General features: G+C 37.5%; 5 protein-coding genes across 7 annotated transcripts; 3 read left to right on the top strand and 2 right to left on the bottom strand.

Moving 5' to 3' along the window:
• On the top strand, positions 25,617 to 29,538 carry LOC109850185 (ABC transporter G family member 11-like). Its single transcript, XM_020420136.1, has 10 exons — positions 25,617 to 26,080; positions 26,726 to 27,015; positions 27,260 to 27,431; positions 27,522 to 27,644; positions 27,714 to 27,842; positions 27,911 to 28,105; positions 28,181 to 28,267; positions 28,346 to 28,618; positions 28,709 to 28,816; positions 29,048 to 29,538. Exons 1-10 carry the CDS (start codon positions 25,691 to 25,693, stop codon positions 29,396 to 29,398), a joined length of 2,118 nt encoding a protein of 705 aa, XP_020275725.1. The 5' UTR covers positions 25,617 to 25,690; the 3' UTR covers positions 29,399 to 29,538.
• Positions 31,172 to 40,922, bottom strand: LOC109850152. 3 transcript variants are annotated; one of them, XM_020420084.1, is made up of 13 exons: positions 40,536 to 40,910; positions 40,345 to 40,458; positions 39,096 to 39,179; positions 38,876 to 38,994; positions 38,154 to 38,255; positions 37,371 to 37,490; positions 37,219 to 37,284; positions 36,581 to 36,647; positions 34,201 to 34,254; positions 34,001 to 34,090; positions 31,901 to 31,936; positions 31,602 to 31,804; positions 31,172 to 31,510 (listed from the first exon to the last, which is right to left on the bottom strand). In XM_020420084.1, exons 1-12 carry the CDS (start codon positions 40,623 to 40,625, stop codon positions 31,679 to 31,681), a joined length of 1,068 nt encoding a protein of 355 aa, XP_020275673.1. In that variant the 5' UTR covers positions 40,626 to 40,910; the 3' UTR covers positions 31,172 to 31,510; positions 31,602 to 31,678. The 3 variants fall into 3 exon arrangements, with proteins under 3 accessions (XP_020275673.1, XP_020275675.1, XP_020275674.1); XM_020420086.1 differs by lacking the exon at positions 40,536 to 40,910 and having other exon boundaries at positions 40,352 to 40,458; XM_020420085.1 differs by lacking the exons at positions 31,172 to 31,510; positions 31,602 to 31,804 and having other exon boundaries at positions 34,185 to 34,254; positions 40,536 to 40,922.
• On the top strand, positions 56,169 to 57,547 carry LOC109849636 (golgin subfamily A member 5-like). The gene is made up of 3 exons (XM_020419490.1): positions 56,169 to 56,364; positions 56,435 to 56,617; positions 56,686 to 57,547. The coding sequence occupies exons 1-3, from the start codon at positions 56,253 to 56,255 to the stop codon at positions 57,423 to 57,425; spliced, it is 1,035 nt and encodes a 344-aa protein (XP_020275079.1). The 5' UTR covers positions 56,169 to 56,252; the 3' UTR covers positions 57,426 to 57,547.
• LOC109849103 (rRNA-processing protein UTP23 homolog) lies at positions 59,855 to 64,221 on the top strand. Its single transcript, XM_020418898.1, has 6 exons — positions 59,855 to 60,101; positions 60,179 to 60,259; positions 60,345 to 60,468; positions 61,253 to 61,546; positions 63,364 to 63,429; positions 63,774 to 64,221. Exons 1-6 carry the CDS (start codon positions 59,911 to 59,913, stop codon positions 63,864 to 63,866), a joined length of 849 nt encoding a protein of 282 aa, XP_020274487.1. The 5' UTR covers positions 59,855 to 59,910; the 3' UTR covers positions 63,867 to 64,221.
• LOC109849102 (katanin p80 WD40 repeat-containing subunit B1 homolog) lies at positions 64,741 to 78,291 on the bottom strand. The gene is made up of 18 exons (XM_020418897.1): positions 77,984 to 78,291; positions 77,748 to 77,878; positions 77,546 to 77,663; positions 76,915 to 77,141; positions 76,658 to 76,760; positions 72,245 to 72,315; positions 71,961 to 72,035; positions 71,720 to 71,863; positions 71,421 to 71,595; positions 70,786 to 71,298; positions 69,763 to 69,819; positions 69,564 to 69,679; positions 68,685 to 68,810; positions 66,748 to 66,822; positions 66,560 to 66,672; positions 65,954 to 66,070; positions 65,802 to 65,870; positions 64,741 to 65,285 (listed from the first exon to the last, which is right to left on the bottom strand). The coding sequence occupies exons 1-18, from the start codon at positions 78,012 to 78,014 to the stop codon at positions 65,222 to 65,224; spliced, it is 2,325 nt and encodes a 774-aa protein (XP_020274486.1). The 5' UTR covers positions 78,015 to 78,291; the 3' UTR covers positions 64,741 to 65,221.

Below are 102,784 nucleotides of genomic sequence, written 5' to 3'. Positions count from 1 at the left end.
TACCAATTTGGATTCCGATTACAAAAGAGAGGAGGAATGAATTTTGATTCTGCCCTTTGTTTAAGACTGGGTTCTTCACTGTGGCGATGAGATGCCTCCCTCGAATGCTCGCGTCGAGTTTGCTTCTCGTTGACGATCGCAACGTCTTGATTCACTGCGAACGATGTCTTCTCCTCACGATTTGACGCTGTGGAGAACTTGCGTTGGCAAGTTTGAAGATAACTCTTGACGATGTGATAAACTCTGAACGAGTTTTTAGAAGAACTCGTAGAGGTAAGTTTTGAACTCGATCGATTGTTGTAAGCTCTGACGAGTTTTAGAAGAACTTGCAGAGCAAGTTTTGAACTCTGATCTGAGTTGATAACTCTGAACGAGTTTGAACTCTTGAAAAAATGATTTTGAACCGAAAGTCGGTTATAAGCCAAGGGAATGGCTCCTGTGGATCGATCGTTGCTGAGGATTATGAACCGTCGATCGCCCCCTTGCTGCCCAAAAGAAGGATCCCAGAGCCAGTAGCCAAAAGCCAGCCAAAAAGGAGCGCCCGAACTCAGTTGAGTTTCCCACTATTTATAGGGGGTTTTAGGCGGTGCAACTGCCCCTTAATTAGCTCCTCCATCCCTAGATGTGGGGTGTAACCACCCCCTCTTAAACAGCCTCCGACAATAGTGGGGGAAAACGGTTTTTGAAACCGTTCTGTTAGTTGCTTTTGAACGAGTCAAAACGCTGCAAAACAGCGTTCTGGGCCTTAACTCCTGCGTCTTATTGATGAGAACGCAGAGTTGGGCGCTTGGTTGGGAGATGAAAACGCAAGGGCCGCTTGCGTTCGGACCTTAATCCTGCGCGTCTTAAAGATGAGACGCCAGATGTTTGGGCGCTCGCTGGGAGTCCGAAACTCGCACAGGCCGCGATGCGTTTTAGAAGATGAACTCTGCCGTTTTAGGCTAAAACGCCAGAGTTGGGCCTGTTTAAAGGCCTGAAAAAGACAGTTGTGCTGTTTTAGAAGATTACTCTGCGTTTCTAGACTGAAAACGCAGAGTTGAGCCTGTTTAAAGAGCTGAAAAGAGCTGCCGATTACTGGTTCGTTGTGCTCAGGAGGTAATTTTATGGAGCTGCTATGCCTTTAACTAAGTGCGGTTCTTCGCGTACCATGCCGTGATCGTGTACATACGCTAGCACGGTGGTTAGGATCTCATAGAGAGGCATCTGTTAAATTACATTCTAATTTCTTTCTTATACTCTCTTTTTTTATCGATTTTGAGAGGAATACAAGTCAAATTTTCTTTCTTTGTCTTTTTACATCAAATTTCCAACAAACAGAGATCTGTAATAGTCTGATCCTCCTAAAAAATCACATCTGCTTGTCTGATAATTTATTTTTTGTCTAGATCCCATAGTTTGTAGCAGAATTCATCTTCTCCATAACCAAGGAAGATGCAAGAAACTACTCTATCATCAAGCTTATGTCCCTTCTCCTTCGGAATGTGTGCAAACGCCTTGCAACCAAACACCTTCAGATGAGAATAGAAAATATATTTTTCAGACCAAACTCTATCTGGAATATCAAAATCCAAAGGAACTAAAGGAGACTTGTTGATTATGTAGCATGTAGTGCGAACAGCTTCAGCCCAGAAGCTCTTAGGTAACTTCAACATTTTCAACATGCATCTGACTTTCTCCATAATGGTCCTGTTGTACCTCTCTGCAACTCTATTATGTTGTAATGTGTCGGGCTCTATCCTCGGATGCCAATATCATGCTTTGACCAATAATCTCTAAACTCAATAGAAGTGTACTCTCCTCCATTATCGGTGCACAAACACTTCAACTTCTTTCATGTCTGCTTCTCCACCATGGCATGAAACTGCGGGAAAACTGAAAACACCCGGTCCTTTATCCTTAATAAGAAGACCCATATCCTCCATGATGCATCATCAATAAATATGACAAAATACTTATTGCCACCCAAGGACTCCACCTCAATAGGACCACAAACATCAGAATAAATCAAATCCAGAATATTATCTTTTCTTTTAGAAGACTTACTAAAAGAAACACTATGTTGTTTGCCAAATAAACAATAATCACAAGAGATGAGTGACGAACCTTTGGCAAAGGGAATGAGAGACTTCTTTGCCAATATATGCAACCCCTTCTCGCTCATGTGCCCGAGCCTCCTATGCCACAAACTAAGAGTGTCACCGTCTTAAGCCACGCTCAAAGAATCATATGAAGTCTTTGCTAGAGTCTTATATAAATTACAATATATACTTACTCTAGCTACCATAAGAGAGCCATTGGTGATTTTATATTTTCTTCCACCAAATTAAATTTTATATCTCATTCGGTCCAAAGTAAGACCCGAAATTAAGTTGAGCCGCAAATTGAGAACATGTCGCATATTCTTTAAGATCAATGTGCATATGGTATCTGTCTGCAAGTGTATATCACCAAGTCTCACAATCTTCGAGTAGCTGGTATTGTCCATCTTCACATTGTCACAGTCACCTGCTTTATACGATATGAAAAGGTCTCGATTGGAGGTAGCATGACGTGTAGCTCCTGTATCCTTTATCAACTCGGAATTCTAACTTATAACATGCATACAGTCTTCTTCCCTACAAATGAGAATAACATCAGTATCAGATAAAATAGTTGTAGTGTCACTGTCAGCTTTCTTCTTCTCATCTTTCTTTTTATTTTTGTTCCCAGCTTGCTCTTTCTTCAATGCCCAACAATTCTTCTTGATATGACCTGGCTTCCCACAATAAAAACAACATCTCCCTTTAGACTTTGATCTGCCCTTGGATGTGCCACGACCTCTGAACTAGTTCATGTGCCTGCTCCTACCCATGTTCTTTGTGACAAGTGCCTGTGAGTTATCTGTGCTGGTAGACCTCCTCCGGGTCTACTCATTGAATAAACTACTAGTAATCATACACATTGATAACACACCATTTGGAACTACGTTGCTGATTGTCACAACCAGCGTTTCCCAACTGTCTGACAAAGAACCCAATAGTAAGAAAGGCTATAGCTCATCATCGAAAGTCATATTTGTGGTAGCTATCTGATTACTCAAACTCTTAAACTCATTCAAGTGCCCTGTTATGTTGCTTCCTTCTTGGAATTTTAAGTTTACCAACAGCCTCATAATAAAGGCATTGTTTCTCGCAGTCTTCTGCTCATAGAGATCCTCAAGCTTCTTTTAAAGAGACTTCACATTAGTCTCACTCAATACATGATGAAACACACTAACGTCGATCCACATCCGAATATAATTGATCGCCTTCCTATGTTGTTTCTTCCATTTTTTATCAGTCATCTTTTCTGGCTTGGCTTCATCTCTCTCAATAGGGTCATGTAAAACTTTATAATACAGAATATCTTTTATATTGGACTTCCATACTTGCTAATTGGAACCATCCAATTTCATCATTATGCCAAAAACTTTCTATCGTTTCCATCCCAAGGTACCCCTCGAATCAAGACCCTGATACCACTTGTTAGGAAATTTTATGGAGATTAATCTGCGGATAGGAAATTTTATGGAGATTAATCTGCGGAATTAAACACTAAATGAATAACGACACTAAAGAAAATACCACAATCAAGCAAACAACAAGATTTAACGTAGTTCGGTAAATCGTGCCTACGTCCATGGGGCAATTTAGAGAAAAATATTTTACTATGAATCAAGAGTACAATCCCTCTAAGTTCCACCTGAACTTGATGATTAAATCACAAGAGAAAGATACAGTGTTACCTCTAGGGCATCAAAACCCTAAAACCCTTCTCACCGAAAATCTCCAACACCTGCAGAGAAACCAACATCATATCCACGACGGCGTCGTCGTTCTGAAGACAACGGATTTTGAATCACTGCAATCGGAGAACCGAGCTATCCAGAATCTGAATTTTTCTCTCTCCCCTCTTTTCTTCTCTCGGGTTTCTATTCATGATTTACTGTAGCACTTAAAAAAGTTACAGGTTTCTCAGGAACAGAATTTCTTTAGAAAGAAATTTTATTTTCAGGTCCTCCAAACATATACCTATTACAACTAGATCCTTCAAATCATCTCCTAGATAGAATTTTAATTCGTGTAAAGTTCATGTGGGCCTTATCTTAGGCTGGACCCACAACATGTTATAGTTTCGTTCATTGATGTTGTGGTCTATAGTAACTTGTTTGGACTCATGAAGTTGTAGTCAAAGTGGAAGTAGACTTAGAAGAGGGGCCAACCTATCACCACCACAAATTGAGATTTTAGATACATAAGTTTGTAGGGTCCATGCAGTGGATTGAGGCACGTTTGACGCTCAATATTTTCCAACATACCCGAATTATTTTTCAGGTGATCTATCCCTCAAGTATACACTACTTGCTTCTTTTTTTTAATATCAAGGAATAAAGTACAAATTAGTAAATACTCATATTTGAAGGGTAGATATGAAAATAGGATAATTTTCCGAGTTCAAATTTATTTCAACATTGTAAATCTCAACGAATTGAACTGCCTGGCTGAATATCATGTGAAAATAGTTTTTTTTTGGGTTGTGTTCACAAGAGCAGCAAATAAAGTCTCTAGTATTCTAAGAAAGAATATAGAAATATCATGTGAAAATAAATAAAAGAATATTAAAATATCACATAAAATGATAAATGAGCTCTTTCTTGAATATAACCAGATTCATTTTTCCTATAAATGAACAAACTTTATTTAAGTACATAAAAGAGAAATGTTTCTCTTTCTATACAATATTTTCATTTTTCTGACAAACTTTTCCAAGATTAAACTATAATAGATTAGATTCAAAGTAAAATATGATATCATGTGACCACCAAAGATTTCCTAGAAACCGTTTTCGTGATTCTATTTCTTTTTTTTTTCCCCAAACAATTTCACAAACATTATCTGAAGAAGTCTATTTAATTATTTAATTATAATATAAAATAAAAAATATTAATTTGTAAAATTGATAAGGGTCTATTGCTGGGGTCCATCTTCCATCGTTTTTTCACATCACAAGACACAAAAGACAGGTGGCCACAAAACATATGCAGGGCCCTCACAAGCTACAATTAATAGGGAGCATCAAATGAGGATAAACTCTTTAAAAAAAACAAGCCATAAAATATTTTCGAACTTGGTTCTTTCGATTAATGGACATGGCTTGGCGTGAATTTAATTGATGTTTACATTTCTGCTAGCTAGTAACTTTGTGCGTAGAACTAATTGCTTTGAGGCACTTAAATTCTAATATCGATATTTTTATGGCCTACTTTTTAGTAATCTTTTGGGGTACCAATATCTTAAAAAACCAAAAAAAATAAAAATAAATGTCATATTCACTCGTATCCAAAATGTTTATTAGTTGATACCGACTATTTATGAAAAAAAATCAACCATGAAAGCCCTAGGGCTCAAATATGAACAATGCGAGCCATACATTGTACTTAACATAGAATTCAAGGGGACCATGTGACGCTTTTGGACCCTTTAGACATTTTCTTACTTATTAAAGAACCGAGTCAAGCCTAATTCCAGAAGTTATTGACTAAATAGGCTGCTGAGCAACACTTTCTAGGCGTGTTTGGTTCGATTTCTACAAATTATAGGAAATGTTTTTCACCAAAAATATGATTTCCTTGTATTTTTTAAAAAATTATAGGAAAAGTTTTGCGAAGTCAAAAAGTAACAGTTTTTTTTTTTTTTACTTTGCTTGTTTGGTTCAAAACAAGAAAATGACTCATAACTTTGTAGAAAATAGCAAGATTGTAGGATTGGCAGTTGATGGCTTAGAATAGCTGTTTGGCAGGCTGGCGGTCGACCGCGGGTTTCTGGCGGTCGACCGCGTTCGTGCATAGGGTTTACTGTGCGTCTGGATCGTTGGCGGTCGACCACAGCGGTCGACCGCAGAAGTTTCTGGATTTTTATGGCCTACTTTTTAGTAATCTTTTGGGGTACCAATATCTTAAAAAACCAAAAAAAATAAAAATAAATGTCATATTCACTCGTATCCAAAATTTTTATTAGTTGATACCGACTATTTAGGGAAAAAAATCAACCATGAAAGCCAAATATGAACAATGCGAGCCATACATTGTACTAACATAGAATTCAAGGGGACCATGTGACGCTTTTGGCCCCTTTAGACATTTTCTTACTTATTAAAGAACCGAGTCAAGCCTAATTCCAGAAGTTATTGACTAAATAGGCTGCTGAACAACACTTTCTAAGGCGTTTTTGGTTCGATTTCTACGAATTATAGGAAATGTTTTTCACTAAAAATATAATTTTCTTGTATTTCTTAAAAAAATTATAAGAAAAGTTTTGAGAAGTCAAAAAGTATCAGTTTTCTTACTTTTTTTTTTACTTTGCTTGTTTGGTTCAAAACAAGAAAATGACTCATAACTTTGTAGAAAATAGCAAGATTGTAGGATTGGCAGTTGATGGCTCAGAATAGTTGTTTGGCAGGCTGGCGGTCGACCGCGGGTTTCTGGCGGTCGACCGCGTTCGTGCATAGGGTTTACTGTGCGCCTGGACCGTTGGCGGTCGACCGCGGCGGTCAACCGCAGAAGTTTCTGGATTTTGAGGCTGTTCTGGGATTGAGGGCGGTCGACCGTGGCGGTCGACCGCGATGGATCGCGGTCGACCCCCACGGTCGACCATCGCAGCGGTTTTGGGCTGGATCTGTTTGCAGACCCGTTTCGTTTGGGTTTTCTATAAATACCCAAAGTCACGGTTTTAGGGTTAAGGCAAGAGGGTTTTAGCAGCCATTGTGGGAGATTTCTTGGGCTTCTATTGTTGGAGCATTTGGGAGAGATCAAGAGTGATTGTTGAGGGTTTTTTTTATGAGATTTGTAACCCTAGTTTGTTCCTCTTGATTTCTAATAGTGAAAACTCCATCTTTCTTGCCCCGTGGACGTAGGCATCTCGCCGAACCATGTAAAATCCGGTGTATCTTGTGTTTATACTATCTTTGGTGCGTTGTTTATCTTCTCTCGGTGATTGGTATTGGATCTCGGCACCGGGGTTTCCCCAACAAGTGGTATCAGAGCTGCGGGCAACGCTTGGGCTTTTTGGAGGTGTAGATCAGTTGAGAAGTTCATCTAGAGCTTCGATTGGTGATAAATGTGGGATCTTTATGGTAAAGTTTCTATCTTTTTCAAGTTGGATCTATTTCTTGTTTGTTTCGCAATTGTTTGGGTGTTTTGAGATAATGACCGGGAAAGATAAAAGTGGGGAGGGTTCTTCTAGTGTGAAGACCGTCCAAAGTTTGGATGTCCATTCTATGAAGATAGATGTGAAGAAGTTCAATGGCACAAATAATTTTGGACTTTGGAGATGTGAAGTCATGGATGCGCTAAATGCGCAAAATTTAGAAGATACGTTGGAGTTGGACGGGAAACCGAACGACATTGATGATAAGGTTTGGAAGAAAACGAATAGAACAGTGTATGGTGTGATTAGGTCTTGCCTTACCCAAGATCTAAAATATGATATGATGAATGAGACTTTAGCAAAGAAGATTTGGGAGGTCCTAGAGGGCAAGTATTTGACGAAAAGCGTCAAAAATCGCTTGCATTTAAAGAGGAGGCTTTATCGCTTCCAATTGAAGAAGAGGACATCCATTAGTGATCACATGAACCACTACACGAAGCTACTTGCAGATTTGGTGAATGTAGATGTCATTGTTGAAGATGAGGACAAGGCGTTATTATTGTTGAGTTCCTTACCCGACGAGGAATATGAGACCTTCGTCCTCACTCTTATTAATGGAAATACATCTCTTTCATATAGTAAGGTCACCGCGGCTCTTGTGAATTATCAACTTAAAAAGAAGGACAATGAGACTTCCATTGAGCCGGTTATGGGGGCATTGGTTGCAAGAGCTAGAAGCCCAAACCATGGTAGGAGGTCGCAGTCTAGAGGGGGACATCCTACAGTTGGTAAGAATCAGTGTGCCTTTTGTAGAGAGGATGGATATTGAAAAGCCGAATGCCCAAAATTGTAAGCCGGGAAGAATAAGGGGAAAGCTATTCAAGCTTCAGAGTTGAATATTGCCAAGGCTAGTGGTGACGTTTCAGATTTAGATTCTTCAGGTTATTCATGCCCAGCTCTTCTGTCAGTTGGTGTTGCCGACTCCACCGAGTGGATGTTAGATTCAGGTGCTACTTACCACATATGTCCTAGGAGGGATTGGTTCTCCAGCTTTCAAGAGTTGGAAAGAGGGGATGTTGTACTTATGGTTAATGATCACAGATGCCCTATTGGTGGTATTGATACTGTTCGAATTCGGATGAGTGACAGGATGATTCAGGAGTTTGTTGATATAAGGTTCGTTCCTCAGCTGAGGAAGAACATCATTTCACTTGGTGTATTGGAGGCAGCAGACTATAGGGTGACCTTAGCGGATTCTCGCTTGAAGGTCACATTGGGGTCCATGATTGTGATGAAGGGCGTCAGGAGGAGTAACTTGTATTATCTTCTTGGGAGCATGATGGTTGATAGAGCGCTGACGACTTCTTTGGCTAGACTGTGACATTGTTTGGTGCTGGGGTATATTATTGGTTATACTGTGCATAGATTATTGAGGAGTGCTATGACCTGTAGATTGAAGTCCTTTGAGTACAGTGGGATGAGCGAGAAGACCGAGGTAGAGTTTGACACTTCTATCCATCGATCGAGTGGTCTTTTAGGAGGTGTTCAGTCAGGCATTGGGGGGCCTTCCATAGAGGCATCATTGAGAGGTAATTGTTATTTTGTTTCCTATGTTGAGGATTGTACTAGGCATTTATGGGTTGCAACCAAGTCTCATTGGTATGAAGCCCTAGTAGTCCGCAACAATTGGAGGAGGTGTATGGGCAGAAAGGTTACTCGTCGTACTAGTTCTAGTAGGGTTCTTTCTTGCATTGGTGCCGAGCTCATGATAGTTGGAGACACTTTAGACGAGAGGAGACATTGGGGCGACGTGATGAGATAGCGGATTTTGTGGGTCGTTCTTTTCTGGAGGAGGATCGACGTTGGTTGTCGAGCAGTGGATTTGGTATTCGGGCTCTGACAAGTTTGGGCCATCTTATGAGGTTGTCGACTGCTACGTTAGATATTGTTAGATCTGGTGGAGCTGTTTTAGATTTTGGTTGGCGTCGGATATTTGGCTACTTGGTCACATCATTGATGTGAGATTGAATCCGATTGCGCATTTGGGATTCAGGGGCTCATTCGGCTATCAGTTGGGAGCTTCTGAGTTTGGTCTGAGCAGGTTTGTCACTTTGGACTCTCGGCAGGTAGAGAGTATTGATCAGATCAGTGGGATATCGCAGTGGGTGGATGGTGATGCTACTCTATATTGGGTGGAGCTTACTCCACATACTCCAGGTTATTTTGCATTAGTTGGGATTCCGGCTGAGGTGACACAGGTTGGGGATCAGATTGTTCAGGATTCAGATGACGAGTTATCAGTTTCGAGTGCACCTGGTGGATATAGCTTGGATACGGCCATTGATTCACCTCAGGTGGAGGTGTTTGGATCGTTTCAGTATGAGGCCGTTGGTGATGCTATCAGTCGTACATTGGATGTTGGTATTGGTGAAGAGTTGAGGACTCTTCTTTTGGATTGAGGGCCTTTGGAGGCCATTGGGTGAACTACGTGAAGGTTTGATTCCTTGGAGAGGATACGTAAGTAGTCAGTTTTGATGCAGCCGATTTGGTGAGTAGACACTGTTGGTTTGGGGTGAGTGTTCGCACTCCCGTTTGGGTCTCGACGTGTTGTGGATGGGGTCTGTTGTCATGAGTCTGTTTCCATGGCGTACTGAATGCAACAAGTGAGGCAATTGGTTTGGTTGGTGTCGACTCAGTTTGGTAGAATCTTCGCCGAGGTGGAGATTTGTAGGATTGGCAGTTGATGACTCAGAATAGCTGTTTGGCAGGCTGGTGGTCGACCGCGTTCGTGCACAGGGTTTACTGTGCGTCTGGACCGTTAGCGGTCGACCGCAGAAGTTTCTGAATTTTGAGGCTGTTCTGGGATTGAGGGCGGTCGACCGTGACGGTAGACCGCGATGGATCGCGGTCGACCCCCACGGTCGACCGTCGCAGCGGTTTTGGGCTGGATCTGTTTGCAGACCCGTTTCGTTTGGGTTTTCTATAAATACCCAAAGTCGCGGTTTTTAGGGTTAAGGCAAGAGGGTTTTAGCAGCCATTGTGGGGGATTTCTTGGGCTTCTATTGTTGGAGCATTTGGGAGAGATCAAGAGTGATTGTTGAGGGTTTTTTGTGAGATTTGTAACCCTAGTTTGTTCCTCTTGATTTCTAATAGTAAAAACTCCCCCTTTCTTGCCCCGTGGACGTATGCATCTCGCCGAACCACGTAAAATCTGGTGTATCTTGTGTTTGTGCTATCTTTGGTGTGTTGTTTATCTTCTCTCGGCGATTGGTATTGGATCTCGGCACCGGGGTTTCACCAACAAAGATTTCCTATAATTTGGAGAAATTAAAGCAAACACCTCCTAAATTTATAGAAAAGTGTCAACTTGATAGAAAATGTCAATATGGTGTTAGATTTCTGGGTGATTTCCGTCAATTTTGAGTGAAAATTGATTTTTGTAAAGTTTGATATTTTTTGTACTTTACAGAAAATATTTCTGTAATTTTTTTTTTGAACCAAACACAGTTTACGGAAATCTACAGAAAATTTTTAATTATAGAATTATCATTGTCAGACATTTTGAGAAAACTTTTCTATAAAATTATGCAACCAAACACAAATTAAATACAGAATGAGTTATTTGCACTTTAATACATCAAAAATTCTCTCTTTTAAAATTTGATACTGTAAAGTTTTATCTTGACAATTTAATTTCCCAAAGTGTAAAAAAAATACAAAATTAGTTTTTTTTCAATAATATTAACATAAGGAAGTGAATGAGAAACAAACATTCTTATCAAAATCCAATCTATTTGAATATCGGGGAAGTGAGGAACAAAGATGGGGGGTATTGGGATATCAAGTTGTCGAATTAACGTCAATTTGGATATTTCAGGGTATCAATTTTTCTAAATAGAACTTTAGGGTAGCAACGTTAAAGGGTGAAACTTCAGGGTATTGGAGTGCAAATAGGAAATTAATAAAATTCCATCCCTGCCACTTGGTTAATATAAATTAAGTTCCAAACCTCAACAGATATCCATTAAAAACTAATATTATTGCAAGGACAAAGGCGAGCACATGTTTTCAGTAGAAGATACTCTGACCAGTCATATGAAAAGGGTATTATTATCATCATCCTCATATAATAAGGATGCGTGAAAAGGGTTGATGATAAATTTATTAAAGACTGATCAGAGAAAAGAATAGAGAGGTTACCAATACTTTTGAAAACAATTTCTGGCTTCTAATCGAGTTTTCAACTAATAACCACTTTGCTTATAAAGTCATCACCGACATCCAAATTATGATTATATCTATCCGATGGGCGTACATTAAAAGATATGGCATAATTAGTGGGCTTAATTAGTGACTGATTTTGGCTCACATCACACCGACTTGACGAGTATGTCAAAAGCTCCTTTTGTGGCTCCAAATTATCCAACTCTCATGTTTTTGTTTTTTTTTTATTATGAATTCAATAGAAAATTTGGATTATATGCTTTGTATGAGTCTAAATATAGATCATAGACTCTAAACATATAAGATATTAGTCCAATAAATGTACACTTGATTCCATAAAACATGAAGAAATTTTAAAAAAAAAAAAATTCATTTTCATCTTTTTGTTTGCCAAGTCAAATAGTTCCAATTCCTTCCAACTACAAACTACTCCTAATGGGCCATGTAAGCTTGCCATTTTTTTGTACACGTTCAGTGATCATTTAATGGGCCAATTTAATCAACCCTTACATCTTTTTGATTGAGATGGTGCCCCATAAGTCAATCCATCAACCCAGCAAATATTACGTTGTTTGGTGGTTGTTGAAGGAAATGTATCATATCAATATCATATTGAAATAAATAAATAAAAACATATAGGATCCACGTTGAGAGTTTTATAAACTTAGTGTCGCATTCCAAGATCTTCCACTAAGATACACGCTCAAATATTCCTTTTTAAAAGAAGAGTAACTATATACCAATATATCATTGGCTTTTGTTTATACGAGTGGGCTAAACCCCAATGCTAAGGCCCAAGCCTAGTAACTGTTGTATTTAGGTTCAACTCCCCAGCGATGTAACTCGATCTTGTTTCCTCCCTTATTCGGAATTTTATCTTCACACTAGATCAGATGCGCGTGGATGAATATCATGATTATTTGAATTGATAAAAATAAAGTAAAATTTTAAAAAAAATAAAGTTTTTTTGGGATTGATCAACAACTCAATAATCTCTCTCTCAAATAAAATATTATCATTTCTCAAATAAAATATTATCATTGTTTTTTTCAACCCAGACTGTGGTCACATGATCTACTATTTGTGAGTTATAAGCACATTAATCTAGTACAACATCTTTATTTAGTAGTATCTTGAAGTCTTCAAAAGATGGATGATCATTCAATTCGCAAAGGAATTTTGCATATAAATTTACTTGTAATTTGTCCATTAAACTTTTAGTTGTGGTTTGACTCATTTTTACGTTAACTTTTATTTGATGTTTCACTCATATTTATATTACCTAATATTCTCATTCAATTTTATAACTCATTCTCTGTATCATACAAGTAAAACTAAAAGTATGAATAATTATTTTCTTGCGAAATTAGAACAGAGAGATTATGATATATTTCGTCATGTGCTCTAAATATAAAAATTTCTTTTTTCTTTGATGCACGGTCCCTATCAAATCTTACCACAAACGATATGAATGAAAATGCTATTATAACTCACTTGCCTAGGGAAATTTCATTGTATATAGGATACATAACTAATATGAAATATCCATATCTCCTAAGTGGATTTTGTTGTTGTAAGAGCAACATGTTAGAGGCTTGTATTCAAACTTTTTGGGTCTATAAAAGACACGATAATTTGGAGTGCATAGCTTATATATCGTAAAGAACATATCGATTCATGAAGAATTTTTCCTAATAATAATATTATTACAATGATATTACTATTCAATATTAAATTAATTTTATTATATAAGATTATATGATCCTTTTTAATAAATTATAAAGTATATATATAAACCTTGATGCTTATAGCCAGTAGTTGGGCTCCACAAAATAGGTTAATTTTACATTGTAGTACTGTTAGCAATGACATTATCGTTCCTCTTTATTTTTGTTATTCACGCATTTCTGATGTAAGTTCTCTTTTGCTAATCATTCAATTGACTATATTTAGTTTTTAGAATATCAGAGGTTAGAATATTATCTTCTATTTAAAAAATATTGACATGATTTTTTTAAAAAAATATATACACATAATAGCAATAGTATATACTTTAGTACAACTCAAACATTGGCTTGAAGCCATTTAGAGTGATGTCATTTCTATGCTGGAATGATGATATAGTGATTACACAGTCTAAAAGTTAAAGAAGAAATTTTTACAAAGGAAAAATAATTTAATATGTCAAATTAAAAACTAGTTTATAAAATATATATGGACAGTGCAGATAGCTATAGAAAGTAAGGTATATATCTTTATAAAAATTTCATAGTGAGAGACCAACTACAATCATCTTAATTTAAACATAAATAATGATTATTTTAGTTACTAATTTGATACGCATAACTATGGAATAAATCTCCAGCAAAAAATAGGAATTGAGATTGTATTATGCTGTAGATAAATAAATAAATGTTATTAGAGCTCATCTTTATATTAAATTTAAAAGTAATAATTTAAATTATTAAGCACCAAATATTATCTCATGTGAGAAAGTAAAGTAATCTATGGTCTTTATACGTATATAGTCAATCAATCAAACGTATTAAAATTATGATGATCACAGTCAAAATTATATGGTGGGTTCACACTAAATATAATTTGTAAAAAATAGTATATTAAAGTGAAAATCCTTTTACCTGCTATACATATTGACTGAAAATTTTTGCATATAGAAACCATACTACCTAGGAATAGTGATGTGCATACTTAACTATGGTCTAATAATATTAAGAACGACTTATTCTTTAATATCATCAATAATTGATGTATATGTGCATTATACTAAAAACACAATGAAAATTTAGAAAACTACAAAATACACACTCAAAAGTTTTAAAAATTATAAAAAAAACATCCTAAAATTTGTAATTTACAAATACACAAAACTATTAATCATTACATTAAATCAAGGAATTAGAAAAATAATTATTGAAAAAGTTTAAACTTTAGAGAGGTAATTTGCAATGTACTAAACTTTAAGGGTGTTTTTTTAATTTTAAATTTAATAGATTTTTAATTAGTTATGTTCTTTTCAAATAATTTATGGATAATATTTACCATGAAAAGTTTTTTCTAAACCTATACTTTTAAAAGGTGTATGATATTTTTTACAAAATTTTAATTTTCTAAGGGTTGTTAGTAATTTTGCATATTCATTTTAGTACCTATAGGTTATAGAAATTCTCATGGTGTTTTTTTTTCAATTATAAATTTTAGGAACTTTTTGTAATTTTTTAAATTTATAGGCCTTTTCTACAGACTGTAAATTGTTTATAGACTATTTATAACTCCTATACTTTCAATTTACTAATGAATTTAAACTTTTTAGGGTGTTTTTTGTAAATTTTGAATTTTAAATATTTGTTTGTAATTTTGAAACTTTAAGGGTGTTTTTTATAAATTATAAATTATGTAGGGGATATTTATAATTCCTATATTTTTAATATATTATTAGGTCAAAAATTATCAGTATTTTTATAAATTTTATAATTTTGAGGGTTTTCTTTTGTAATTTATAAAAAATTCAGAGTGTGTATTGTAAATTGCATAAATTTTTGGGGGTTGTTTGTGTTATTTGTTGGTTTTTAGTATGTTTATGGGTTTAAAATTTTTAATGTATTTTTTTTATAATTTTTAAACTTTTAGGGGTATTTTTATAATTTTTAAAACTTACAAGATATTTTCTGCAAAGTCAAAAAACTTTTAATTTCTAGTTATCATATATGTTTTTTAGATTTTTTTCTCGTTGAATTGAGATAAGTAAAATTTATAATTTTCAAGATGCTTTAATAAAATGTTGAATTTGTAGGGGTATTTTTACAATTTAAAAAACTTGGAGAATATTTTTTACAAAGTCAAAAAACTTTTAGGTTCTGGATACCATATGTTTTTTAGATTTTTCTACCAACTAAAATATTTAATAGATTTGAATTATATGAAACGTATCTATTTTATCCTATAACATGTTAAGTCTCATTATGAATAGAATAAATCATTTGGTTACCAATTCAAAGAAGATAGGATAATTAGAATAAATTAGGATAACAATGTAATATTTAAAAAACTAAGGGTAATATTGACCATAGAAATTTTTTCCGAACTCATACTTTTAAAGGGAGTATGATATTCTCTTTTAAAAATATATCCTCGCAACACTAGAAAATAATATTTCGTTTTATCTTGATGCAGGACAAGGCACATGGTGTTATGATTTTTAGAGCATATATGATATAACGAGTCACATTAGCTATCCACAAAAGAGTTTATCAAGTTTTTTCCAATTGAATCAGAATCTAAACTTAGAAACTATATTAGATGATTGGTCTTCATATGTGATGATATCCGACCATTTAATCAACACCAGCTTTCCACTCACACAAATTCCATGATTATAAACAAGCACGCACCTCTCACCTCTTACTAGTAGTTAACTCACGTTACAATTACCAACTACTCGATCTTAAGCCCCTATATAAACTCCCCTAAACTCATTTCACTCTCCACACACAAAAAAAAAACACTAAAAATTAAAAAAAAAATCAAAACTTCCAATTTAGAATACTTCCCTCCCCTTGACAGCTAGCTATGAAAACCTCAGACTACTTCATCCTCGCCCTCCTTGCCCTTGCCATCACCAACGTGACCTCGAAAACCGTCCACGAGCCCACAAAACCCAAATTCCACTCTCGGTCCAGGCTTGATGGTCTGATGTCCCTGCATGCTGAGAGCCCTAATGCCAATCCAGCTGAACTCAACGAGTTAATCGGACTTGCAAATTACCATGTAGATGATCTGAACAACAACTGCGTCACTGCTGAGATGTGCAAGAAGAAGAAGGTGATATGCTATCGGAAGTGTCCCGACTCTCCTGGAAGTGATGTCGGCAAGAACCACCTCCCGGGGAACCGGTGCACCGTCAAGTGCAAGAAATGTGTTCCTACTTGCTAGGTTTAGGGTGTTCGTGTTGACGCGCTTTTCTCAAATTTGAATAATTTGGTAGGAAATGCTTGTTTTAGGTTTAGTCCGTTCCGTTTTAGTTGTTATTTTCTGTGGTGTTGAAGTATGTAGGGGGTTTTGAGAAATGCACTGAATAAAAGCTAATTCCTCCTAGCGGATGGAATTTTTGCTACTTAAAAAGTTGATACATCTAGCTTGTTGGTAATCTTTACGATAACGGGCTGATAAGAATAGGCCCATGAGGCTCGCTTCGATGTCCTAGTGGATTAGGCCTAATTGACTGCTGATGTTAAACTAATTACCAAGGTGAATTATTTTATTAATCTTGCTAGCGTGAGAGATTATATTAGCCATCTCCTGTTCTAATCATCATGCAAACAGATCAATTTTCAAGTCATCAAGTGGATGTAATAAAATATAAAGAAACATCATATTTTTTCTGTCATCAACGAATCGACGAGGGATCTTATTATAGCCCCCCATTTCTAGCCTTACGAAGAGTAATTCTTATTGATGAAAATCAAGCCACGTAAAGAAAAAACGCGGTTCACCAAAGCCTAGCCCACACCAGCCTTTACAAATAAGGCACTTGCAGATACACTTTCATATCCCTATGAATTGCCCTATTTCCTAATTAAACTCAAAGGCAAATCATAACCATTCATTAAACAAATTAATAGTTGTGATATTACAATGGTCTCTCGATTTTCTTTTTTTTAATTACAGTGGAGAGGATCCGATTACAGTTACTTATTATTAATCTTAATGTCTAAACGAAGTTATCTCTTTGTTAACTGTATGTATAGCAATACATGTACCACAAGGAGCATGCTCTGTTGGATTAAATCTACTTGTGGGCATATATGTTATATTAGTGTATAATGCTATCTGTAAAATTGACCCACTTAAAGTGATCAATTAAGTTAATTTGGGTCAATGAGTATTTAATTTAATCATGGGTTATTTGTGTAGATACCAGACTGCAATTCTAATTTTATGAGGGGCTAAATTAGAAAACTGCAATATCTATAAATAAAGGGTTATGGTCTCTAATCTGACGTTCTCTATTCTCTTAATCCCCATCTAAAGAGAAAATATGGAGAGACCCTCAAGATTAGAAGATCAAACCATAATTCAGATTCTCATGGATTCAGGTATAACTTCCGCTCTTGTTATGTTTAATCTCTTTCAATTAATCACGGCTATATTGTTTGAATTAGATCGAATAAGATCAACAAGTAGTATCAGAGCCATCGTGATCAATTCTTATGGATTTAAGTTTAAGATTAAGAAATTAGGGTTCTTTGATCTTAATTTTGTTTTTTTAAGATATGTTGCTGCACTGTAGCGTGCATGAATCTTGTTCTGTTGCGCGCATGAACTGTAAAGTTCATGTTTTTGTTTGATTTTGTCTTTCAGCTGTTGAATCTGGATCAAACTCTTGATCCAGATTGTGAAAAAAATATCATCTGCATCTCTATTTGGTTTGGCGTTGACCGTTGGGCCCCTCGTCGGCGATGTATTTGCTGGCAGCCTCATTGTCAAATGAAGACAGTGGCGGTGGCAATCAGGAACCCTAGGGTTTCAACCCTAGAGCGCAGGAGATTAAGGGACGGCAGTGGCGGTTCAGAAACCCTAAGGTCGTGCAGAAAATTAGGGCACGGGAGGTTACCTCGTTTCAGGTGAGCTTGTTGGCAACTCTGCAGGCGAGCTCGAGCCCTTAGATGCAGGCGAAGCTTCGGGTGCGGCGTAGGCGTTAGCAGGCGAATCTCGTTAGCAAGGGCTCACGCGAGCTCTAAATTCTTCAGGCGAGCTCGAGCCTATTCAGGAAAGGTCTAAACTCTTCAGGCGAGCATGAGCCTATTCAGTCGAGCTCGAGCCTATTCAGGCGAGCTCGAGCCCTATTCAGGTGAGCTTGGTCTCGATTACAGGCGAGCTTTTCAAACGCTCGATTCAGGCAAGCTTTTGAATCTCGATTCAGGCGAGCTTCGAGCTCTATTACAGGCGAGCTTGGTCTCAAGAGCTTCGATCTGTTGAAGCAGGCGAGCTTTTGAATCTCGATCCAGGCGAGCTTTTGAATCTCGATTCAGGCGAGCTTTTGAATCTCGATGTCAGGCGAGCTCAGAGCTTTTGATTGAAAGCGAGCTTCGAGGCAAAGACTTTTCTTCTTATACAACCAAAAGCCCACTAAAGGAAATTTAGTTTGGACCTTTAGTTTTTGGGTCTGTAGTTAATTGAGGATTATTTGAATGATCAAATAATTTTATTAAGGTTATGGGCACGTAACAATTAAGCTATGGATTATTTGTATTAATCAAATAATTTAAAAAATTTGTAGGCCATTAAATTTTTTAATAGGCCTTTCTATGTTTAATTAAAATAGAGAAATCTACTTTAATTGATCAAGTAAATTTCAAATTTTCATTTAATTTAAATTGTTTAATTTGAATTAAATTTGGTAGTTAATCAATTATTTAATTCAAATATTATGACATTAGGGTATTAATTTTGTCTCTCATTCCTAATAATTAATTAAAACAAGATGTTGCCAAAGTAACATCTCTTGTGTAGATTGTTCATGAGGAATGTTAGATGTTTGTGTGTATACTTTCGTGTAAATATTTAATTGGTCCAAATGAATGTTAATATTTATTTAGACTGCATACACATTTGCGATGATAAACGTGTGATAATTATAAGGTTTAGATGTGAATATTGAATCAATCCAAAGATAGGTTCACTATTTGACATGCATTATTGTCAGTGTTTGATTATTGCAACAATATATCACTTGTAATTAATATTACTGTCCAAAGATTTGATATTAATGTTGTGTCAGATATATTGAGATGGGATTTGTCATTATTTAAATTTTATTGATTACTAATTATGGTTAATAATATAAAAAAAATTATTTATTTCAGCTAATGCATCTGCTGCAACAATTTCTGCTAACATCAATTCAATTCTCATGCTCAATAGGACAAATTTCAAGGTTTGAAAGAAAACATTCTAATTGTTCTTGGCTACATGGATCTAGACCTTGCATTAACAACTGAACAACCCTAACCTCTCAATGTGGATAACACTTCTGATGCAAAGAAGGAGTATGAGAAGTGGGAGCGATCAAATCGCATGAGTCTGATGATCCTTAAGCATCCGGAAACCTTCATGGGCATAAAATCCAAAGGGATTACTAAAGCCAAAGATTTCATTGCTAAAATTGAGAATCGTTTTGCTAAAAACGATAAATTAGAAACAAGCACGCTTTAGCTCAGTTGATTTCAATGAAGTATAAGGGCAAAGGAAATATCATGGAGTATATCATGGGGATGTCTCATATTGCTTCAAAACTTAAGGCACTTAAACTCGATCTTTGTGATGAGTTACTGGTGCATCTGGTTCTGTTGTCACTTCCTGCATAATTTAATCAATTTAAGGTCAGTTATAACTGCCAAAAAAAGAAATAGACTCTAAATAAGCTCATTTCATACTGTGTGCAAGAAGAAGACAAGTTGAAGCAAGATAAGACTAAAAGTGCTCATTTGACCTATGCCTCTAAGGATAAGAGCAAAAAAAGGAAAACTGATAATAAAGCTGCTAAGGGTCCAGTTCAGAAAAAACAACATAAGGATGATCAGGGTTGTTTCTTTTGCAACAAATATGGACACGTAAAGAATGATTGTATCAAATATCACACCTGGCGTGCTAAGAAATGTATGTTCCTTACTTTGGTATGTTCTGAGGTTAATTTAGCTTTAGTACCTAGAAACACTTGGTGATTAGACTCTAGTGCTACTACTCACATAAGTGTTTCTATGCAGGGTTGCCTGAGCTACTGAAATCCAAGTGATGGTGAAAGACACATCTTTATGGGCCACAGTCAATCGGTAGACGTAGAAGCAATTGGGTATTTTAGGTTGCTATTAGGAACTGGTTCATATTTGGATTTAAAAGATACTTTTGTAGTACCGTTTTTTAGACGGAATTTGATTTCTGTTTCTATATTGGACAAATCAGGTTATTATTGTTCATTGGGAAACAATTAATTCAGCTTATCTTTAAATTCAAATGTTGTGGGAACTGATTACTTAAGTACTTATGACAACCTATATTTGCTTGATACAATTGCTTCTTATAATGAAACCTTGCATATGGAATCACGTGGTACTAATTATAAATTCAATAAAAAAAATTCAACGACGTTATGGAATAAGCACTTGGGTCATATCTCAAAAGGTAGAGTTGAGCGTCTTGTGTCTGATGGTATTTTGGATCCCCTTGATTTTTTAGATTTTGACGTATATGTTGAATGTATCAAGGTAAAACAGACCAAAGTTAAGAGATTAGGTGCCAATAGATCTTCAGAAGTTTTAGAATTGATATATACAGATATTTGTGGGTTATTCCCTACGGCATCTTGGAATGATCAATAATATTTTATATCATTCATAGACGACTACTCACGTTATGGGTACCTATATCTCATTCATGAGAAACCTGAGTCCGTGGACATGTTCAAAGCTTTTAAAGCTAAAGTTGAGAATCAACTCAATAAAAAGATTAAAACCATTAGATCTGATCGTGGTGGTGAATACTACGGTAGATATGATGGTTTAAGTGAACAACGTTCAGAACCATTTGCTAAATACCTAAATAAATACGGTATCGTCCCATAGTACATCATGCCAGGGTCACCCAGCATGAATGGTGTAGCTTAAAGAAGAAATAGGACTCTTAATGATATGGTAAGATGTATGATTGCTCATTCTTCTTTACCAGAGTCACTCTGGGGAAAGCACTAAAGACGTCAGCTTACATTCTAAATAATGTACCAAGTAAAGCAGTTACAAAAACACCTTATGAGCTTTGGACTGGTCGAAAGCCTAATTTAAAGTATTTACACATTTGGGGATGTCCAGCTGAGACAAGGTCTTATAGGCCAAATGAAAAGAAATTGGACTCCAAAACAGTTAGCAGCTACTTTTTTAGGTATTCTGAACGATCTATGGGCTATAAGTTTTATGATCCCACACTCAGGACTATTTTTGAGATGGGAACAACAAAATTCTTTGAGAATGTTGAGTTTGGGGAAAGAAATAAGGTTAGAGACATTGCTTTCGATGAAGAATTGACTTTAGATCCTATTCATACAATCACTTTTGACAATATTCAGGTTTTTATACATGTTATTGATCAAGAAATTAATCTGAAACCTTAAGAAGTCAATGTTGAACAACTCCCTGTTCCAGAAGAACAAACTCAACAACCTCAAGAACCAGTGTCGTTAAGGAGATCCACTAGAGAAAGAAAAAATACTATTCTGGATGATTATATTGTATTTCTCCAAGAACATGAGAAAAATAATAAGATGTTGGAGAATGATCCAATCAACTTCCATCAGGCCATGAAAAATTCTAACTCTCAAAAGTGGATTGATGCTATGAATGAAGAGTACAAGTCTATGCAAGATAATAAGGTTTGGGAACTTGTTCCATTGCCAGAATGTGTAAAACCAATTGGTTGTAAATGGATATTTAAAACCAAACGGGATGCAAATGGTAATGTGGAGAGGTATAAGGCACCTCTTGTAGCTAAAGGCTATACTCAAAAAGAATGCATTGATTATACAGAGACTTTCTCTCCGGTTTTATCGAAAGACTCTTTCAGAACAATAATGGCGCTTGTTGCTCACTTTGATCTTGAGTTACATCAGATGGATGTTAAGACTGTATTTCTCAAAGGAGACATTGATGAAATGATCTATATGGTAAAACCAGAAAACTTTGTGCCAGGGACCTGAAGAATATGGTTTACAAATTAAGAAAATCCATCTATGGACTTAAGCAAGCTATCTCGTTTGGTTTTGAGATGAATATTGTTGATGACTGTGTATATCACAAGCTCAGTGGGAGTAAGTATATTTTTCTAGTTCTGTATGTCGATGACATATTGCTTGTCACTAATGATATAGGCATGTTGTACGAAACCAAGAGATTTTCTGTATGTCGATGACATATTGCTTGTCACTAATGATATAGGCATGTTGTACGAAACCAAGAGATTTCTCTTAAAGAATTTTGAGATGAAATATCTTGGGGACGCATCTTTTATAGTAGCAATCCAGATACATCGAGATCGTTCTCAAAGTATACTTAGATTATCACAAAATAGCTATATCGATAAAGTACTCAAAAGATTTGACATGCAAGACTACAGACCAGGTGACACCCCTATTGCTAAAGGAGACAAGTTTAGTCTTAATCAGTGCCCTAAACGTAACCTTAAAATTCAAGAAATGCAGAAGATTTCTTATGCTTCGGCTGTAGAAAGTCTAATGTATGCTCAGGTGTGTACGTGTCCGGATATTGCGTACATTATTGGTATGCTAGGCAGATACTTAAGCAACCTTGCTATGGATCATTGGATAGCAGTCAAAAAGGTTATGAGGTATCTTCAGAAAATAAAAAACTATATGCTCACATACAGAAAATCAGAATAGTTGGAGGTCATTGGGTACTTTGATTCTAATTTTGCTGGATACCAAGATAGCAGAAAGTCTACATCAGGCTACATTATATATTAGCAAGAGGAGCTATATCATGAAAAAGTATCAAACAGACACTTATAGCTTCCTCCACTATGACAGCAGAGTTTGTAGCTTTCTATGAGGCATCTAATCAGGGAGTATGGCTGTGAAATTTTGTTATTGGACTGTGCATTCTGGAAAATATTGAAAGACCATTTAAGTTATTTTGTGACAATAAAACAGTAGTTATGTATTCCAATAACAAGAGCTCGACTAAGTCAAAACACATTAACATTAAGTTTCTAGTTGTGAAAGAAATGGTGCAGAGTGGACAGATATCCATAGAGCACATTGGAACAAACTCCATGATAGGTGATCTTCTTACAAAAGGATTGTCACCCAAGGTTTTTCATGAGCACACTGCTCATATGGGTATGGTATTAGTTGAGGATATCATGATTTAGTAGGAGTTTATAATTTGTGGTGCTTTATGTTTGGTTGTATTGTCTGATCAGAATAAAGTATTCAGTTCATACACTGTCATATTTTGTTTTGGTATTGACCTCACTAAAGTTTAAAGTAGGACTAGTTAAAAATAGACATGTACAGATTACATTGCATATAATTTCATACTGCACATCCATGATTGATCTATATCATTTGATTGTATTGGTATATGTGATCATTGATGGGTTTAGTCACGATAAATGTGATGAATGCCGCTTTGATCCTATATAGATACAGTCAATGGACGAGATTGTTTAGAAATACCCTTATTTGTGATAGCAATTTTGAGCTTATAAGGTTATACATATTTTAGTGAAACATATAGTGCCCAAGTGAGTGATTGTTGGATTAAATTTAATTGTGAGCATATATGTTATATTAGTGTATAATGCTATCTATAAAGTTGACCCGCTTAAAGTGATCAATTAAGTTAATTTGGATCAATGGGTATTTAATTTAATCATGGGTTAATTGTGTAGATATCAGATTGTAATTCTAATTTTATGAGGGTCTAAATTAGAAAACAACAATATCTATAAATAAAGGGTTATGGTCCCTAATCTGAGGTTACGTTCTCTATTCTCTTAATCCCCATCCAAAGAAAAAATAAGGAGAGACCCTCAAGATTAGAAGATCAAACCCTAATTCAGATCCTCATGGTTTCAGGTATAGCTTTCGCTCTTGTTATGTTTAATCTCTTTAAATTAATCACGGCTATATTGTTTGAACTAGATCGAATAAGATCAACATGCTCAACACCTACCTATAAGAGATAAGAGTAGGGGTGCTAAACCGTAACCGTATCCAAGGAAATATCTGTAACCGTATCCGAAATATGGATATGTTTAGTTAAATCTATAACCGATAAGATATGGTTACGGATATGGTTTTGCAGTGAAATATTCGTATCCAAAATATCCGGATACATATTAGCCATATTCTTATGATAGTTTTGATTATTAAATTATGGATTTGTGGTTAATTTTGATGATCAAAATGTCTAATCTTAGCTTTTTAGTTATAATGAACATATTAACGACCTCTTTTGTATCACGTGAACTATGTTTTTCTCAATACTATCTAGTTTTCTCATATCCGTTTTCTATCCACATGCATATCTGCTTATATATCCACATCTATATCCGTAACCATATCTGATTTTTAGCAGATATGGATATGCTAAGCATCATATCTGAGTCGTATCCGGACCGAATGAGCCGTATCGGGACCGAATGCACCCCTAGATAAGAGCAATGAGGTCTCTTAGCAAGATATTGAAATATCAGAAGGCAGCTTTGCAACACGTGGAAGCCACATAACAATCCATACATGATATGACAGGTGTCAAAGAGTTAAATGAAAATTTTATATGTAACAAATAGCAAGCTTCTTTGATATTGGGTTGTATATGCGGCTAACCATGAGGGAAAAAAAAAGTATATCTAATGCTGTATATGTCCGCATTAAATATCTACTACAATCATTGCAAAGTTCGTTTACGTGGAACCAAAATGTTTTCTTCATTTACAGCTAGCTATGTACAGGAGGAATTCAAACCAACCCTTTCATAGGAACATAGGCTCAACAAAGCTATGAGCAATAAATGTGATTCTCATCACTGAAGCAATAAATACTATCACTCGCATAAGTTGATGTACGTAACCCACAAGCTACGCTTTCCAGCTGGTCTGGCTTTTCCCATTGTAAGAATTCTTGAATAAGATTTTTTTTAATTAATTAATTATTTACAAGTTATGCTTAGGCCCCTAAGATATATTTTTCAAAAAGTTCTTAACTTTTTCTCCGTTTATGTTGGGAATGTACCGATACAGTTTCACCTCGGAAAAGCCAAAGAAAGGACGATGAACTCAAATAGAAAGTTGGGACTAATATCTAAATGCAAAAACTTTCTAAGTTAAGATGGCTCAACTTCTATTTAAGACCTAATTATTAGTGCTCATGCTAAAACATTTTGATTTTAACAGTTTCTGCCTGACAAATTTGATAAAAAAAAAACAGTCATACAAAAATCTCATGGAGTCGAGCACCTGATGACCCTACTCATTTCCCAAGTCAAACCAACATCTCAACTCACAAAACCTCCCCCCGCCTTTCCTTTTGCCCCCACTCCTCAGTAACTTACCCACTTGATGTCAAACAAACCCTACCCACCTTTAAATCTCATCAAAAAACTATATTTTTTTATGTAAAAACATTTAAGTTGGGTCACCCACCTTTACCCCTCTCCCCTCCCCTGTTTTTAAACCCTCTGTTTCTCCCACCAAAACCGCATACCCTCCGACCAAACATGAACAAGAGCTCAAAGAATCAAGTGATGGTAGAAATTGAGGATCTAAAACCACTAAGAAACAGGATTGTGGACGGAGCAATGAGTCCGATGAGCGAAACGCTATGGAAAGCGAACACAGAGATTGAAGTCGTCGAGGATGTTTACGCAAAGCTAACGTGGGAGGATCTGACTGTCACTGTTTCCGGAGGCAAAGGAGGAACGGTGAAGGTGCTGCAGGGGTTGACAGGGTACGCTGAGCCTGGAACGCTAACGGCGCTGATGGGGCCCTCCGGGTCTGGGAAGTCGACAATGCTTGATGCGCTGGCGAGTAGAACCGCGACGAACGCTTTTGTTTCGGGCAGTATTTCGGTTAATGGGCATAAGACTAAGTTGTCTTTTGGCACTGCTGTGAGCCTCCTCCTCTGTTTTTTGCTCTGTTTCTTTGTTTTCCTGAGACGTTCTGTTTTTGCTCTGTTTTACTCTGTTTTTTCTGTTCTTGGAGTTAAGCAAAAGTTGCTCAACTTTCTTACATACGAGATACCCCGTTTTGTATTGTTTCTATTCTTTCTTTCCACATGAAAGTTGTATAGGGTTATCCTTGTATTCTTAATCTGCTATTAGGTTGAAGTTGTTAACAGCTGATTATTAACAGGCTGAATAAAGAAGAAATATATCAATATCATTGTCCCAAAGATTTACTTTAAAAGATTATAGGAGACTTCTATGTTAGTCAGTTTTAATTTCTTCTCTTGGATATATTCCATTTTTGGTCCCTTCAGGGTTTTATATTTCTGTTAGATACTAAAAAAAAAAATCCTCTGTTTTTTTCCCATCTAAAACAGAAAGAACTTAATAATACGCGTATAAGACACAAAGTTTCAATTTCATGCCGTGTTATCGAGATTGAGATTTTAGTGGACTCCCTTATATCCAACACCCAGTAGCATACAGACTGGATTATTCTTCACATGAAGCTACTCTNCTGAATCAAAATAGAAAATTAAGATGAAATTAATTGATTCCTCTTCTTCTTTTTTTCTTCTTCAACCTCAGGCCTATGTGACTCAAGATGACAACCTACTCGGAACTCTAACAGTAAGAGAAACAATCACTTACTCCGCTTACCTTCGCCTCCCCAATAACATGGAGAGGGAGAAAAAACAAGCATTAGTCGAAAGCACAATTACCGAAATGGGTCTTCAAGACTGTGCAAACACTGTTATTGGTAACTGGCATTTGAGAGGAGTAAGCGGAGGAGAGAAGAGAAGGGTCAGCATTGCTTTAGAAATCCTCATGAGGCCGAGATTGCTCTTTTTAGATGAACCCACTAGTGGCCTTGACAGGTATTTAACTGTCATTTTGTAATTTCTCTCAGAGAATAGTGAGTATCTTACAGCATATGATAGAATTTTCTCATATACAATGATGTGCCTGAATCACTTAAGCTAAGTAATAAAGAAGAACCTTCTTTATTCACTTCGCTGGGATTCATCCACTTCACTGTATATGAGAGTATCCCTCATATGTATATGACACTCATTATTCTCTTTCTATCAAGTGTTTTTCTAACTGCTTTTCGACTATTAGTGCATCGGCATTCTTCGTGACGCAGACTCTAAGAGCTCTATCAAGAGGAGGGAGGACAGTGATAGCTTCAATTCATCAACCAAGTAGTGAGGTTTTCGAGTTGTTTGATCGATTGTATTTGCTCTCAGGTGGTAAAACTGTCTATTTTGGACAGGCGTCAGAAGCTTGCCAGGTAAAAAAGAAAACATTTTTTCTCGAAATTTACCCCTTTTTTCTCTTAATGGATTAGTTTCTTACAACTTTTTTTTTTTAACTTTTTTAGTTCTTTGCACAAGCTGGGTTTCCTTGTCCAACCCTGAGAAACCCATCTGATCATTTCTTAAGGTGCATTAACTCTGATTTCGACAAGGTGAAGGCTACTCTAAAGGGATCAAGAAGAACGAGGGTAAGAAAATTTTCAACTCTATAACGATATCAGACTAAAAAATCTTGACCTTTCATGTTCTTCTCGTAGATTGACAGGAATGATGACCCTCTAGAGAGAATGACTACAGCTGAAGCTATACGAACTCTAACAGAATTCTATAAGCAATCTCAGTACAGTTCAGCAGCCAGAAAGAAAGTAGAGGAGATCTCGGGAGTTGTGAGTAATACTTAATAGTCAATGTTTTCTTATTTCACGAGGGTATTCATCTATATTTTGTTATGCAGAAAGGAACGATGTTACACTCACAAGGAAGCCAGGCCAGTTTCATTCTACAGGCTTTTACCCTAACCAAACGCTCGTTTGTGAATATGTCAAGAGATTTTGGGTACTATTGGCTGAGACTAGTGATATATCTACTTGTGACAATTTGCATAGGGACCATCTATTTCAACATTGGAACCGGATATAACTCGATCATGGTAATTTTCTACGATATTCATAGTCTACTATTTATCGATTATTTCTACTAATACTATCTAATGCTACGAAAACAGGCAAGAGGATCTTGTGCTTCATTCATATTTGGTTTCGTAACTTTCATGTCTATCGGAGGTTTTCCTTCATTTATCGAAGATATGAAGGTATACAACATTCTAAAATGCCATAAAAATCGAGGTCACAAGCTAAAATTAATTTATTCAGAGTTATTGTTCGTGTAGGTTTTCCACAGAGAACGCCTTAATGGGCATTACGGTGTATCAGCATTCGTTATAAGCAACACTCTCTCTGCCATGCCATTTTTAGTATTGATAACGTTTCTCTCTGGAACGATATGCTACTTCATGGTACGGCTTCACCCGGGCTTTGTGCACTATTTGTTCTTCGTGATGTGCCTCTATGCAAGCGTTACAGTGGTTGAGAGCTTGATGATGGTGATAGCAAGCGTGGTGCCTAATTTCCTCATGGGAATTATAGTAGGAGCTGGGATTCAGGTAAGCCGTATTAATAAATGGCTCCTCAAACATTTGACATAGTTTGCTACATATAAATGTCAAAACTCTCATATTTGCATATTGAAACAGGGAATCTACATGTTGGTCTCTGGTTTCTTTAGGCTCCCATATGATATCCCTAAGCCTCTCTGGCGATATCCGATGTCCTATGTCAGCTTTCATTTTTGGGCAATTCAGGTAATCAAAAAAGAAAAAATGGGTTAATAGTAGATAGACCCCCTGTACCGACGATGTTCTGAACTTACTAGTCCTGTAGTTTTATTGTTGCAGACCAGTAACAATGAAACTACATGGGTAGCAAGTTCAAAACAATGATACTACAGGGCGGTCTGTACAATTGAGCCAATAAAAACCTCCTATTCAAATTCCAAGCTATATTCTAGCCGTCTTCACTATGTCATTTAACAGGGGCAATACCAAAATGATCTGAAGGGTCTCATGTTCGATAACCAAATACCTACTCTACCGAAGATCTCAGGAGAATACATACTAACAAATGTGTTCCAGATCAATGTAAACCGATCAAAATGGTTGGACTTATCAGTTTTGTTCTGTATGATCATAATCTATCGCATATTGTTCTTCATCATGATCAAGATCAGTGAAGACATAAGTCCATGGATTAGAGGGTATATTGCACGGAGAAAGCTACAGAAGAAGAGTGAGCATGTAGTGAGCTCATCAAACAATCTTGCTAAAAGGACACCTTCCTTCAGCAACTATGTCATTAGCTTAGCCTCAAGCTCCACAAGCAGATGATTGAAGATATTAAGGGAGATTCTTACACTTTAATTGAGGAAATGTTTGATTATTTAGGGAGTTAATGGTTACATTTCAACCAATTGTAATATTATTAAGTACATTTGATACTTTTTTCATTCAAAGAAACATTGTGTACATTGCACTGAGGAATTTTCTTAAGCTTTTCTCCTAAAATGCTTATCCTAACATAAAACTGAGAATAAGCACTCTGTCAAGCTTATTAAATTTGGTGGGTAAATAAAACATAATAATGCTTGAACGATAAGATGATCGACAAATAGAAAAATGCAGCAAATGCTAATAGAGATGTATGTACTAGAAATTCATCTGTTAGGAGTCAGCAATGATGTTTCATGAGTTATAGTAAAAAATCAACTATTTATCGTTATTATAAGATTTACTCAGGATCGATTAATTAAAATATAAAAAAATACTGCAGGAAATATATTATAGGAAATCATAGATCTGAGATGTTTCGTGAGGAACAATTAAAAAATCCAAGTCGGTTCATATTCTACAGCAGAACGCAAACTAGAATGTACATGAATAAAGCTTATCTAGTTTTGGCCTGGTGTCATTTATGAAGGGGTAAGGTTATTCATAACTGACCATATGGGATGCTCTGAGCTCATACTGTGCCGTTAACGGCATTTGCCGACGGAAGTTCTTAGCTCCTTTGCTAGTTTTTCACATGAACTACTGTTCTTCAACCTACAACCTGATTCATTCACATATTGTTGACGGTAAAAAAAGTGATAAATAAAGAGACGAGAGAACATAAATAAACAGTAACTGCATTATCTTTGAATAACAAGTTGTAGCTTGTAGTAGGGGAGCGTGTGCAAGTGAAACTATTAACTGGTAAGAGCAACTGGGGATGTTCAGAAACTAGACTACAGCATATTAATATACCATGTGATGGGAAATTACTAAAGAACAGAAGAGTGAAAATGCTACAGACCTGAAGGCTGGTACAGTGAGCAATTGCTGCTCACGTACATAGCAATTACTCAAATAGTACTAAGATGCAGACTTTTGTCATTGGGCAGGACAAGGAAATAACCATCAATAATATATCCTCGTCAAACTTTATCCATTACCTAGACTGAACCCTAGTTGTATGAGCATATTTTTAGCATCAACGCTGCTTTTTGGCTCGCGCTTTAACACGCGAGCCAACTCGCACAGGAACAGGGGGTGGGCCCCACTGGCACAGTGGGTCCCACCCCTTGTTCCCTGTGCGCAGCCAGTTGGGGCCCACCCCCTTGTTCCTGTGCGAGTTGGCTCGCGCGTTAAAGCGCGAGCCAAAAAGTGTTTTCGTTTTAGCATATCACACAATAGCTTTTGTAAACAACAATATCTCAGCGTATCCAACTAGTAGAATCTGCACATTACCAAAATATTCGATTCCTACTGTGAAGAATAAAATGCCTGAGGTTGGCTTCTGTGGGCTTTCTTTTGTCTAGTCGATAAACTAGATCAAAAACCGCAGCAAATACATATTTTAAAGGAAACAGTCTCCTTTCGATTCAGATTGTTATCATAGTTTACACTACCAAAGAGCATATTGTTGCAATTCACCTATAACCAAAACAGACTAATTCCATGAGGCAAAAACAAAAACTGTAAATGGGGAAGGGACTGTATTTCATGCAACTATAAGTTCCTGTAGACCTGCTACATGAATTACAGACACCTGAGTTGTATATCTCCAGAAAGAGGGAAGATGAATTGAGAAGCATGATTTCCACAACTCAAAGATTTGAAACTAACACAAGGGAAAAAAATTGAAACTTTTCAATATCCCATATAAATGTTTGTGCAACTCCAAAAACAAAATTTGTCGGATAACTCCTGTATGTGTAAACATAAAGCTCCTCTGCTCTTTTCTTGAATCATTGAATCTAACAGTTAAGAATTAGAAAAACTTCTGTACACCTCGAACCAATTAATTTATCATCAAACTGGGTGGAATAAATATTAGAACAATCGTGAAATATATGCTGTCATCTCAGAGTCATGCTAGTTTTCAGCCTACTGTGAAGTTTCGTGTTGCTGAGCCAGACATCAATTTGGACTCAATAAAAAAATCCGAAGAAATGCCACCATCTGCATTGTTTTGCACGAGAATTAGTGCTACTGACTGATTTATCATGTAATAGAACAGCATGAACACTCTGAAAGAGGTAAAAGAACATACCGTAGAGTTGCTACGTGTGCTCATCAAGACCGAGGAAAATATTTCATTTAGAAATTTGATTATTCCTGTGATTTCCTTCATGTCTTCACCCTTTTCATCCTGTCATTAGATCCAAAACGTCTAGTCCATGCCTTGTCTTCGCTCACAGCTTTATTCCATCTTTTCCTGAATTTTTTCAGCTCAGCTGTTGACTGCCTTCTTATCTGTTAAATTCATAGAACGAACAACTCCATGACTGTCATAATGAAAGTACACAATTCCCAATAAAATTATGACTTAAACACATTGTATGAGCTTACATGAGTCCTTGTATCCATGGTTTTATAGCTTGGTGCCTGTAATAGAAGGAAGGACACTGAATTAATATTGGAGTTTCCACCTTTTCTAATGAGTAGAACATTGGAAGTAAACTTCAAGTGATGCATTAACACAAATGGCGGCATGGTCGATTCTGTGTAATATCCAGATAAATAAAGGACATAAAAGTAAATGACAGCAGTTCATTTGGCTCAAAGCAAAGCGTGGAATTTATTATCACTGTTTCTATTTTAACATTCAGATAAAGTTCTTAGTTTCTGTTCAGGCATTTAACAAATGTTCCACAATACCACCCAAGTCGCCCTTATTCCATTATTTGTATACATAAGTAGACTTCTTGCATGCACAAAATAGAACAGAAATCCATATTATGCTTGACCACAAAATGTTCAACAGAAGAAAAAAATGGCCTACATATCAACCAATATGGACAAATCCGTATATAATGAATTCTGCTGTCAATTTGTGACTTTTTTCTTGGTGATCATCGTCTATGATAAATAACTTTATCCTTTTCTTGCTCGTTGCATTTGCGTCAATTGTTATAGTTAAATCCTTTTATAACAGAGCGAATGATCTGTTGGGTGTTCATACTCACCTTTAACACGTAGAAGATTTTCTAGCAAAATATATCATCAATCTCTCATCAATCGCTACTGCTAAATTGCACAAGACCTTTTTCTTCGTAACTGCATCAGTACTAACATCTTAGTAGAAAGCCACAGTTATGAATTTGGTATAGCTTCCAGGATGCTTATTCAGTGTCCTCAAACATCCAGAAAACGGTTACCAGGCAAGCAATTCGATTACAGTAAATTTTCAATTCTATGTAAATGGGTCAGTTATATTCATGAATTCCTTCTCATGGGTTGATTGTTAATTCCTAGACACTTCAGCATCACGATAAATATGAAAGATCTGTTGCTATTATCACACAGATAATAGAAAGTTTATTCAACTGAGCTCATTTAACTCAATTTGATGTGAAAGTTTATTCAAAGTTTATTCCTTTATGCGTGCGTCTCTGTCAGTCCGTATGTGTGTGTGTGTGTGGTGTGGTACTTGGTAGTCCATGCATGTGCGTGCATGTGGGTGCAAGTGTGCATTCAGTCACATGTGTGCATGTGCGCGCGTGCACATGGTTCTTGGCATATTTTTAGTTTGTGTTTCAAATGTCTTCTATTTGGCTAGATATATTTAATCCTTTAAAGACAAGAAAGCAAACAAAAACACAATGATTTTGATAATAGTTTGACAAACAGAAAGACAACATAGAGAAAAAAAACTAATCCCATCAACTGCCCTACAACTCTTTATGATTTCCAATCACAATGCACAGTTTATTCTAAAGTTTTCTTCTTTTGAAACTTTCTATACATAACTGGCCTAATAAAAATAGCAAGGTTTTCAATATCGGATATCGAGGAAATATCAGATGGCCACAATTCATATCGGATAGCGGATATCGGGGATATATCGGGAATATGTGGTAATATAGGAAGGTTATAATGGATGTTTTCATATATAGTATAATGCACTAAAATGTATATAGTATAATGCACTAAAATATAATCTCTACATACTTACGGAAATCTAAGCATACAATATGTAAATAACATATCTTTAGGATCACTAATCAGCCTTGTAAAACAAACAGAAGTACAAATCAACATTGCAACATTTGGTCGGATTTTTCTAGGTCAAAATGTCATTTGATATAGTAGGAAAATTATGATATCTCCCCCAAAAGTTGTCAAACGCGGTATATTGTTTTGCGACAAGCCATATAAAAGCATATATCAGCCAACATAGTGGCTAATACATCGGTCATACCGGGGATATATTACCCAAAATACCCGAAAGGCATAAAGGATATTTAGAGATCATATCGGTTGCGGCAAACCCTATAAAAGGATATATCGGGTCATGTCGGGGATAGTTTAAAACAATGAAAAATGGTAAAAACACCTTGGTTAAATGCTCATAGTTTTATAAGAGACGGAAAGTGAATGACAAGTCACAATTAAAGATGTTAAGAGGAAGAAAAAAGAGATGGTATCTGCATATAACATTAGCTGGACCTTAGCAGCAGATGCCCCTCCCAAGGATGGTATTCCCAGGTGAACAATGTACTCAGCGTCAATCACTCCAACCTTCCTAGTTCGATCACCCTGAAATTCATCAAGAAATAGTTGCTTAAAATTTCATAAATACAGAAGCCCAGGGCTAAATATATGAAGAACAAGGCCAAAAAAAATCTCTTACTAATCAGCACAATCACCTGAGCACAGTAACCAAGCTTCATGTCCAAACCCCATCCATGAATCAAGTCATTCTGCATAATATTAATTGCAATTATATTCAACATGAATTTATGTATGTATCAACTATCAAGTCATTTGCCTTGATCTTAAAAAAACAAACAATTCCTTTGACTAAAGAATCAGGTGTAATGAAGAATGTAGATCTTACAAGCTTATCTAACATTATAGAGAGATAGTATCGAACTTATTTGGTGCCGTTAAGCAAAACCATACAGGTTTTAAATTAATACCACAATATTCCAAAGAAAAATCCATAATGTCCATCTTGATCTAGAATATCATGAAGGTATAAAAGCAGAAAAAAGCATTTGATTTAAACCCTCTTACTTATGACCAGTCTGAAAAGTCAAATTTCAAGCATATGCGATTAAAATCCATGGTTTAGAAGCATGAACTAGCAGAAACTGAATGCGTCGAGTCATGTACAACATTATATGCTTGTGCGCTCTAATGAACAATATTACTCATTAAGAATGCAAACTTAGCCAATTCAGATCATTTCATGCATAAGTAGGAACTCTATACAGTTTGATTCTTTGCTACACTCCCCTTAAAAATTGGGGTACCCAAGTTGTCAGTTGTTGGAGGCATTTAAATTGATATCCTTCAGTTGACTTGCAACCACCTTTGGCTGCAGAGAGTATATTATTGAAAAGTTGGGCCCTTCTTGAAGCTTACTAGCTCCTAAAGTTATCCAAATATAAATGGAGGGAAAAGGTCCATAGATTAGTGCATATGTATTAGTATCCTCACAATTCAGCTCAATATATTGATCAAGATGACAATGTCAAGAAGGTATATGAAAGAAATGAGATGTTGTATAGAAATGTATCACAATGAGGAAAGTGAGAATAATGATGACGATGACGATGGTTTCCAAGTTTAGAAAATTGCTCCATGGACGTTAATGTAGATTATATTTGACATCACAATACTGGTGGAACTCAAATCAGTATCTCTTTTTCAAGTCTACTAAGTTGTTCCAGAGGCATGCTCCAAACGTTAAACAACATAGCTTACTTTGCAACTTGCTATTTGGTCTTTTGCTAGCAGCCAGATGGGTTTTAAGCTTGGTGTTACTGTGTTAGCCCCTGTATGATTCCTCCATTTATGCCAATAGGTCAATTCTGTAAGATTATCCATCTGCTGGGTGGGTTTGTTGATGAAGATAAAGCTCTCTGAATTCAATCATAAGGGAACTTCTCCTGTGTCCAAGGAATTTTAGGCAGGCCCTGGCCGAACAAATTAACAGTCATAATCTACATAATTTGTCTGTTTGAACCTTATAACGGCATTTGCTTCCTCACATAATACACGATAGTGATTCCAGGCTGTGGACCTCTAGTTGCTTTCAGAGAGGCGCTGATATGTCACTGGTGATCTGAAAGGCGCACAAAAAGGGATAATATGGGTGCTCAAGTCGGAGCATTAAAATCTACTGATAGGTGCAAAAGATGTACCCAGTTAACTGTCTGGTAACTGTTAGTCCCAATAGGTGATACCATATCTGGAATAATAAGGTATGATACACTAGCATGTAATGGTGATGGATTGAACAAACGATTGTTATTCTGCAATCCTATATGCTTCGTACATATGAGCCAAGATGAGTGTTAAGTTTTGCATCCATCTGAAAGAGAGTTGATATTTAGGCCTTAATGGCGTACACTGGATCATCTGGGGATCCTTTAAGGCTAGAGTGTATCATAGTGGACTATGCTTAGCAAAGATAAGGCTTATAGGTTTGTAGAATAATACAAATAAATTCCAGCATCTGCAGAAGTTGGTTGAGTGTCGCAAAGGAAAGGACATGAGAACAGATGGGAGTTGAGATAGAAGATAAAAAGAGCGCATATTCCCTTACAAGGGTAAAGATTGAGGAAGAATTTTCCACTATAAGCCATAAAGGTGTATTCTCTTCATCCTGAAGAAACTCGGTGTGACCTATTCTTTTGTACTTGTGTACTCGAGACATCCAAATTGCGGGTATCATTTCTACTGGTAACATATCCTAATGCATACATGAACTTTAAAATTTTTTGCCAGTCGTAGAAGCATATATCTCACAGAACTTTTATGGGATATGAAAATAGACCTTGGTGATTTAGACGTAAATTAAGTTTTAATGGCAGTGTGTTATTTTGTGCAGATGAATAAATATATTTATCAGTTATTATATTAAATTTTGAGATCAAAGCACCATTCTGGCCTTAAAAATAAATCAATAGATTATGAATCTGTTGGGCAATTCATTCTCAAAGCAGGACTTAGATAAGATGTCATGAGCATCAATTTTTATCACTGGTCAAATGATAGAAGTGAATTTCAAATATGCACCTGGATAAGATGCCAAACACATCGCCACGCAGCTCGAGAGAAGACAGGTGCCATTCCTTCAACCCATCTAGCGAATGAAAAGGAAATTTTAACAATCAATAGATAAATCTCAAAGCCGCATGGAAGAAAAAACTAAATAAAAAAGGCTGGAGCCCTTATATTTTAAAAATGAACGGGGAACCAACTTCTGAACATTACAGTTTACCAAGTCTATTTAAATGAGAAAACCACAATTAAACTCGATTAATGGTTAAAGCATTAAAAAATACAGAAGGGCAATATACACACACGCGCGCGCGCACACACACACACACATATAACTGAAACATCACAATGACTCGTATGAAAGAACGACCCTTATAACTTTTGGAAGGAAAGTCGTAGTATGATAACTGGGGAAGACACTGCCTGTATGCAAACTGGGGAATTATCAGCAGTAGCGTAATTGCTAGAGTTCTTTTTCCCATTGAGTTTTCTAATTGCATAGAAAAGAATAGATTCTGTTGTTACTAAAGAATGGTTAAAAATTAGGCAAAGAATATGTCATTCATAAATTTGATGTATCTATTATGGAGCAAGAATTTCTCCATACCGCTGAAATGAGTTAAAAATGCTGCACAGTCAGTTGAAAGTCATACCCAGTACATGGAGGTCCTTTGCTTTCATCAGAGCAGTTCATACTTCCACGATAATCATAAACTCTCCTAAGTAACACGAAAACAAAGGATAAGAAACACTAAAAAAAGTCCTGAAAAGATAAACCAAATTGTTTAAGGATGACCCAATTTACCTGTGGACCTTCGCCTTTTTATCTCGAACAGTAATTCGGTGATGAATGTCAGATGACAGTTCAGGATCCAGAGCAGGTTGTGAAATCTCTAGTTCTTCAGAAAACATTAGCTCCATATACCTGAACATGGCAGTTGAAAAAATATATCAAAACTTCACATCGTATAAGATCCTTTGCAAAGAACTATCAGGATTGAGCATAAGGAAAATAGTTAATTAAGGATACTTTGCTGAGGAAAAGTTAACACGGTCCAAACTTTAGAAAAAGAAAAAGAAAAGGCCAGGTCTCAGCTTACAGAGGTCCTGATTTTACAAGCATTTTAAAAGCAAAAAGAATCTTAAAATGAAACCATTGCAAGAATGCAAGCTACCTACTAATGAGGACAAATGATGATTGTGGACGGTAGCTGAAGGAGCATTATATCGTCGTGACCCAAGCTACACATACAAATGACTTAACAATTTTAGAAAGCAATTTATGCACATCATTGATGAAGTACTGATACAGGATGTTATTTCCAACAAGCTCTTTTTAGAATTATTAAAACTTTTATCTCTTCCTAATAACCTTAATTTTTTAATACATTGCTAAGGCATAAGGAGAAACCCTGATAATCAATACTCACGAAAAAATAGAAATGTGAGACATTTGGAGTTGCTGTTGGAAACAACTTTAAGAACAAAAACAGTGTATAAACACAGAAATTCTACATTCTTTCAGTTAATTTTTATGGCACAATCATAATATGTTCATGACATAATTTAAAATCAAACTAAATGATACCTTCCAGGATGGAAATTCTCCACACCTAAATCTTCATCCCATAAAAAGATATAGTCATAAACAGATACAACATCTGGATGTAGAAAGCGCTTTGCAAACCACCTGCAACAAGTGGACTTAGATATAATACTTTCACAAGGACAAGAAATTACCATCAATATAGTCAGACGTTCAGCATTGGAAACTGAAGAATTTCAAACATGCAGAAAATGATCCTAGATGATTCTAGAAATAATGTAAAAGCAAACAAAAAGGAAAAAAATTGCAAAGATACTGTAAATATTGCTAAAGGATGTGAAAATAAGGATGCAATAGACAATAGATACCAAGTGGACGACAGCAACAGAGTCTAACACAGTTACTTAATAAAAATGAGCAAAAAGTGGTATGTATAAAATAAAGAATTTATGTATCCTTTTTGGCAAACTTGTGAAACCACCAATATATGCAGATGAATAGCAGAAGCATCATGTAAATCCAGAGAATGTAATAACCATCACGTAAATCACTTTGCCGTAAGACATGAAGAAGCTAGTAGGACTTTCCCGAATTTAGAGAATTCGATAACTTTCCTGAAAATTATTTTGCAGCTTGAAACAGAAGACAGTAGGGCAGATTTGTTCTTGTTTCTCAGTGGTGCATAAGCTTATATAAGATGGACCCGTCCTTTTTTAAATAACAGAATACATGCTAAGTTATGTACAAAGGGGGGAAAGAACTACCATTTTGTTTGGTTATGAGCGAGTATGTGTATTGCTCTGCTGCTCCACTCAAAATCATGCCATTCATCCACGTTCCCATCATAATGAAATAACATAACAGAACACTTTGCTAGAAGAAACTGAACTACAAATAATGTAAATATATATTAGTTATCCATAAATCTGAAGAGAAAAAAGAAACAGACTTGTATATGACAGAAACTAGGAAGTGCACACACACCTTTCTAACCATAAGATCGACATTTTTCTTTTGAGAAATACCAACAGCCATTGCCAACAGGGCAGTAAAATTTTCGTTATCATCCTGCAAACAAAAGAATATTATTTACCAACTAACTACAAATTAAATGCTCAAATATGTCAACTGCAATCATTCAAAAAATAAGAGAAAGGGCTCAATGGAATCTACTTAGAATTCCACATGAAGCTTTTAAGGGCAAGGAGAACTAAAGTGAAAATAAAGCACTAACTGAGGGAATATGAATGTGCCGCTGATTGCGAACAGGTTAACATATATGAAGACAAAAACTGAAAAAAGTTCCTTTCCACAAAGTCCAAACTGGTTCTAAATAATATGAAATGCCTAAATCAGGCCAAGACTCTTTATCCTTAAAGTTCAGTTCTTTTAAAGATATTTTTAACACAAATATTTTTCAACTTTAGAAATTTGAAAAACATTGAATCATAGCCTACCAATAGCTTCTTCACTTTACTCTTTTGCAGTGATTTCATTAGACTAAGTCATAAATATTTTCATGAAGACTCTCACCTGTTATAACCTGTTAACCCCAGCTCCGATTGTTTCCTATTTTAGGCAATATATGAAATTAATGCCTAAGCTTAACAATTATATCTTATTCCAGTACACCTCCGTGACAAAAACTCCTGCATCTACCCCTCGCATTAATTAGTACATTTCACACTATACGTCTACAACTCTTCTCTTTGGCTAACAAGTACTTGCACTTTAATACCCCCAAATGTTCCACCTATTTCAACAACGTTACCCTGAAATTGTATTTTGACAACTTTTTACTCCAAAGTGCAAAAAAGTAGACATTAATTTTTATTCAAGAACGGCAACATAGAAAAATGAGTGAGAAACAAATTTCCTAACCAAAATTTTCTTTCCTGAGTTTGCAGAAAATGAGAAGCAAAGTTTGGGATGTGGGGTACGAATTTGTCAAATGATTAGCGCCAATCTGAAACTTTGAGGTATCCAATTGTTAAAGTGGAACTTCAACGTATCAAAATCGAGAAAAGGATGGAAACCTTGGGTTATTGAAAGTCAAATAACCCAAGTATTTAAATTTGTTAACATTACTTATCGGGGCAACGCCCATGTGCAAGCTTCTAATAATAGAAATTATTCAAACTCAAACCCCAAGAATAACAATTTTCTATAAAAAAAAACCCCAACCAGATATAACATCAATACAAAGCCATAATCAAAGGGCCGACGTCATTACTTGAGACCTTTGGTTCTCCCAGAGAGGCTTCAAGTCCAGGTCCGACGCCGACTCCACAATGTCACGTGGCAACCCCAGCAGATCCCTCCCCTCCTCCGGATCCTTGATCTGGTTCTACACGGGAGCCAATGGCAAAACCGTAATTAGAGACAAAATTGGGGGTTTGAGGCTTGAAACGGGAGGGAGTTTACCTTGGTGTGCTCGAACTGGATCCTCATCGAGAGGAAGAAGAGGAGAGCCGTGATGATGAGGATGAAGCCGAAGGAATGTCTCTTCTTCATCGTCGAGAGCTGGGGTTAGGGTTTTTTTTGGGTTTGTAGAATTTGGTTCTTTTTTTCTTTTTCTTTTTTTTCCTTTTTCGGGTGCTTTTTTGATGCGTGAATTGAGGAGGGAGATGACGCGAAAGAGAACAGACATGCGGGCTCGTACGTGTGCGCTCATGGAAGGATCCGGTGGATCGAAGGGGAGCACGGCTTGGGGAAGGTCGAACGGGAGGATGACGCGTGGCGAGAAAAAGGTGATTTTTCTGTGTCGGTGAAGTGGGGCCCGCGTTTGGAAGTAGATTCGTTGGAGAAGTTGTTGGCAGGTGGGAATTGATTATTTGCTTTTTATTTTTAATGAGAGAGGATCTTTGCCGGATATATTAGTAGTAAAATTAAGACCTACTGTGGGAGTTTAACAATATTCGTTAAAATGGGCCCACTATGGGCTCATATTAAGTCCTTAAAATTTCGTGGCCCGAAACTGTTACGAGTGTTTATCAAACTCAAATTGGTCACGTACCGTCTTTTTTCTCAATTGATCAGTACCTATTTAAAGTTGAGTCGTATTTTAACTCTCCGCAAAAAAAGTCCATTAAATATAATTTAAAAAGACAATACGATCCTTATAAAGACATCCATGGGACACAGAGGCACTTCCAGTTCATGGGGTTTTACAGTTTGACCCGAAATCATCATCGGTAGAATTACTTTAGGGCGTGTTTGGTTCGTTTTCTTCATTTTCTCAAAACGAGTTTTCTTCACTTTCTTGTGTTTCCTTCACTTTCCACGAAAGTGTTTCTTGTGTTTGTTTCGCCAAAAAATATGGGTTGAAAGTACTTTCCACCACTTTTCTTAGCTTGGTTCAAATTGAAAAAGAAAAAGAAAACAATTGATGTGTGAATAGATTCCCTCGTTTTCTAGTGTTTGGTTCAAACTAAAAATATAAAAAAAAAACTTAATTGTGGTCACCATGGTGTGATTACCACCCATATAAGACAAAATATTAACAACAAAAATTGAATAGATCATGGATATATGTCGTAAACTGATACAGCAGCCCATTTAACTTTTTATCAACTAATAAACGAATAAGATCAGATATCAACCTGGTAGATGATTTGGAACACATAAAACTGATACAACAGCCCATTTAACATTGTGTTCCTCATTAAACACCAAGATTTAAATTGTTCGGTGAACATTTTCACTCCTCTCACTGATGTTTGCTGCATATATACCACGCTCTGCATCCTAGCTTGATCCATTCATCATATCACCACCCATTTTCTTGAGATATTAGTGGCAACCATAAGCGGTCAGTAAAGAACCAAGCTGAAAGATATGGTTTATTATGTAAACGGCGTGCTCATATCATGTGATATATTGAAAACTAATTGAAACAATAGATGAATATAATGAAAGATATCAACCATCACAAAGTGCAAGCATGCACATCAAGCACCCATGTGCGCGCGCGCACACTGACAGGCACACACATATTTACTCTGCAATATTTGGTTATGAGGAAGGACATACCCCAAAATATACAGTGACAAGAACAAAGGTCCACCTGTGAAACAACGAAATTAATCAAACATCAACCGACAGAAAAATGGTCTCAAGAACAACTAAGAAACATGACTACACTATTTTATCTCAAATGTGCAACTTTAAACAATAAAAAATATGCATGTTTATGAAAAGATATGAAGTAATGCCAGCTTACTGAGTGTAGTCGTAGAATATGCTAGCTCCGTCAATAATAACATTGGTAATGAGCAATGTCAGAAGGAGAAAGAAGGCTAGAACTCGAAAAGCAAGCAGCCAGGCAGGATGGAAACAGCAAACCAAGTTTACACCAAACCAAACAAAGTTTGCACAAACATGAAAACAGCAACACAATAAGCAACCATTTTTTGCACTAACATTGAAACAACAACACAATAAGTTGGACAATAAGCAACACAATAAGCAACCATAAAACATAGCAAGACTGAAACCAAGGCTGGTGCAACAGATTTCCACTCGTCTCATGTAACAACTTAAATGCAGTTTGGACAAAAGGCTGGTGCAACAAAAAATTAATAAGAACCTGGAAAATACGTATTGCATCAAAGGACATGATCCCATATGACATATACACCAAAAACTCATAAGTATGCTCTGTGGAAATATCCCATGTGCCTATATCACTGGAGCTGAAACCAAGACTGAACCAATGCTGAAACCAACTTCATAACCAAATTCAGCACAGTTTGCACGCAACTAAAACTAGAAATATGCCAAGAGCTGAAACCAAAGCTCAAAAAAAATTAGAGAAAATGTGCTTAGAAAAGGTCCTTTTCTTCATTATCTGTCTCACCATGAAGTTTATAATAACAATGTTGGCTGCAATATATTGTCTCGCTAATATATTGCTGCTATAAACTTTGGCTGCATATCTTAAAAATAGCCCATCATCATAACACAAAATATGCATACCTCTTTCACTTTAATTCCATCAAACTAGAAATATGTAGCTTACTCTAAATTCATCGAGGTGAAATCATTCACAACAACCCAAACCCAAGATACACATCCGTTCTAATAACTGGAATTTTATCAAACAATGAGCATGTTAATCATTCTTTAAGTTTTCAGACATACACAACAAACCCAAACCCCAATATACTAATCAGTTCCTATTTGCAGTCTCTTCATCAATGTCATAATCATGACTAAAATTATAATAGCAAAAATTAGAAACTCAAACATCACAAACAAGAGATATAAAACTAACCAGCAGATTAAATAAAACTTGATTTATAGGCATTGGATTTTTATTTAATCTGCTGTTGTTTGATTCTCTCCTCTCGTTTTGCTGGAAGGGAAGTTTTTATTACGGAGTCTTTTATGATGCAAAAAGTTTTAGTTTTTAATCTAAGAAGATTGAAGTTTGCATGAAGCATTTGCAGTCGTTTTCTGCTAGAATGAGTTTGGCTTATTGAGATTCTTGTTGAGAATCTTACAAGAGGATGGGTTTTCGATTTAATAGATAAAAAAATATAAACATGCTATGCTACTGTAAATGAAGAAAAGGAAAAAGAGGAGTTACAGTCATTGATGTCGAACTATAAATTTTAACATTCAATTTCTCGGGTTTACTCGTAGTTTTGTATGTATATGACATTGACTTAGTGTTTGAAACTTCATCAAAGAGGAGTATGCAATATTTGGGAGCTGGGATAGGCTCGAGTTCAAGGGCCCGGTGAGGTTGTTGTCGGAGAGGGAGAGGGTTTGCAGGGACTGGAGGTCGAGGAGGCCATGGCCGAGCTCGTCGGAGCTGGGTTAGGCTCGCCTGAACCCGAGCCCGGTTCTCTTCTTCCTCTAACGGCCCAACTCTCTCAGCTCTCCTCCAAGCAAAACACATATCCCCTTTCTCTCTATATATCATGAACTCCTCCTCTCCCTCCTCCTCCTCCCCCTCTGCTTTGTCTCTCTCAGCCCCTCAACCCCGACCAGCTCCCAAATCCCGCTGCGACTTCGATTAGATCACAAGCATGCAGGCTCAAGAACACCGCAAATCAAAAAGGTAAAAGAGAGTGGAGATGAGAGATCGAACCTTAGGAAGGAGGCGGAGATCAGCGGGTTACTCCTTGGCTCGTGAGAAGGAGAAGGAGATGGGAGGAGGAGGAATAGAAAGTAGCGGGAGGAGAACAAGATAGAGAGGTGACAAGATCTTAGGGTAGAAAGCACTCTTCTCTATTTCTTCATTTGAGGTAGGGCCTCAGATTGGAAACATATTTCTGTAAGCTCCATACTAGGGTGCTAGCGACAAATCATTTATGCCCAATCTCATGTACTTTCAATCTTTGCTTCTCCTTGTAAAGAAATGTTTATAAGTATGGCATCTTATTAAAATCAATTAGATTATAAATGGTCTTGATAATATTTAAAACTGCATCTACTTCATTTCTCACCTAGTGATTTTCATAACTTGTTTTCCAATAATTTCCCCAATACATTTTGATTTTTTTTTCACTTAACCCCATAAGGCCATTATCCCATAATTTTACACAATGAACATTATTCCTAAAGGCCAATATGTACCTTCAAATCATTCCTAATTGTATATTAATCTATAAAATTACAAAGAATTACTAAAAATATAAAAATTACAAATAGCTCTCTAAAAAATATGAATCTACACACAATCCACTGAAGAATCTAAAAACTACAAACAACGCCCTTTAAAATTTAGAAATTATAGACAAATACCAATAACTACAAACAAGCCCCTGAAAAGTATGAAAATTACAAACTCCCCCTAAAAATCTAAAATTGCAAAAGGACCATTGAAAATTTTAAATTTTGAAGCAGCCCATAAAAGTTTGAAAATTACAATGGCCCAAAATTTTGAATGATACGAGTAGCACCATGAAAAAAAGATAAAAACTACAAGCAACCTTTTTTAATATTTGAACATGACAAACAATCACCTCAAAAGTCCAAAATTATATAGAAACCCCTAAAAATTATAAACAACCATGTGCGAGCACAAGCATAACGCTTGTAAAATTAATACAATTTCAGTATGATAACAATATGCATTAGAATGTCTCTAGAGGCTTATCATTTTAGATGAGTCTAAATGTAATTCAATGCTGCCCACGATGGGGATTTTGTTCACTTTAATCCGGTCTGTACATATCCATAACGAATTTTTTTAAAATTTAAAAATAAGTTGGTCTGAATAAAAAAGAATGAAGTTATGATTTTTACATACATACACCTCAATTTTTTCATATTTGCAAACTGTTTCTCTTTTCTAATTTTCACAAACAATAAAATTTAAAGAAAAAATAACTCCTGTAAAATCTTTATCTTTTAACATGATGTTGAAATTTGAAAATATTAGAATAGGATAATAATTTTTCATCTCTTTACTAATTACTATGGATAATTAAATTTATATTAATTAAGATAGGATAACAATGTAATATCTAAAAAAATCGGGGCATTTTTATCTATGAAAAGTTTTTCTTAAACTCACACTTTTATAAGGAGTATGATGATATGATATGATGTGATAATATGATATGATATGATATGATAAATATCAATTTGGTCCTATCCTTTGGGTTCATTTTGAAAGTGGTCATTGTACTTTATTTTTTCTCAACTTAGTCCATGTAGCTCACCTCAGTTATAACGTTAGTTCTTTTTTAACATTTCGTTAAAAACTTTTGTTAAATAAATATTTGAGAAGACAACTCTACCCTCTCTCAAATATCTATTACTATTATGTTATTTACGATTATTTTTTATTTTCTCAAAAGAACAACATAGAAGAAAATTATGGCTCCCCAAAAAAGTTATGTTCCTTGAACGATCTTGAAGGAGCCAATTACAACTTTCCTCTTTTCATAAAGCAGATAATTATAAAAAAAAACTCTGATTAAAAGCTTCTTGCTATTAAGTGAGAGAAACCTTAAAAGATGAGAGAAGCAGAGGAACCCAAATTTGATCATACTGAAATTGAAAGTAGATGAAACAAGCGAACGATTAAAGGCAAACGTGGATTGTGACAGGTATTTTATCCAAAAACTGTTCATTTTATTTGTCCTTTTTTTTATCTATATTAGGGTTTATCATATTCTTTAAAAAAAATTGTTAGGGTTTATCATATTCATCCAAAATTGATTATTATTTTGTTACATATATGCGTTGTCATGTTAGAGTTTGTTATACATTTTAAAAAATAATCTGAGTTGAGAAACTTTAGCAAATTATTTTTAACAAGAATTTTATATGTGTTATGGTATAAGGATTTACCACATACGCCAAAAAAATATCCGATGTGAGAAATAAAAATTTAATTAAAATATTTTCTGTTATGGGGTGTTCCATGTTCCCCCACAAATATGCTATCCTGAAAGCAGGTTCAGTCGAGTCGACTTCATGCCAAGACGACTCGAAGGGCGGACTCAGTCGAGCAAAAGATGATTACCCGTCGATCAACCAACACTTTCCCCAATGGTGACTCAGAATATTATTTCTCAGTATTATTTGACCTTCCATAACACAGAAGTGACTCCACGTCACTCGCCGACAAGCCCCGACGGCTGCTGGATCCGCGTCACTCGGTGACAGGCCGCAACGGCTGCTAATTCCCTATGTCGCCGACAAGCCCCGACGGTTGTTGGGTCCCCATAACACAGAAGTGACTCCACATCACTCGCCGACAAGCCTCGACGGTTGTTGGATCCCCATATCACGGAGCGGAAGCTGAATCAGTTGCAGGCTATAATGTAGAATATGCACAGGATGCGATCCTTAATAGTTCAATGTTGGCGGAAGCCAATGTCCCGGCGTCCCGGGGACTCATTCTGACTTAAACAAGGGGTGAGGGGTCTTTACCAACTTCAAAATCCGATATTAACTTCTAAAGCAATCAAAGTATCCATATGGATTAATAATTAGAACATGACCACTCGTTTGTACAGAACTTTGACTCCGTGAGAGATCTATATCAGGTCGAGAAGGATAAGTTCAGTCTCATCCACAGAAACTTTTTTTGCTTGCTCGTCCGCACATCTGTTCCCTTCCCTCTAACTATGAGAAACTCTCCAGTCTGCCAGTCTTCCGAACTCTTTCAAGATGTGTCTAATTTTTTGATAACATTACCATGGCCAATCAAATCTTTATGGTTAATCAATCTTTCCGCAGCTCGCGGCTTGAGAGTCAGCATTATCGATCCAGAGCTTTGAGCAAGCCATATCTATCGCCTTCTTGACGCCCCACCAAATAAAAGGCCTGCTCGGGAAGACCATCTAATTCTCCGGAAAGGATCAGTCGAAACCCCTAATTGTTTCTGCGAGACCGACATATTTCCCCGGGGGCTTTGGTGTCTTCTATTGCATTGGCTATCGCCAGGACTATGCTTTGTATGTAATAGTTTTTCTATATTAAGAAAGAAAGTGGTAGGGGTCTTTAAGCGATAGGGAAAAGTCCGCTTTTCCATCAAAAAGCAAAATTGGAAAATGAAAAGCAGTCTAGCAGTCAACAAGTCTCATCCCCAGATTCCCTGGTCCTAACGGACCAGCCACATACCAGGATTCGTTAGAACTAGGGCATACCAGGTGTTTCATACATGAATACGCTCATGAGTGTTTCATTTACATTCCATGTAGCTCTTCTTTCGGGTGCTTGAAGGGGGGCTTTTTTGTACAAGACCTCAAATGACTACGCGTCACTCACTGACAGGCCGCAATGGCTGCTGATTCCCTATGTCACCGAAGTGACCTCCCATAACTTACCAATCGACACGTATCAGGCAAAGGATGACACAGCCTCCAGCCCATCCCTCGCCATCATCATGGACCGCGCTCTCACAAAATGTCGATCCTGCCCCTGACGTCCTCTATAAGTAAAAACGCTATTCACCACAGGAGCATGCTCGATCTCTCCATCACTACCTAAAGAAAATTCTTTAGTGACATATTAGAAGAGGATACTATTCCTCTATTCTTGGACTATGTACACCAGCTTATTTGATCGTCGGAGGTACCATGGGGGAAACAGGCCCCGTACTCCCGTGATTATTGTGTGTGCAGGTGATCCACTCACCCCCGAACTCTGAGAACCAGGCATAAAGTCGAAGAAGGAAAGCGGCCCTCCATCCCTCTCGACGATCCAACAACTCTACAACCCTCATCGACTGTTTGTTTACGAGCATTAGCATTTTCCAAATCAAATGGCTGATCTTACTAAAAGATTAATTTTCAAGAAAATGACTAGAATAAGAGTATAAACGGTGAATTTTGAAAAACTGAGTTGGCGTGCTAGTGTCTCGTCAAAATACTCGAAGTACATATATCATATGTACAATTTTCACCTTCTAGATGGAAAGATATGATATATTCTTTGTTGAAGGCGAATATGGTCATTATTTCTTCTTCGGATAGGTAGCCAAATCAATGTAATTTTTTAAGGCAATTAGTCCCTTTTTTACAGTATTTTCTTTTTGTTTAAGATACTTTTTTCTGCTTAAGGTGCAACAGTGCAAATCAGTATGGCGATGTTGGTCTTTACTATGCTAAATCCTAAGTTTTAGTCTATGGGTTCAATTGTTGTCTATTTCTAGTTTAGTTTTGATTTATAGGTTCAATCATTTTAATTCCTTTTGCAGGTATACAACCGTGAAGCTTCATCATAATGGTTCATTTGAATCACATATGGTTTCATATTATTGTGGTGAGAATGTTACAAACTTTGAGAGCTTAAAAGCCACTGGGCTAACATAAGAATATACAGTGATGAGTTTTGCTCTTAACCTAGGACATGAGAATATAGAAATTCTTTGGTATTGGTATTGAGACCCTGATATTTTATTCTTTACTGAACTCCAATTGATTTATAATGATGAAGATGTTAGTAGGATGCTAGAAAAATATGCTAACTATGAAAGCATAAATATCTACATAAAACACGGTTTTAATCATGCGAAACCTACTGATAAGGGTAACGAGGTAGACAATTTGGCAAATAATGAGATCCAAATGATGATTTCTTTTCCATGGAATGGAAGAGAGCCATCAACAATGCGAACATATGTCCCTTGTCTTGCTATGTTGTGTGTCTCACTATGATTTCATTTTAATAATTAATGAAGGTAAGAGTTCTAATATGTGCAAACGCATTTGGATACATAATTGTGGATGAAAATACAAAAAAACTGTTTAGTGAAACTAGATATATGTTGTGAGAATTCTATGTACATTTATTTTTTTGAGAAATCCATTTTCAGTGTTTAATTATAAAGGAAGAAAAAACAAATAAATATTTTAGAAGAATCAAAGGGTTATCTAAATATAGGGTTATCTAAATCTTTGTGCCTTAAATCTTCAATACTAATATAGTAGTCCCTCAAATCGTGGAAATTGCTCATTACCCCTCAAATCTTAAAAGTCTTGCATTTTGGTCCCTCAGAGACCCCAAAAGACCCTGTCTTTGTTCTTCAATCTATAATTCCTCATAAATACAACATATGCTACCGTCACCTACACATCTTGTCGTCGACCAATCCTTCTTGTTACCCTGCCGCTCTTCGCATTACTAATCACAATCCTAAACGTAGGCGAAAGATAAAGAGCCTTCTCGAATCACGAGTGAGTAGGGAAATATAGCTGAGGTTGGGCGTACGAGTTTCGGATCGGGGAAGAAAGAAGTCTCTCGGTCATTGAGGGACTAATTTGTAAGACTCATAAGATTCGAGCAACTAATACGGATTTTTTGAAGATACAAGGGACTAATACTAAATGACCCTTGAAATTATCACTTGGTCCCAATTCTTATAAATTCTTCCAAATTAATTGCTACTGAAAAGCACCACTAGTTTATGGGACGTTACTACTTTCCAAAGAAAAATACCTCAGGGACCCCACGATAGGGGATCCTGAGTAGGACAGGTGAGATGTTATTTCCCTATCCCGTGATGCATTGTTCAGTGGGACAGGCAAGATGTCGCCTCCCTGTCTCGTGATGTACTGTTTAGTGGGACAGGCTAAGTGTCGCCTCCTTATCCCGTGATGCACTGTTCATGAACAATACATCACGGGATAGAGAGGCGACACCTCGTATGTTGTTTGGTTCAAAAGTCGCTGCTGTGGAATTCATTATAACTTTGTTCTATTACAACAAATTCGAAAGAATAATCTTTTTATAAGACTTTTTCTACACAACAAAACAAAAAATTACAACTCTTGAGAAACAAACACGAAAATCGTCTATCAATTCTCGTTTTCGTGGGACTTTGCCTGTGCCGGGAACGCTTTGGTTCGTGGACCGCCGATTCACAGATCGTGAAGAGGGGGCTTATGATTCTAACTTCGTTATCGAAGTAGAAATTGAAACGATATCTTATCGAAGTAAGATAGTCGTTCTTCTTAAAATCAAGTCGAAGCTTAATTTCAAGGCGTTGCAAGAAAAGAACCCAAATCTCTGCTCTCTCTGCTCTGGAATGCTCTAACAAATGCTCGATCCTCGTCAGAAGTGACCCTAGGGGGGTATTTATAGCCTCAAGGGTCAGTAACTGCAAAAACTTAACAATCGAAGAAGTCAGTACGGCGAGACAGTGTTTACTGTCTCGCTGGGCGAGACAGCGTTTGCTGTCTCGACCCGCGAGACAGTAAATTTGCTGTCTCGCTCAGCGAGACAGTAAATGCTGTCTCGGAAAATGGCAGTTTCTCGCTGTAACTGTTCTCTCACGTTTCAAACTCCGTTATTTTGGCAGTTATCCACGTGATTTTCGCCCATGATGTTTCCCACGTCCCTTGGCAGTTAATGGACACGTGTAGGGCAGTTACAAATGTAGTTTTGACTATTTCAACACTGTCTCGCTGGCGAGACAGCAAAGACTGTCTCGCTGGCGAGACAGTTCATACTTGTTTTGATTTTTCCAAAACAGTATGAAATCCTTTCTTGTGAATTTTTGAGTGATCTTCTCTATGCTTGGGATATCTATTAGCATTTTTTGACGCCTACAGATACCCCCTCCAAAGTATTCCAGACTCATTCTTTTATAGAGGAGCATGGGATACTTTGGATAAGATAGATTTTACTTACGATCCCTTCAATGCTTGGCTGAATAGATCGTATGAAAGGACTTGTAAATGGCTTCAATGTTTAACCTCTTCTGCTGTTAGTCTATCCAGTTCTTCGTAGAATAGCTAACGTTCTCCCGGCGTCGCGTTTATCGCTTGACCGTTGTCGAGATCTTGAATTGAAGTTGATACTTGCTCTTGTGAATTCAGCGTTTACCATTGAATTGGTATATCCATTGAGAATTCCTCAGGTTATCCTTAAGAATATTCAGATTAATATTCTCCAGAAACTTCCTGTTGAGGGTGGGAATACAGTTTAGACTCGTGTACCCATTGGAGTATTCCACTGTTCCATAGTGCAAAACAGAAAAGTTTACTGTCTCGCTCGGCGAGACAGAGTTTTCTGTCTCGCTGGGCGAGACAGTGTTTTCTGTCTCGCTCGGCGAGACAGAGTTGTCTGTCTCGCTCAGCGAGACAGAGTTTCCTGTCTCGCCCGGCTGCTATATAAGTCGGGACTTAGGGTTTTTAGGTTTTTTACGTCGGATTTTGGCGATTTTTTGGGCGATTCTTGGGCGATTTTCGACCAGTTTTCTTCTATTTCTTCTCCTCTTTGTTGCCGACTTGGGAGGTGCTCTTGTTTGGGAAGATTTCACTCAGATTTCAAAGGTTTGTTCTTCCCCTTTTCTCCAAAATTTTGACTCTCCTTCAACTGTGACTGTGCATGCATCATTTCGGTTGTATTTGTCCTATTTTTTGTCGATTTCATGTTCAAAATCTTAACCTTCCTCTTGGATTTCAATGTAGATCACATACTCATCATGTCGCCACGTAGAGCTCGAGGGAAGGGAATCCGACCGACTGTTCAGAGCCCTGAGGAGGCTGCCCCTGCTGCACCCTCACGTGGAGGTATATTTCTTTCACCTTTTCACGAATTTAAATATTGTATTTCGTCCATTCCATATGTATGTTCCTATTTTTGCTTGCAGATCCTCGTTTGTATCCTTTGAGGTACCTTCGAGAAGAGCCGGTATCCTCCTTTGAGGGGATCGACGCTTAAAAGTGTTTGTTTTGCTTTGACAAAACACACTTCATAATACACAGGGGCGATTTTACATCATCCCATATGCATTGAAAGGTTTTGGTATGCCGTTATAATACCCGCATACCTCCTTTATACATATGGTGGATAGAAAATCGTCACACCTGTTATGAGATAACGACTATATCTTATAGAATGAGATATACCATTTTTCTCTAAAATTTTAGGATGACACTTACACAATTTATGTGTATGCCTCTTTTATCAGTCCGATTTCCTTCTACCATATTTACTGCTGATGTGATTACTGGCCGGAGTAGCGTGACCCACTCTTATTACGAGGGGATCCCGTTAATTGAATCCTCTCCCCAGTTTAAATCTGATTATAGCGGAAGTGATAGAGAATTAATCCAGCGAGGTAGTTGTCGTGTTCTACGACGATTAATCACAGATGCGCCCTTGATCTCGGAGCAAGACTCGAATCAATGCATAAGGAAGCCATATTTCTTGTTTGGTGATTCGGTGAAAGATCCGAAGATTGCTTTCTGCCAGCGTGCGCAATGGTTGCACCAGAATGGGTCCTCATTCTTATATCTGCCTTTTATCCCCCGGGATCACTCACTATTAATGTTCAGGAATCTATCAGTTGGACGTGAGATGTTCTGGAAGTTGACTGAAAACCACGAGCGTATTCATTGTGGTTTTATTGGGAAGGAAGCCAACCCAGGCTCCAGTGAAAGAGCTCATGTGCGGGGGCTTCATCCGGGTATCTTAGGACAAGATAATATACCTCAGAATGAGAAGATAGTGCAAGCCAACACCGTGAAGAACCGGTTAGCGGCAGCGGGAAAAAGATTACCCAAAGAGACTTTTAGATGCTATGGATGGGTCCATTATTCTGGGGACAAATGGTGGTGGACCAGGATGACCCGATATGTGTTAAACCGCTTTGGGCGAGAGTTAGCAGAATTAGGGTTAGATGTCCCGATTCGTGCCACCATCAATGGCCTACAGAGTAGTGTGGGTCATTTCCTCTGCTTGTTCGAGATCTATAACCCGGACACTAATACATTCTTTACCAAGAACGGGGAACTCGGATTACCACTGCATGAAATGATGCAGGTGTCTGGTTTGCCTATGGGCGATGTTCCCTATCAAGAGTTCTTTCCAACTAGCAATCAGCTGAACAAGATGAAAGATAGCTCAACTGTGACTCATGATACTTTATGGGAATTGACTTGCCATTATCATATAGCCATGGCCGAGATGGAGCCCAAAGCCAGAAAGAAATCTCCTCAGGTCAGCTTAAAACAATTCGCTGACTACCTCTTCAAGAACCTGGATGTCCGTTCGGCAGATGTGTGCGGATTGTCTCCTTTGAGTACGGATGAAATTAACCGTCTGTTAGAGAAAACCAACGCGCAATCTTATACTTCGCGCTCAGAAGATGGATTTTTGCACGGCACTAAGTTCCGCTCTTATCTGTGGCAAGCTGGTGTTCCGATTAGCCCTACTGCTCTGCTGGCGGGTTTTCTAGCCTTATGGTTAAAGAGATGTGTAGTTCCTCATCAGTCCGCAGATGCGATGCCAATGGAAGTGTTGTATCCGGCCGTCCAGCTAGTTACAGGTCGCAAATTATCTTTGCTTCCCGCTATGGTGGCCGATATTCATAGTGGATTACGGCAATTAATCTCCGTGTTTACTCAGGAGAAAAAGAAACCCTGCTGGTGTTCCGATTAGCCCTACTGCTCTGCTGGCAGGTTTTCTAGCCTTATGGTTAAAGAGATGTGTAGTTCCCCATCAATCCGCAGATGCGATGCCAATGGAAGTGTTGTATCCGGCCGTCCAGCTGGCTACAGGTCGCAAATTATCTTTGCTTCCCGCTATGGTGGCCGATATTCATAGTGGATTGCGGCAACTAATCTCCGCATTTACCCAGGAGAAAAAGAAACCTTCCGCCAGCCTGTCCGTTCCGAAGCTGGAGCTGCCCTATACTTACTTAATGGCCTGGTTGGTACTTCATCGACCAGATTTAATGGAGGCTCCTGATACGGTAGATCTCAGTGTCCCTCTGTTGCAAAATCTCGAGAATTGCAAATGGAGCAAACATCGAGAGCCGGACATAACGAGGCAGTTTAAAATTCACAAATGTTGGGAATTTTTTCCTTGCTTCCCTCAGTTCTCCGGTACTTACAACACTACCTTAGTGGATGCTGAAGACCCAAGGCAGAATCGTACCATCTTGGATGTCGGGTGCTTCAGATGGTTGATGAATATTCGACCTGGATATCTGTTGTTCAGGATAAGGGATGTTTGCCACATCGAACCCTATCTTCCATGTCGATTCGCCCGTCAGTTCGGGTATGATCAGATATACATCGGCAACCCGAATCGTCACCTCAGCTTTCGAGGTGGACTTATCGACGGGGCGAGAGCTTGGTTTTGGAGCATTGCTGGCTGCACAAATGTTGAATTTGATCTTCCTTTAGAGGCGCCGCCCCTAAGGATGACCTTTCTCTTCTGCAAATGGCTGATAGCCACTAATATTGCCACTCGACGTAGAAGGATATCAGACTCGGAGGAAGAAATAGCTCCCCGGCAAGCAACAGAACCGACCCGTGAAGCTGTGATGTCGCCTCGAGGAAAAGAGGCTGCTGAATCATCAAGGAAAGGAAAGGAACCGGCTCTCCCAGTTGATAGTGAAGAGGAGTTTGATAGTGAAGCAACCGAAACTTCAGAAGGGGAAGATGAGAATGAATCAAGTTCTGAGGAAGTATCTGGCCTTCCCGATTCATTCTTTGATAGAGGACTTGTAAGGCCTTCTGTCGCTCCGACCCAACCACAAGCTGCTCCAAAGAAACGTAAGGAAAGAGTCGTCATGGAACATCCTAACCGGATGACGGTAGAAGTTCTTAGTTGCGACGAAGAGGATGAAGAGGATATGGTGCCTCTCATTCGTCGGCAAATATCTCGAACTTCTAATCAAGCTCAAACTCAAATTTCTCCCCGAGCTGAGTTACACACCAAACATCGTCATGAAGGTTCTGATGCACGCCCTCTGAAGAAACAGAAGAAAGTTATTTCTAAACCGCGCGTTCATCTTCCTGCTGTAGAAGAGGCGTCTGGTCGTAGTGCTTCTTCTGATGAGCAAGGTAACGATTTGTTTTTATAGCTTTTACACTTTTTGACGTTCAAACTTATTTCATGTTCAACTTCTGCAGGGAGTCGAGAGGAAGGAGAATTGTCAGCTGATGCTGCTTCTCCCGGAGGTATGGAAATTGAGGAAACAAGCTTCGTCCAACAAATGCATGATGCTCTGAAGGAAGGATCGGCTGATGTTCCACCCACTCCTGACGTTGATCCATCAGCTGCGGACACAGGTACTGATCTTTCTCCTCTCGGAAGAGAAATCCGAGAAATGAATGAGTCGGACCGTGTGCCTCCTCTAATGACCTGTGCGCTTTCTCTCCTTTTAGTCAAATTAAAAGAAGCAGGTACCAGTAGTGGAGCTCTCGAATCAGCCCCGACCAACGAAGGTAAAATTAATTGTCTTTTTTGAGCAAATTCGTCTAAATTTATGTGTCATTTACGACTCAACACATTTTGTAGATGTCACAATGCACGAATCTGTTGGAGGAGAGACCACGCATACAACAGAGGTCGAGGAATTCAATGAACATCACCTCGATTTCAATCTCTCTGAAGGCGACCATGAGTATATCTCCGACTTACTATCGGGGAAAACTCCTGGTGCAGCCACGGAATCCAACGTTGGAGTCGGTCCAACAGAAGCAGGTCCTTCTGAAAGTAAGACCTTTATTCTGTAAACTCCATATATGCATACATATATATTTTAACTTGATTAACCATATAAGTATTTGAATTATAGGACCAGTTGCTGGAACTGATACTACTATAATCATTGGTACATCTGATCGACTGGAGGGTAGTGAACTTGTGCCGTGGACAAGAACCGAAGTTGATTTGCAATCATCAGTTCTTGAACCTCAACCTTCTACTCCTATGGACCCCATGATGATAGAAGTCACTGTCACTCCCCAGATTAGTCCAGTTGCAACAAAAGCGAGACCAACTGAAGAAGTTGGTACATCGGCCGATGTTGTGACTAGAATTGGTGAGTTTCATTTATCGTTTGTTTCAAGCTCGGATTATCATTATGCTCATTGTAATCCTCCTGTTTGTAGAATCTCCTCTTAAAGAGTCTCTTAGTTTGGACCCGCCGTCCTCTGAGACTTTAGTTGAAAAAGTCCCTGATGTAGCGGGTGCATCAACAGCTACCATTCCTGAACCAATCTTGACTGTTCAGGAATCCAGATTATCATCCTTGAGCGAACCAAGTCATGCTGAAGGTTCTTCCGTCGAATTTGGTATGCTTTAGTTTGTTGTCTTGTATGCATATATATATACTGTACTGACTTATTTGACTTTCTCGCAGTTCCTTCATCATTATCAACTCAAATCCAAGCGTTATTGGTTGATGACGATCCGGACAAGTCTGTTATCTGCTCTAATCTCCAAGGCTTCATCTCCTTTTTGAACTCTATGGTCGATCGCATTCTCTTCAAAAGATCGTATTTTGAGAATTATAAAAAATCTTTTGAGCGTTTTATATCAGGGTTCAGAGAGGAAGGGTATAACGACTTAGCCGATTCAGTCACCGCTTATTTGGTTGATTTGAGGCAACATATTGAACTTCTGCAAACTCTTCGCACCAAAGGCGTACCTTTTTACATCGCTTCTCATATGGAATCCAGGCTGCAAGCGTGGCGTAATTCTCAAGAATCTGCCAACTCTGAACTCCAACAATTAAGAGCCCATAGTCACCAGCTTAGGGTGAATATTGGCAAAAGGACACAAGCCAAGGTCAACCTACGCCGAGATATAAAATCGAGTCGAGCGGAAATAGCTCGCTTAGAGGAGGAACTTGCAATGGCCAAGGATGCTCTTGATGTCTTGGAGTCTGAGTTGACGCAGGAAATTCATGTTGAGGAAGACCTGTTACAGCAACTGAACTTTCAAGATAAAATAATTGCTGAGAAGGAACAAGAGGTCGCCGCGCTTCAAAGTGTTGATGAAGAAGCTTTCAAAATTAAATTGACGGCTGAGCTTGAACAGACTTATGCGTTAGAGCTGTCAAAACTTGAAAATCAAATTAGTCAATATAAACTCTTGTAATCGGAGAACATTATATTTTTGTTTGTAGCTTTGTTTGAAAATTCTTGGTCAATATAGTGAACCTTTTTGCTCATTATATTGAATCTTTTTGCTCATTGAGGTTTTTTATTATGATTACTCATTCTTATTTAGAATAAATAACCATAATACTTATAGGATTTTTGGCAAATCCTCAGCCATCAACGGATTTGATATACCTTTACCGATTACCGTTTGAATCGGGCTAGTATGTGAATTATCTAAGTCCGTTTCACATATAACGTTGCGCTAAAAGAATTAAACTCTTTTAGACTTTGAACTACACTGTTGAATATGTAGGCTACATGTGTTAGATGTAGGCTTATCTCTAATAAGGGATAGAGATAACATCCCCCATGTGTGAACAACATGGATTTCAAAGTGTGAATAGGTTGCATTTCCTATATAGGACAACGAACCCAAAATCGGAGAGAAAAAGAATTGTATATTCCATTTCTCAATCTCTTGTTTGTTGGTAGAGATAAACCCATACTCGGAGAGGAAGAATTTTATATTCTATCTCCTGGTCTCTTGTTTGTTGGTAGAGATGAACCCAGAATCGGAGAGGAAGAATTTTATATTCTATCTCCTGGTCTCTTGTTTGTTGGTAGAGATAAACCCAGAATCGGAGAGGGAGAATTTTATATTCTATCTCCTGATGAAAAGGAAACTCACAGTGGAATCTCCACTTAGAGAAAATAGGTTGGTTTGAATAACCCTAACTGTCATAAGGTTTGATTACTCAATTCAAAAGTAAACCTTTCGTTCGCAAAAATGAATCGAAAGGAGATTTTGGTTGTGGTCCTAACTGTAGTAAGGTTTGACCAAGTGGGAATTTTGAGACGATCCTAACTGTAGGAAGGTTTGATCGCTCAATTTGTGGACCTCTCGTTCATGGAACGAATCGAGAGGGGATTTTGGCTTTGGTCCTAACTGTTTAAAGGTTTGACCAAGTGAGGAATAGGAGTAGGGTGCAAATAACAATGAGTTTGTTGATTTGCACAAACTAATCGGTGGGAAATTTTGATTTTAAACATAAGAATTTGACACGAAATAATCTGTCGACTGATACATACTGATGATCGTTGATCAATCCGACCGATGGGGGTTTCATAGCGTGAGATTACAAATCATCAAATCTCATCTTCCATGATTATATTACAAGGTTTTGCTGAGGAAAGATTAACTATCATTAAATCTCATCTCAACAAAAGTTGTAAAAGAACAGTGAATTATTCAAATGACCAGCTTCTCATTTAAAATAGTGAACTGATCTCGGGTTATCCTGAAATATCCTATATAGGATTCTCTAGGAACTTCCCGCTTTACACAGGTTATCCTGAATATATTACGGATAATATTTTTTCAGGAACTTCCCATTTATTGGCATCATCAATTTGTTGCCATCTTGGGTAACCAGGCGATATGCACCGTTCGAATAGACTGTTTCTATCACAAACGGTCCTTCCCATTTAGGTTCAAATTTGCCTTTCTTCTTAGAAGTGAGAATCATAGGTCTTCGAACGGCGAGAACTAGATCTCCTTCTTTAAAGCTTCGTCGTCGGACCTTTTTATCGAAAGCCCGAGAAATTCTAGCTTGATAAAACTCGATTTGTTGTTGAGCTTCCAAGCGTTTCTCATCTAACATCTCTAATTCCTCGAGACGTTTCTGATGATGTTCTTCCGTCGTCATTCCCGTTACGAGAGCATGTAGTTTTGACTATTTCAACACTGTCTCGCTGGCGAGACAGCAAAGACTGTCTCGCTGGCGAGACAGCAAAGACTGTCTCGCTGGCGAGACAGTTCATACTTGTTTTGATTTTTCCAAAACAGTATGAAATCCTTTCTTGTGAATTTTTGAGTGATCCTCTCTATGCTTGGGATATCTATTAGCATTTTTTGACGCCTACATATGTCCCACTGAACAGTGCATCACGAGACAGGGAGACGACATATCACCCGTGCATCACGAGATAGGAAGACGATATGTCCCACACAGGATCACCTATTTTGAGGTAAGTATAGCAGTACTCCTTTCCAAATATTAAATAGTTAAGGGACTAATATCGATATTAAAATAAAAAAACCGTCTTCGCTTTTATGGACAAATTTTCAAAATCGACCCCTTTGGGTTTTTAATTGCAAAAAACGACCGGTTTTGAAAATATTTACAAAAACCGACCTGTTTTCAGCCAGGAAGTTGAACTCCCGTGAAGTTTTTCTCATAAAACTTTACGGGAGTTGAACTCCCGTGAAGTTTGGGAAAAAAAGTTTTAAAAACCGACCCAGTTTCAACCAACTGGGTCAGTTTTTATAAATAAGATTGAAATGGATCGTTTTTTGCAATTAAAAACCCAAAGGGGTTGGTTTTGAAAATTTGTCCTCGCTTTTATTTCTCTCGCGCGCGGCGACAAAAAAAAAATAACCCTAGCTCAATCAACAATCTGGGGTTAGGGTTTTCGAAGCAATGAGAGTGAAGAAGCAGAAGCGGCATCGCAAGGTGGTGAGATTCTACGCGGCCTGCTTCGGATTCAGAGAGCCCTTCAAGATTATCTGCGATGGGACCTTCATCCATCACCTCATCGCCCACGATCTCACCCCCGCCGACGACGTCCTCTCTCATCTCGTCGGCGCCCGAGTCCTCCTCTTCACAAGCCGGTACCTTTCTCTCTCTACCCTCAAATCTCTTGAACAAAAACTGTGTCTCTGATGAAACTTGAGTGTCGATTGTGTAGATGCGTGATTGGGGAGCTCAAGAGCCTCGGAAAGGACTATGCGGAGTCTCTTCAGGCTGCTCAGATGCTTGTAACCGCTAGGTTTGTGTTGGTTTTGGGTTTTTTTAAAAGGAATTTGGGGGATTTTTTTTTAACTTCCTGAATGGTGGCTTTGTGTTTGGGGCAGGTGTGATCATGAGGAGAAAAGGGTGAGTGCTGAGAAATGTGTGGAGTCGATTATCGGAGGGAGCAATGCGGAGCACTTCTTTGTTGCTACTCAAGATGCTGAAATCCGGAAGATGTTCCGGGAGGTTCGAGTTTTTAGTGCTAATTGTGGCCTGAAATTACGTTATAGAGTCAATTTTTATTGTTCAATGACTTGTCTTTCTTAATTGGTATGGCAAAATTGAATACGTATTTGTTATAGAGTAAAATTTTTTTGTTCAATGACTTATATTTGTTAATTGGTACGGCAAAATTGAATACATATGAAAGAATGTGATGAACTAGTTAAGGAGGAACGCTTCTCGATCTAAGTGTAGAGAAAATTTAGATATAATAAAGATGTATGGATTTAAGTAAGCCATGGAGCTTGAACAGCCCATCGAAAAAAACTTGAGGTACGAAATAGCATGAAGAACATATCTGATGTTCTGAGAGGTGGGATTATTACGAGCAGTAATTTTGGTTTGGAATTCCTTTTAAAGTGTTAATTTTTGTTGTTTAATGGCTTATCTTTGTTAGGTATGAAAAACTTTGATGTATGTGAGACTATGATGAACTAATTAGGGAGGAACGAATCCATATCCAAAATAGAGATGATGGAGTTGAGTAAGATACAGTGCTTGAATATCCATTAAAGAAAACCAGGGCTAACATTTATGATGAATAAGCTCAGCCAAAGAAAAAAATTATGCATATTTGCATTCAAGGACATGCTCATGGTCTTACAACTAAACTGAGCTTTCCTTGCAAACACCAGCTCTAACAAGCTTTGAAATATTTAGTTTGCATTGCATTTAAGTTATCCAATGTGATAGTGCATTATCTCCAGTATTCAGTAATTCTTTATTTCATTTTTCTCTTATCTTACAGATTCCGGGCGTGCCTGTGATATATGGTTTGAGGAACTCCTTGTTTATTGAGCAGCCCTCGACACATCAACGGGAATTCGTCAAATCTACAGAGGAGAAGCGCTTGCATATGAGTGACTCAGAATACCAAAAACTACGAAAGATTAAATTAAAAAATAAATTGGAAAATCCAGTAGATTCGCCTGATGCGCAAGATGATTCCGGCAACGAGCTTGTGACTATTCCGGAGAAGAATATTGCAAGAAGAATGCTTGCTGTGACAGATAAAAGTAAATTTAAAAGAAAGAGAGCAAAGGTTAGATTTTGCAGTTAATATCTAACATGTATATGTGCATACATTAACATGTATATGTGCATACGTTACTCACGAGCATGTGCATTGTTTATTTATCACGGTAGAGCACTGGAGCAAGTTTTTGTAACTGGATTTCATGATATACATCTCTGATCTCTCTTTGGGCTATAGTATACACATTCGCTGCATCAAATTCTTACTTTTGGATGCCTGCTGCTGTTGTCCATACCTATGTAGCATGGCCATCACCTTTATTATTTGACAGTAAAGCTGGAGTGTGAAACATTTCACATTTAAAATTTTCATGCTTGTTTACACTTGTGGAGATTATTGCAAATACTACTTTGAAATGAGGGAATCAGATAGGAATATAATTTCAGTTGAGGGTGCTTTTCGTATATTTGTTCAATTAGCTCTTTTCAACTTTTTTTTAATGGTCACTCGTTAAATTCTCTCTACTAATACATACATTCTTCCATCTTGTTGTATTGTCTTTTGTTTCAACTGTGTATAGTAATTAATTTTGGGATGTCCTTTAGGATGTACTTTATTTAGGTATATGGTGGGACGGGAAATTACAATTTTGTTTATCACAGCATCCACAATATTTTTACAGTATACAAGGTACTACTCTGTGATATGTGTAAAAATGAGTGTAGCAGAATTGAGAATGTTAGGATGGACTTGTAGGTATACTATATACTGATCAATATGATAACAAACGAGAGATAGGAAGTTGCTCCAATCAAGAAATAGACGGGAGAGAATTAATTGAGATGGTATGACTATGTGCAATGGATGCCGCTAAATGTACCTATTAGAACTGATGAGATTAATATTAATGGAGCAAGGATGACGAGAGGGAGGCCTAAGAGAACTTGGTTGGAAGCAATTAAGGAGATGATAGTGGTTAACTCAATGTATGAGACAGCCCTCAGCAGAACTGAATGGAGAATAGGATTCATGTAGTCACCCCAAAATTTGGGATAAGACGTTATTGTTTTTATAAATATTTTCTTTTATAAGCATGAGATTGAGGTTTTCATGAGAGAAATGATGTTGATACAGTAGACCAGAGATGAAAGGTTGCACAGGTTTTGTTCCTGAGAAAAAAATGCTTGTCAGTGTTGAAATAACTGAATCTTGGCAGTGTAAATATTGTGAATAAACGAAAATTCTTCTATCAACTGAAACATTTCTAACTAATATACAAGGAGAGCAATTTCTTATCTATGCGAAAGGTGCAGACTATTTTCTATTTGATATATTCAAACATGGGGCAATGCTATCAATTATCCTGCATATATGCACGTATTTTTTATTTTTTAAGTCTAGTGACTTGAAGGTGGCTGTAGTGAAATTCTTGAGGATATTCTGTCATTCCTGAAGAAAGTGGGTGAACGTCTTTCTGCTCTTGAAGGGGTTCTCAATTGCTAATCAGGTCTCAAGCTTACTAGCATTGACATACAGCAATTCTAATAGTAACTTTTAGATGTCCATTCTTCATGGTGGTATTACATTACTTCTTTGTTTGTTTACTTGTCTATGCGAGCATTTGTATACATGCTTTGCGTTGAGTTTCTTCTACAAGTGGTTGATTACTGATGATCATATTCAATTGACTAAAAACCTTGCAGTGGACCTACAATATTATTTTCAGTTGCCACTTTATGACATATCTAGCTATTGATTCCTTTAAGTCTTATAATTTGTAGCTACGAATCAATTAATCATCTGGTATATTGTTTACCTTCTATAATTATTGTTGGTGGTGTCGGTAACAGTTATAAGTAACCATGTTACATGATGTTTTACAGGGTCCAAATCCGCTTTCATGCAAGAAAAAGAAAATGATAGGTGACTCAACCGCTGCAGAAAATAAGGTAGTTAATTTATATCTTTGTTTTTCTTATTGGCGGTTAATTGTGGATAGACCCCCCTCTGCACCCATCATTTTGAACTTACTACCCCTTCTACTTCTATTGTTGCAGATAGACCCTTGAGTGATTTTTTTTTAATCTTTTACCCTCAGGCAAAGTGATAACTGTCTCTTTGTCAAATAGACACCGTAGGGTAAAATAGTCAAAAATTTCACTCTGGTGGTCTATCTACAACAATAAAAAAGGAAGTAAGTTCAAAACGACGACAATACTGGGGTCTATTTGCAATTTATGTTCTTTTGTTAAGCTGCAATCACAGATCTCGTTTCATATGATGCCTTGTGCAGGATGGCGAAACTAGTGGCGGTGCTAAGAGAAAGAGGACGAGGAAACGCAAGAGAATTCAAAAGGATAACAATCTGGGAGAGTCTGGGTGTTAGTCGCTGTTGTTGCATTTCTTACTAAATTTTGCAACGGCATATTCTTCTAAGCCCAATTTCCTAGCTTGTGAGGACCATTGTGAGGCGAAGATGAATCTGAAGAAATAGCCACCATTTTTGAAATAGGCAGGTGGATGAGGCCCGTTTTATGGCAGGGGAAGGCTTTTAGTTTGATTTTTGTCATGAAATGTTTTTTGAGGAGATAATGGTTTATGTACGCAGACGCGTTACTATGTTTGTACTCGTTTCTGAGAGAAAGACAAGTTTCTTGTTTCTTTTTGTGAGATTATCTACAGTGTTCTTTTTTTTCTTAAAGATATTAGAAATCTATTTAGTGGTGAGACCACGTTGTGCACGTTGTATAGGCAGGGAACACTAATTGCACGAAATATTCTTATTATTTTTTTCTCTTCTTTAATTAATGTGATCACGAATTTTTCCTGTTTTATCAAGGGTATTTTCGCTGCTGATAATTTTTTTCACAGACGTGTGGCTTGTTTAAAATGCAGCATTACGCTTCATTTAAAGTCGTGAGCATTACGTAATTTGGTGAAAAGAAGAGCAGATACGCGAGAAGAAAATTTGTGTAGAATTGAATGTTTTTTAACGTCAGGGGTAAAAAAGCTTATGTTCATTAATTTAATATATATTGCATCTTTAGGTTGCTTGATTGCTGAGAACCAATACCTGAATCAGCAGATTATTTTCTTCAGGAAAAACAATTGAAAAAACCGAACTCTAACAAAATGAACAAATTACCAATCTTTAAAAAGACTGGAAATTAATGGAGAAAATATGCCCGCAAGCTTTTCACCAGATGATGCCTCAGCCTGAGCAGATATCGTTTGCTTCATCTAGAACTAAAAGCTCCACAGAACAAAGACACAATATGAATAACTGCTTTTAATTCTTCTCGCGTCCGAAGATTGTATTCACAAACTAATTTTCTCCAATCCTGCATAAACCAGAAACCACTCCCTCCATAACTTGTAATCATCTTTTGGTATATTAACAATAAACGTACAGACCTCCTGTAGCCAAATGTTACAAAGGGCAACAAGGGCTCGAATCAAAGGTTCTCCATCAACCAACTCTTACAAAGGCAACAAGCAATCAAAGTTAGTATTCCAGCCTCCAGAGTCCCCAGCAGCAAAGGAGCTTCTCTTAATCCCCAGTATAAAAGCCACAAGGTAAGGGGGTTTAATTTTCTAGCGTATCATCGATCCAGAATATCCTTAAATAGATATTTCTGCAAATGACCGTTAGAAGAAGAATTCTGGAGGTCGGCCAAGGGAGAGCAAAAGAATGACAACTCCACTAACTGTGCATATGTATTGGTCAGTGAATCAGTCAAGTCAAAAAAATTCTTGAAGGGCAAGCTTTAACTCTTGCGTAGACTTTGCTATAGACCCTCCTCTCCTGTTAAAAAGAAAATAGTTGAAAAGAAAAACCCAGAGAGAGAAAAAGATAAGATCTAGAGCACTATAGGTTGCTCTCCCATTATATGTAAAAATTGGTCAAGATTTTTAGAATAACAAGAAAAAGGATTAGGATTAATTGCAGACGCGCCCCTGGTATTGTGAAGGTGAAGCCACTGATACCCCCTAACTACTTTATTAGCACTTACACCTTGAACTTCAGATGACACAATATAGAACGTCAGAAAACATTATTTCCCAAGTTAGGTTGGGATGCCATGCGAGGACCATATAATGATAAATTACCTTTGTCCTCAGTTTAACTGGAAAAGAAGACTAAATTTCCCTCTAAATTGAAGCCAAAAGTAATCCCGTCTGGGATTAAGGGAATGTAGGTGCTAATAAAAAAAAGTTTACGGGTCGCAGGGTGACAACACCAAACTACAAGGTTGTATTGGCAAATAAATTAGGAAAAGGATAGCATATTAATTTAAAGAGGTCTCAAATGACTGCTCACCTTGTGAGAGATGGGATAACGTGCTTGATCTTTTCCAACTCAATAAAGCACAAGTTACAACGCTCAAGCCTACATGAAAACAGGAACATGGTCATTCAAAAATAGCACTTTGCCACCAAGAGGAAATTGCAGCCAAATGAAAGAAAACAAACCGATTCTCAGCTTCAAGGTCAACCCCAACCAATGGAGGTCCTGATACAGTTGAATGGATAACAGGACCAAAAACCCTCACCAGCTTCAACAGCATCTCCATAGAAACAGTCAAGTGCCTGAAGTCACTCAAGGTTAATATGCAAGTATCATATCAAATGAAGTTCAAATTTTCAATCTAGATTCTAGAAACAACTCCACAAAGATTTTGTTAAGGAGAACATTAGAGCTGATACGCTCGAAACATAATGTAGTAATCCAAGACAGAATGTAGTCAACTGAGATAGGTAACAAGCAGCAAGTTCACAGGGATTCTCCTTTTGTAATGTGCTCAGGGTCTGGTTGTGTTTGAAATATATTAAACCATTCAAAAACAATGATGATATAGTTACGAGACAAGGAATAGAGGAATCATCAAAGGGGAAATGGGGAAATATTTAAGGATGTCATGATTGACAACAACTCCCCTCTGAACTTAGGTTGGCTGATGCAAAAGCTAAGAAAAAAATTTCAGTTCAACAAGTCACAGAAGATACCAGCAGTTCTTTGTGAAACAAACCTATACATTATATTTGAGGCAAGGCAATCACTGAGAGGAAATTTCATACCTATCCATATCACTCCCTAGAAGGCTTGTGAGAAGGGGCAGAAGAATAGTGCATATGTCCAGTGTTACAATATCACTTTTATCAATTAAAACGCTGACAACATCAGCAGAGACCTACAGGATGAAATTATAAACATAATGGTTAGTACTTTGTTAATTGAACAATATAAAAGCTCCACAAAAACCTACAGCATGATCCGACATCTTTTCCAACGCACTGATGAGACCCCTTATATCTTTCCTTTCCCATAACCGCTGAACAACCTGCAAATTGTAAATAAAGAATCAGACACTTGCTGTAGATGAGTAAATTGAAGTGCTCCACTTCACAAATCACTTCTCATCACCTCTTCTTGTATATCATGGGTCATTGTTAATTCAAAAAATAGGGGTGAAAGCCAGCAGAACAGAGCATCATTATTGTAGAATCACCCAGAGTGAAGAAAAAGATTGAAGACAGTGTGTCAAGTTAAATATGTGGAGCAAAGTCAATGTGCATGCATTATCCGTATGGACGAAAAGTATACTTCCGTTTAGGTAATCCATCAGGAGGCAAGAAACAAGCAACAAGCTGATGGATCTAGCATCTTTAATGAACCAAGAACAACATTATGTTGTGATGTTGCTAGCCTTCCACCCTCTTTATATTCATGCACCGCCATTAACACTCCACACGCATCTACCTATTCATAGTCCTCTAACCTACAAGCTTCATGGCTCCCCTCTGATCATTGGAACTTGTAATTTAAAGTTGCAACAAACATGACATCCAAATTTTGCAACAATCATGATGTTGAAACTGTACTATCCTCTCTCACTTGCGTGCTCCAATAGCAACTGATAGTGCATTGTTAATTTGCAGTCTTTTTTCCTATTCGCATACTGTTTCCTCCCTCATATACCAGGACTTCACAATGCTAAAGCCCGAGAAGAACAAACATGACATTGCTGTTCTTTAGTGTGGAACAATCATGATGTTAGAACCCTCACTACCTCCTTGATCTACATTCTGCTGTTTGCAAACATATCATGCATCTAATGCTTCGAACTCTTGCTTATTCTTGTATTTTCTCTCTTCAATACCATGACTAATGACTTCATAATTTTAAAAGCCTGAGGTTGGCCTAATAACCACCAGCCAATGAACCTTCTCTCCATCTCTTATCCTCTAAAGCATTTATCGGACCCCCCAGCCAATGAACCTTCTCTCCATCTCTTATCCTCTAAAGCATTTATCGGCTTGGTTGCTAATAGGAATAAAGATCGCCTTTATATTGGATTACCGGACATGAGGTTAGTTTGCTAATAAACCATGAGGGTGTAATAACCACCAGCCAATGAACCTCCTCTCCTCCCCTTATCCTCCAAAGCATTTATCGGCTTTGTTGCGGATAGAAATAAAGATTACCTTTATATTGGATTATCAGACATGAGGTTAATTTGCTAAACTGCGAGTTAGCTCGAAGCCTGGGAGAGAAGGCAAGTAAAGTCTGAGCATTGACCATGCAATGATATTTGCTGGGAAAAATAATAATCCATGAATGCATTGGCAGTGGGAACACAGTTGATAATATGATGCCTAAAACATCAACCCTCTATGTAAATTTACCTGTACCCAATGAGTTTGATGGCAGCCTCCATATATTGTATTGACCCACAAGTAAATATATACAGAATTGATAAAGCAATTTAATTCATGAAACCGGTGATATATACAACAAGAGATATACAAAACTTTCCAGGTTTTAATATCTGAATTTCCTCTAGGGCCATCTGATCTTATGGTAATTGTCTAGAAAAAAATATACTGAAAGAAAAGATGATTGTTTATGTTCATAAAAGCGTATGGAATGAATATCATCTATTAGACTGTTACGCGTGTTATTAAGTGATAAACTGTTTGTCATTTATACGGTTAATATCATAAAGCACATCTATCACACATGATATTCCACACATGATATTAAGTCATAACCTGATTGTCATTTATATATTTGAAAATATAAGGAACACCTGCAACTGCTTGCCCACATGCCCCCTTCCATCCTCAGACACACACGTAGCACCGAATACATGGTATTAACCAGTCCAACAAAGAAGCTACACAAATCAAACACGTTAATCACCTGTAATTTTGTCAAGCGAGACTGTGCTGAAATTATGAACTGATTGTGATGTTCCAGTAAATCAGAAATAGTGTCCTCATCACTGGCGGAAACTGTTTCTTTCTCAGCAGACGAAACACGCTCTCTCTGTTCAGTTGGTATAACATGAGAGCAGTTAGTTATTCCTAATCAATCCAACTAAAAAAATTGATCAACTAGTAAGCAGTTTCTGAGAAAAGAATTAACAAGTATTTACAACCATAATTGCACACACAGTACAAGCAGGGAGAGTAAAGAAAACGATCCGGATACAATATGTGTAGCATATTATGATTGACATAGGTACAGGCTTTAAGTTTGAAATTTTCTCCAGAAAGCACAGCAACAAAGCTTATTATTACATCTTAGTAAAGGTGAGATCCAGGCTATAAATATGCTTTAGGAAATTAAAGGTGTACATGTAGATAAGTGTGGTCCAAACAAGTGCCAAGACTAGTGGGAAAATGATCACATTGCCACAGCAGATGCACAAGATTTTACTAGGATAGTGTCTTGCAGAACATAAGCCAGCTCAACTCAATGGTAAATGCTTGATGATGGTGCTAAATTATCCACAGCCATATTTATAGACCAAATAAGGCACTTATCAACAATAATACGGAATGGTATTAGCAATGAGCAGAAGTTTCAAGCAAATCGGTATATTAGTCAGTTACAAGAAAGCAAGTACTAATTTATTCAGACAATTACAAACACCAGACACCCTGAAACAATTTGCTAATGGATCTATACTTACCAGCGCTAAGGTTATAGTTAATTTGGACAAAATCAAAATTACAGTGCACTATGAGATGGAAAAATAGGAAATCAAAATAAAATGAAACTCAAGAGAAATCATACTGTATATGAGATTTTAGTATTGTGATTGATCTCAGAAGAGTTGTTGGGTGTCATGCACTCAAAGCTTGGTGGTTGTTCGTTCCTTTCCCAGTTTGCAACAATTGATCTTGTTCTCCCTAACCAGTTCCCAAAAATTAATAATCAATGGTGTTCAGTTTATTCACAACCCTAAGCTGCCAATAGTAGGAAAATGCATTACCTCCTTTCGAAACTTCTAATGAAGAGAAATGTCTGGGCTTAAGCACTCGACCATCATCTAAAACAAAAAATAATAGAAAAACTTACTCACAAGAGATATAATTTGTCTTCAGAAAAAAAAAACATAACACGTAAATATTTTTATATCCACTCTAAATGCTATAAAACAACTGCAGTGCAGATTAAATGGTCAACTAACAGTTAAAATTGCAGGAATATTCGTTAGATAATTAATAGTTGGAATTAGATATAACTGCAAAAACACCGAACTTAACAGTTGGAATGAGATATTACTCTAAAAACACCAAACTGCATATCTTAATTTTGTTTCTGAGTTATATTTTTTAAAATTATGAACCTGCTTGAATGCATCTAGTATTACATGGGCTAATTAGTGATAATCATCCCTGTTACCTACTACCTCGTGACACAATTGTGCAAAGACTTAAATAGCATGAATGGTGAAGGATTGGCAAGAGCATACTTAGCAGATAATGATCAAATTCATGAAATTGCCATCCTAGCTTGATAGATATTGCACTAATCACTAATGTTTGTGTGAAGTTGGTAAACGTACATATCCAACTACCTTAACCAACTACCAATCTCAGAGTGTCTACATCAACAACCTCACAGTTAATGGTGAACATGTTACAGTATCACTGGGTAGTGAGACGAATTAGTCTCATGTTAATATGTCGCTAATCGCTATAATACTACATGACAGTGAAGATTGATATAAAGATAACAGTATAAAATGTCAGAAAATTGAAGTTCAAATTTTGTGTATGTTCATATTAAGGCCAGGACAACAACTCTCATCCAATGCCAATGAGATGGGACTAAAACATCATTAGAAAGGGTGTATATTTCCCCATAGGAAAGAGAGGATCACAAATTTTGCATATGATGGAAATAAAAAGCTTAGCCAGTAAAATTGACTGTAAACATGTTTCATTTGTAACATTTGGAAGGAAAAGGAGTAGAAACGACTGTTATATACACTTGTGAAAAGAAAACATACAATTTTCTTGTTGGCAATTTGTACTTGATTCTGTCAGTTGACCAACTCCCATCTTTGCTGATCCGACGGGTCTAACTTCTTCTAGGTTCCTTTCAGCAACAATCCTTGACCGATTAACACCATTGGTAGCAGAAACAAAATTTGGCTCCATATCTTCATTTTGTTCTGTGTTCTTATTGCCCAAGAATCCCGATTGACCAGAAATGCTTGATCTATCTAAATCACTCGCATTCGACAACTTACGGAGATCAGATAACTTTGAGTGGACATTATACGGTATTGTTCTTCCAGCAGTGACGTCCCTTCTAGAATCAGAGGCCATTTCCATTCTTGTGTTAGTTCTGGGTACAATTACAGGTACCACATCAGACTTGTTGAAAGATGGAGGATTGGCTGTTCCATGATATTTTGATGAATTTCTTTTTAGGACTGTATTGCCAGGCTGTGCTGCTGGATTTACTGCAGTCACTTTTGGGCCAGTTCTTTGAGGGGTATTGGGGGCACTGCCAGTAGCTTCAGTTAAGGAGAATGAGTTGAAAGAGAAAAATTAGAAGTGGTTCCTTATGTTTTCAAGCTATATAAACATAGCACAGAATGAAAACTTAAGTAAATTGAGATGATTGATGATAGCCTACATGCTGTAGATTTTGCCTCCTTAGCTCCAGTATCTGGATTTTGTGAAACTGATAACCTCCCAATACCAGCTTTTATGCTGTTGTCAGCTTGCAGAGACAAAGTACTACTTGTGGATTTTGATTCTGAACGACTATTTGATCGTCCAATACTTGGAACAGCATAAGGCTCAATCCGCTGTCATGGAAGATGATAGTGTCATAATTCATCTTTTTGACTTAAAACTGTTGATCTTATAAGTTCGCCTACATGACAATTGACAAGTCAAACCAATGATATTCAGAAGGAAATTTGATTATACCGAGATGTCAACAACCCATACTCCAACACAACTTTGATTGTAAGAGCACCCCAGAAGTTTCCCCTCATGGATGTTCAGATCTGACAGTCTAGACCATCCCACATCCACTGCATCATGGCACCTTACTGGCTCCCAAGAGAAAACCTGGAAAATATACATTAAAGTTACATGCATAAGCGGAAGATAATGGACAATCAAGCTGATAAACATTCTGAATACAGAACAAAACAACAACGCTTACCTTCAGACTTTCATGCAACCCACAAAGAAGGGTTCTACCATCAGGGTTGAAGGTCATCGAGCGTACCCCTGTTGTCTGGAAGAGAAGCTACTAGTGAGCAATGTTTCCACTTTCTCTTATATAATATAACTTATTCAAATAAAATTCATCAATGGATATTAAAAAAAACATGCTTATGGAACAGCAAAGATAGGCATCCAATTAAAAAAGCCAACATAAAGAGGAAACCAGAAATTCACTAGAGTTTCTCACAAGCTATGCTAAATTCTAAGGTGATAAAATACCTCAGGTCCTGCAGAACCAATCAACTCAAAAGTTTCAAGATCCCAAAATTTAACTGTTTTGTCAGCTGAACCTGTTCAGAACCAAAAAAAAAAAAAAGTTAAAAACAAACCAGACAGAACTGAAATTTCTGAAGGCATAGACAGGAAAATGAAGTAGACATCTGAGTTCTAGTATGGAGTTACAGTGCATATTTCAGTATATACAACAGAATCTGCTAGTGTTTGATGAAAAAACTTTTCATGAAAAACCAAGCCTTGGCTTGAACAAGAAATAGGAAGGTAATAGGAGCACCCTTGGCGGGACTGATTCCAAAATAGTAGTGTATGTAAGTAAAGCAAAGTCAGGGAAAACAAACATGAGCAAAATGGACTGTATAGCTGTCTGCAGGTTGGATGTTTGGAGAGGCATAATAATGCATTGGAAAGTCAAAGCACATCCACATAAAAATTTTGATACTTTAATGGAAAAGCATGATTTACTTAAGTGATTTTTTTATTAATGAAACCTCTCAATTAAACAACTTTTATTGGAAATATTCCTGAACACTTATCAATAATATAAAAGGATGCGGAAGAGCAACAGACCATAAATGAGAAACCGATGCATGAGAGCATTTTAATGGGCTGTTATGACATACCAAATCAAACTAGAGATATACTTTCAGGGTTCATGCACATTGACTAGAGGAATCATAGAAGTCATTTAGTTGGTAACCATTCAACTTAATATAAGGTATCAATATGAGACATCAGACATAATTAAAAGTGCCGCGTGCATCAGCTGTCTTATTATATACTGTCAAACAGCTTGCAAAAAGGTTAGTGACTTATTCAGATCATAAACTTTTGTTCCATCTCTTATGTCTTATTTGTTAGTAAAGTTTTATATGCCAGGCTGGTGTTGTTTTATAGTCCCTGAAAGCTGTATAATGTACAGAAATAAATGTTGTAGAATCAGTTTTACTTTTCAAGGTGACATTTTTAGAAGTCATTAGTTTCTTTTCCTAATAAGGTTAAATTCCCCTCTACTCCAATCAAACCGAATTTATTATCTAGAGTTGGATATAAAATAAATGATACTGCACTCCCAAGGTTCTGCAAACAAAGTATTAGGAGCTTGATGTACAAAAACTATGGGATTCTGTCATAAATAAAAATAGTTGATATCCTTGAGCTTGAATATGGGACTGGTTTCCTCTGGGAGAATAAGGGCTAGAGGATTGTCTATCTTAATCTTAGGATTTCTCACTTCAACAGTTGATCCCATATAAGAAATAACTGACGACCATTAGCTTGATCAAGAAAGTGAAATCTTCCAGAACAGGTAATGAGGCTAGTCTATCTCTAGCTTATGATTTCCCTAGAGTTTCAACTTCCATGGACATGCATACATAAGTTTTCTTGCTCTAAATTGTTCCTACATAATATACATCATTGCCTTTCTTAAGTATATAAGGTTACGAAATAATATTAAAAGCTTATCTCCTGTCTAACAAAACATGAATATTTTCTATGATTCTGGAGAATGGAGCTACCCTATCCATACCCTATGAAAATGATCTTTTACCCATAACATTGTATCCAAATAACATTTAATTTAATTGCTTGATGGTTTTTATTTTCCGTGATAAATTGTACAATTCATCATTTTCTTAAAAAAACTGAAAGAGGAATTTATTGAGGTAATAGGATTTTTTTCAGCATGAAACCTTAGCATTCGCAATGAAGAAATCATATAAACAACTGAACCGTACTTGCCAACATGAAAGGACTTGGCTGGGAATTGCATTCCTTCACACAGCTTGAGACAGGTTGCATGCATCGATGCACGTCTAGTCGCATCAGCATGAGTTGGTATAGAAGGCTTGTTCACACTACCAACCAGAAATAAGGTAAGTAAAGAATGCTTCCGGCGTGATCCTCGATTACGTATTGATGCATAACCATACTTTTACGGTGCGGTGTTTCCAATCTTCCAGCTTATGTAGGCCCATGACCACCGGCTAATAGCGACATGGGTTCCTTGGTGACCGTGAGATAGGAAAAGGTTAAAGAATTTTTTTTTTAAATTGTAATTTGTTACTCATTTTTCCTCCGTTAAACAGATGATATTGATACAAATCATAAGCCCTACTGTTATGGTTATCTTCACCTGTTTTTGGTAACTTCCCTCTTTCACCATCTAAATCATATAGAAAAAATAGAACAATATTAATCTTATTTAATTTTCAAAACAACCCATCTTTCTACTCATTCCATGTGCTAGTCCCATGATACTAAACCGAACTTACCAGGATCACAAATCCCAAGCTTGTCTATGAAGAGCTGATCTAATTGTATCAGTTTCTATGATTGATTTCTTCTATAATACTAATTGATAAGGACTTATTTATAAGTGCTGCAATATCTCGTGCATCGGAATTGGTTCATATTTCTCTGCTTATCTTCTTCTAGACTCTAGCCCTCTGCTTTTTTATTCTCTTTGCTTACTCATTTTCTTCATCGATTCATGTCCTGTTTATCCTCTTTAACTCTATCCTTAAACAAGTAGAAAAACCACTATTTATTAATCTTATACCTTAAAAAAACCACTACTTACTAACCTTTTACTAAAAATCACTACTTATTAACCTTTACCTTCTATACTAATTACTACTTTTAGGTGACTTGAGTGTTTGTTAGCTTTATCGTATCAAAAACCAATACTTATGTCGTATACAAAAGCATAACTAAACCACAACAAGGTCTCCCTAGAGTTTATTTATCCCAAAAACATATAGGATCAAATTATTAGCCGAACCACACAAAGATCCCAGTATCGAATTTATCCCAAAAACCTATATCTGCTTAAATAAGTAGCCCTTATACCAAAGGAGGTTATACATCAACTAGATAACATCTATCAGGATCCAACGTGAATTCTCATTAATTCATGTCCCCACCTAAAAAATGCAGCCCTATAGAATGCCCAAAAGTTTGGTTATATTCCTAGGTAAAAGTTTTTTTTTTAAGTTCCTTTAAGAATATTTTCCTAATGAAAAAATAGAGTACACAGAAACAGACTCTACATTGATTTGCTCCTGCTGGAGGATGTTTTTCACCTAGGTTCTTGCTTATAGTTTGACGTGCTGCTGGACCTTTTTTATCCTTTATCCCTGCCCGCTTTTCCAATTTAGGAGATTAAGCCTACTCCATTATCTCATTAATTGCAAATGGTGCTATTTTATTATTTCCCTCTCAATAAATACAAATCTGTATCTTATATAATAATTATTGTTTTTCTTATCCAACCATCCAACATTTGCTAGCTTACATCAAATCACCAGATATTATGGCAAAAATGATGCTCTTTATTCTCGTTCTAAGCTGCATATGCACAGATATGTCAAATTCGTTTATGGCAGAAGCTGCCTCAAACCAAAAATCAAGTTTAATGTCATCAATCAGCCCTTGTGAGAATGTATTATCTTCTAGGTATCTGCATCGCATGTTCACCACAAAATCTATCATGTAAATTTAAATCATGGCAAATCATGGCGGCATATTAACTTTATAAGTGACGGTCCATTGAAAAACTTTCTTAAAAGTTACTAACAATGACAATTCATGTGAAGCTATAAGATACATGACCTGATCCTCCTAATTGCAAATTTGCAATCATGTCATCAATTGTCTGAGTGGATCTGACTTCTTTGATTTCAAGCTAAATATGCATTTTCTCTATTTCATAAAAGAATTTTGAACAAATAAGGAACTCAATTGGTCCATATTTATAACAAAGCGACAAAATCCAATAGGTTATAGTAGGGGGGAAAATGAAAGATGGATGTAAATTTGAAAATGATAAATATTTGACAAAAATCATAGTTGTTTACAGAAGTAGATTCAATAGAATAAAGAAGAAGAAAAGGTGAGCAATCTGGTAACTGAAAGCAGGTTAAACTATTCTCTCAACATCTTTAACCTTTAATGACAAATCTAAACCAAGAAATTGATAGAAAAGCTGGCCTGATCACTGCATCATGGATAAGCTACTAACTCTCACTCCCCTCAACAACCCTTCCTGTAAATTTGAGCTCATATCTATTTCATCTGCACTGAATCTAAATTTTTTATCTGATAATCACATGATTTAAAAAATACTGAATGTTAACCTCAATATCAAAGGTAACATGCTTAAATTGCACTTTATAAATACTTTTTTTTTCCTTTAAAAACAGGTGTGCTTATCCATGATGCAGCACACCTTAAATTGCTAATCTTCTCCTTAAATTGCCTAATTAGAGGAGAAAACCAAGATAGAAAGCATGAAGATCAAATTATTACAGTCTCGCCCTTGGTAGTGCTACCAATGTCCAAATGCGCTAACATATAAAAAGTCCAAGAATAACCAAATGGGCTGCTCAAACTGACCTGTTGCCAACAGAAACTCATGGGGATGAAAATCTATACACTGAACCTGTCCTTCATGGCACTTGAAATCATGCAAGAGCTTCCCAGCAGTCAGATCCCATAGCTGTATAAACAAATTTCCAGCCACACTAAGGGGTTGTGCTAAGAGAAAAATTGTCATTTACATCAATAAACTTCCACATTGTCCTTAAATATAGTGTTTTTCTGTTAATACACAGATTGCATAGGAATTGAATTAGTAAATCCAAATGTAATACCTTGACAGTATTGTCTTCTCCACCAGAAACAACCCACCGACCATCTGGCGTAAATCTAATGGCATTAACTCCTCGTGTATGCCCCTTATACGTATGAATGCATCCCTTTCTTCTGATATCCCATATCTTGAGATTTGTATCCAATGACCCAGAAGCAAAGAACTCTCCAAATGGATGGAAGTCAACAGAGATACAATTTGACCTATGACCTGTGAGAGTGCGAACAACTGCCCAAAACAAATACCAAATCAACCTTAGATTAATCATTCACTTTTCACCTATAATAAAAAGGGTTTTTGGCTTAAACCCATTCTTTTACCCTGCTTTGTTCTTAAATGCAGCAGCTTCTAAAATAATTCATGCACCCAGAACACCAAACCTGAAATATTTTTAAACCCATATTTGATATTTGACCCCTTGATATAGCATTCACCTAATATTATGTTTACATTGAATCATAGCATGTTACACTTTATAGCATATTAACAAAGAGCTTGGGAATTTGGGTGTACGAATGGTTTTTGAAGTGTGTGGGTTACAAAAAATTAATTAAGGTAAGAGAATGAGTTCAAAATAAAAAAACCATAATAAAAATTATACATATACTGAAAAGAAAATCTTAGATATTTACTCTTTGCCTCCTCTAAATCCCACAATTTGATTGTCCCACTAGCTGCTCCTGCGGCCACTAATACCTCCGAGGAATCAAAACTTACTGACTCAATTGCGCTCGTATGTCCAGATAAACTCTACAAATCATCACCCGATGAATAAAGCCATACAAAAATAAAGAAATGACATAAATTATAAAAATTCATTAAAAAAGAACATACCAATATTGCGTTAGGCTTGCCTATAGCCCAAAGATTGACCTTGTGATCTTCACCTCCAGTAACAAGAACCCTAGAAGTCCTCCTCCCAATCTTAAGACAGTTCACATTCGAAGAATGCGCTACAAATTCCTCTGGGTTCGAACTTTGTCAAGGACAACAAATCCTCAAAAACCTAAAAGATCTCAAAAAAAAAACCCATAAAAATTAGCCGAAAAATCAAACCCAGAAAAGGATACGTAGCTTGTACGCGCGCTTTGTAGTAGCCATCGAGCTGAAACTGTTCAAAGATCCAAGAATCTCGAAACCCTAGCTCACTCATTCTAGGCTCGACCACCTCCGACCTCGATCGATCTCAGCGCCGCGACCTAACATCTCGATCAACAAGAAGAAGAATGAGAAAAGGGGGAGCTTTCGCTTTTTGGGTTCAAAAACACCAACTTTTTCTGCCCTAAAAATCCCCCCTTTTATTTTCTCTGCTGCTGTTCAATTTTTTTTTTCTTTTTTTCAAAGCGTGCTAATATTCTCCCTCCTTAAGTCGGGGGCTTTTTTTCACAGTATGAGGCTTTGTTTTTTGTGCTCTTCTGTAGTTGACTGTTGTTATGGATAATTTTGTACTTGTAGTCCTAGGGCTTGGTCTAAAAATGTAATCTAATTATGGGTTAGATATTTTTTTTAGATAAATTTAGAAAATATGTGTGTGCCTATGAAATTTAAAGATGAATCTAAAATTAGCATAGTATTTGAATACTATATTAAGAATGGCAATGCCTCGTGTGATCTTTAACAAGCTCGAAACGTTACTTTCTTATTTTGGATATCAAACTTTAACCGCGGATATTATCAGTCCTGTTTCTGAGCCGCACAACGGCGAATGAAATTTCTATTTTATCACTTATTATATCCATAAAAACGGTTATATTTGAAAGCAGGCTCTCAAACTTTAGTGCCATAAAGATGTTTTATGTAATTTTTGTCTTTTACTTTTTTTTTATTTTTTTATTTTTTTGGGTGAATGGTGCCTTAAACCAGGTAGCTCACAAATCATCAGAGTCTGTGAAACATGTGGTCACGTGGGGACACGCCGGTTCCAAAGCAAGGGGTCGCTCAGGTCGAGCCATCCGATTCTTAATTATGCCATCTACTTTGGGTTTGGATCCGTAGATGCTCAAGGCTTTTAACTACTGTTATTGATATTAACCTGTAGTTACCCATTGCTAACCTCAACGTATGTTAATCATGGTGAAATTATGTTTAATTTATTTGTTTTTTTTTCAAGAAATAGATGAAACCCCAAACTAGATCTAGATCGTTTAGGTCTTCGATGCGTCATGTATCGTTGCTCATAATTTCTCTTCTCGTAATTTTTACGAAGATCACCACTAGGCTGATGATGTACAATATATTTACTTGATTCATGTTTAAAACCCATGTAGTGTTGGTCTGAAATCAACGTTGTTATTTAACGAGGATAATAACAAAGCTCGCAAACTATACTTTGCTTCGTTAAAGATGGTTAGAATAGATTGTAAAGCGATGAACACTATGATTGGAAATGAATTCTTTATGGTCAAGTTTAATTGTTATTCCACCTATTATAATGAGTTTTTTTTCCCCTCTAACCTTCTCACAAACAAGTACCTAATCCACATTGTACTTCAAACCAAATGCATATTATTTATTATATTAATATTTGAAATTGACAAATATGGAACGGTAAAAAGGGCTGACCTGACGTGTGAAGAGTGTCCTTTAAAAGATGCTCTAAATTCAATAATAACTTCAAATAATTTGATGATTGTGTTTAATTAATCTTGGATCGTGTTTTGCGGAATTATCCCTCATTGTAGGGCATAAGTACGTCTGTACCCACCTTTTATTGAGCTTATTATTGTTGCATATGAAAAAGGATGATTGTGACATCTCTCTTTTTAATTTTTTATTTATTTTAGTTTCTGCCTTCTTCTTCTAGGTTTAGTAAGCAAAGCTACCAAAGAAACCGACAGTAGGTTCAATATCCAAATTGGAACAACACTTGAAATCTAATACTATTAGGGGGTGTTTGGTTCGTTAAATTGGGTCAAGGAAACTTGTTTTGTGGTTTCTTTTCTCAAGTTTGGTTCACAAGGTAGTGTGCTGGGTAAATCCCTTAAAGCTCACCCAAAATCGTTTCATCCATTTCCACTCAAAACGAGTGGAAATCGCTAGGAAACCCTAGCCGCCTCTGATAACTTCTCTCTGGTTTCTCTCGTTGGTTTTTTAGGGAAGAAAGAAAACGTTAGGGTTACCTTCCTTGCCTTTCTCTCCCTGCCAAAAATCTCCTGCGGCCTTCTTCGTCATTGTTTTCTTGTTCGTCGTCTTTGTCTTTCGACTTATTCGTCGGCTTCTTCGTCGCTGTTAATTGCTCGCTCGTGAGTTCCTAAATTTGAGTACTTTTCTTTAAAAAAATTTGTGGTTCAATTGTAATCGCCACTTCTCTCTCTCTCTACAGTCCAACATCGGGAGCTCCGATCCCTAATCGCCACTGCAATCTAGTAGTCGATTACCTGTTAATAACTTCCGTATAATCAATAGAAGCATTAAAAAAGAATTTATCAATTTTTTTAATGTCTGCACGTCGTTGTGTTTCTGAATTTTGAAAATTTCCTCAATTATTAAAATCTTTACCATGTAATGATGATTCCCCGCGTTTTCTTATTTTCTACATTTTGTTTCTTGTAATTGACCTAACTACTCAGTGTCAATTACGTACATGTTTGGTATTTCCAGTTTTGATGCGATTTTCTATGTCATATACATATCTATGACTAATCGGGTTCTTTATAGGTTTTTACAGGATTCATAAGGATTTTTCGCTAATTCGGGTATGTATTTCATAAAATTATGACTAATCATGTTATTACAAGTTTCGTGTGATTATTTTCATGTCAAACATGTTTCGTGTGATTTTTCATGTCAAACATGTATTTTTCATGTCAAATCAGGTACGTAGTTCATAATAGTCACAATAATCATGTTATTACAAGTTTCTTATGTTTTTTTTATGCCAAACAGATATTTATAGTGAATTCGGTATTTACTGTTTTTTCATGTTACATTCGCACTTTTATTTTGCTAAGATTAACTCTCATAACGATCATATATAAATTTTTTTTAGTAAGGGGTAAACTTACCATGATGACCGTATACACTTTTTCCTATATACTTCAATACCAAACACAACAAGAAAAGTGGGAAATGTCTAATCAACAAAAGTTTTTTCTTTTTTTATACCAACCAAACACAAGAAAATGTTGTACATTGGTTTCCCACCATGTTTTATGTGTGAACCAAACCTAAACAATCTATTTCTTGGAAAAGTTTGAAAACCCCAAAACTTGAGTTTCTTTACATGAGATTGTATTTCCTAATATGGGGCTGTTTTGTTGTTTTCCGAAAAAATCGGAAATAAAAAAACTCACATTTCAACTCATTTCAAGACATTTCCCGCATTTCTTTTTTGTTTGTTTGTTTCGCAATGAAATCACTATCACGTCACATAAGAAACAAATCCATCAGCAATAGTAACAGTATTCCGATTTTTATTTCTTGTGTTTGTTTTAACATAAAAAAAGGAAATGGAAATCAGGCGCAATAATAATAGTGTTTTCAGCAATTAAATAATCTGTTTTATTCACAATCATTGTTTCAACAGTATTTTTAGTAATTAAAAATTCATTGAAGTGACATTTCCAAATGTTTTCAGAGGTTTTTTGTGTGAAAATATTTTTCTCAAAAATCTGGCGTGGCATCCTACGTGACACCCTTATTTCTTTAAATCACAAAACGAAACAAACATGTGATTTAAAAATCGGTTGAAACCAAAATCCTACGTGGAGGGGGGGTTTCTTGAAATCCGACATGGCCGGGGGTTCTCATTTTTTTAGCAAACAAACAACCCCTATATGGAAAACGAACCAAACAGCCCTTTAGAATGAGGAATATCTAATCTAGCTAAAGTAGTAAAAAGAAAAAGGGAAAAGGGAAATGTTGGAGTATTTAAAAGTCAAATAATTATACAAAATGCTTTCAGCACTAGGAAATATGTAAAGTACACTATTATAATCTTGAAATATATTTAAGTTAAACAAAATTATTGGATTGCCATTAATTGTTCACGGAAAATGAGTCAGGAAAAATTTTAATCAAGGGATTCTATACTGAACACTCAAACTATGTGGATAGTAAATTCAAAACAATGATGCTAGATGGGGTTTGTGTGCAATTAACCCATTAAAATATTATAAAATATAATTTACGCCATGAAAAAGCATAGGAGAAAATTTTAAAATCAACCGTTTTGAGAATTTAATCAGCAAAAACGACATTCTCCCTTAAAAATGAGCAAAATCAACCGTTTTCAGCCCTCGCGGGCAGAAAACGGTCGATTTTCCTGAAGGTTTTTTTAATTACACGGGACTACTAGCCCCGTATAATTAGGGTCTGTTAATCCATCATTAGTCATGCCAAGGACATGGAAAATGGACGAGACTACTAGTACTGTATAATTTGGCCGCTTAACAAAGGCTTTATAACTACACGGGACTAGTAGTCTCGTGTATCGCAAAATGCATTTCAGCAAAATCGATCGTTCTCTCATGACGAGCGGTCGATTTTGCTAATTTTTTTCTAATCGGGTCGTTTTTGCAGATTAAATTCTCAAAATGGTTGATTTAAAAATTTTGTCCAAAAACATATTCAAAGAAGACAAAAGGGTTTTCTTAAACCAAAAAAAAAACTAATTATTTAACCCTTTTCATGTTAAAAAAGTTGAAAGATTGCACGGGCCAATATATTGGTAGGAAGAATGAATGTTGAATCACAAAAATGTGGTGTTTGAGATCATGCGGTTGACCTGTCCAAATAATGAGCCTGACCTAGCTTCTTGCTGCCTAGATCTTATTCCAACATCTCCTCTATTTATTTCATATTATAATTGGAAGAAGCAACAAAATAAAAGGAAATAAAAATTGACATTTCAAATTGATATGTGCTATACATGGCTTTTTTTTTCCCGTAGACGTACCTACAACAGAGTTACAGAGCATTGGAAGAAATGAATGTGTATAAATATAGTTTGAGCGTCCAACTAGCAAAGAGTGTGAATTTTGAATGGAAGAACCACAAGTAGGTTTGTGGAATATTAAGTACACCGGTATTAAGGGAATGCTTGGGAAGGTTTATTTTTTAAATCTTATAAGTTACACTGGCTTTTAATGACTTTGGTTTTTTTTAATAAAAATACTATAAAACTTATTTGAGGAGGATAGTAATTTGCTTGGCCAAACCTAGCTTTTTTAAGTGAGCTTATAAGCTAGTTTTTTTTAAAAGCTAGGGTATAAGAGCTTTTTAAAATAAGACTTATAAGCTAACTTATTTAGCATTTTACCAAGCATGTAGAAATTAAAAAAAACTAGTTTAAAAGCTTGTTTGACCAAAAAATAAGCCTCCCCAAACACCCTCTAAGTTAGCACGATGCTACATGTATTATTTTTTGATGTATATCTATCATCAAATTGATAATATGATTATAATATATAATTACTTATAAAAACTTCAGCGAGTAATTTTTTTACTTTTATTTATATAGTGAATCTCCAAACCATTTAATGAAATAATATACCAATTACCAAGTTTTATCAATTTTCTTTAATAGAGTTAGAAAAGAGTTATATTTGTGAAATGCTCGGTAAAGATTCAAAACATCATCTACAAGAACCCAACAAAAAAAAGGAGGCATCAATAGTGTTTCAAGGCTCAAGGATTTTACTTTAGCTTGAACTTTAGGTAAAGAGCCAAAATTTTATTGTAACATAAAAAGTATGTTCAAGATTCAAAACTTTCACTAGAGCACGAACAATATTATTAAGGTTCAAAAAGAACAATATGTAAGGTTCGAAATTTTCCTATTGCTTGAAGAGGGTTTATTATTCTGAATTATACTGCAGCATGAACAATATTACTTAGTATAAACTGTGATTTTGAAGGTTTTGATCGGTTTTATTTGCTAAAAAAGTAAGAAAAAAAACCCTAACATAAAGGAAAATTGGAAAAAAAATAATAATTTAGTTTTCCTTATTTTCTATGTTTGGTTCACCAAAAAGAAAAAGCGAAATGTGAAGAAAACTGAGTTCCATGTCATACAAAACAGAAAGTTGGTTTCCACTTAAAAAGCTCTGATTTTGAGGTTTCCTAAAAATCAAGAATAGGAAATTGGGCTATGGAAATCTCAAAAACATCAATTTTCTCCATTTCCATCCCTAAAACTCACCACAACATCCAATAAAATATTATTTTTATCTAACTCCTTGTTTGTGGAAAATTTGCAGTAAAAAGACAATGAAAGAAAAATTGACTTGTATTCTCTCAAAATCAATTACAATTGAATTTTCTGATTACAAAAGAAAAGAGAATGATCTAGATTCTCCCCTTTATTTAATTCTGGGTTCTTCACGGTGGCGATGGAGTGCTTCCTTCGAATGCTTTGCATCGAACTTGCTCTCTGTTGACGATCCGACAATCTCAATTCAATGGAACAACTGATTCGTCTGGTTGATAACTCTTGACAAGTCTTGTAACTCAGAATGAGTGACAGACTCTAATAAGAATAGAGTTGTTTGAACCGAAAATAATTCAGTTAATAAGCCAAGTATCGAGTGTCTGAAATCTTCAGTTGATGATGATTCCCCAGATTGTGTAAGGAGCCGATCCAGCTATCCTCAATATTCCTCTCTCTCTGAATCCGATCTCCAAAAATCCAGCCTCTGTTGCTGCCAAGAAGTTCCAACAGACCGAACCTTGAACTGAATTGATTTTCAGTTATTTATAGGGGATTAAGGGGTGTAACCACCTCCTTAATTCGCTCCTAAGTGGGGCTAATGGGATGTAACCGCCCCTTAAATCACTTCTGAGTGGAGTTGTGATCCCTTCAGATCGTGGGAAACGGTTTTGAAACCGTTCAGCTCGTGTTTGAACGAGTCAAACGCAAATCCTGCATTCTGGAATGAAATCTGCGTTTGAACGCAGTGTTTGGAAGCTCAGACGCAGCAATTTGGAAGCTGCGTTGGCATCTTGTTGGAAGCTGCATTTGGCGGCTTGGAAGCTGCGTTTGGCAGCGGATGGAAGCTGCGTTTGGCAGCGGATGGAAGCTGCGTTTGGCGGCTTGGAAGCTGCATTTGGAAGCGGATGGAAGCTGCGTTTGGCGGCTATGGAAGCTGCGTTGGCAGCTTGTTAGAAGTTGTGTTGGCAGGATTTAAGAGCTGCGTTTGGCAGCGGATAGAAGCTGCGTTGGCAGCTTTGGAGGCTGCGCTTGAGCTGCGTTTGCAGCGATTTGGAAGCAGCGTTGGAAGCTATGTCTGAGCTGCGTTTGCAGCAATTTGGAAGCTGTGTTGGCAGCATTGGAAACTGTATCTGAGCTGCGTTCGTGGCTATGAACGCGGTGCATCTTGAAGCTGGTACGCGGGGACGACTTCCACGTCTTGGTTTGAAGAGACCGTCGATTTGTAGTCTCTTTCTGTCAGAACGTTGTAAAGATCGTCGTTTTGTAATCTTTACTTTAGCTCTTTGATATGTGAGAGTCGTCAGATTGTAACTCCCGATGTTGATTGTGGAGGCTGTTGATTAGAGCTTTCATCAGTTGTTACAAAGGTCATCAAATTGTAACCTTCATCAGTCTACGTGAAAGTCTTCAAATTATAACCTTCTGGAAGTCGTCAGAGTGTAACTTCCATCATCGGTGTTTTGATGAGGATCAGCTATCTATTGTGATTTTTAGACAACCTACATAACCCCCTCCAAAGTTTTCGAAAGTTCGCGGTTGACTGGGACGAATTTTCGGAATACTTTGGATCTCAACTCTGATATTGGAGCTGTTGATTCCTTATGGTAAAGGATTTGTTCTCTGCACTTGCTTCGAAGGCATCTTGGTTGAAGGGATTTGTCATGTAGGACATGTGTGAAGGTATGCGCCATAATCCTACTTCTGGAATGTGGGGGTGAACCCTATATTTTGAACTTGAGATGCGGGTCTCACCCTTGCATGTTGAATTTGGAACACGGGTGTGACCTCAACGTTTTGACATGGAAGTGGCTTCCGGTTTTTGCATCGCGGGTCTGACCTCGACGTTTTGACTTAAAACATGGAAGTGATTTCCGTGCATTTTTGACTAAGTCTTTGAGACTTGTCTTTGGCTCATCTATTTTAAGTCTCGGCTCACATCCATTAAGCTGATGGGCCTGCAAACGTGTATAGGATTTTTGACAAACCCTCAGCCATCAACGGATTTGATAAGCCTTTACCGACTACCGTTTGAGTCGGGCTGGAATGTGGATTGTTTAAGTCCGTTCCATATGTAACGTTGTGCTAAGAGAATGAACCCTCCTAGACTTGATGCTATGATTTTGAATACATAGACTTTGTCATTTTCACGGGAAAATACTAACCGGCAACGCGTGTTAGGCGTAGGCTTATCTCTAATTAGGGATCGAGATAAAGTCCCACATACGTGTGAGGCATGGATTTTGAAGTCCTTTTCATGGTAAAAGACTAACCGGCAACGCGTGTTAGGCGTAGACTTATCTCTAATTAGGGATCGAGATAAAGTCTCCCATGCGTGTAAGGCATGGATTTTAGTGTTATTAATAACAACCTGCCACGATGTTGAATACGTGGACTTTGTCGTTATTTCTTCCTGTGTTACTTGAAACACTGAAAGAAAGTTAGAAACGCCAGAGGTGTAATATTAACTTAGCATGGATTTTCACTTAGAGTAAAATTCAGAAATTTTCTTTATTATCACTAGGATAATTCTAGAAAATAATTAATCCACTGGGGATTTTATAATAAAAACTTACTATTCTTGTTGGAAAATGATTAACAAGTTCACTAGGGGGTTTGACTGTTAGATGTGTGATGTTAACTTAACAGTATTTTATGGACTTATCGCTCTATTGAAGAGAGTCGATAAGTTGATTTGGTCGTCAGAGGTGTGATATTAACTTGACGGGTTTGTGGACCTAACGCTCTATTGAAGAGAGTCGAAAAGTTGATTTTGTCAGAGGTGTAGGATTAACGTGACAAGAAAATATTGCGATCGGAGCAACTTTGTGGACTTATCATCCTATTGAAGAGGATTGATAAGTGGATTGTCAGAGGTTTGGTGTTAACATGACGGGAATTTGTTGCGATCGGAGCAACTTTATGGACTTATCATCCTATTGAAAAAGATTGATAAGTGAATTTTGTCAGAGGTGTGATATTAACGTGACAGGAAGATGTTGCGATCAGGACAACTTTGAGGACCTATCGCTCTATTGAAGAGAGTCGATAAGTTGAAAGTGTTGCGTTCAGAGCAACTTTGAGGACCTATCGCTCTATTAACGTGAGTCGATAAGTTAGAGGTGTTGCGATCGGAGCAACGTTGACGACCTATCGCTCTATTGACGAGAGTCGATAAGTTGATTTTGTCAGAGGTTTAGTGTTAACATGACAGGAATTTGTGTTGCGATTGGAGCAACTTTGTAGACTTATCATCCTATTGAAGAGGATTGATAAGTGGGTTGTCAGAGGTGTTTGATATTAACGTGACAAGAGAATGTTGCGATCGGAGCAACTTTGAGGACTTATCATCCTATTGACGAGGATTGATAAGTGGATTTTGTCAGAGGTTTAGTGTTAACGTGACAGGATTTATGTTGCGATTGGAGCAACTTTGTAGACTTATCATCCTATTAAAAAGGATTGATAAGTTGATTTTGTCAGAGGTGTGATATTAACGTGACAGGAATGTGCGTTGTGATGAGAACAACTTTGTGGACTTATCATCCTATTGACGAGGATTGATAAGTGGATTTTTTCAGAGGTTTAGTGTTAACGTGACAAGAAGAATATTGCTATAGGAGCAATTTTGAGGACTTATCGCTCTATTGGAGAGAGTCGATAAGTGGATTTTTGTCAGAGGTGTAGTGTTAACGTGACAAGAAGAATATTGCTATAGGAGCAATTTTGAGGACTTATCGCTCTATTGGAGAGAGTCGATAAGTGGATTTTTGTCAGAGGTGTAGTGTTAACGTGACAAGAAGAATATTGCTATAGAAGCAATTTTGAGGACTTATCGCTCTATTGGAGAGAGTCGATAAGTGGATTTTTGCCAGAGATGTAGTGTTAACGTGACAAGAAGAATATTGCTATAGGAGCAATTTTGAGGACTTATCGCTCTATTGGAGAGAGTCGATAAATGGATTTTTGCCAGAGGTGTAGTGTTAACGTGACAAGAAGAATATTACTATAGGAGCAATTTTGAGGACTTATCGCTCTATTGGAAAGAGTCGATAAGTGGATTTTTTTCGGAGGTGTAGTGTTAACGTGATAGGGAGAATATTACTATAGGAGCAATTTTGAGGACTTATCGCTCTATTGGAGAGAGTCGATAAGTGGATTTTTGTCAGAGGTGTAGTGTTAACGTGACAAGAAGAATATTACTATAGGAGCAATTTTGAGGACTTATCGTTCTATTGGAAAGAGTCGATAAGTGGATTTTTGTCAGAGGTGTAGTGTTAACGTGACAAGAAGAATATTGCTATAGGAGCAATTTTGAGGACTTATCATCCTATTGACAAGGATTGATAAGTTGATTGTCGGAGGTGTATTGTTAACGTGACAAATTAGGAGTAATGCAAGCTGCATTCATACTCTGTGGGGCGATGATCGTCAAAAGTGTAATGTTAACTTGACGATGTGAAAGATTTAATCCAATGGATTCCAAGTAATCAACCCCCAGTCTTGATTAAGACTTAGCAGGGGAATAAAAAGAGGTAGACAATGCACATCACCTAGTGGGGCACTATCCATGAAGTCGGAATAGAGACACATCACCTGGTAGGCCATTATCTGAGGAGTTTGACTATCAGAGGTAACTGATAATGTGATAGTTTTGTGGACCCGCCATCCTACTTAAAGAGGATTGGTGGGGGAATTTGAAGGAAAAGGACTATCAGAGGTGACGGTTAACATGATAGTTTTGGTGGACCCGCCATCCTACTTGAAGAGGATTGGTGAGAGAATTTGGAGGAAAAGGACTATCAGAGGTGACGGTTAACGTGATAGTTTTGATGGACCCGCCATCCTACTTGAAGAGGATTGGTGGGAGAATTTGGAGGAAAAAGACTATCAGAGGTGATGGTTAACGTGATAGTTTTGATGGACCTGCCATCCTATTGAAGAGGATTAGCTTCAGTGGCCGTAATATCTTCTTCTTCTGACTGAGAAGATTGGGCTTGGTCCGATTGCTCAGGAGAAGATTAGGCTTGGTCCGATTGCTCAGGCTGATCCTGCCTACTTTGTTCTTCAGCTTTGATCCTGACAATAATCTTTTGAGCCTGTTCGCCTTGAGAGATTAGTTGTCTCCAGGAACGGCATTCTGCAACTCCCATTCGGGCTAGGAGGTCGGTTTGCAAATTAGAGATTAGTTGTCTCCAGGAACGGCATTCTGCAACTCCCATTCGGGCTAGGAGGTCGGTTTGCAAATTATGTTGACAGGTCTCTACCAGTGTAGACTGTGTCATACCTGACGAACATCGCAGAGCCATGTTTCGAAACCTCTTGAGAAGGGTATGGATGGAGACTTCCGTATCCTCTTCAAAGAATCTTGATAGGAAGAGTCTCTCTAGATCCGTCCACTTTTGGATACATCCCGTAGGTAGTTTCCTGAACCATTCAAAGGCAACTCCCTTGAGGGTGCCAATGAACAATCGAGCCAGTATGGCGTCGTTTGATATCACATTCCCAGTCTATGACTTGAAATGATAGATATGTTGGTTCGGTGATCCTGTGCCGTCAAAAGTTTGTAGCATCAGGACTTTAAACTTTGGAGGATAAGGGGCTGCATCCCATTCGGTAGGATAGGATCTGATAACTCCCTCGTCTTGGAGCTCGCTTCTGTTGGCAATGACATTGAGGTGGGCTTCCAATTCTTTCATCTTGGCAGACTGGAGATTCTGTTCGTTCTCCGTCTCTCTTTCTTCATCAGAGGAAGATTCTAGGTTGTGAGCTTCTTGGTCAGAAGCCGTGTCATCAACCGCTTTTCCCTTCCCTTTGCTTGTGTGAGGTCGGGATGAAGATGCTTCTCTCCTCCGGGAAGATTCTTGCCTAAACGGTGAATCTGTCTCCTGAGATTTGGCCTTGTCTGCGACGAGTTGAGTCAACAGGTCTAGGAGTTCATTGAGGGTCTTCTGCTGTGATTTGAGCATGGCGTCTTGCTCAGTAACCCTCTTTGAAAGATCTTCAGAATGTTCTGCCATGTGGGTGAAGCTCTCATGCCCAATGAAAGAGCTTGATGATTGAGACTCCGCAATGGCTGAGTGTCCATCATCAGAATTGGTTCCTCTAGCTAACCTCCGATAGTTGACAGGGGGAATGGCTCTTGTTCGCATCCGAGTGCGTTGGTAGATTCCTTCAAACTCGTTAGCGATTTCTCTGACGGTCGGTGAACGACTTGTCTCAGAGTCATCGGAACTAGGAGCTGAGACTTTTCCTCTGCCGATCACATTGATAGTGACCCCAAGATATTCGGTCTTTGGAGACTTCTTCTTGTGAGAACGTCGTCGTTGGTTGGGCAAAGCAACGTTCGTAACTTGGTCGAACACCAACAGTTTGGCCGCATATGAGCAGCATTGACATCCTGAGAGGACCGTAGGAATCAGCCGTTCACATTGGAATGAACGAATGATTTGTTGCATCAGTCTTTCTCTCGATATGAACTCTCTCAAATCTATTGTGAAGATTCGAGGAGAATTGCTCACTGATCGTGAGCTTTGAATTGGAACCCCCAGTCCATGATTGGACAAGACTGGCTCTTGGTGAACATGGATCTGGTTGAGATGCCTTGAATCCAAAGACTTCTTATATACGCCCCTCAATTCAGTTGCGCTACGTAGAGTATTCGGGGGTCCTGAGCCCCAGGTTTTGCTGGTGAAACGCAGTCTTGAAGTCTGCATTTTGGTTCTGAAACGCATATTTGAGAGTTGCGTTCATTTTGTGGAACGCGCCCCTGAGGGTTGCGTTCATTTTGTGGAACACGCCCCTGAGGGTTGCGCTCAGTCTTCTTCACACAGAGTCTATGTTTGGGCTCATAGACGCGAGACTTGCATTCTGAAACAGAAACACAGGGCATAGGGTCGTGTTTAGGCTCACAAACACGAAGCTCGTGTTGACTTGAGGATCGACATTCTCGGAGATATGCTCCTCGTAGGGATCTCCTCCCGCGTCGAGCGGCATTCTTCTTAGCCTGCTTTAAGGCCTTTGTCGCCTCAATGGGCATCTTTCGACCCGAGCTGAAGCTGAGCCCACTCCATCGGGGGAGGGGCTGTCTGAGCAGTCTTCCTTAGGCGGTTCGGCTGCAATTGGAGCAGTTGGAGCTTTAGTCTCTTTGGAGACTTTGTGGATCTTGCGCATAGCCTTGGGGCTAAGGGATCCAGAGGAAATGGCTTCCTCATACTTGGCTTGATCAAACTCAACAACAAGAGTTTCGACGGTTGTTCCAATGAGATGAACGTCGGATTGCGCCACCACTTCCTCGTCAGAGAAGTATATATAAGTATAATGTATAAGTATACTCTCTCTTATATATGTATAATATATGTATAAGTATATATAAGTATACTCTCTCTTATATATGTATAATATATATGTGTGTATATATAAGTTTATATGTGTGTGTGTGTGTTTATGTATAATACAATTTGTTTATGTAATTACTATAAGTATTTACAATTTGTTTATGATGTATAATATATGTATATGTGTGTCAGTGTGTGTGTATATATATATACATATACATATATTGAATGACATGAATACTTTGGGCTACTTAGTATATAAGTATATATAAATATAAATATATTATCTCTTATATATGTTTATACCTCTTATATAATTATATATATGTATAAGTATGCTCTCTCTTATATATATATTTATACTCTCTCTCTTAGTATATAAGTATACTTGTATATACACATATATTATACATATATAAGTATATTTATATATATATATACACATAAACTTATATGTACATATATAAGTATATTTATATAATAGTATAAATACATATAAGAGTATAAATATATATTTATATATCTATACATATATATAAACATAAACTTATATGTACATATCTAATTATATTTATATAAGAGTATAAATATATATATACTATTATATAAATATAATTTTTATGTTTTATTGTTTTTTTTAAATTTTTAAAAAAATAAAAAAAATAAAAAAATCCGGGCCGGCCCAGAACCCGACCCGGTCGGGCCCCGGCCCAGACCCGGCCCGGGGTACCCGGCCCGGGGTACCCGGGCCCGGGTCCGGGCCCGGGTCCGGGCTCCGGTTTTGCCCGGCCCGGGCCCGGGTCCGGGCTCCGGTTTTGCTCGGCCCGGGCCCGGATTTCCAGGCCGGGCTGGCTCGGATGGACAGGCCTAAAGACAACACTTAGTTGTCCTCCATGATGAATAGAGTCAAAAAGACATATCAATCACCTTCGCATGAGACCAAAGGATCCTCTTATAAGCGCGACAAAAAATCAAGAACGGTAATAACTAACTTCCTCTTTTTCATGATGTAATTTAATTCCAAGGATAATGAGAATATTTAAATAGACTTGTAACTTACATAAAACAAATTCTATCAAAACAAGGAAAATGCTAAACATACTAGAAGACTTGTACTACTCTTGTACGACTACATATAAAGAAGTAGAGACCATGACAACTCATAATTTCTTTTTGTAATTTACAAGAAAGGGCTCTACTTTTTTGTCTATAATATCGGAGTTATCTCAAAACAAATATGAGCGGATTGTTTTAACACATATAAATGTAGGAAAATTGAGAGGCAATTAAATATTCCTTTGTCCTTATTGTATGGATCAAAACAATCCTTTCGTGTTCACACTTTCTGATATAATGTGTATGGTAACTTTCTAGTTGGTCCATACACAAACACAAGCAAGTATATTGTTGGTTTGGGTGTAGACCAAACCTGTCAGGTGAGCTCGGTGAGATCTATAGGCGAGGTCGACGCAATTGCAGGCTAGCTCGCGACCTTCAGGCGAGCTCGAGTCGACGATGCAGGCAATGTTCAACTCGAGGTCGAGATGCAGGCGAGGTCTTGACGAGATGCAGGCGAGTGTAGGCATCGAAAATTGCCTATAGGTCTCCACGAACAGCTCAAAGCTAAGAGAAGACGATGAACGTCACTATCCAAGTCACAGAAGCTTGATTGACGTCGACGAACGCTTGAAGTGAATCGGCGAACTATGTGAAGCAACGGAGTTTCAGAATAACGAGGATACGAATTGATCGGGAGCCCCACGTCACTTACAAAAGGCGCAACGCCCCTCGTGTCCTAATTGACTCCACGATGATCCAATCATCGGAGCATGTAGATCTCCTCGCCGGCTTTCCAACGCACTTTGAATCACTCAAATCCGAGTTCGGACGAAGAAGTTACGACGGAAACGAACAAGTACACATAACAAAGCGTCTCAGCATGAGTTGAGACACCCCGAGGTGTCTCGGCCTAACGAGACACCCCAAGGTGTCTCGGCCAATGCCGAGACACCCTTGGGTGTCTCGACCAAAGCCGAGACACCCTAGGGTGTCTCTAACCTGATTTTGTCCCGTGCCTATAAATACAAGCCTCAGAGCCTCATTTTTGGGGAGATCTCCGAGTCTCTGGACTTTTGATGAGTTTCTGAGCTGCCTCGCAGTCGACCGCGAAAAAGTCATGGCCGACCGCCGAATATTTTAAACAGTCATATGGTACAGATCTCAGCACCGATTTCACACGATCTCAGCGCTGTTCTGTTTCCAGGTTTTGGGGGATTGGTTATGGGTTTCAACAGCTGTGATTTTTCTATAAAAACCTATCTTCTTCTTCTTCCTCATTGTCCCAGCTCTTTCAAATATTTTCAGAGAACATTTTTACAGAGCAAAATTTTCAAACATGTTTCCTTCTGAGTTTTTTTGTGTTTCATATCCCAGCTTCAGTGTTATCTTCTCTTTGCCATAGAGACATTGTAAAGAGAGGGTTCTTACACAATTTCTACTATTTTGAGAGCTTGATCTTGTGTAGATCAATTGTATGGGAGTGTGATCTAGTGAGATCAATTGTGTAGTGTGAGATCGTGAGGGGATCGCTGTGTAGACGAAGTTCCGGCTTCCAAACCGGATTGTGTAGTGGATTTCTCCTCTAGAGTGGGGAGCAGGGACGTAGGTCAGCGGACCGAACCTCATTAACACATCGCGCGTCACAGGATAACATTCCTAACCCTATCTCCTCTATTTTGTTTGCATTTGGATATTGTGTTTTGCTTGTCTTAATTTTATTGCATAATTATAGCCTCGTGACCCTAATCACCCCCCTCTAGGGTCCAACAATTGGTATCAGAGCTTGGTCTCTATATTAGTTTTTGGTTTAATCACCTTAGAGAAAAGATCTTATGGAGGCTTCAATGAATGTGCATATGCTAGAGGGATAATCCACCACTAGACCACCACTTTTTACCGGTAGTAATTTTGCTTATTGGAAGGCTAGGATGATGATTTATCTTCGTTGCATTGACCTTGACATCCTAGAACTCATAGAGAAAAAATATGTAGAAAAGCCCAAAGTTGGGACTATGACCGATGGAGAAAGGCACCAAGCTAATCTCAATGCTAAAGCTATGAACGCCTTAATTTATGGTCTTTCCCCAAATGAATACAATAGAGTCTCAACGTGTGCAACCGCATACGAAATATGGGTGAAATTGTGTATCACACACGAAGGAACCCCCCAAGTTAAGGAATCCAAGATTAGCGGACTTATGCATGAATATGAGTTGTTTCAAATGCTTCCAAATGAATCAATTGATGCTATGTTTTCTCGCTTCACTAACATTATCAATGAATTGCATGGTCTTGACAATAAATTAACTATTCAAGAGACGAACTACAAGATTCTCCGTTCATTGACTCCGATGTGGGAACCCAAGGCGGCGGTGATAGAAGAAGCTTATGACCTTACCACTCTACCTCTCGATGGCCTCATCGGCAAGCTCAAGGTTCATGAGAAGAAGCTCAAGGGAAAGGAGAAGGAGGAAGTGCCCTCACGGGATGTTGAGGAGCCATCACCAAAATTAAAGACCATAGCTCTCAAAGGAGCTAGTGAAAACTCCTCTTCGTCATCGGATAGTGAAGTTGATTTTTCTAGAGAAGTGGCTCATCTCTCTAGAAGAATTTCTATACTCATAAAAATGAACAAGAAATTTAACCCACGATCTAACAACAAATTTTCTTCACGTGTAGGAAAATACTTTAAATGCAATGAACCGGACCATATCGCTAAGGATTGCCCAAGGCTCAAGGAGAAGTACATGAAATATAAGAAGAAGAAGGCTATGCATGCCGGATGGGAGGAATCCGAACCAAATGATTCGGATAGTAATGAAGAAGGAGCTAAACTTGCTCTTCATGATCCCAACGTTTGCTTCATGGCCCTTGAACATGAGGTAATATCCGACACCGAGAGTGAATCCTTTTACATGCAATGTGATCGAGCTACGGCTCTAGAAGAATTGAACATTGAATTTAAAAGAATGTCAAAGGAATTCTCTTCTTTCAAAAAGTTGCATGCTTCTTGTGATGTGAAACTAGAACAACTAGAAACCTCTCTTGCTCTAAAAGATGAATTGCTAGGAGATCTCGATTTCGAGAATAAGCAATTAAGATCCAAGATTGAAAGACTAGAAATTGAGAGTGGTAGGATTAGACCTACTCATGCTTATGTTAATCATCATCACCATGGTAGAAATAGGTTTCATGGTTCTCATACTCATACATACAAAAGAAATTTTGTGTGCACATATTGCATGAAACATGGTCATATCTCTACTCATTGTAGAATTAAAGATAATTATGAATTTTATGGATTGACATGGGTACCCAAAGGTACCAAGTTCACTAACCATCAAGGACCCAAGAATTGGACACCTAAAGTTACTACACATTCCTCTCTTGTAGGGAACATCACGGTAACGACGTAAAGAGATGTGGTACCGTGATAGTGGTTGCTCTCATCATATGACGGGCAACAAAGAGTTATTTGCAATCCTATCAAGGATTGAAGGAGGTAGCGTCTCCTTCGGTGGTGGTGAGAAAGGTAAAATTATTGGTATTGGTTTTATTGGTAAGAAACCTTCACCCGTTATAGAATATGTTTATTTCGTTAATGGATTGAATCATAATCTTCTTAGCATTAGCCAATTGAGTGATAAAGGTTTTTATATTTCCTTTAAACCGGACAAATGCATTATTAGTATGAATGGAAAAATTATTTTTGTTGCTAATCGCAAGTCTAATATGTACATTTTTGAGATGAATGAATTAGTGAATCAAGATGTGAAGTACCTTGCGGCAATTGATGAAAACTCTTGGATTTGGCATAAGAGGCTTGGACATGCAAACATGGATTTGATATCAAAGTTGTCTAAGAGAAATCTTGTAAAAGGGTTACCTAACTTGCACTTCATCAAAGATACCATATGTGAAGATTGTGCCAAAGGTAAACAAACAAAATCTTCCTTCAAATCCATCAATGAGGTATTGACTTCTAAACCTTTGCAATTACTTCATCTTGATTTATTTGGTCCTATGCGTGTTACCTCTCTTGGAGGCAAACACTATGTATTTGTGATTATTAATGATTTTCTCGTTTTATATGGACAATATTTCTTGCAAATAAAAGTGATTGTTATGAAAAATTTTCTAATCATGTCAAAAGGATTGAAAATGAAAAAGTTTTGAAAGTTGTTAAAATAAGAAGTGATCATGTAGGTGAATTTCAAAATGATTTTTTCTATGAATTTTGTGTCCATCATGGTATAACTCATATATTTTTCGCTCCTAGAACACCACAACAAAATGGTGTTGTTGAACAAAAAAATCGCACCATACAAGAGATGATACGCACTATGCTAAATTCTTTTGATTTGCCAAAATATTTTTGGGCGGAAGCCGTCAATATGGCTTGCCATGTTTTAAATCGTGTTTTAATTAGACCAAAGCTTAAGAAAACTCCTTATGAACTATTTTATGGAAAAACTCCTTTTATTGGTTATTTTCGTATCTTTGGTTACAAATATTTTATCTTAAATACAAAAGATCATCATGATAAATTTGATTCCAAAATTGATATCGGTATTTTCTTAGGTTATGCACCTCGGAGTAAGGCTTATAGGGTCTTCAACAAACGAACTCTCGTTGTTGAAGAATCTATAAACGTTATTTTTTATGAGACTAATGTTGGTTCTCAAGTTGTTTTACCTAGGAAAGATGATGATGATGATGATGTTGAAGGAGGATTGGACCTTTTACAAATTAATAATACACCCTCTATAGAAGCACAAAAGGATGTGGATAGCTCCAATGCTCATGAACAAGTTGAACTTCCTAAAGCTTGGAAATTCGCATCAAACCATCCAAAGGAACAAATAATTAGGAGCCCTTCACAAGGAGTTGTTACTCGCTCAAAAGCTTTGAGTGAGTGTGGTAATGTTGCTTTCTTATCTCAACTAGAGCCTAAGAAGGTTAATGATGCTTTAAATGATGAATTTTGGGTTTTAGCCATGCATGAGGAACTAAACAATTTTAAAAGAAATGATGTTTGGAAACTAGTTTCTAGACCTAACAATACTAGTGTTATCGGTACAAAATGGGTTTTTAGAAACAAACTTGATGAACATGGCATTGTAACTAGAAATAAAGCTCATTTGGTTGCCCAAGGATACAATCAAGAGGAGGGCATAGACTATGACGAAACCTTTGCACCGGTTGCAAGGTTGTAATCTATTAGAATGTTTTTGGCTTTTGCTAGCTTTAAAAATTTCAAATTATTTCAAATAGATGTTAAAAGTGCCTTTTTAAATGGTTTTATAGATGAGGAAGTATATGTTGAGCAATCCCCCGGTTTCATAGATTATGCTTTTCCAAATCATGTTTACTGGGTTCAAAAAGCTTTATATGGGTTAAAACAAGCTCCTAGAGCTTGGTATGCTCGCCTCTCTAGTTTTCTTGTTGAAAATGGTTTTTCAAAAGGAACAATTGATAACACTCTTTTTGTAAGAAAAAGGAAAAATGATTTTATTTTAGTTCAAATATATGTTGATGATATCATTTTTGGTGCTACTAATGAATCTTTATGCAAGGAATTTTCTAAAGTTATGCAAGATCATTTTGAGATGAGTATGATGGGAGAGCTTACATTCTTTCTCGGGCTCCAAGTCAAGCAAACTAAGGATGGGATATTCATTTCTCAAAGCAAGTATGCTAAGGAATTGGTGAAGAAATTCAATTTGGAGAACTCTAAGCATGCGCCTACTCCCATGAGTACAAGTGTTAAGCTTGATGCGGATGAAAGTGGTGAAGACGTGGACCAAAAATTATACCGAGGTATGATAGGTAGTCTTCTTTATCTTACCGCTAGTAGACCCGATATTATGTTTAGTGTGTGTGCATGTGCACGTTTTCAAGCATCTCCTAAAGCATCTCATTTAATTGCGGTTAAAAGGATCATTAAGTATGTTAATGGAACTTTTAATCTTGGTTTATTTTATCCAAAGAGCACCTCTTTTGATTTATATGGTTTTTGTGATGCCGACTTTGCCGGATGTAAGGTAGATCGCAAGAGTACGAGTGGAACATGCCAATTCTTAGGAAATTCACTTGTTTCTTGGGCTTCCAAGAAACAAAATTGCGTTGCATTGTCCACTACGAAAGCGGAATACATTGCCGTCGGCTTATGTTGTGCTCAAGTTTTGTGAATGAAACAAAGCTTGGTTGACTATGATTTGAATTTTCAAAATATAAAAATATTTTGTGATAATACTAGTGCTATAAATATTTTCAAAAATTCGGTTTTGCATTCTAGAACCAAGCATATTGATGTGCGCCATCATTTCTTACGCGATCATGTAGAGAGACAAGATGTATCCCTAGTGTTTGTTGACACAAAATCTCAATTAGCGGATATATTTACTAAGCCTCTTGGTGAGAATGATTTTTGTCGCATAAGAAATGGTTTGGGCTTATGCAATATGTGAAAGTTCTATTTGCTTGCTTGTTTAGTTGCATTTTTACATGCATTTCTCTTTACCTCATTTTTGATGGTGACAAAGGGGGAGAGAAATCTCCTCATTTGTTGCATATATTTAGGGGGAGCTCATAGATAGGGGGAGCACCTATCTATAAGCTATATTTTTTTTTTGCTCTTATATAATGGTTGGTTGTTATCATCAAAAAGGGGGAAATTGTTAGCCCTTATATTTTGATGATGTTTTACAACCACCATTATCGGTACTAATTGCTTATTGAGTGAAAATATAGTGAATACATATATCAAGCATGTTAGTGCGACAAATAGAGGATTGAATGGAATATGCGCTATAACGATGATATCCAAAGGAGGAGGAGGCATAGTGATGAAGCAACGTTATTTCAAGAACACCAAATTCAATTAGAACCTTCATCCAAACTCAAGCTATATCAAGACTCAAGAATTGTATTCTCGTGAGGATATTAGCTAGTTTTATTTTCTCTCTAGTGCTAGAATGTAGGCAAATAGTTTAGATTTCATCTGAAGCTATTGGGATATCAACACACACATTTTCATACTTATAGTTTTGAACGTATTTCACAAAATACTATTTTTCACAAGTATGAGGACCTATTTTATTTCACAAAATACTATTTTTCACAAGTATGAGGACCTATTTGCAAAATTTCTTTTCCAAACAATTTGATTTTGGTATTAAAAATATTTTACAAAGTCTCATAATTTTTAGAAGTCAAATGAATATTTTACAAATATTTTAAGTGAGTCAAAATATCAGTTTTTGAGTGTATCAGATTGCGGTCGACCGCCACGGTCGACCGCACCTAAGCTCACTCGTCAGTGGGTAGCAGAAACTTTCACGGGCGACCGCCGCGGTCGACCGTGAGCAAAAAATTTCCCACGATCGACCGTGAAAGTCTCTGGACTTTTGATGAGTTTCTGAGCTGCCTCGCGGTCGACCGTGAAAAAGTCACGGTCGACCGCCGAATATTTTAAACAGTCATATGGTACAGATCTCAGCGCCGATTTCACACGATCTCAGCGCTGTTCTGTTTCCAGGTTTTGGGGGATTGGTTATGGGTTTCAACAGCTGTGATTTTTCTATAAAACCCTATCTTCTTATTCTTCCTCATTGTCCCAGCTCTTTCAAATATTTTCAGAGAACGTTTTTACAGAGCAAAATTTTCAAACCTGTTTCCTTCTGAGTTTTTTTGTGTTTCACATCCCAGCTTTAGTGTTATCTTCTCTTTGCCATAGGGATATTGTAAAGAGAGGGTTCTTACACCATTTCTACTATTTTGAGAGCTTGATTTTGTGTAGATCAATTGTGTGGGAGTGTGATCTAGTGAGATCAATTGTGTAGTGTGAGATCGTGAGGGGATCGCTGTGTAGACGAAGTTCCGGCTTCCAAACCGGGTTGTGTAGTGGATTTCTCCTCGAGAGTGGGGAGCGGGGACGTAGGTCAGCGGACCGAACCTCGTTAACACATCGCGCGTCATAGGATAACGATTCCTAACCCTATCTCCTCTATTTTGTTTGCATTTGGATATTGTGTTTTGCTTGTCTGAATTTTATTGCATAATTATAATCTCGTGACCCTAATCATCCCCCCTCTAGGGTCCAACAAGCATGTCCTCAGCCAGAAGAGCCTGTTGGACAGAACGGTGCGTAGGAGTCCGACGCACCAGCTCTAATATTGAGAAGATCTTCTCGGCCTCGTGTGCCCAACATGAGATATATGAACTATCTGTTGCTGATAGATGGAGGGGAGCCTGAAAGCTATGATGGAGCTTGTCAGAGTAGAGATGCGAGTAAGTGGGAGCTTGCCATGAAAGAAGAGATGAAGTCTTTCATTTCAAACCAGACGTGGGAACCAGCTAAGTTTCCCATGGGTAAGAAGGTACTCCACAACAAATAAGTGTACCGAGTAAAAGAGGAGCAGGATGGTTCCAGAAAATATATAGCCCAAATAGTTATCAAAGGATTCCAGCAGAATGAAGGAATTGACTACACCGACATTTTTACTCCTGTGGTGAAGCTAAATACTATCAGAATAGTGATGAGTATTGTAGCTATTGAAGATCTTCATCTTGAGCAGTTGGACGTGAAGATGACGTTTCTTTACAGAGATCTAGAAGAGGAAATATACATACACCAGCCAGATTGTTTCTCAGAAGGAAAGAAGAAGAACCTGATGTGCAGACTCAAGAAGAGCTTGTATGGCCTGAAACAAGCCCCAAGACAGTGGTACAGGAAGTTTGACGGCTTCATGCACAAGGAAGGTTTTCAGAAGTGCAACGCCGACCACTGTTGCTACTTTAAAAGATATCAATCCAGTTATATCATCCTATTGTTGTATGTTGATGATATGTTGGTTGCAGGTGTAGATATGAAGGATATCAGGAGTTTAAAGAAGCACCTATCAAAGAAGTTTGACATGAAGGACTTGGGTCCATCAAAGAAGATCCTTGGAATGCAAATCACGAGAGATAAGAAGAGAGGTCTATTGCAGTTATCTCAGACAGAGTACATCAATCATGTTTTGTAGAGATTCAACATGTGCGACGCCAAGCCAGTGAGCACACCCTTGGCTAGCCATTTTCGCTTATCGAAGGATCAGTCTCCTCAGTCAGAAGAAGAGAAAGAGAGTATGACTAAGGTTCCTTACGCCTCAGCCATTCGAAGTGTGATATACGCAATGGTCTGTATAAGACCAAACATTGGCCATGTAGCGGGAGTGGTTAGCCGGTTCATGTTGAATCTAGGAAAAGCGCATTAGGAAGTGGTCAAGTGGATTCTGAGGTATCTACGAGGCACCACATAGAAGTGCTTGCACTTTGGTAAGGGAGAGGTGGAAGTGCAAGGGTACGTAGATGCAGAATTTGAAGGTGAAGTCGATCACCAAAGAAGCACCACTGGCTATGTATTCACTGTCGGAACTATGGCTGTTAGTTGGATGTCACAGGTACAGAAGATCGTTACCCTATCCACTACAGAAGCTGAGTATGTAGCAGTGACTGAAGCTAGTAAAGAGATGATATGGCTTCAGGGTTTGTTAACAGAGCTGTGATTCAAACAGAAGAAGAATGTTTTGCACAGTGATAGTTAGAGTGCGATTCACTTGGCTAAGAATTCCACATTTTATTCTAGAATGAAGCACATTGGGCTTCGGTAATACTTCATCAGATCCCTGTTAGAAGATGACGTGTTAAAACTGAAGAAGATTCCACTAAGTAAGAATCCAGCTGATATATTAACAAAGATGGTGACCATTCAGAAACTGGAGTGGTGAGCAACTTCAGTTAACCTTCATGCATAAGTAATGAGGGCGGAGTCACACAAGAGAAGGTGCTTGTTGAGATAGCCTGCTGATGACGGTTTGGTCTTCAAGTGGGAGATTATTGATTTGGGTGTAGACCAAACCCGTCAAGCGAGCTCGAGCGCGTGAGGAGATCCTTCAGGCGAGCTCGGTGAGATCTGTAGGTGAGGTCGACGCATCTGCAGGTGAGCTAGCGACCTTCAGGCGAGCTCGAGTCGACGACGCAGGCGATGTTGAACTCGAGGTCGAGATCCAAGCGAGGTCGCGACGAGAAGCAGGCAAGCTCGAAGATCTACAGGTGAGCTCGACGAGGGTAAAGCAGACAAGGTCGACGCAAGATCTAGGCGAGCTTGAGGGGACTTGCTGCAAGCGAGGTCGAGGCGGCCGCAGGTGAGGTCGAGCGTGCGCATAGCTGACAATAGCTTGTCATCAGCCTGTCGCTAGGGTTTCCCTATAAAAGGGAAGCCCCGAGCACGAGATTCGGTGGCTTCTTCTTCTCGTTTTCTTTTCCAGCGACGGCGGCTCTCT

This window comes from Asparagus officinalis, chromosome 7 (assembly GCF_001876935.1).
Source record: "Asparagus officinalis chromosome 7, Aspof.V1, whole genome shotgun sequence".
Lineage (NCBI taxonomy): Eukaryota > Viridiplantae > Streptophyta > Magnoliopsida > Asparagales > Asparagaceae > Asparagus > Asparagus officinalis.
The sequence above is the reverse complement of the archived record's forward strand: the minus strand, read 5'-3'. Positions and strand labels throughout refer to the sequence as shown.

Bases quoted from the DNA above. Each gene is read 5' to 3' on its own strand.
- LOC109850185 (XM_020420136.1), top strand. From the start codon at position 25,691: ATGAACAAGAGCTCAAAGAATCAAGTGATGGTAGAAATTGAGGATCTA. The intron at 26,081-26,725 runs GTGAGCCTCCTC...CTTCAACCTCAG, and splicing joins AGTTGTCTTTTGGCACTGCT to GCCTATGTGACTCAAGATGA. The intron at 28,619-28,708 runs GTAAGCCGTATT...ATATTGAAACAG, and splicing joins TAGTAGGAGCTGGGATTCAG to GGAATCTACATGTTGGTCTC.
- LOC109849103 (XM_020418898.1), top strand. From the start codon at position 59,911: ATGAGAGTGAAGAAGCAGAAGCGGCATCGCAAGGTGGTGAGATTCTAC. The intron at 61,547-63,363 runs GTTAGATTTTGC...GATGTTTTACAG, and splicing joins TTAAAAGAAAGAGAGCAAAG to GGTCCAAATCCGCTTTCATG. The intron at 63,430-63,773 runs GTAGTTAATTTA...TGCCTTGTGCAG, and splicing joins CAACCGCTGCAGAAAATAAG to GATGGCGAAACTAGTGGCGG.
- LOC109849636 (XM_020419490.1), top strand. From the start codon at position 56,253: ATGGACCCCATGATGATAGAAGTCACTGTCACTCCCCAGATTAGTCCA. The intron at 56,365-56,434 runs GTGAGTTTCATT...TCCTGTTTGTAG, and splicing joins CGATGTTGTGACTAGAATTG to AATCTCCTCTTAAAGAGTCT. The intron at 56,618-56,685 runs GTATGCTTTAGT...ACTTTCTCGCAG, and splicing joins AGGTTCTTCCGTCGAATTTG to TTCCTTCATCATTATCAACT.
- LOC109849102 (XM_020418897.1), bottom strand. From the start codon at position 78,014: ATGGCTACTACAAAGCGCGCGTACAAGCTAC. The intron at 71,864-71,960 runs GTAAGCGTTGTT...TATATTTTCCAG, and splicing joins GGTTGCATGAAAGTCTGAAG to GTTTTCTCTTGGGAGCCAGT. The intron at 66,823-68,684 runs GTGATTAACGTG...TACAATTTGCAG, and splicing joins CTCGCTTGACAAAATTACAG to GTTGTTCAGCGGTTATGGGA.
- LOC109850152 (XM_020420084.1), bottom strand. From the start codon at position 40,625: ATGAAGAAGAGACATTCCTTCGGCTTCATCCTCATCATCACGGCTCTC. The intron at 38,995-39,095 runs GTGTGTGTGCAC...TTTGTAGTTCAG, and splicing joins TCGATCTTATGGTTAGAAAG to TTTCTTCTAGCAAAGTGTTC. The intron at 34,091-34,200 runs GTGATTGTGCTG...GATGAATTTCAG, and splicing joins AGCTTGGTTACTGTGCTCAG to GGTGATCGAACTAGGAAGGT.